Source organism: Rutidosis leptorrhynchoides, chromosome 3 (genome assembly GCF_046630445.1).
Source record: "Rutidosis leptorrhynchoides isolate AG116_Rl617_1_P2 chromosome 3, CSIRO_AGI_Rlap_v1, whole genome shotgun sequence".
Taxonomy (NCBI): Eukaryota; Viridiplantae; Streptophyta; class Magnoliopsida; order Asterales; family Asteraceae; genus Rutidosis; species Rutidosis leptorrhynchoides.
The window spans coordinates 80,041,189-80,185,367 of NC_092335.1; the positions used below are offsets into that span (position 1 = coordinate 80,041,189).

At 35.4% G+C, this 144,179-nt stretch overlaps 1 protein-coding gene across 1 annotated transcript; it reads right to left on the reverse strand.

Annotated features, from left to right (window-relative positions):
• Nucleotides 1-14,745: 14,745 nt before the first annotated feature.
• Nucleotides 14,746-60,586, reverse strand: LOC139900132 (uncharacterized). Its single transcript, XM_071882932.1, has 6 exons — nt 60,361-60,586; nt 17,657-19,003; nt 17,335-17,344; nt 17,044-17,236; nt 16,875-16,890; nt 14,746-16,688 (listed from the first exon to the last, which is right to left on the reverse strand). Exons 1-6 carry the CDS (start codon nt 60,584-60,586, stop codon nt 14,746-14,748), a joined length of 3,735 nt encoding a protein of 1,244 aa, XP_071739033.1.
• Nucleotides 60,587-144,179: the final 83,593 nt, after the last annotated feature.

Genomic DNA, 144,179 nt, shown 5'->3' on the forward strand with positions numbered 1-144,179 from the left:
GAATACTTCCAAGATTGCAAGTTTACTTCCAAGTTTTCTAAATCCATTTCAAGTAATCATCCAAGATCAAGAAACCTTTATTACTTACAATAGGTTATCTTTCTAATACAAGGTAATAATCATATTCAAACTTTAATTCAATTTCTATAACTATAACAATCTTATTTCGAGTAGAAATCTTACTTGAAATTGTTTTCGTGTCATGATTCTGCTTCAAGAACTTTCAAGCCATCCAAGGATCATTTGAAGCTAGATCTATTTTTTTTTTTCATTTCCAGTAGGTTTATCCAAGGAACTTGAGGTAGTAATGATGTTCATAACATCATTCGATTCATACATATAAAGCTATCTTATTCGAAGGTTTAAACTTGTAATCACTAGAACATAGTTTAGTTAATTCTAAACTTGTTCACAAATAAAAGTTAATCCTTCTAACTTGACTTTTAAAATAAACTAAACACATGTTCTATATCTATATGATATGCTAACTTAATGATTTAAAACCTGGAAACACGAAAAATACCGTAAAACCGAATTTACGCCGTCGTAGTAACACCGCGGGCTGTTTTGGGTTAGTTAATTAAAAACTATGATAAACTTTGATTTAAAAGTTGTTATTCTGGGAAAATGATTTTTATTATGAACATGAAACTATATCCAAAAATTATGGTTAAACTCAAAGTGGAAGTATGTTTTCTAAAATGGTCATCTAGACGTTGTTCTTTCGACTGAAATGACTACCTTTACAAAAACGACTTGTAACTTATTTTTCTGACTATAAACCTATACTTTTTCTGTTTAGATTCATAAAATAGAGTTCAATATGAAACCATAGCAATTTGATTCACTCAAAACGGATTTAAAATGAAGAAGTTATGGGTAAAACAAGATTGGATAATTTTTCTCATTTTAGCTACGTGAAAATTGGTAACAAATCTATTCCAACCATAACTTAATCAACTTGTATTGTATATTATGTAATCTTGAGATACCATAGACACGTATACAATGTTTCGACCTATCATGTCGACACATCTATATATATTTCGGAACAACCATAGACACTCTATATGTGAATGTTGGAGTTAGCTATACAGGGTTGAGGTTGATTCCAAAATATATATAGTTTGAGTTGTGATCAATACTGAGATACGTATACACTGGGTCGTGGATTGATTCAAGATAATATTTATCGATTTATTTCTGTACATCTAACTGTGGACAACTAGTTGTAGGTTACTAACGAGGACAGCTGACTTAATAAACTTAAAACATCAAAATATATTAAAAGTGTTATAAATATATTTTGAACATACTTTGATATATATGTATATATTATTATAGGTTCGTGAATCAACCAGTGGCCAAGTCTTACTTCCCGACGAAGTAAAAATCTGTGAAAGTGAGTTATAGTCCCACTTTTAAAATCTAATATTTTTGGGATGAGAATACATGCAGGTTTTATAAATGATTTACAAAATAGACACAAGTACGTGAAACTACATTCTATGGTTGAATTATCGAAATCGAATATGCCCCTTTTTATTAAGTCTGGTAATCTAAGAATTAGGAAACAGACACCCTAATTGACGCGAATCCTAAAGATAGATCTATTGGGCCTAACAAACCCCATCCAAAGTACCGGATGCTTTAGTACTTCGAAATCTATATCATATCCGAAGGGTGTCCCGGAATGATGGGGATATTCTTATATATGCATCTTGTTAATGTCGGTTACCAGGTGTTCACCATATGAATGATTTTTATCTCTATGTATGGGATGTGTATTGAAATATGAAATCTTGTGGTCTATTGTTACGATTTGATAATATAGGTTAAACCTATAACTCACCAACATTTTTGTTGACGTTTAAAGCATGTTTATTCTCAGGTGAATACTAAGTGCTTTCACTGTTGCATACTAAAATAAGGACAAGATTTGGAGTCCATGTTTGTATGATATTGTGTAAAAACTGCATTTAAGAAACTGATTTCGATGTAACATATTTGTATTGTAAACCATTATGTAATGGTCGTGTGTAAACAGGATATTTTAGATTATCATTATTTGATAATCTACGTAAAGCTTTTTAAACCTTTATTTATGAAATAAAGGTTATGGTTTGTTTTAAAAATGAATGCAGTCTTTGAAAAACGTCTCATATAGAGGTCAAAACCTCGCAACGAAATCAATTAATATGGAACGTTTTTAATCAATAAGAACGGGACATTTCACGTGAAACCACGGATTTGTTTAAACGAAACAATTTAATGATATATTTTAGGTATTAAGTGAACATAAATGTTAAAGTCATTTAGTTTAATAATCTGTGAAACCCAGAGTCCGACTAAAAAACTTATCAGCTGAACATTTCATGAAACACCTAAAATGCTTATTTTATTTTATTTTTTTGAAAGGCACACATATCATTTCATTAAACTTATAAGAAGAGTACAACACTCAAGCATGCGATGACAAGTTTGGACAGGAACATAAGCTAGCAATACATGAGAGTAAAGATCCTATTATAACTTAGCCATGGTCATCGAACACTTTTGTGTTTAAAAGCCATTGGAACCAATCTAAAAACCATTTGATTTGCACCTGAAATGCATATTAAACAATTCACATCAAATCATAAGAGATAATATTGGTTGTCATTTTATTTTAAAAATGTAAATTAAAATATAAATTTAGAATTAGTTTTATTCTGTCTAGCTTTTATACCTTCTCATACTCAATTCAAAATAATTAATTAAAATATTTCAAAAATATTTAATTTTAATAATTAAAATATAATTATTAATAAGATTAAATAATATTAATTAATTAATAAGATTTAACTTTAATTCAAAATTATTTACATTAATGACATCACTCACAATGTTTAAATTTTTTTCTTTTATTTTTTATTTTTCAATAAAAGAATTAAGCTAATAATGACATTATCATTATAGGTGTTGTAATTTAGAACTTATAACTACCAAATACAATTATATGTGGTTATGAAATATTAGTAGAGAGAATAAGTGTGTATTTCATATCATTCTATGAAAATGGTGCAAGTTTACAAGCATACAATCATGGTGTATTTATACTACTAACAAACACTATGCAAGTGGTACAATATTGACTAAAAGTTTGTACAAATTTGACTATCCATATATGCATTGGTATTTTAATTATCACAACACTCCCCCTTGGATAGAAAATTTTGTTTTGGAGATCAACTATAAGTTACTGCCTCGTTAAAAACCTTTGCTAAAGAAAACCCAGTGGGAAAAAACTTTAGCTAAGGGAAAAAGAGTGCAGCATGGAGTTGACTCCCCCTCAAGTAGACATCGCTTCAGCTGTTACATCTTTTGAACATGTCTCATGCCAATGTTATGCACGTGTGTTCTGAAAATAGCAGTTGGAAGTGCTTTCGTGAAAAGATCAGCAGAGTTTTTGCTGGACTGAACATATCTCATTTCAATCTGGTTGTCCTTAATGAGATTTTGAGTGTATGAGAAGAATCTAGGAGGTATGTGTTTTGTTCGGTCACTTTTGATATACCCTTCTTTCATCTGTGCTATGCAAGCTGCATTATCTTCATAGATAGTTATTGGACTTTTATCGCATTCCAGTCCACAAGAATCAGTAATGAGTTGTGTCATTGATCTCAACCAAAAACATTCTCGAGTAGCTTCATGTAATGCAATCACTTCGGCATGATTTGATGATGTAGCAACAAGTGTTTGTTTTTGAGAACGCCATGATATTGCGGTACCTCCATTTAGGAATACATATCCAGTTTGAGATTTAGCTTTATGTGGATCAGATAAATAACCTGCATCTGCATAACCAACCAAATCTTGTTTTGATTTGTTAGAATAAAATAATCCTAAATCAGTAGTTCCTCGAAGGTATCGAAATATGTGTTTGATCCCATTCCAGTGTCTTTTGGTAGGAGCAGAGCTGAACCTTGCCAACAAATTAACTGCAAAAGAAATGTCAGGTCTTGTACAATTTGTAAGATACATAAGAGCTCCAATTGCACTAAGATATGGTACTTCTGGTCCAAGAATATCTTCATGATCTTCACATGGACGAAATGGATCAGCTTCAACATTGAGTGATCTAACAACCATAGGAGTACTTAATGGTTTTGCCTTGTCCATATTGAAACGTTTCAAAATCTTTTCAGTATATGTTGTTTGATGTACAAGTAAACCATTAGGCATATGCTCAATTTGTAAACCAAGGCAATACTTGGTTTTTCCGAGATCTTTCATTTCAAATTCTTTCTTTAGAAGTTGAATGGCTTCATGAATCTCTTTATTTGTACCTATGATGTTAAGATCATCAACATAAACAGCTATGATCACATATCCGGATGTTGTTTTCTTAATGAAAACACATGGGCAAATAAGATTATTGGTATACCCTTTGCTTATCAAGTAATCACTTAATCGTTTATACCACATGCGACCCGATTGTTTCAACCCATATAAAGACCTTTGTAACTTGATTGAGTACATTTCTTTGGGTTTTGCATTGGTTGCTTCTGATACCTTAAATCCTTCAGGTATCTTCATATATATATCACTATCAAGTGATCCATATAGATAAGCAGTCACAACATCCATGAGATGCATTTCTAAATTTTTAGAAACTGCCAGGCTGATTAAGTATCTAAAAGTAATTGCATCCATAACAGGAGAATAAGTTTCCTCATAATCAATTCCTGGTCTTTGAGAAAAACCTTGAGCTACAAGTCTAGCTTTATACCTTGTAACTTCATTTTTCTCATTTCTTTTTCGCACAAAAACCCATCTATATCCCACAGGTTTCACATCTTTAGGTGTGAGAATGATAGATCCGAAAACTTTTCTTTTATTGAGCGATTCAAATTCAGCTCGTATTGCTCCTTTCCAATGATCCCAATCATGTCTATTTTGACATTCCATGACAGATTTTGGTTCTGGATCATCATCATCATTCATGATGTCATATGCAACATTATATGAAAATATCTCATCAAGATTTTTCATTTCATTTCGATTCCATAATATTTTTGAATGTGCATAATTAATTGAAAATTCTGTATTGACATCATCAATCTCCTCTGCAGAAGGAGTATTGATTTGTGGTTCTTCTTGAACACTTTCTTTTACCTCATTATCAGCTGATTTTCTTTTTCGAGGATTTTTATCTTTGGAACCAATTGGTCTCCCACGTTTCTGGCGTGGCAAAGACTCAAGAATGACATTATTGCCAGCTTTTGGAATTTCAATTCGAGCTGGAGCATTTACTGCTGGTATATATGATTTAGTCACTCTTTTTGTATCTGTAAATGCATCAGGCAATTTATTCGCAAGTTCTTGCATATGCATTATTTTTTGAACTTCGGTCTCGCATTCTTTTGTGCGAGGATCAAGATACATTAATTGAGGTTCACACCATGAAACATCATTTTCTTTATTTTTTATTTCTCCCCCTAATCTAGGGAACAATGTTTCATTAAAGTGACAATCAGCAAAACGTGCTGTAAAAACATCACCCGTCATGGGTTCAATATATCTTATGATTGAAGATGTTTCATATCCAACATATATTCCCATCCTTCTTTGAGGACCCATTTTAGTGCGATGTGGTGGTGCGATAGGAATATAAACGGCACAACCAAATGTTCTAAGGTGGGAAATATTTGGCTGATAGCCAAAAGCAAGTTGCAAAGGAGAATATGTATGACTTGCACTTGGTCTAATGCGAATTAATGATGCAGCATGTAAAATTGCATGACCCCATACAGATACTGAGAGTTTTGTTCTCATTATCAATGGTCTAGCTATTAACTGCAATCGTTTAATTAGTGATTCGGCTAAACCATTTTGTGTATGTACATGAGCAACAGGATGTTCAACAACAATCCCAACAGACATGCAAAAATCATTAAATGCTTGAGATGTAAACTCACTAGCATTATCCAATCTCACCCTTTTAATAATATAATCAGGGAAATGTGCTCTCAATTTAATAATTTGAGTAAGAAATTTTGCAAATGCCATGTTTCGACTTGATAATAGACAAACATGAGACCATCTACTAGATGCGTCTATTAGGACCATGAAATATCTAAATGGTCCACATGGTGGATGAATTGGTCCACATATATCACCTTGAATTCTTTCAAGAAACATTGGGGATTCTTTTTCAACCTTAAGAGGTGATGGTCTTATTATCAATTTTCCAAGTGAGCATGATGTACATGGGATAATTGCATCATGAGGGATCTTTTGACCCATCAATGGATGTCCATGTGTATTTTGAATTATTCTTTTCATCATTGTTGATCCTGGGTGGCCTAATCTTTCATGCCACAGATTTATCATTACAGGATCATATGCCTTTTCATTAACTACCATGTGTGTTTCTGGTACATTTATATATGTATAATGTAAACCAGAACTAAGTCTTGGTAGTTTTTCAATCACATGCTTCTTATCAGTGATACTTAAATATTTATCATTTTCTGTAGTCACTGACTGATAATCATATCCATTTTGGTATATGTCAGAGAAGCTTAACAAATTTCTCTTTGACATGGGAGAAAATAAGGCATTTTTTATCAGAAAATTTGTACCATTTGGTAACATGAATTTTGCCTTTCCCATTCCTTTTATTAAATCCACAGGACCTGATATAGTATGTACCGTTCCTTCCGTTACTTTAAAATCAGTGAAACATTTTTTAGATTTGAGTATAGTGTGTGTGGTACCACTGTCTGCAATACAAAGATCCCCACCATTTGACTGATTTTGCATTCCAGTAGTGTACATCATGAACTTCAAAATATGAGAAACAAACAATGAGTACATAATTCATCAATATATTACATTCAAAATATGTTATAAACGAAAGTACATAATAAGGAAACATATAGTAAAGTAGATATGGTATAGATCGTAAATCTACATCCATTTATTTGAAATAGACACATAATAGGAAATTTATTCATTAAAGTAGTCACTTGTTGGCTCAGTGATTTTTGTATCAAGGTCATCCACAAGGTTTGCCTCTTTTCCTTTTCCCTTTAGGGATTCTTGATATTGATTAACAGAATATTGATTTGTTGGACAGTTTTTAGACCAATGGCCAATTTTACCACATCGATAACAAGAATCTTCAATATTTTTTGAAGAGCTTCCTTCAACACTATGATTTGTGGGATTGTATGGTGGTTGAAATTTATAATTTTGTGGATTATTATTTCTTTGTCCACGACCACGACCACCGTAACTATTACGACCACGACCACCACCACGACCATTACCATAAGGATGGTTTCGAACATAGTTATGATTTTTATTATGGTAATTTCCATGATGATGGTTTTGGCCAATTTGACCACGACCTCGTCCACGTCCTCGTCCAGGTGCATTTCTTTTTTTATTATTATTATTGTTAATAGCATTAGCTTCAGGGAATGCTAGCGCACCCGTAGGTCGAGATTCTTGATTCTTCATCAGTAATTCTTTATTCACTTCTGCAACTAAGAGATAAGTTTGAAGTTTGGAAAAAGTTTTGTAATTCTGCAATCTCAAATTTTCTTGTATAGTTATGTTTGCAGAATGCATTGTGGAGAAAGTTTTCTCCATCATATCAGCATCACTTATTTCTTGACCACAGAATTGAAGCTTTGAACGGATCTTGAACATGGCCGAGCTGTATTCACTTACCTTTTTAAAGTCTTGGAACCTTAGATTTCTCCATTCTTCCCTTGCAGCTGGGAGTAATATTTCCTTTTGATTATCGAATCTACTTTTGATATTTTCCCATAAAATATGTGGATCTTTGATAGTGGGATACATATGTTTTAAGGTGATATCAATATGTTTGCGAATAAAAGCAATTGATTTTAATTTATCTTGATCAGAACAAGTATTGTTTTCTTTTAAAGTTTCTAGAATACCCAATGATCCAAGATTTATTTCTACGTCCATGACCCATGATGTGTAGTTTGTTCCCGATACGTCTAGGGCATCAAACTCAAGCTTTGATAAGTTTGACATTTTCTTGATTAGTGACTTGTGCTTGCTTAGATAAACCTTGATTGTACGGAGCACTTCGTGCTGATAACGTGTTGTAATTTAGAACTTATAACTACCAAATACAATTATATGTGGTTATGAAATATTAGTAGAGAGAATAAGTATGTATTTCATATCATTCTATGAAAATGGTGCAAGTTTACAAGCATACAATCATGGTGTATTTATACTACTAACAAACACTATGCAAGTGGTACAATATTGACTAAAAGTTTGTACAAATTTGACTATCCATATATGCATTGGTATTTTAATTATCACAACAATAGGATTTTAATAGATATTATAGATAAATAACTCAATAATATATAAAAATATTTGGTAGATTCTGGTTGGCTAAGATAACTAACGCACACCTTTTTATGTTAGTTTAGATACTACCAACTCAGATTTGGGGCATTAGATATAGAAAATTACGATGAGTTAGAAATGGTCTAATATATAAATTCTATAATTTCTTTTATGCAACAAAAAATAAAAATTATTAGATCAACTAAAGATTATTTGTTATAGTTAGTTATTTTATTTTATTTTATATTATTTAAATAAAAATATAAATAGAATTATCTATTTGTAAAACTACTCTGTAAAAAAAAATTACTTTACCAAAAGACAAAAAGCTAAATCATTCAATTGAAGTAAAATATAAAAACAAACGAAAATCATAAAGAAAAGAAAATTGTTTAATGTAATTCACAAATTAAAGGAAAAAAAGGTTAAGTAATGTCAATAATAAAATAAATGGAATTGAGGTTGAATAAATGGAATTCACAAGGGTGTGCATACATTTTGTCTCTTTTACCTAGGGATGGCAATGGGCGAGAAAAAACCCGTGACCCGCGGGTACCCGACCCGTGATGGGCGGGTAAAATTATTAAATCTTACCCGCGGGCACGGGTACGGATAAAAATTTATACCCGCCGACGGGTCGCGGGCGGGTCGCGAGTATGTACTACCCGTCGCGGGTAAAACCCGACCCGTGAATACATAAGATTTTTTTTAATTTACCCACGAATAAATACTTACAATTATTAAATTTAAAAGCTATTTTACTAGTATTTATATAATGATTAAAAATATAATATTATATACATGTAAAAAACTTAATTTTTACGTCATTATACATTATAGTTTGTACATATGATTTTATAATTAATAAAATTATTTGAATTAAAAAATTGTATATTATTATTACCCGCGGGTTACCCGCGGGCCACGGGCATGGGCGAAATATTTTTACCCGTGGGCGGGTAACGGGTTTTAACGTGCAAAAACGAAACCCGACGGGCGGGTCGCGGGTATATAGAACCCGTGCCCGTTACCCGCGGGTGCCATCCCTACTTTTACCGTATATAATCTTAGTTTTGTACACATTATTTTTAATTTAAATTTATTAGAATTAATGACATCATGTAGGTGTCTTAGATTTTTTTATTTTGAATTTTTTTAAAACATGGAAAAGCATATTAATGACATCATTAGGATAGTGTTTTAATAAATACTATATATATATATATATATATATATATATATATATATATATATATATATATATATATATATATATATATATATATATATATATATATATATATATAGGCAGGATCAATGGGGAAGTAACTAATCGGGAGAAAATTTAGAAGAGACACTTAGAAAATCGTGTGAAATTTTTTTTTCCGGCATCAAGATCACACGAAAATATGAACATTTAGAAGAGACACTTCGTGATGAATGTTATTATTTAGGCGGGAAAACGATCGACAAAAATAACACTCAAGATAATATTGTTCATGAAGAATATGAACGTTTTTTTTTTTTTTTTTTTTTTCATATTTTGTGAAGTAAAATTTAGCCCAATTTAGAGTTTAGGGTTTAGGGTTTAGGGTTTAGGGTTTGGTGTTTTGAGTTTATTTCATAAACCCAAAACACCAAACCCTAAATCCTAAACTCTAAACCGTTCGTGTTAAAAACTCAATCTAAATCCTAAATCCAAACCCTAAATCTAAACCCTAAACTCTAAATTTCTAAACCCTAATATCTAAATCCAAATATCTAAACCTCAATAGCTAAAACCTCAAAATACGCTCGAAAAACACGATAATTGTTATATATTACTTCTTCGAGCATTTTCCCGCCAAAATAAAAACATTTATCACAAAGTGTCTCTACTAAATGTTCATATTTTCATCTCATCTATAATGTTCGTGAACAAAGTTTTTTCAAAAAAAAAAAAAAAAAAAGTTTTTGCTTCTCCCCGCTTCCCCCCGAATGGTTACTTCCCTGTTGATCCTACCAATATATATATATATATATATATATATATATATATATATATATATATATATATATATATATATATATATATTCAAATTCAACCTCAACAATAAATCTCACCCACTATATTATAATTAAGCATGTTAATCTAACCGTTAATTTATAACACGAAATTGCATTACTAACCTTTTTTACCTTCTTTATTTAAAGACTCTATTACCCTTTAAAAAATTCAATATTACTCAAAAAATCAATTAGCCATTAAATTCGGGAATTTGGAATATTTTTAAAAATCAAATCTTCCAGGTCAACAATATAAACGATTTGATGATTTAAACATTCCTAAATAAGAAGAATCCCATTACGTTTAATTGAATTAAAAAAAAAAATTAAAACCAAAAAACAATTTAAATTATCAAAATCGAAATACAATATACATACAATTATTAATTAATAAAATGTTTTTACAATTTACAACTGCACCTTAAACTTTCTGATTAGTGAAAAGTATATGAACATGCATTGAACTTATACCAAATTCCTATTGTATGCATTCAACTTTCAAATCTCCTATTGTATGCATTTAACTTTCTAAATTTTCCTATTGTATGTATTTAACCTGCTATAATAAGTAACCTTTCAGGTCACCTCAATCTCATTTTTGAAATTTTACAGTATTAGTCTCTCATGTTTGTAAATTCTAATTTCATTGGTCCATTTTTCTGATTCTGAAAAGCACATCACCAACACTCCATTTCACAAATCAAATCAAAACAACCGAGTCTCAGATTCAACCGGGTCTTCGTGATTGGATCCCAGATTCAACCGGATCTTCGTGATTGAATCACATATTCAACCGGGTCTTCGTGATTGGTCCTAGATCCAACCGAATTCAATCGATGAAGACGGCTTGTGACGGAGGTTTTCCAGTATCTAAGGGTATAAATTATATGTTGATTCAAATGTTTGTAGTGATTTAAATGTTTCTCTTTTTTCATTTTGATTTCCGTTTTCTTGATCTTGGGTTCTGCCGAATTCATTGTTTTCATGTACTAATTTCATATTTGGAGGTCTTTCCTATGTATTATACTAATTTCATATTTAGAGTTTAAATAGTTATTAAATTTCCGAATGTTTATTAAATTTCCGAATGTTTATTAAAATGATGACATCATAAAAAAGCAATTTCTTTTTTTTTTAAAATTAAATAAAAAAGAAAAAAATTTAGACAATCTGTATGATGTCATAATTGTATTTATATTAATTAATTTTATTTTATAATTAAAAATAAATTATAAAAAAAACACGTGTGATTTTTAAACCGCACAATTTTTTGAGACTCACAAAATTACCTAGGGTTTCTCCTTCTTTCTCTTCATCTGCTATTTCATCTTCATCTCTTTCTTTCTTAAAAAAAATTCATTCTACTATCATCAAAAACCCTAACCTATCAACCAATTTCATCTTCGTCTAAATCTCCATTGCTATTCCTGTCTTCCTTACTCGGTTCCACCAATCGTCGTTGTCTGCGCCGTCACTGGTGTCGCTAGAATCAGAAAGAAACTGGAAGAAGGTGATGTTATCGGTGTAGTTTGAGATCGAGATCAGGTAGTTTTTCATTATTATTTGCTGTAAATTTTAGCTTAAGTTTGAATCTAATAGTTGATTTCGATTTTGTTTTTGTTTTTGCATACAAGTTAATGTTTTTTTTGTTTGTATTTGAAATGGGTTTCTCAGATCTTGAATGGTTCTCTTTGATTGCTGATTTGTGGGTTATTGATTTATAGGGTTTGTATTAATCATTTGAAGGATTAGTGGTTTACGATCTTATTTGTATAATTTTGGAAACATGGTTGTTGTCATTATATATAGGTACAGAATCTTTTTTTTTTTTTGTAATTTTCTTGTGGCTATGATTCAGTATAGCACGTCTTATGTGGAAAACAAGGTAAATATAATGAAGCGTAGAAGAAGCTGCAAGATGGTTGGCATAGCAATGGAGTTAAAGTAAGTTTGCGAAATATCTTCTTTTTTTCTTTTTTTACTCTTACTGTTATATGTAGTTGCTGGTAATTTTGGTAAATCCGTTTACATGTCACTTAGTTTATTTGGCAGACATCTTACGATTCCTAATGGTTATGGTTGCAAAATATTTTTTGAGATTCCTAATGATATAGGTGCATCTATAGTATTGATGTTTTGCAACCATGAATCAAACTCTACTGTCATGGATTGTAGGTTTTGAATAGTTAAATAACATATTGAGATAAAGCATGTAGCTTATATGGAAGTTGTAAGAGTGCTCCCAATCAAGACGTTACTTCTTCCAGGACTAACCAACCATTCAGCGCCACATCAGCACCTCCATCCCACTTCCTTTCCAGGACTAAACCCATGACTAAACACTTCCAACAATGACAATCCTTCCTCACCCACTATATTAATTAATTAATCAATTGTACAAGACCGCTAGCAAAAAGTACCACAAAATTAAGCTTCTACCGTCCTCAAATATGCTCAAACTGGATGAAATCGAAGCAGATGGAGCTGGGCGGAGTGCTGGGCTGAACCTGGGCGGCCTCCGTGCCATCGGCGCCCAGGCTGGACGGCTGTGGGCGGAGGACCTGGGCGAACCGTTGGGACCTGCCTAACTATTTATTTGTGTCATATGCAGGTGCACAAAGTTAGCGTTGAATGGTGGTTTTTCAGTGCATTTGAAGGTGTTTGATGAAATGTCTTAGACAAAAAGGGTAACATGGTATGATTTCTGTTATACATGGCTTTTTTTGCGTTGACACTACAATTTTTTATTGAACTAATGGTGTGTTGTCAATTGAATCTTCAACGCCCCTTGATGCAACTATTAATGTTGCGTAGGTGGGAAAAGAGGTTTTTTTGTCCAAAATGTAGGCAGGGAGATTAGTAACACAAACTACATATAGCTAGAGCTCGAGTAGTAAATGATTCTTTTATGATTGATGAAGTATCTCTACAAATGCAGAAGATTTAAGTTTTTCTCATGGGTTTTTGGATAACTACTGCTTAATGTGAATGTATGTACTGATTGTTTGTTCTATGTTCTTAGATATATATTTTTTTTTTTTTGCCTAATGTAAGTAATACTTTTTACGGAGTCTTTTAGTTCTAATGATCTATTGTCACCTTCACCGATTTTTTTTTATTTAGCACTAAACTGTTGTCGATTCAAGAAAGCATAAATTCGATTATGCATCAAAATCGGAGGATACCGAAAGCCATCCTGTAGACTTTGTTCCAGAGAGTTGACCCGTTTAGTTTAAAGGTAATACTATCTATAGTTTTTTGTGCTGCTTAACTTAACTGTTGTACTACTATCTTGATACATCTTCCCTTTGAAGCGTTTTTGACCTATTGTATCTTACTTATGTAATTGTTATACTTGATAACCATATAAGGTAATCGTATGAGTATATAGTTTGGAGATGAAACTTTATTAGAGTAGTTGTGGAATTTGGTACTTAAACATAATTGCATGTTTTGTAGCTGTTATCATAGAAATTTTAAATATAATTGGTAGTTATTTTATTTTTTAAATGTTCAAGTTCAATGGGTGAATTAAGTGCAAGATACGATACAAATACATCTTTCAAACTGAAAGTTAGAAGCATCATTTGTTCCATAACTTTCTTCTTGGTTGCACTGTATCTTACTTTTTCTGGAGCTGTTGTCAATGGGTAACACTTATGTACGTCAATGTCATGGTCTTTTGGGAACGAACACGAGAGTTTTGTATATGTCAAAAATATGAATTAATCACCAACAAGTATACTCAGATGTATACAACAATCGAAACCAGAAACAATAACAATCAAAACTCTTGAATCAATAACAGTTTTACAAACTAGTGTTCATCAACTCAATGAACAACAAAACCAGAAACCCTAAGTGAATCAATCAAAGATTACAGAGAGAATAATATTGAGTGTGTATATGTAAAAATTAGAGAAAGTTAAATCTTTCTCAACCCTAAACCGGCTTATATCAAAAAATCACAACCGACCCTTTTACAACTTTATAAAAAAGACAGAAAGGACCCTGAACTTAATCTAATATAATAAATGACATAAATGGCCCTTGAAGTAATGATAACTAAACCCAACTGTGTCCTGTCGTTGTATAAGTACAATTTTGCCCCCATACTAGGTATGCTGACTACTTTTGACTTATACTCGATTCACAAAGGATTTAGCTCTTCAACATCTTCTTAACTCAACTTGATCTTGACTTTAGACAGCATCACAAGTCTTGAACAAAACCTGCAACACTAATCACACACTAAGTAAAAAACATAAAGAGAAGGGAAATTAGATTGTGTCATTTTAACACCCCTCCTCAAATCTAATTCCCAAAACAATCTTTTAACCCAAGTTGACTGCACATTTTATAATGTTCTTTTGTACACAAACCTTTTGTAAAAATATCTGCAATATTAACTGCAGATTCAACTTTCTTTGTTTTTAAAACACCTTTATTAATCTTTTCTCTTACAAAATGCAAGTCAATTTCAAAGTGTTTAGTTTTCTCATGGAAAACTGGATTTGTAGCAATTTTAATTGCTGCAGAGTTATCAATATAAGTTTGAACAGGAATGTTGCAGTTTATATCAAAGTCTTTGAGTAATTTCAACAACCAGATGATGTCACAGGTGGCATCTGCAAGAGCTCTGTACTCAGCCTCTGCAGATGACCTTGAGATAGTGCTTTGTTTCTTGCTTTTCCATGTAACAAGTGATCCATTTAGGAACACACAAAAACCAGTCACAGATTTCATAGCCATAACTCTTTTACCCCAATCAGAATCCACATAACAAGTAAGATCAGTTTCATTCTTGTCACACTTTCTTATACTTATACCTTTACCTGGTGCAGACTTAAGGTATCTTAAGATTCTCAAAGCACACTTCAGATGTGAAACCCTAGGAGCATGCATATATTGACTTAAGACATGAACAGAATATGATATGTCATGCCTAGTTAAGGTTAAGTAGATTAGTTTACCAACTAATCTTTGATACTCAGTGATGTTATTTAAAGGTAAGTCTTTCTTATCATCATCACTAAAGGTCAGGTTTGGTTCAATGGGAGTATAGATTGGTTTACAGTTTAACAAACCAAACTCAGACAACAAATCAAGAGTATACTTTCTTTGAGATAAGTTTATACAATTTTCTTCTTTAATAACCTCAATTCCCAAAAAATATTTAAGAACACCAAGATCTTTAATTTGAAACTTAGTTTTTAAAAAACTTTTAAAGTTACTAATTTCAGACACATTATTTCCAGTTATGACAATATCATCAACATACACAAGAATAGCAATGAAGATATTATTTTCAGACTTTATATATAATGAATAATCATTAATACTTTGTCTGAAACCATTCTCAATTAAAGCAGAGGTAAGTTTTTCATTCCACTTTCTAGGAGCTTGTTTTAATCCATAAAGTGATCTTTTTAATTTACAGACTCTTTTATCATTTTCATTATAATAACCTAAAGGAAGAGTCATATAAACACTTTCATCAAGATCACCATATAAAAAAGCATTATTTATGTCAAGTTGATAAAGATCCCAGTTATTCTGAACTGCAATATTTATCATACATCTGACAGTGGCCATTTTAACAACAGGAGAGAATGTTTCATCAAAATCAATACCTTCTCTTTGATTATAACCCTTGGAAACTAGCCTGGCTTTAAACCTATCAACCTCACCATTAGACTTATATTTTATCTTATAAACCCATTTATTTCCTATAGGTTTTCTTCCTATAGGTAACTCAGTTAACTCCCAAGTATCATTTTTAAACAGAGCTTCCATTTCAGAATTCATTGCATCAACCCATTGTTTAGATTTACAGGCCTCCCAATATGTGGTGGGTTCAACAATTTTATTTAAGTTTGAAGACAGACAAAACATGTCCTTTGACAACTTAGAATAATTGACAAAATTATTAATGTCATACTTAACTTTATTATTTAGAATATAATCATTAAATTTTTTTGGCATGGTAGTGTTCCTTTGAGATTTTCTAATAGAGTGTTGAAAAGTATAAGTTGGAACTTCTTGGTTTTGAACAACAGTGCCCTCAGGGTTTGAGTTATCATCATTAAGAGTTGCTGTAGGACTTGGTGACCTGGCATTCACATTTGAATCATCTGAACTTGATGAATCATTTGTGTCATCCATAGGCATTGAGTCACTACTGCCATCACTTTGATGTTCATTGTCTTCCCCTTCATCATTGGGACTTTGAGTACTTTGATTGTCATTTTCATATTCTTAAAAAAAAAATCATTTGACTGAAACTTTTATTTGACTGCAGACTATCTTTTTTAACTTTGAAAGGAAAAACATTTTCATAAAATTTTACATCCCTTGAAATAAACACACTTTTACTTTCTAAACTATATAACTTGTAACCCTTTTTAACAGAAGAATACCCTAGAAAAACACATTTTTCAGACCTTTCAGAAAACTTATCTGAATTATTTAAAACAGTTGAAAAAGCACGACAATCAAAAACCCTTAAATGGAAAAGATTAGGAATTCTATTATATATAATCTCAAAGGGACATTTTTCATTTAGCAAAGAAGAAGGAGTCCTGTTAATTAAATAAACAGCAGTTAAAATACATTCATCCCAGAACTTAATAGGAATCCCCCTTGAAATATAAGAGCTCTTGCAACATTAAGCAAGTGCCTATGTTTCCTTTCAACCAACCCATTTTGTTGAGCAGTATAAGCACATGATGTCTGGTGAACTATACCATTTTTTAAGATGAAATCATTAACTTTGGAATTTACAAACTCTGTATCATTATCAGACCTAACACATTTAATTGATTTATTAAATTGATTTTTAAGAAGATAAAACAGATTTTCTAAACTACCAAACACTTCATCTTTTGATTTAAGAAGATATACCCAAACAGCTCTAGTAAAATCATCCACAATGGTTAAAAAAATATTTATAACCTTTATAACTTTGAACTCTGTATGGACCCCAGACATCAAGATGAACTAATTCTCCCAACTCAGATATTTTATGACAACTATTTTCAAAAGATTCTCTTATTTGTTTTGTCTTATGACAAATATCACAAGGTTTTTTGATCATTTGCTTACTAAAAAACAGACTTTGTTTCAAACACATTAGGGCATGTTCAGCTGGGTGACCCAACATACAATGCCACAAATCAATAGAATTTTTTATCAAACTTAGTTATGTTGGAACTACCAACAATACCTTTATCATTTTCAGTTAAGTAATATAAACCACCACACTGACTACCAGTCACAAGGGTCTTCTTGGACACCAAGTCGTGGATATAACAAGCATCATTATCAAAACCAACAAACAGTTTATTATCCCTGACCAAACAGAACACAGACAATAAATTCACACAGTAGTCTGGAACCACCAAGACATCTTTTAAAACAATTTCATTTGAAATTCTTAAATTCCCAATTTTATTAACTTTAGCTTTAGTACCATTAGGATGTGACACAGTTAGATTTAAATCACTCACATCAGTGTAAGACTCAAAATTTTTAGTTGAATTAGTCATATGTTGGTTGGCTCCAGAATCAATGATCCATCCATAATGTATGTTGTCTGTGTTATCACTAATCATGTTGTTTTTGTAAAAAATTTCAAAGTTGGTGTTAAAAAAGACATTAAAGTTTTCAAAATTACCTGACATATTGGAAACACCAGGTTTGACACCACCTTTATCATCCAGTAAGCTTAACAACTTCATTATTTGATCATTACTTAAAGAAATAGGAGTAGAGGAACTGCTCCCACAATTCTCATTATTAGCTTTACTTGAATTACCCCTAAAATTATTTGAAGTACCAAATTTTTTTTTCTTTAGATTGTTAGGGTAACCAATAACTTCAAAACACTTATCAACAGTATGATTTGTCATCCCACACTTAGTACATTTTAAATTTCCAGTTCTAGTAGGATAACCAACAACTTCAAAACACTTATCAATAGTATGATTAGTTCTGCCACACTTACTACATTTTAATTCTTTATATTGAGTATTAGTATTAGATTTAAAAGAATTAGTGTAGAAAGCAGATGACTCAGCATTCTTTTTTCCATTTAAATTTGATTTTCTATGAGATTCTTCTCTTGAAATAATTGAGAATGCAGTGTTCACTGAGGGCAGTGGATCTCTAGTTAGAATATTACTTCTAATAGGCTGATAAATATCATCAAGACCCATTAGAAATTGCATTAATTTTATTAAACTAGTGTGATCTTTAAAAGCTTTTGATGATGTAAGGTCACAACTAGAAAGTTGCACCATTGTGTCATATTGTTTCCAAAGTGAATTAAGATTATGATAATAGTTTGAAACAGAACTACCACCTTGAGTTATAGAATTCAACTTTTGATAAAGATTAAAGATCACATATCCATCTATTTTATCACATGTTTCTTTCAATTCTTTCCAAACATCTGCTGCAATTTTAGAATAAATTTGACCATTATATAACTCTTCAGTCATAGAACCAAGAATCCAAGGCAAAACAACAGCATTACATCTATCCCACTGGACTGCAAGTGTGACGCCCCGTACTAAATCATCATGTACGGATCATCATCAACAGGATCATTACAAGGTTAAGTACTATATGCGTTTTCAAAACAGAGTTTGCATTCATTAATAAAAGTGACGTCATAACATACGTCGAATGTTTTACAATCCAAAAGTATACTTCACTAAGTAGAAGCATTACATAAGTGTACGTGACCCCAATGGTCATTACATAACATAGTTTCAAAAGTAAATAAGTTTGAATGCAAGATAAGTAGTCATACGATAACAACTCTAGACAGCGGGTTCTACAGCACGACTAGTAAGATAGCGGAAGCGACTTCAAGCACCTGAGAAATACATGCTTAAAAAGGTCAACACAAAGGTTGGTGAGCTATAATTTAAGTATAACAGTAATGTAAGTAGGCCACGAGATTTCAGTGCTACAACGAGCGTTCAAAAGTATGTAAAAGTATATGCTTAACCGTGGGCACTCGATAACTAACTTAACGTTTAATGTACCCCCTTAAAGTGCACTTGGCAAGTGCGTATAACCTCGAAGTATTAAACACCCGTTAAATGCTAGCGCTACTAGCCCGAGTGGGGATGTCAAACCCTATGGATCCATATCTAAGATTCGCGTTCACGGTTCAAAAACCAATGATTAAACGTTACCGAGCTAAAGGGAATGTTTCTGCCGTTGTATAACCCACACATATATAATGTTTAAGTACTCGTGCCTAGTATGTAAAACATAAAATCCACATGTATTCTCAGTTCCCAAAATAAGTTAAAGTAAAAAGGGAATGCTATAACTCACAATGATAGTAGTAGCGGTAAAGTAGTAGTCGGGAAAGGTGTGCAAGTAACGGTCCGAATGTCCTCAACCTAAGTCAAATAGTACTAAGTCAGTAAGTCGTCTCAAAAGGTTTATAAGTATGTAATTAAGGTCATAAGGGTCATCATCAATCATCATTAAACAAAAGGTAACAAGTAAGGTTCGTTTATGAAAGTAGTTTAAAACAAAGGCTGACTTGGATCAGTCACCACGGCCTCTACCCTTACTGAATTAAGGTGAGACCAGTGGCCATGGCTACCTCTATGAGTCCCTTAAGTGTGGTAAAATTTACAGAAGCAAACTCGTCTTGGTTTGACCGTGGCGACGGTCTAAGTGCGAGTAGGTCAGAAATTTCTGCACAACGTTAAAGGACATAGTGACGATCGAAGGGCCATAAATCCTAAACCGTAATTCGGATTAAGACGAGTCCTATATGAAAAGTTATCTACACAAACTGAGCTATCTGAAAATCAAGGTTACAGTAGCCCAGGTGTACTGGTCTGTTACAGAAACCAGAAAAACAGAAACTGTACACAGAAATCAGAAAAGCAATTGGACATAGTGACGCTCGGAGGGCCGTGGACTCTAAACCGTAACTCGGATTAAGACGAGTCTTATATGAAAAGTTATCTACTCGAAAAGTTCTATCTAAAAATCAAGGTTAGAACAGCCCAGGTCTACTGGTCTGTTCCAGAAGCATCAGGTCAGTAGGTTTTGGACAGAACAGTGAGTTTTTAAGGGTTCCGGTGGTCTTGGTGCTTGATGTTCATCATGGCTCTCATCCTTGATGCATATAGCTTCAAGTGTACAACTCATTGATGTATCTACATCATCTTAACCAAGTCTTGACCATCATAACCCATGTGCAAGTCTAAGACATGAAGCACAACTCACTTAAGAGTTGTATGATGTTTGATGAACCAAAGTTTCATCAAGGTCTTAGATCTAACACATACATCAACTTTAAAACTAGTAATAATCTACAAACTTGAAAATAAACTTGAGTACACAATATCTTAGGTTGTAGAGCTTAGTTCTTAGTAGATCTTGAAGATCCTTGTTTCAAAAGTATAGATCTAGTACTTAAGTTAAATCAACACAAGTTAGAGAGTTTAAAGTGTTGTTCTTGAACTAACAAGTTAGATCCAAGAAATATAAGATCAAGATTAACTAGTAATCATGACCAAGGTTACATGTAAGTAAAAATAAAGTAAATACAACTAGTTACAAAGTAAATAAGAACTTTACAAATTGGTTTTTACTTCTTAAAGAGATGCTAAGCCAAAGCTTAGATCTAGGAATATAAGTAAACTTATGAACAAGTTCATGAACACTAAGAAGGATCACAACCAAGTGTTAGATCCATGATACTTGCACCAAAGTGTAAGCTCTTGTTGGTTTCATGTTCTTGTTCAAGTGTGTAGTAAACATACAAAATAAAGAAAATGAATGATAAGCCTAAACCAACCATGAAGGTGGTATTCTAGTAACATACAACAAACAAGAACACAAGTAACAATACGAAGATTATAAACTTTAAATCTTGAAAACAAGTAAAGTAGAACCATAAGTTATGAAAGAACTTAGATTCTTTGTTCTTGACTTCCTTAAACATAATGGAAGTAGCAAGATTACATGAAGATACAACTACTAAGTTTGATCTTTAACAAAGACAAGTAACAATTACAAACAACAAGTAGTAAACAAGAAAAGATGATGATGATCTAGAGTGGCTCTAGGCCACGGTTTTGCAAGAAAGAAAGAAAGAGGAGAAGTCTCATACAATTACAAGTTTGGAGAGAAAAAAAAAGAGAGAAAGTTGAGAGAGTTTGTGTGTGTGTGAATTGGAATGAAAATGCAAGTAAACAAGTGATATGGAAAAGAGAAAATGAACTCCCTTGAAGCCTTGGAAGTGGACGGCATTTTGAACAAATAAGGGAGGTCAAAATGTTATTTTCTTGCATGGGAGGGATGTGTGAGCTCAAATGGGTAATAAGTTAAAATGTGGCTTGCATGCTTGAGACATCTTTGTCTCCTAATTAGCTTAAGTAACCTTGATTATTTCTAATGTGATACTAGCTTAATAGAATGGGCTTACAAGTCCATTTAAGTGTAGGGTGGGCTTACCTAGCCCAAGTCTAATAATTAAAGGCCCAAGTTTAATTAAAGATGCAATTTAATTAATTAAAGCCCAAGTAATTAATCACTAACCTTGATTAATTAAAATGATTAATAATAAATAATCATGAATGTAAATAATATTCTAAAAATATTATTCGCGCAGTTTCGTGTGTCGCAGAGACGTTTCGGGCTCTTAAAAGTCAAGTACGGCAATCAAGGCAACATGTAAATGTCATTATATACATTCGTTTAAACACGCGTATTAATAATAGTAATTATTAATAAATAAATGTTGGAAAATCCAGGGTCGTTACATTACCCACCTGTTAAAGAAAATTTCGTCCCGAAATTTAAGCTGGAGTAGATGGAGGAGTCGGGAAGAGATGAGGATATTTCCGCATCATTTGATCCTCTCGTTCCCAAGTAAACTCAGGTCCTCGTTTGGCATTCCATCGTACTCGTACAATCGGAATCTTGTTGTGTTTCAAAGTTTTGATCTCACGATCCATAATCTCAACTGGTTCCTCCACAAAGTGGAGTTTGTCATCAATAGTAAGTTCTTCCAATGGTATGATGAGTTCGGGTGCAGCAAGACACTTCTTCAAGTTTGACACATGGAAGGTAGGATGAACTGAGCTCAATTGTGCTGGTAGATCCAAACGGTATGCAACTGGTCCAACACGTTCCAAGATCTCGAAAGGACCAATGTATCGTGGGTTCAACTTTCCACGTTTTCCAAAACGGATCACACCTTTCCAAGGTGCAACCTTCAACATTACACGATCACCAACATTAAATTCAAAGTCCTTACGTTTAAGATCGGCATAACTCTTTTGGCGATCACGGGCAGTCTTAAGTCTAGCTTGGATTTGAGCAATCTTCTCCGTGGTTTCGTGGACTACCTCGGGTCCGGTGATTTGCTTTTCGCCTACTTCGGCCCAACAAATAGGAGATCGGCACTTACGACCATACAATGCTTCAAAAGGTGCAGCATTAATGCTTGAGTGATAACTGTTGTTGTACGAGAATTCGGCGAGTGGCAAATGCCTTTCCCAGGCCTTTCCAAAATCAATGACACATGCACGCAGCATGTCCTCCAAGGTCTGAATCGTTCGTTCACTTTGCCCGTCAGTCTGAGGATGATAAGCAGTACTCATGTCAAGACGAGTTCACATGGCTTCTTGCAAAGAACGCCAAAATCTGGAAGCAAAACGGGGATCGCGATCGGAGATGATTGATAAAGGTACACCATGACGAGATACAACCTCTTTGATGTACAGCTGAGCAAGTCTTTCCATTGTATCAGTTTCCTTCATCGCTAGGAAGTGTGCAGATTTGGTGAGGCGGTCAACAATAACCCAAATAGTATCGCATCCGCCCACCGTCTTTGGCAGCTTAGTAATGAAATCCATTGTGATCCTTTCCCACTTCCATTGTGGGATTTCCGGTTGTTGAAGTAACCCAGAAGGTCTCTGTAACGACCCGGAAATTTCCGACCAAATTTAAACCTTAAACTCTATATGTTTCCGACACGATAAGCAAAAACCCTAATGTTGAGTCTAGAAAGTTTGAAACTATATTCGGATAATTAATTACCCTTTTTACCATTCCCGACGATTCACGAACCACTATTTGGAATTAGATACATATATATATGAATATATGAAAATATAATAATAAATTAATATGTAATTAGAAATATATATATATAAAGTTATATAAGGATACAAATACAGAATATATATATATATATATATATATATATATATATATATATATATATATATATATATATATATATGTAATTAAAAAATGATTAAAAGTATTATGTATTATATAGCTATTAAATATTACATAATTAATAAATTGTAAGGTAATGAGTGTAATTATAATTTAATTCTAATTAATATATTATTAATAGTATATCTAAATATTATGTTACGAAATTTGATACATATGAATTGTTATGATACTATCATTGTTATAATTATCCTTGTTAATATCATTATTAATATAATTATAATAATTTTTATTTGTATTAAATATTATTATTATCACCTTATCATTATTATTTTTTTTTTCTTTTATCTTTATTATTAATATTAGTATTATTTGATGTTATTAAATATTTCTATCAATAAAACTAGTATTAATTATATTGTTACTATTGGTGTATTTAATATGTAATTTGTTAATATTATTAATCAGATAAATAAATTATAAGATATGGATATAAAATCTTTTTAAATCGCCTAATCTGTATCACATATAATATCTGTATTATTTCCTTTCTATTCTTGATTGGCAATTTGTCGATTCCTGCTTTCTTTCACAAACAAAAATTAGATATGTATCATATCAGGTTTTATTTTTATTCGATATATTCCCTTTCTGCTTTTTAAAAGCTTTGTTTGTTACCCTTTGGTTTGATTAAAACCGTGATACCCTCACAAGATACAAACAACGATCTGGTTATTCAACTCTTCATCAAATATCACTCATAACAGTTAATTAAAGATCGATTTTTTTTTTTATAAAGAAAATGGGTTACCGGCTCTGTTTGTGTTCGTCATATCAAAAGGGTACAAATTCGAAATAAATTTTAAAATGTGTAAATTCAATTGTGTTTGTAATCGTCTATGAAAACTACCTTCAAACTTTGAACCTTCAATTTCTTGTATCAAATGAGAATTTCGAAGTTAAAGAAAAGTTTTAAAAAGACAAAGGTTTACTGTTTCAATCAAATTAAGGTTGCAGATGTTATTTCAGTTGAAATTAACGAATCACAAAGATTCAATGAAGGAATTGAAACACTTTTTATTTTATAATCATTGTCCATAAGTGTCTGAAATTCAAAAACCATGTTTGGGTCGTTCTTCGTGTTCATCGAGTTACTACGGCTGTTTATAAATAAAATTGTCCCTGTTATTGCAAAACAACTTCGATGAATCAATTCTGTTTCTGTGGTAGAACCTAAAGCAATTAGTTAAACTGGTGGTGATAATCGATTTTGGTGATTTGTCGTTCCTGGGTTTGAGACTAAGAAGATGAATCACTTTTAGAGATACGGGTTATAAACTTTAGTTTGGGTTTTAAAACAGATTAAGCAAGTCAGAGTAGATGGTTAAGGGAAGGTGTCGAGTTTCAATAGGTCGCGAGTTCGATTCTAGGCGGGGACGTATTTTTTTTTAAAATTTAACAGCATCTTTCTTAGGTTGCTAGTTGGGTTTGATAATGGTTGGGCTGCTTCCTCAGTTGGGCCGAGACCCAACATAATTACAGTTGGGCTATGCAATTAAAATGGAATACGGGTTATAAAATATACGATTGAGTTTAAAACAGTTAAAATGGTTTAGTGGAGTGGTAAGGGTGTGTTTGGTTAAGCGAGGGGTCGGCGGTTCGAATCCTGTCTCAGGCAGTTTATTCCTTTTTGTTCCTAAGGTATATATTTATTATTATTATTGTTATTATTATTATTATTATTATTATTATTTTTATCATTTTATTCTTATTATGAATATTAATATTAATGTTATTATTAAAAGTATAATTATTATTGTAACAAAAGTATTTTTTTTAATAAAATTGATATAATAGGTATTAAAATCGAAAGTTAATATTTTTTTTGGTATCATTATTATTAAATTAGTTCTCTTAATAACAATTATTGAATATTAAAGATAATTCTAAACACATTAGTTTTTTTTTAACAAAATAGGTATTTTAATATATACATTGTTATAATTCTATAAATATTAATCATTTTTTTAAATAAATACATAAAATTAAATATATATAAATACATAATTAATGATATATATATGTAAATATGTTCGATTTCGATGATATGTGTTAATATATACATATGATATAGGTTCGTGAATCCGAGGCCAACCTTATACGTGTTCAATGATGTTATATGTATTTTTACTACAAAATACATTAGGTGAGTATATAGTCCCTTTTTAAACTTTAAATATTTTTGGGCTGAGAATACATGCGCTATTTTTATAAATGATTTACGTTATGGACACAAGTGACTAAAATTACGTTCTACATGGGTTTGAATCAAAAATCCCCTAGCTTGGTAACTTTAACTATTGGTTTATGAACTGGTAGGCGCGAATCCTAAAGATAGATCTATCGGGTTTTACACCCCCACCCAGATGTTGTTCTAGTAAACTAGAAGAACGGGTGTTTAGTACTTCGAGGTTAACGGAACGCACTTGATTCGGTGCACATATTATATAACTCAGGGGTACACACTCTTGTTAAGGCTAGTTACCGGGTGCCCATTACTTGGAATGCTTTTCATACACTTGCGAGTGTATTATATTTTTATATATGAAATCTTGTGGTCCATAGTTATTATTCTGCTAGCATCAAACCTATATATCTCACCAACTTTATGTTGACTTTTTAAAGCATGCTATTCTCAGGTACAAATTGAGTCTTCCGCTGTACATTTGCTCATGTTAAGAACATTATTTGGAGTCGATCATCGCGATGGAATCAACTGTTGAAGACTTCGTCCGGGAGGATAAGGTCGAGGTCTTTACAGGTGGTATCAGAGCGTTGGTCTTAGCGAACCAGGTCTCCCATTAGTGTGTCTAACTGGTAGTTGTTAGGATACATTAGTGAGTCTGGACTTCGACCATGTTTACATGTCAAAAGTTTTGCTTATTATATCTAGTCGGAAACCATCTGCTTATCATCCTTAGGGAATTGTCTGCTTATCATTCTTTAGTCTAGACACGTCTTACTGCATTTAGTGCATCGATAGTGTATAGACAAAAATTCATATCCTAGCGCATCTGTAGACTTGCCTGACATATTACGAAATCTTTGGTATTATACATAGATATTCTATATATCTAGAATATCGTCCGACATCCGAAAATCATTTCACATCCAAGATCCTTTCCATTCACCAAATTGTCCCCTTGGCGATGAACCAGAATCACTTACCGGCTCATCACGATTACATACTATCCTATATTTTGGAATCTTATTCATTCGCTCGCTTCAACCGTCAATCATCCTGTAGTACTAAAAGGAGTTAACAAACTACGCGCTCGTGTGACAACTTTGGAGAAACTGGTACGAAGGTTACGAACACCAGCAGCAGTACCAGCAGCATAATCAGCACCAACATCATCGACGTCGACAGTACCCTTATCATCCCTAAACCATAACCGCGTTGTAACTCTCAACATCACAATCTGTACCTCGAATATCAACATCACACGCCTCAATATTACCATCTGTAACTAGAGTATGATCTTCGTTCTACATATCATTCTACACCAATTAATTTCGTTCTACGTATTGTTCTACCTCATTTACCTTCGTTCGACATGGCAATTATGTAATCTCTAAAGTTTAGAGATCATGTAATCAAGTACCAACAATAAATCAAATGAGTATAATGTTCTATCGACTCAATAAATTCATAAATACATTCGATGAAAATATATATGCAAGTATATTTTTATAAAGATTGTAATTAAAACTTCTATCGTACAAACTGTTAATGATGAGAATATTTTAACGGGTGGGTAGTACCCGAGAAATATCCAGATTTCACATTAATAAGTTACACTGTACATTCTTCGAATCTGATTCAACGGTCATTTACTATCCTACTTACAATCACCAATATACGTATCCGTTCATCACCGAATAACCATTTCTATTCACATTTTATATTTGGATTTTGACCTATCAGAATCCAACAAGTGGCATAACGAAGAAAACATTGGACAAAAATAAAAAGTGTTAGAAACAAACGAATTAATTAATTGAAATTGAGATAGGATTACACGCTAACTGTTCCGGCTAACTGTTCCCAGCTAACTGATTAACATTTAATTTATCGCAATTTATATTCTCGCACTTTACATTCTCGCAATTTACATTCTCGCAATTTTATTTATCGTCATTTAATTTCTGTCATTTACTTTTACGCCCTTTAAATAACGGGACACGTATACAAGGTTTCGACCTATCATATCGACCCATCTATATATATATTTCGGAACGACCATAGACACTCTATAGTTGACTATACAGGGTTGAGGTGGATTCCAAAATATATATATTGTTTGAGTTGTGATCGACACCGAGACCGGTACACGGGTCACGATACGTATTATTTAATTCGAATATTATATATTAAATTATATATGAATATATTGGATCATTGGACCATTGGACAATTAGACTGCTAACTTTGGACAATTAAAATGAATTAAAACATTGATTATAACATATGAAACTAAACTAATCTTCAAGTTTGCCACTTGATTTCATCTTAAACCTCATTTGTACTTCGACAATTATACTTCTCATTCAAATCTTTCATGATTCTTGAAAACATCTAGAACGAGAAGTTGAACCAGCCGCACCTCGTTTATGGAAGAGAGATTCATGCATACAGTAATGCACCCGAAAAACTTTCAAAAACCGAAGTTATAGTTAAAACGTATCCGCGTCAAAATTTCTTATCATCAATTAGTAAAAGCAACCCTACAATCCCTTTTCAAGAAGCTAATTTTGTCACAGCTCCACTTCGACTTCTCAGTGAGACTACTTCTATTATAATCTCGATATTTATACCTTGTCCTTTCGCCGTCGTTACCGGAGAACCTTTAATATTTCACAACATCATCAGCAAAGGTACCAGCAACTCGTTATCTCTTTGGCGAAATCCGCAATTAGTATTTTGAAAATCTCGTAGAACTTCTTCAGTTATATCTATAGCGTTTATTCCTAAGAATTTCATACTTCGAACGTGAAGTTTCCGAAAAAAAAAAAAAAAAAAAAAAAAAAAAAACACCATGAACTGCGAACTAGTACTTGGAATGCTGATGAAGCAGCAAAAACTGTAAATGACTTTAACAGTCAAAAGTTACGATGAAGTACAGCATGTTGGAAAAGCTCAGAAAAAGAGAAGGGTTGAAACTGGAAAATGGATTGAGCAAAGTATGAAGGAGACCGTGGACAAATCATGAAAACTAAACCCGACTTCAAAGAATCCAAACGATTCAGTGCCTGCTGAAACCGTTAGTAAGAACCCTACTCCTTATTCTAAACCTTTCCCGGATGATATTCTTCATCATTATCTAATCTTAGATATTATAAGATATCTTCATATCTTCCGTTATACATATTCTCCATATTTCTAGGAATATTTTCACAATTATCTTTATCTGAAAACATTTACCACTCCGTAACATCTGCGTTACAGCATAATAGAAACTGTGTTAGTTTCTAAGTTCTAAAATCTTTGAGTTTAAATATGAATGTTTTGAAGTAGTGTTGGGAACTGATGCATGAATTAGTATAATATAATGAAACTTGATCAACTTCATTATATTACAGTAAGTCATGTTAAGTTTCTAATGGAATGTGATGATTCACAGTACCGTCATCATGTGCCATGTTACACGGCTCTTACATTCTATTCAATCTCCAAACATATTAAGAACATATTGTCTTGATAGTTCTATCTTTCCAAGATATTCTGGTAATTTGACAAATCAAAAATCGTGTCATTACCATTTCTTTTTAATAGCATTAACTATGCTCATTCCAAATTTTAAACCTACGAATTTCGGACCATTGATCGCATGACCCGAGGACGGGAAGAAGAAACGAAGGGGGTAGTTTTATTAATGAAATATCCGACAAAGAAATCACAACAGATTTGCCGCATTAAATCAAAGGAAATCCTGTTTTCTAAAACGCCGAAGAACCAAATCTTATCACGAAAGATTTTCTATAAATCTCGTGAATTCTGGAAATCAATCATAACCACGTCATCGGTTAAAACAATTCCATATTCACTCATTCATTCTTTTGTGATAGCTTCACATGATCGAATCGTTTTATTCATATCTTCCAATAATGATAAAACTCTATTATACCTCATATTCGTCATGAAAACATTCCTATTGTTATTTATGACAACCTCTACCAAATTTCGGGGACGAAATTTCTTTAACGGGTGGGTACTGTAACGACCCGGAAATTTCCGACCAAATTTAAACCTTAAACTCTATATGTTTCCGACACGATAAGCAAAAACCCTAATGTTGAGTCTAGAAAGTTTGAAACTATATTCGGATAATTAATTACCCTTTTTACCATTCCCGACGATTCACGAACCACTATTTGGAATTAGATACATATATATATGAATATATGAAAATATAATAATAAATTAATATGTAATTAGAAATATATATATATAAAGTTATATAAGGATACAAATACAGAATATATATATATATATATATATATATATATATGTAATTAAAAAATGATTAAAAGTATTATGTATTATATAGCTATTAAATATTACATAATTAATAAATTGTAAGGTAATGAGTGTAATTATAATTTAATTCTAATTAATATATTATTAATAGTATATCTAAATATTATGTTACGAAATTTGATACATATGAATTGTTATGATACTATCATTGTTATAATTATCCTTGTTAATATCATTATTAATATAATTATAATAATTTTTATTTGTATTAAATATTATTATTATCACCTTATCATTATTATTATTTTTTTCTTTTATCTTTATTATTAATATTAGTATTATTTGATGTTATTAAATATTTCTATCAATAAAACTAGTATTAATTATATTGTTACTATTGGTGTATTTAATATGTAATTTGTTAATATTATTAATCAGATAAATAAATTATAAGATATGGATATAAAATCTTTTTAAATCGCCTAATCTGTATCACATATAATATCTGTATTATTTCCTTTCTATTCTTGATTGGCAATTTGTCGATTCCTGCTTTCTTTCACAAACAAAAATTAGATATGTATCATATCAGGTTTTATTTTTATTCGATATATTCCCTTTCTGCTTTTTAAAAGCTTTGTTTGTTACCCTTTGGTTTGATTAAAACCGTGATACCCTCACAAGATACAAACAACGATCTGGTTATTCAACTCTTCATCAAATATCACTCATAACAGTTAATTAAAGATCGATTTTTTTTTTTATAAAGAAAATGGGTTACCGGCTCTGTTTGTGTTCGTCATATCAAAAGGGTACAAATTCGAAATAAATTTTAAAATGTGTAAATTCAATTGTGTTTGTAATCGTCTATGAAAACTACCTTCAAACTTTGAACCTTCAATTTCTTGTATCAAATGAGAATTTCGAAGTTAAAGAAAAGTTTTAAAAAGACAAAGGTTTACTGTTTCAATCAAATTAAGGTTGCAGATGTTATTTCAGTTGAAATTAACGAATCACAAAGATTCAATGAAGGAATTGAAACACTTTTTATTTTATAATCATTGTCCATAAGTGTCTGAAATTCAAAAACCATGTTTGGGTCGTTCTTCGTGTTCATCGAGTTACTACGGCTGTTTATAAATAAAATTGTCCCTGTTATTGCAAAACAACTTCGATGAATCAATTCTGTTTCTGTGGTAGAACCTAAAGCAATTAGTTAAACTGGTGGTGATAATCGATTTTGGTGATTTGTCGTTCCTGGGTTTGAGACTAAGAAGATGAATCACTTTTAGAGATACGGGTTATAAACTTTAGTTTGGGTTTTAAAACAGATTAAGCAAGTCAGAGTAGATGGTTAAGGGAAGGTGTCGAGTTTCAATAGGTCGCGAGTTCGATTCTAGGCGGGGACGTATTTTTTTTTAAAATTTAACAGCATCTTTCTTAGGTTGCTAGTTGGGTTTGATAATGGTTGGGCTGCTTCCTCAGTTGGGCCGAGACCCAACATAATTACAGTTGGGCTATGCAATTAAAATGGAATACGGGTTATAAAATATACGATTGAGTTTAAAACAGTTAAAATGGTTTAGTGGAGTGGTAAGGGTGTGTTTGGTTAAGCGAGGGGTCGGCGGTTCGAATCCTGTCTCAGGCAGTTTATTCCTTTTTGTTCCTAAGGTATATATTTATTATTATTATTGTTATTATTATTATTATTATTATTATTATTATTTTTATCATTTTATTCTTATTATGAATATTAATATTAATGTTATTATTAAAAGTATAATTATTATTGTAACAAAAGTATTTTTTTTAATAAAATTGATATAATAGGTATTAAAATCGAAAGTTAATATTTTTTTTGGTATCATTATTATTAAATTAGTTCTCTTAATAACAATTATTGAATATTAAAGATAATTCTAAACACATTAGTTTTTTTTTAACAAAATAGGTATTTTAATATATACATTGTTATAATTCTATAAATATTAATCATTTTTTTAAATAAATACATAAAATTAAATATATATAAATACATAATTAATGATATATATATGTAAATATGTTCGATTTCGATGATATGTGTTAATATATACATATGATATAGGTTCGTGAATCCGAGGCCAACCTTATACGTGTTCAATGATGTTATATGTATTTTTACTACAAAATACATTAGGTGAGTATATAGTCCCTTTTTAAACTTTAAATATTTTTGGGCTGAGAATACATGCGCTATTTTTATAAATGATTTACGTTATGGACACAAGTGACTAAAATTACGTTCTACATGGGTTTGAATCAAAAATCCCCTAGCTTGGTAACTTTAACTATTGGTTTATGAACTGGTAGGCGCGAATCCTAAAGATAGATCTATCGGGTTTTACACCCCCACCCAGATGTTGTTCTAGTAAACTAGAAGAACGGGTGTTTAGTACTTCGAGGTTAACGGAACGCACTTGATTCGGTGCACATATTATATAACTCAGGGGTACACACTCTTGTTAAGGCTAGTTACCGGGTGCCCATTACTTGGAATGCTTTTCATACACTTGCGAGTGTATTATATTTTTATATATGAAATCTTGTGGTCCATAGTTATTATTCTGCTAGCATCAAACCTATATATCTCACCAACTTTATGTTGACTTTTTAAAGCATGCTATTCTCAGGTACAAATTGAGTCTTCCGCTGTACATTTGCTCATGTTAAGAACATTATTTGGAGTCGATCATCGCGATGGAATCAACTGTTGAAGACTTCGTCCGGGAGGATAAGGTCGAGGTCTTTACAGTCTCTGATGCTCGGCTTTAACCTTCGAGCAAATCAAACACTTACCAACATAAGTCGCAACGTCCTTCTTAAGATTCGGCCACCAATACTGTTCTTTAAGGTCGTGGTACATCTTACCTGCACCGGGGTGAATCGAATATCTCGATTTGTGTGCTTCATCAAGTATCAGGCTTCGTAGATCTCCATAGTAAGGTACCCAAATTCTTCCGGCATAACATCGGAGTCCAGACTCCCTAACCTCGAATCGAGAGACAAGTATGTTCAAATGCTCGTGAGATATGTTCTCCTCCTTGAGAGCCTCAACTTGGGCTACTCTGATCTGGTTGTTGAGGTTCGAATGGATGGTGATGTTCAGAGCCCTAACACGGAGAGGTGCCGTCCTCTCCTTTCGGCTTAAAGCGTCAGCTACAACATTGGCCTTGCCAGGGTGATAACGGAGTTCACAATCGTAGTCATTGAGCGTCTCGATCCATCGACGCTGTCTCATATTCAGTTGCTTCTGATCGAAGATGTGCTGGAGACTCTTGTGATCGGTGAAGATAGTGCTCTTAGTTCCATACAAATAATGTCTCCACAATTTGAGTGCAAAGACAACGGCTCCAAGTTCAAGATCATGTGTAGTGTAGTTCCGCTCGTGAATCTTCAGTTGGCGGGAGGCATAGGCAATAACCTTTGATCGTTGCATCAGTACACAACCAAAACCACTCTTCGATGCATCGCAATAAACAACAAAGTCGTCACTGCCTTCAGGAAGTGATAGGATAGGTGCGGAGGTTAACTTCTTCTTCAAAGTTTGGAATGCTGATTCGTGTGCGAGTTCCCAAATGAACTTCTTGCCCTTGTGAGTCAGTGCGGTCAAAGGACGCGCAATCAGGGAAAATCCTTCGATAAACCTTCGATAATAACCAGCGAGACCTAGGAATTGGCGAATATGCGTTGGAGTAGTGGGGGTCTCCCACTTGCTGATGGCTTCAATCTTGGCGGGATCTGTAACATCCCGCCTTTTTCCATTTACTTTTCCGTTATACTAATATAAAGTCCGTTATATGTTTATAACATCTCCCGTTGATACGCGTTTTAAATTATCTCGTTTAGGTAATTCCCGCACCCGAACGAAAGTTGAGGGACTAAACTTGACAAGGGATCAAACCCTTGACTAGGTCAAAGGGTCAAACCCCTTTCACCCATTCATTATCATCTCCATCTCTCTCTTTCTCTCTAGCAAGAACACACACCCATTTACCAAATTCATTCAATCATCATCTAAATTCGATCTAGGAGGCTTACAACAAAATAAACTACATATTGGTGATCCTCTCTTCATCCTCTTCATTTTGGTACCAACTTCATCTCATTTGGGTAACTTTCTAAAATCACTAGATTTTGTGTTCTTGATGTTTTTAACTTATAAAAGTGTTAATTAGTGTCTATGGCTCAAGTCTAACATGAATATATGATTTATATGCTCGATCTCGTTGTTTTAGTGTAACTAACATGAACTTGAATTTTGGTGTGTTGTTCTTGAATTTTGGATGATCATATGTTGTTAGATGTTGAAAGTTGATATTTTAATTGTGTTACTAGCATCACTAGCTTCAATTTGATGTGTAGGTTGCCTTAGAAAACTTCATGAACTTGATTATTGATTTTGGTGAATTTGGGTTAGGGTTTGATGAACTTGAAATGGACTTTTGATGCATTGAATGCCATGGATTATTATTGGTAAGTGGTTAGTTGGATTGTATGCTTGATTACCTTCGAAACGGCATATCATTCATGTAAATTGGTTGCCCGAATCATAAAATGCATTTTTGGAACTTGAACTTTGATTATGAATGTTTAATTGCGGTTTTTGGTTGTTGTAAGTGGAAGTTTGATTGATGAAATGCATTTAGATGTTTTCCTTGTCAAATTACCTTTCTAATGATATAGGTTATGCGTTTTAAGTGTTTTCGGTGCATGAAATGTGTTATATTGTATTTTGGTTCGTGACTTGGACCATTTTTCTGCAAACTGCATGATTCCCAGGTATTGCGCGCCGCGCATTTACCCGCGCGCCGCGCAGAATCAGAGATCCCAGATGTTTGCCTTCTTGGTTGAGTTCTGACCAGAAATTGCACTTGGGTGCGCGCCGCGCAACCCAGTGCGCGCCGCGCAAAAGCCCCAGGCCACTCTCTTTTGTTTTTAAATGTCACAAAAATGTTTCCGCTTAACTAAAACTCCGTTTAACATGAAACTTGACTATTAGGCTCTTATATGACTTCTCGTCTTGGGAAAATTGTCGGATACCCGACCCGACCCCGTTGACTTTGACTTTGACCAAGTTTGACTTTTAGTCAAACTTAACCAAACGATTATACAATCGTTCTAACATACTTAACTACTTGTATCGTGCATGAAACTTGACAAATTGATTCACATGCTATATAATCGAGTCGTAACGAGCCATAGGACTAATTGAACATCTGTGACCAATCGTGACTATCGTTATTGATACAACCTATTTGTTTAGGTCAAGACTAGCATTGTTCTTTGCACACATTTACTTGTTGAAGTACTTTACTACTCGTGCATTCAAGGTGAGATCATAGTCCCACTCTTACTCTTTTTGAACTTACATTTGGGATGAGAAAACATAAACATTTCTTTTACTAAGTGAACACAAGTACAGGAAAACAAACATTCTACATACGAGTTTAGAACAAAATCCTCAATTCGATTATCATTAGTTACACTTGCCGGGTGTAAGCGAGAACTTATGTTGTATGGATCCATATGGGTTTGACAAACCCTCATTCAAACGGTTCGCTACCGTTTACGAATGAAATATATTTTCGAGAAACAGTGTATGTTCTAGCACTAAGTGATGGGGTTCAATGGAAGGAAATGTTAAGCATTGATAATTGGGTGCTCGTGAAACAAACTTTTGGAATGTATTACTATTATTTCATTGATGCAAATCTTGTGGTTCACTTGTACTTACTTACTGATAGTGTTCCAAATGAACATATATTTAGTAGCAATATCGTTCCAATATGTAAAGTTTTTAAATGTAATTTCCTTATTTTTAGTTGTAATAGTTAAATAAATAAGTGCGAAGACGAAAGACGCAAATCGCTCGAAAATGAAGATTTAAAGACAAAAACGAAGATTTGAAAGACCAAAACGTCCAAAAAGCTCAAAAGTACAAGATACAATCAAAAAGGTTCAAATTATTGATGAAGAACGTCTAAAAATGACAAGAGTACAAGTTACAAAACGCAAAGTACAAGATATTAAATTATACGAAAGGACGTTCGAAAATCCGGAACCAGGACATGAACCAACTCTCAACGCTCGACGCAACGGTGTAAAAATTACGAGTCAACTATGCACAAGAATAAAATATAATATTTAAATAAATCATAATAAGAATAATATTAAATAATAAAAAGTTGTTAATTGAGCATAGTTCAGGGGTCGTAAATGAAAATTCAATTTACAATTTAGCCTATAAAAGGAACGATTGTAACGATGAGAAGGAAGAATTTTTTATCGATCTTTTTTTTTTTCTTCGATCAATTATCAATATCAATTATCAATATCTATATTCTATATCTCTATCATAATGTTAACTTAATAAGATATAACAATAATCTTAATTTTAACTTTAAATTATGATAATAATAAGATTTATGATAGAGATCGTTTGAGTGTGTAAGTCGAAATTCTGTCCGTGTAACGCTACGCTATTTTTAATCATTGTAAGTTATGTTCAACCTTTTTACATTAATGTCTCGTAGCTAAGTCGTTATTATGCTTATTTAAAATGAAGTAATCATGATGTTGGGCTAATTACTAAAATTGGGTAATTGGGCTTTGTACCATAATTAAGGTTTGGGCAAAAGACCGACACTTGTGGAAATTGGACTATTGACTATTAATAGATGGGGGGTATTGTCTAATTGAGTGACAACTCATTGGAGTCTGTCGAACCTATCTTCAAATTAATTAACCTAATAATTAATAATGATTATGGTTGTCCTATTTAGTGATGTTCATATGGAATCTGTTATAATCATTTAATTAATCAATTGGGTTGGGTAATTGATTATTCATTCTGATCAAGTGGATGAATTAATATTCATAAACTAATTAAAACAGGGGTGGATTACATACAGTGATAACTGGTGTAATTGTTGACAGAAGTGATAACTGCGTCACAGTTTAAATCCTTAATCAGTTGGAATATTTGACTTCGGGTATAAGGGTAATTTGACGAGGATACTCGCACTTTATATTTATGACCGATGGACTATTATGGACAAAAACCAGATAGACGTATCAAATAAACCAGGACAAAGGACAATTAACCCATGGTAATAAATTAAAATCAACACGTCAAACATCATGATTACGGAAGTTTAAATAAGCATAATTCTTTTATTATATTTCTCATCGTATCTTTATTTACTGTCATTTTATTACTCGCAATTTTATTTACTGTCATTTTATTTATTGTCATTATTTTACGCACTTTAATTATCGTCATTTATCTTTACGCTTAAAATATAGAATCGACAAACCGGTCATTAAACGGTAAAACCCCCCTTTTATAATAATATTACTACTTATATAATTATATATATTTTGTATAAATATAGTTAAAAATATAGTAAGTATCACCAGCTCCCTGTGGAACGAACCGGACTTACTAAAAACTACACTACTCTACGATTAGGTACACTGCCTATAGTGTTGTAGCAAGGTTTAGGTATATCCCATCCGTAAATTAATAAAACTTGTGTCATATTTTGTAGTATTTTGTATTAAAAATAATACTATTTCGTACCCTCACGCTACATCATCAAGTTTTTGGCGCCGCTGCCGGGAGCGCTAAAACGCTATATTTTTAATTATAATAATATTGAAATAGAATATAATAATATAATAATATTGAAATAGAATATAATAATATAAAAATATTTAAGAATCTTTACGTAAATTTTTAAAAAAAAAAGTCGTATTTATTAAATACTTCAGGGGTATATTATGTAACTTATAATTAATAATTGCTATCATGTCGCTTTCATGTGAATAGTAAATTAATTAATTTATTTTCATTTACTATTCATGAATAGTAAATGAATTAAAAAAAAAAAAAAAAAAAGAAGTTTTAAAAAAAATTATAATTATAAAAAAAATTATTAATTTGTAAAAAAAAAATCGTTTTTTAAAAAAAAAAAAAAAAAAAATCGTTTTAAAAAAAAAAAAAAAAAAAAAAATCGTTTTAAAAAAAAAAAATCGTTTTTTTTTAAAAAATTTTAAAAAAAAAAAAAAAAAACGAAAAAAAAAAAATCGTTTTAAAAAAAAAAAAAAAAAAAACGTAAAAAAAAAAAAAAAAAAAAAAAAAATATTATTTTTAAGATTTTGTCTATAAAAAAATTTTTTTTTTTTAGTTTTATTACCTTTAGATTTTTAGACTATATTCGCAACTTTTAGTATTAAGTTTAGTTTTGCCATAGTTATTTTTACTTCTAGAATTTTTAGGCTTTGCCGTAAAATCCCTTAAGTGCTTATTCCTTAGACTAAGTTTTAGGTGCTTTAGAATTTTACGACGCCGTATTTCGCACTACTTTCTTATTTTTATTTTTCGACGCCTATTTTTCGACCTTTTATTTTTCGACATTTTTCGACGCGCAATCTATTTCTTTCTTATTTCTCGCCATTCTAGTTTTTAGGACTTAGAATTTTTTTCTACTTCTTCTCTAAATTTCTTAAAATTACGAAAATTTATTTTAAGTGGTTAAATTGATAGACATCAAAATTTTCTGGTTCGTAGTAATAGTTGGATTTGTACGTGGACCGGGTTATTGGAGCCAAACAGTCCTCAATTATATTGAGACCAAACGAATCCTGCCCCTCTGCTGCATCTTTTGGCTATTCGAAACGTGGGCAAAATCAGAAAAGTCTATTGGTTGGATAACTTATTATAATTTTTCTTTCCTTTTTAAAACTAATAGGATATTCAGTGAATGCACCGAGCAAGACGTTCATCACCTTTTGTACGTTCACCACCTGTAACTCGATCAAGACATCGTTTAACAAATATAGCTGCCGTTGATTTTTCTTTAGACTCGTCATCAAGTCGACCGAGTACTTCAACTCAAATTTCCGATAATCCAGTTTTTGAAACCAATATCACAATTGAGAATCCGGAGAATACTCAGGGACAATTCCGAGACCCTGATCCATTAATTATTCCTCCGGAACCACCAATCATTCAAACAGAGATTGTTGAGGAAGAAACCATTAAATCAGAAACCTCTAGTGATTCAGATACAACACTTCCAATCATGGAAAATCTAGAACCTCTAAGTATGGAAGATCGAATGAGGGCTAAACGCACGGGCCAAGGTCATGCCATTATTAAACCAGAAGTTAATGCGTCAGATTATGAAATCAAAGGACAAATTCTACACATGGTAACTAACCAATGCCAATTCAGTGGTGCACCGAAGGAAGATCCAAATGAACATCTACGTACCTTTAATAGGATCTGCACACTATTTAAAATCCGAGAAGTGGAGGATGAACAGATATATCTCATGTTATTTCCCTGGACTTTAAAGGGAGAAGCCAAAGATTGGTTGGAATCGTTACCTGAAGGGGCGATTGACACATGGGATGTTTTAGTTGAAAAATTTCTTAAACGATTCTTTCCGGCATCCAAAGCCGTGAGACTTCAAGGAGAAATTGTTACGTTCGCGCAAAATCCAAATGAAACATTATATGAGGCGTGGACAAGATTCGGAAGGATGTTGAGAGGATGTCCTCAACACGGATTAGATACTTTTCAAATAGTACAAATCTTCTATAAAGGCGTAGACATCGCCACACGAAAAGACATCGACATAACCGCTGGTGGATCCATTATGAAGAAAACCGCAACTGAAGCTTACAAAATTATTGATAACACAGCCTCCCACTCGCATGAGTGGCACCAAGAAAAAGATATTTTTCGTTCATCTAAAGTGGCTAGAGCCGATTCTAGCCATGACTTTGATTCCGTTTCAGCAAAAATAGATGCTTTCGAAAGACGAATGGAAAAGATGAATAAAGATATTCACGCAATACGAATCAGTTGTGAGCAATGCGGTGGACCACACTTATTGAAAGATTGTCACATTGAACCAACGATGGAACAACGAGAGAATGTTTCTTATATGAACCAAAGGCCTGAAAATAATTATCAAAATAATTATCAACCGCCAAGGCCAAACTTCAATCGAAATCAAAACATTCTTTACAATCCAAAAGGACCCGACAATAACTCGTATAACCAACAAGGTCCGAATAACCAACCAACTCAAAACAACACTTTCAATCAACAAAGACCTGGCTTGTATAAACCACCACAACAAACCGAAGAGAAAAAGTCAAATCTGGAAGAAGTGGTATTTAAGCTAGTTGAATCTCAAACACAATTTATTGAAACTCAAACCCAAACGAACGAGAGGTTTAATCAGTCATTAAGAACTCAACAAGCTTCCATTTTGAATCTAGAAAAACACGTAGGTACTCTTGCTAGCATGATGAGTGAGAGGGAACAAGGAAAGCTACCGAGTAATACTGAAGTAAATCCTCGGAATGAGAATGTTAATATGGTTTCAACGAATTCTGAAAAACCAGCATCAGAAGATGGGAAGGTTTTAGATGAGAGTAACAATGAAGAAGTTACACCACCACCACCCGAGTATGTAAAGCCAGTGGTAGCACCATACAAACCACCCATCCCGTTTCCAAGAAAAGGAGTTGAGTATGAGCAAGTAATAAGTAATAAAGATTGTGATACTTCTGGAAAGAAGAAGAAGAAAAAGAATAAGAAAGTACAAGAAACAAAAGCCGTAGAAGTAAACCCGGTGAAGACAGTTCCACCAAAACCTCCTCCTAGGATAGGTGATCCGGGTGAATTTATTGTTCCTTGTCTACTTAGTGATTGTGTCATGTATGATGCACTAGCAGATTTAGGTGCAAGTGTAAGTGTTATGCCTCTTTCATTATATAAGAGATTAGGTGTAGGTGAGTTAAGTCCAACGGATATGAGTGTTCGACTCTTTGATCAAACCATTAAGCACCCAGTTGGAATTGCTGACAACCTACCCATTCAAGTAGGCAATTTAACCTTTCTAGTCGAATTTATTGTCATTGACATAGAAGAGGACCCAAACATTCCTCTAATTTTAGGTCGGCCATTCTTTGCGTCCACCGGGGCGTTATTTGATGTAGGAAATGGAAGAATGACACTTAAGAGTGGTGACAAATCTATCACCTTTATGATTCGAAAGTCTAAATCTCCACCAACCAAAACCGTTGAACCAGAAAAAATGATTGGTAAGAACCATGTTGTTTTACCAACTCCAACGGTAGTGCTTAATAATAATAAAACGCCTAAGTGTGGGGAAAATGAAGTAACACCTAATGATGACATGATAACAAAGAACCCCGTTATTGATACGAAATTAAATGACCCCGTTATTAACAGTTCAATGAAGAAACTTTTTAAACGGGCTATTGATGCTAGAAGTAAGGGGAACTTTAAGTTATGTAACCGGCTAGTATCCAATCTGTCGCCTAAAGAAAGGGCGAAGCTAGTTGAATTATGGGATATTACGGAAGAAGCCGGGCACTGGCTTAAAGAAAAAGTCACAGATAGGCAAGTTGATTATGGACCAAAAGAAATTGACGATGAAGTTAATCACAATTTCGACACCACAGCTACCTAAGTGTGGGGAGATTCAAATGTTCTAAGAAAATGTTATCTAGAGTTAGTTGTTCTGTTCTCGTGTAGTTCCGAGAATGGAATCCGATTGGTCTTTTCCGCTAGCAGACACTAAAGAACTAGTTTTCTCCCCCCATTCTGAATTTTTGTTTTTTTTAGGTTTTATATGAAATTAATATGCTTTTAAGTTTTGTGTGATATTTAAAAACAAAATTTACTTTAATTCATTAAGTTGAAAAAATGATTTCTAAAATTCGTTGTGAGTTGAAGACTAGGTCATTAAGCCGAAATTGCTTTACCCGAGGGTGGGACGGCAAATTTTGTTATCATTATTTTTTATTTTATTGATCTAAAGTATGTCAAAAAGATATTAGACTTTATAAATTTTTGAACGTGGGGTAATATACCCAACTTCAAAAATATGTATATATATGTTTGTATTTTATATTATGTACAAAACAGGGTAGAACAACGCACTTTCAAAGACTAACATTAAGTTCAGCAATAGCTACTGATTTTGACGATAAGAAGCAAAATATCAAATGTGATGTAAAATAATATGCTTACAAACTGGGTATTTTTAATCACTTTTCTACACTAATCACCCTCATGAATTTATAATTATAGTCTGATTTCATGCAAATGAGGGCATTGCATGATCTCAAGTGTGGGGAAGGGTTATAAATTCTCTCGGGTTTGCACTTAGTTTATTTGCCAAATTTTGTAAAAATTTGAAAAATTTTCAACTAAATGAATTTAAAATCATGTTTATACATATTTATGAACGGTGAAAACTAGGTGATAATACCGAAATTATCGTTACCTCGGAAAGGACATAAATTGAGAAACACCCTAAAACGCTTAAATTCATTTAAAATGAAATAAAAGAAAATAAAAAGGCAAAGAAAGAAACTAAGTGTGGGAAGAATGTACCAAGTTATTCAATTTAAAACAAATATCACATATTTTTGTACAAGATTATTGCAGGTACTTTTGCTTTGGACGATACTAATCAGTTTTACCCGGTTTACTGTAATACATTTGAAAGAAAGATGGATCTACACGATGAATCAATTCCATCATTAAAAGGAAGTAAAGTCTTCCGAAAAAGACACGCGCTTCTTGATTTAGGTCATGAAGTTGTCGTCCAGACCAGCTGTAGGTTGACGAAAAACCTAGAAAAGTCATCACTAAAATCAGCAGGAAATCCACGGACCTCAGCATCAAACAGGGTCGCCAAGTGGTCAGACTTATCCTAACCATGAGAGGGTCTGTCTTGTAAAATGGGGAGGGCACCGTGCAAATTAGCTTGATAAGACTAATGAATCAGATCCCCAGAAAGGATAATCTCCTTAAAGATTAAAAATCAGCTTTTAAGACTGATATTACTCAATCCTAGAGATTGACCTTAAAGATTGAGAATTCAAACTCATGGAATTCAATGATATCTAAACTCGAGCTTGAACGAGAAAATATTTTGATCAAAAATACAAACCGATTTGTTTTCTGAAAACCCATTTTCAATGCGTTCATTACCATTGAACGTAAAATCCTGAGAATTCATCAGAATTCATTAGGTCACCTGAACCAAATCGGGTGTCAACCGTAAGAACGGTGGTTGCATAGCATGGTCAAAGACAGGACCTTGTGCCAGACCGAAAAATCATAGGATGATCTTTACTATCACTCCTACCAAGGATAGTTCTAGCATCCGACACGTTAAAAGACCATAATCATCTGCATATCACGGGAAATTGCCTTAACAGTTTCTTGTTCATCGCTTTCCTTTACAACCGGACGGTAGTTTACCGAAAGGTAATATACGGAACAAGTAAACTGGATGTGTGCTTTCTGATACCGGGATAGCAGTGGATTACACGAGCCTAAAAGTTTTAGCCAAAATAATGATCCACAAATATATTTTGCAACACCAATGATGGATCAAATCAGAAAACTTGTCTAGGGTAAAATCTAGCTTGAATTTTCAAAAGATTAAATGTTTTCATAAAGATCCAATTTCCTTAAAGGATCTAAATTTTTATAGTCATGTGGGACTGTAAACCGCCTTTCAAATGTGCACTTTGCTTTGGAAACCGAAAGTAAATCGGCTATTTGATTGCAAGTGTCGTTGACCTAAACCCAAGGCAACTGTGGATGACACACCCACCTTTAACCATCATTACTATCATTGTTTATACCGCTATATCAAAATCACTGATGTACAAAATGTGATGAATAAAAAAGTGATTCATGTATGTTTTTATTTCAAGTTCTGTATTGCTTGAGGACAAGCAACGCTCAAGTGTGGGGATATTTGATAGTGTTCCAAATGAACATATATTTAGTAGCAATATCGTTCCAATATGTAAAGTTTTTAAATGTAATTTCCTTATTTTTAGTTGTAATAGTTAAATAAATAAGTGCGAAGACGAAAGACGCAAATCGCTCGAAAATGAAGATTTAAAGACAAAAACGAAGATTTGAAAGACCAAAACGTCCAAAAAGCTCAAAAGTACAAGATACAATCAAAAAGGTTCAAATTATTGATGAAGAACGTCTAAAAATGACAAGAGTACAAGTTACAAAACGCAAAGTACAAGATATTAAATTATACGAAAGGACGTTCGAAAATCCGGAACCAGGACATGAACCAACTCTCAACGCTCGACGCAACGGTGTAAAAATTACGAGTCAACTATGCACAAGAATAAAATATAATATTTAAATAAATCATAATAAGAATAATATTAAATAATAAAAAGTTGTTAATTGAGCATAGTTCAGGGGTCGTAAATGAAAATTCAATTTACAATTTAGCCTATAAAAGGAACGATTGTAACGATGAGAAGGAAGAATTTTTTATCGATCTTTTTTTTTTTTCTTCGATCAATTATCAATATCAATTATCAATATCTATATTCTATATCTCTATCATAATGTTAACTTAATAAGATATAACAATAATCTTAATTTTAACTTTAAATTATGATAATAATAAGATTTATGATAGAGATCGTTTGAGTGTGTAAGTCGAAATTCTGTCCGTGTAACGCTACGCTATTTTTAATCATTGTAAGTTATGTTCAACCTTTTTACATTAATGTCTCGTAGCTAAGTCGTTATTATGCTTATTTAAAATGAAGTAATCATGATGTTGGGCTAATTACTAAAATTGGGTAATTGGGCTTTGTACCATAATTAAGGTTTGGGCAAAAGACCGACACTTGTGGAAATTGGACTATTGACTATTAATAGATGGGGGGTATTGTCTAATTGAGTGACAACTCATTGGAGTCTGTCGAACCTATCTTCAAATTAATTAACCTAATAATTAATAATGATTATGGTTGTCCTATTTAGTGATGTTCATATGGAATCTGTTATAATCATTTAATTAATCAATTGGGTTGGGTAATTGATTATTCATTCTGATCAAGTGGATGAATTAATATTCATAAACTAATTAAAACAGGGGTGGATTACATACAGTGATAACTGGTGTAATTGTTGACAGAAGTGATAACTGCGTCACAGTTTAAATCCTTAATCAGTTGGAATATTTGACTTCGGGTATAAGGGTAATTTGACGAGGATACTCGCACTTTATATTTATGACCGATGGACTATTATGGACAAAAACCAGATAGACGTATCAAATAAACCAGGACAAAGGACAATTAACCCATGGTAATAAATTAAAATCAACACGTCAAACATCATGATTACGGAAGTTTAAATAAGCATAATTCTTTTATTATATTTCTCATCGTATCTTTATTTACTGTCATTTTATTACTCGCAATTTTATTTACTGTCATTTTATTTATTGTCATTATTTTACGCACTTTAATTATCGTCATTTATCTTTACGCTTAAAATATAGAATCGACAAACCGGTCATTAAACGGTAAAACCCCCCTTTTATAATAATATTACTACTTATATAATTATATATATTTTGTATAAATATAGTTAAAAATATAGTAAGTATCACCAGCTCCCTGTGGAACGAACCGGACTTACTAAAAACTACACTACTCTACGATTAGGTACACTGCCTATAGTGTTGTAGCAAGGTTTAGGTATATCCCATCCGTAAATTAATAAAACTTGTGTCATATTTTGTAGTATTTTGTATTAAAAATAATACTATTTCGTACCCTCACGCTACATCATCACTTACTTAAACCTATGATTTCACCAACGTTTTCGTTGACAGATTTCTATGTTTTTCTCAGGTCCTTGAACGATACATGATACATGCTTCCGCTCATTATTTTGATACTTGCATTGGATGTCGAGTATATATGCATACATGGAGCGTCTTTTGGATACTTTTAAATTGTGTCGCATAAGTTTCATTTGTACTTAAAACTTTGTATCGTAACTTGTGGTGGAACTATTCTTGTAAACTTGAACAACCTTTACATTTGAAATGAATGCGACATATCTTTTGGTCAAACGTTGTTTTAAAGACTTATGACCACGTAACGGGACCTAAGTAGACGGCGCCGTCAATGACGATTTGGTCGGGTCGTTACAATTGGTATCAGAGCGTTGAAGGAACAATGGTATTCTTGTGTCTTGAAGGAACAATGGCTCCTCGTCGTGTACGCCGCAATGAAACTCCCGAACAAGCTCTCGAACGGATGATAGCTACCGCCGTAGATGCGGCCATGGCCGGTCACTCATCCAACAACAATAATAATAACAACAACAACAACAATGGAGCCGGAAACTCAAACGAGGGATTCTCCTATAAAGCTTTCATGGGGTGCAAACCTCACACTTTTGATGGAACCGGGGGACCGGTCGTGCTCACCCGATGGTTTGAGCAAACGGAAGCCGTCTTTAGCATAAGCGGTTGTCGGGACCAAGACAAGGTCAAATACTCCACTCACACTTTCTCCGGAATTGCTCTAACATGGTGGAACACCTATGTTCAATCGGTGGGTACCGATGAAGCTCATGCCCTCTCTTGGGCCGATCTAAAGGAAAAGATGATTGTTGAATATTTTCCGCGCGAAGAAACCCGAAAGCTTGAGGAAGAACTAAGAGCTTTGAAAGCGGTCGGAAACGATCTTAAAGCTTATAATCAACGCTTCACCGAACTATCCTTGATGTGTCCTAATCTTGTTAACCCCGAATCTCAAAGGATTGAGCTCTACATGCTCGGTCTTCCAAAAAGCATCAAACAAGGGGTGATGTCATCCAAACCCACTACTCATCAAGCCGCTATGAACATGGCTCGCCAACTAATTGAAACGGTTGACGAAATCGTAGTTCCGGCACCTAAGGCCGAGGATAAATCGGGCGGCAACAAAAGAAAGTGGGAACCCTCCCAATCAAGCAACAACAACTTTGCTAAGAAGCCTTACACCTCCGACGGCAAGAGGGGTTATGCCGGGAACCTACCTCTTTGCAACAAATGTAACAAACATCACTTTGGTGAATGTGGCAAGTTAATTTGCCACCGGTGCCAAGGAGTTGGTCATAAGGCCAACGATTGTAAAAGTGCCACTCCCGTTGCTCGAAAGTGGCCCAATGCACCAAAGACGGGCACTTGTTACGAATGTGGTCAAACAGGTCATTATAGAAATGCATGCCCAAAGAAGAAAGATAACCCCCACACGCGCGGCCGAGCTTTCAACATCAACACCGAGGAAGCCCGGGATGACACTGAACTAGTCACGGGTACGTTCCTTCTCAACAATTCTTATGTCTCTTGCTTATTCGATTCAGGTGCCGATAAATGCTTTGTATCCAAGACTTTGACTCATTCTTTTAGCACTCCACCTCTTCCATTAGATACCACTTATACCATTGAAGTGGCTAACGGGAAACTATTAAGTGCCGACACGTATTACCGGGGGTGTACGATAAACATTTTGGGTAAGGAATTTGAAATTGATTTGATACCCATGGAACTAGGAAGCTTTGATGTAATAATCGGTATGAATTGGTTAGTCAAAACGAAATCTCACATTCTTTGTGATCTTAACGCAATCCGAATTCCTATCGAGAATGGTGAACCTTTGATCGTCTATGGCGATAAGAGTTGCACCGGACTCAACCTCGTTTCGTGTGTTAAAGTTAGAAAACTACTCCGTAAGGGTTGTTTTGCGATCCTTGCTCACGTTAAGAAAGTGAGTCCGATGAGAAGCACATCGATGATGTGCCAATTGTTAGTGACTATTCCGATGTATTTCCCGACGAATTGCCGGGTCTTCCGCCTCATCGACCGGTTGAATTCCAAATCGATCTTATTCCGGGAGCCGCACCCGTAGCACGTGCACCATATAGACTCGCTCCATCTGAAATGCAAGAATTGCAAAGTCAAATCCAAGAACTACTTGATCGAGGTTTTATCCAACCTAGCCATTCACCTTGGGGCGCTCCGATTTTGTTTGTTAAAAAGAAAGACGGATCCCTACGAATGTGCATTGATTATCGTGAACTAAATAAATTGACGGTTAAGAACCGATATCCTCTTCCTCGCATCGATGACCTCTTTGATCAACTACAAGGGTCTTGTGTATATTCGAAAATCGATCTCCGCTCGGGTTATCATCAATTGAGGGTTAAGGGGGAAGATGTCTCCAAAACCGCTTTCCGAACTCGTTATGGTAGTTATGAATTCCTTGTCATGCCATTTGGTCTCACTAACGCACCAGCGGTGTTCATGGATCTTATGAACCGCGTGTGCAAACCGTATCTCGATAAATTCGTTATTGTGTTCATCGATGACATATTGATCTATTCTAAAAATGAAGAAGAGCACGAACAACATCTCCGACTTGTGCTTGAACTTTTAAGACAAGAACAACTCTATGCCAAATTCTCCAAGTGTGAATTTTGGTTAAAGGAAGTTCAATTTCTTGGTCATGTTGTAAGTGACCAAGGTATTAAAGTCGATCCAACGAAAATCGAAGCCATTAGCAAATGGGAGACTCCTACTACTCCTACTCACATTCGTCAATTTTTGGGTCTCGCCGGGTACTATCGTAGATTCATCGAAAATTTCTCTTTGGTTGCACGTCCTCTAACCGCATTGACTCACAAGGGAAAGAAATTCATTTGGGCGACCGAACATGAATCCGCATTCCAAATCTTGAAAACGAAGCTAACCACCGCTCCTATCTTGTCACTTCCCGAAGGCAATAATGACTTTGTTGTATATTGCGATGCCTCAAAACATGGTTTTGGGTGTGTATTGATGCAACGAACGAAAGTCATTGCTTATGCTTCTCGACAACTCAAAATTCACGAACGAAACTATACGACACATGATCTCGAACTCGGAGCCGTTGTCTTTGCACTTAAGATGTGGAGACACTATCTTTATGGAACCAAGAGTACTATCTTCACCGATCACAAAAGCCTTCAACACATTTTCGATCAAAAGCAACTAAACATGAGACAACGAAGGTGGATTGAAACCTTAAACGATTACGATTGCGAGCTTCGTTACCATCCCGGGAAGGCAAATGTAGTAGCCGATGCCTTAAGTCGAAAAGAAAGAGCGGTGCCTCTCCGTGTACGAGCTTTAAACATCACCATTCACACCCACCTTAATAGCCAAATTCGGGTAGCCCAAGATGAGGCTCTCAAGGATGAAAACATCTCTCTCGAACACTTGAACGTCCTCACCTCTCGATTTGAAGTTAAAGAAACTGGACTCCGATATTTCGCCGGAAGAATTTGGGTGCCTAGTTATGGGGATCTACGAAGCCTTATTTTAGATGAAGCCCATAAGTCACGATACTCGATTCACCCCGGTGCCAATAAGATGTACCACGACCTTAAACAACTATATTGGTGGCCGAACATCAAAAGGGATGTAGCTACTTATGTTTCCAAGTGTTTGACATGTTCCAAAGTCAAAGCCGAACACCAAAGACCGTCCGGACTACTTCAACAACCCGAGATCCCGCAATGGAAGTGGGAAAGGATAACGATGGATTTTATCACCAAGCTACCAAAAACGACGGGCGGTTATGATACCATTTGGGTTATTGTTGACCGTCTCACCAAATCCGCACACTTCCTTGCCATGAAAGAAACGGACAAAATGGAGAAACTTGCACAACTTTACATTAAGGAGATCGTAGCCCGACACGGTGTACCTTTATCGATTATCTCCGACCGAGATGACCGTTTCGTTTCTAGATTTTGGCGTACATTGCAAGAAGCGTTGGGAACGCGTTTAGACATGAGCACCGCATATCATCCTCAAACCGATGGACAAAGCGAACGTACAATTCAAACCTTAGAGGACATGTTACGAGCTTGCGTGGTTGATTTCGGAAAAGCTTGGGACAAGCACTTACCTCTCGCCGAGTTCTCTTACAACAATAGTTATCACGCGAGTATTAAAGCCGCACCTTTTGAAGCGCTATATGGCCGCAAATGTCGTTCACCTCTTTGTTGGGCCGAGGTAGGCGACGTGCAAATCACCGGACCCGAACTCATTCACGAAACCACCGAGAAAATCGTTCAAATCCGAGATAGGCTTAGGACGGCCCGAAGTCGTCAAAAGAGCTATACCGACAAACGACGCAACGATCTTGAATTTCAAGTCGGTGACCGAGTAATGTTAAAAGTCGCACCTTGGAAGGGTGTAATCCGTTTTGGGAAACGCGGGAAGCTAAATCCGCGGTATATTGGTCCTTTCGAAATCTTGGAGCGTATTGGAACCGTTGCTTATCGTTTAGATCTTCCGCCTTAATTGAACTCCGTTCACCCTACCTTCCATGTATCTAACTTGAAAAAGTGTCTTGCCGAACCCGATATCGTCATCCCTCTCGAAGAACTTACTATTGATGACAAACTTCATTTTGTGGAGGAACCGGTTGAAATTGTGGACACCTCCGTCAAGACATTGAAACAAAGCCGAATCCCGATTGTCAAGGTTCGTTGGAATGCCAAAAGAGGACCCGAGTTTACTTGGGAAAGACAAGATCAAATGCAAAGGAAGTATCCTCATCTATTCATGAATTCGGAAACGCAAGATCTCGAGGAAGAAACAACGACTACTACGCCTACTTAAATTTCGGGACGAAATTTCTTTTAAGGAGTAGGTAATGTAACATCCCGCCTTTTTCCATTTACTTTTCCGTTATACTAATATAAAGTCCGTTATATGTTTATAACATCTCCCGTTGATACGCGTTTTAAATTATCTCGTTTAGGTAATTCCCGCACCCGAACGAAAGTTGAGGGACTAAACTTGACAAGGGATCAAACCCTTGACTAGGTCAAAGGGTCAAACCCCTTTCACCCATTCATTATCATCTCCATCTCTCTCTTTCTCTCTAGCAAGAACACACACCCATTTACCAAATTCATTCAATCATCATCTAAATTCGATCTAGGAGGCTTACAACAAAATAAACTACATATTGGTGATCCTCTCTTCATCCTCTTCATTTTGGTACCAACTTCATCTCATTTGGGTAACTTTCTAAAATCACTAGATTTTGCGTTCTTGATGTTTTTAACTTATAAAAGTGTTAATTAGTGTCTATGGCTCAAGTCTAACATGAATATATGATTTATATACTCGATCTCGTTGTTTTAGTGTAACTAACATGAACTTGAATTTTGGTGTGTTGTTCTTGAATTTTGGATGATCATATGTTGTTAGATGTTGAAAGTTGATGTTTTAATTGTGTTACTAGCATCACTAGCTTCAATTTGATGTGTAGGTTGCCTTAGAAAACTTCATGAACTTGATTATTGATTTTGGTGAATTTGGGTTAGGGTTTGATGAACTTGAAATGGACTTTTGATGCATTGAATGCCATGGATTATTATTGGTAAGTGGTTAGTTGGATTGTATGCTTGATTACCTTCGAAACGGCATATCATTCATGTAAATTGGTTGCCCGAATCATAAAATGCGTTTTTGGAACTTGAACTTTGATTATGAATGTTTAATTGCGGTTTTTGGTTGTTGTAAGTGGAAGTTTGATTGATGAAATGCATTTAGATGTTTTCCTTGTCAAATTACCTTTCTAATGATATAGGTTATGCGTTTTAAGTGTTTTCGGTGCATGAAATGTGTTATATTGTATTTTGGTTCGTGACTTGGACCATTTTTCTGCAAACTGCATGATTCCCAGGTATTGCGCGCCGCGCATTTACCCGCGCGCCGCGCAGAATCAGAGATCCCAGATGTTTGCCTTCTTGGTTGAGTTCTGACCAGAAATTGCACTTGGGTGCGCGCCGCGCAACCCAGTGCGCGCCGCGCAAAAGCCCCAGGCCACTCTCTTTTGTTTTTAAATGTCACAAAAATGTTTCCGCTTAACTAAAACTCCGTTTAACATGAAACTTGACTATTAGGCTCTTATATGACTTCTCGTCTTGGGAAAATTGTCGGATACCCGACCCGACCCCGTTGACTTTGACTTTGACCAAGTTTGACTTTTAGTCAAACTTAACCAAACGATTATACAATCGTTCTAACATACTTAACTACTTGTATCGTGCATGAAACTTGACAAATTGATTCACATGCTATATAATCGAGTCGTAACGAGCCATAGGACTAATTGAACATCTGTGACCAATCGTGACTATCGTTATTGATACAACCTATTTGTTTAGGTCAAGACTAGCATTGTTCTTTGCACACATTTACTTGTTGAAGTACTTTACTACTCGTGCATTCAAGGTGAGATCATAGTCCCACTCTTACTCTTTTTGAACTTACATTTGGGATGAGAAAACATAAACATTTCTTTTACTAAGTGAACACAAGTACAGGAAAACAAACATTCTACATACGAGTTTAGAACAAAATCCTCAATTCGATTATCATTAGTTACACTTGCCGGGTGTAAGCGAGAACTTATGTTGTATGGATCCATATGGGTTTGACAAACCCTCATTCAAACGGTTCGCTACCGTTTACGAATGAAATATATTTTCGAGAAACAGTGTATGTTCTAGCACTAAGTGATGGGGTTCAATGGAAGGAAATGTTAAGCATTGATAATTGGGTGCTCGTGAAACAAACTTTTGGAATGTATTACTATTATTTCATTGATGCAAATCTTGTGGTTCACTTGTACTTACTTACTTAAACCTATGATTTCACCAACGTTTTCGTTGACAGATTTCTATGTTTTTCTCAGGTCCTTGAACGATACATGATACATGCTTCCGCTCATTATTTTGATACTTGCATTGGATGTCGAGTATATATGCATACATGGAGCGTCTTTTGGATACTTTTAAATTGTGTCGCATAAGTTTCATTTGTACTTAAAACTTTGTATCGTAACTTGTGGTGGAACTATTCTTGTAAACTTGAACAACCTTTACATTTGAAATGAATGCGACATATCTTTTGGTCAAACGTTGTTTTAAAGACTTATGACCACGTAACGGGACCTAAGTAGACGGCGCCGTCAATGACGATTTGGTCGGGTCGTTACAGGATCAACTTTGATACCCTGGTCGCTCACAACATGACCCAAAAACTGTACTTCCTTCAACCAAAATTCGCACTTGGAGAATTTGGCGTAAAGTTGCTCTTGTCTTAAGAGTTCAAGCACTAGACGAAGGTGTTGCTCATGTTCTTCTTCGCTCTTAGAGTAGATGAGGATATCATCTATGAAGACGATAACAAACTTATCCAAGTAGGGCTTGCAGACACGATTCATGAGGTCCATGAACACGGCAGGTGCATTTGTCAAACCGAATGGCATCACGAGGAACTCATAATGACCATAACGGGTCCGGAATTCAGTTTTCATCACGTCACTGTCCTTCACCCTCAGCTGGTGATATCCGGATCGCAAATCGATCTTTGAATAAACGCTCGATCCTTGTAGTTGATCAAAAAGATCGTCAATTCGTGGAAGAGGATATCGATTCTTGATAGTCAATTTGTTGAGTTCACGGTAGTCGATACACATACGGAAGGATCCATCCTTCTTCTTCACAAACAACACCGGTGCGCCCCAAGGCGAGAAGCTTGGTTGGATAAACCCTCGATCTAATAGCTCTTTTAGTTGACTCTGTAATTCTTGCATCTCGGAAGGTGCGAGTCTATAAGGTGCGCGAGCTACAGGTGCAGCTCCTGGCACTAAGTCAATCTGAAACTCTACTGCTCTCTGCGGCGGTAATCCAGGCAATTCCTCTGGGAAGACATCAGAAAATTCGTTCACAATTCGAACGTCGTTCACGTTCTTCACCTCAGTTTCTACCGCTTTCACATGTGCTAGGACAGCAAAGCGTCCCTTCTTCATAATCTTTTGCGCTTTCACGCAACTAATGAGGTTCAACTTCGAGGTACATCTCTCTCCATAGATAACCAGTGGTTCACCATCTCCTTGTGGTATGCGAAGTGCTTTATCTCCACAGATAACATCGGCCTTTATCTTGCTCAACCAATCCATACCGACGATCACGTCAAAACTTCCCAGTTTGATAGGTATCAAATCAATTTCGAAATTTGCACCAGCTATGTTGATAATAGCTCCACGACTAATATGGTCAACCTTTTCAAGTTTTCCATTGGCGACCTCGACAAGCATACTTTCCTTCAAAGGAATTAACGACCAATCTAACTTATCACAAAAATGTCTACACACATAGCTCCTATCGGCACCAGTATCAAATAGGACAGAAGCTAAAAGATTGTTGATTTTGAATATACCTGTCACCAAGTCGGGGTTGTCGCGTGCGTCCCTTGCATTAACATTGAAGGCTCTAGCACGTGGTGGTCCGCCATCCTTACGCTTGTTTGGGCACTCGTTTATGAAATGGCCCGTCTTTCCACACTCATAACATTTCCTAGGCCCATTGTTGTTGTGGTTTGGCTTCACGTTCAAAGTAGTAACCTTACAATCCTTACCAACATGTCCAGTCCGTTGGCATTTCTCACAGACAACATTGCAATACCCGGTGTGGTGCTTATAACACCTCTTGCATTGTGGTAAAGTTCCCTTGTAGTTCGGATTGGAGCTGTTGTTGTTAGGGTTGGTGTTGTTGTTGTTTTGCCTGAACCCTTCATGTCGCTTCGCCGGGTTTTGATCATAGTTCTTACCCCTGTTGTTGTTGTGGTTGTTGTCCCATTTCCTCTTCTCGCCACTACCAGTTTCAAACTTAGCCTTCTCCGGCTCGTCAAGGATGATTTGATTCAAGAGAGTATGCGCCATGCGCATTGCTTCGGGAACGCTTGGTGGCTTGGATGAGGTAACATTACCCTTGATGGACTTAGGAAGTCCCGAGAAGTATTTTTCCAAGCGCTTAAATTCGGGGGTGACCATGGTTGGACACATAAGAGCCAATTCCAAAAACCTACGATTGTAACTGTTAAGGTCGTTCCCTACGGCCTTCAATTGCATAAACTCGATTTCCATCTTTTGAATCTCTGTTCTCGGACAGTATTCCTCGATCATAGCAGATTTAAATTCTTCCCAAGGCGTAGCATACGCCTCATCAATTCCTTGCGCTTGGGCCATGGTATTCCACCATGTAAGCGCGCCATCAGAAAGCATGCAAGATGCAAATTTCGTTTTGTTAGCTTCCGAACAATTGCTAACCCTGAATACCGATTCCAACCTTTCGAACCATCTGGTGAGACCAACTGGTCCCTCGGTGCCGCTGAAGTTATGCGGTTTGCAGCTCTGGAATTCCTTGTATGTACACCCATTTCGAACGGGTGGAATAACCGGTGGTGGTGGTGGTGGAGCTTCGAGATTTCTTTCTGCTAGGGCTGCAGCGACCCGTTCGTTGATCATGTCCTCAATCTGGGCGGCGGTAGGTGTGGTTCTTCCATTAGCCATGGTATTCTAAACAAAAATTTTGACCCAAGTCAAAATCCAGCATGCAAGTAGTGGTAATACAGTATATAGTAACCAACATGGAATCAAAACATCACATGTTATTAATTAATGCATCTAGGTACAAATACCACAGAATCATCGTACAGCAATGTAAATAGAACATCGTGCAAGGATTAAATAACGCAAAGTTCCATTCATTAATAATAATAAGTTTCATACATCTGAATATGTTCGTACAATACATATGAAATACATGAAACTATATCTAGATTACATCATGAAATCTAAATACAGAGCCCTACGGTGAAGGTGGGTGAACTGCTCCTCGAGCCAACTGCTCCTCGAGCTCAGTGACTCGAGCTCGGAGAGTCTCAATCTCCCTCATCAGTTCCTCGTTAGAGGGAGCTGGTGGGGCAGGCGGTGCAGGTGGGGCGGGTGGTGCGGGTGGTGCCGGTGGTGCTGATGTAGATGGTCCAGCTCCGGATGTAGACGGTACGTCCCTAGATGTAAGTGGTGCGTATCTGAATCTAGGTGGTACGGTTCCAGGAATAGTCAATACGTAACGGGGAACCTTACGTATCTGTGGGTCGGCAGGGTATGGCACAACTCGTTTACGAGCAGTAACCCTACGTCGATGTCCAAAAGCATCAGTAAAAACACGACCTCCATTCACCCCTGGAATGACGGTGCCATCGAAACGGTACCGCTTCTTCGGCGGGGTGGAGGGTGCCTGAATAGGTCTATCGGCAGGATCCTCATCATCGCTGGAGTCGTCAGATGAGGTGTCGTCTGAAGGAGCATCGGTGGAAGACCCGTCGTCTGAATCATGTGGTGGTGACGCGGGTGGCGGAGGTGGTAATCCGAAATGTCCGAAAGCGGCCAACATCTGTCGGTGTCGGCCTGGCGTAATCACGGCTAGGCGTCCGTCGGGAGTGCGTCGGCAAGGTGTGCGCCAGTGATTACGGAAGGGACCTTCCCCGAACTCCGCGGGGATCTCCATACCACCAATGCGAGCCAGTTGCCTCGGGGGTCTGGAAGCAGACGCTGGGGCAGGTGCGCTAGAGCTAGCTCCAGAAGTAGAAGCGTCGGGATCGCCAGTGGGTGTCGGGGCCGGAATATCGGCAGCAGCAGCAGCAGCAGGTGCAGCAGTAGGTGGAACAACGGGGTCTGAGCCTGTACTGCCCGGAATGTCAACAGGTGGAACGTCCGACATCTGAACAAGGAAAAGTAAATTTTCCCTGTCAGTAAGCACGCAAATAATAGGCCAACAGTTTAAATCATGTATAACAGTAAGTAGCATGGCAATATCGGCAAATCGTATGAAAGTAGCATGCAATCGGAAGCAAGTAGCATCATGCAGTAGTGATATCATATAGTAGCATACGGCATATAGCAGTAAAAGTAAGCAGCAGCATGCAGTAAACACAGCGGAAACAAGTAAACTAGCAAGTTGTAGATTAGTCCTATTAGTGAATCCTACTCGGGTCGGTCTTAGACTCACTAATGCAACCTAATTCCCTATAACCAATGCTCTGATACCAAATGTGACGCCCCGTACTAAATCATCATGTACGGATCATCATCAACAGGATCATTACAAGGTTAAGTACTATATGCGTTTTCAAAACAGAGTTTGCATTCATTAATAAAAGTGACGTCATAACATACGTCGAATGTTTTACAATCCAAAAGTATACTTCACTAAGTAGAAGCATTACATAAGTGTACGTGACCCCAATGGTCATTACATAACATAGTTTCAAAAGTAAATAAGTTTGAATGCAAGATAAGTAGTCATACGATAACAACTCTAGACAGCGGGTTCTACAGCACGACTAGTAAGATAGCGGAAGCGACTTCAAGCACCTGAGAAATACATGCTTAAAAAGGTCAACACAAAGGTTGGTGAGCTATAGTTTAAGTATAACAGTAATGTAAGTAGGCCACGAGATTTCAGTGCTACAACGAGCGTTCAAAAGTATGTAAAAGTATATGCTTAACCGTGGGCACTCGATAACTAACTTAACGTTTAATGTACCCCCTTAAAGTGCACTTGGCAAGTGCGTATAACCTCGAAGTATTAAACACCCGTTAAATGCTAGCGCTACTAGCCCGAGTGGGGATGTCAAACCCTATGGATCCATATCTAAGATTCGCGTTCACGGTTCAAAAACCAATGATTAAACGTTACCGAGCTAAAGGGAATGTTTCTGCCGTTGTATAACCCACACATATATAATGTTTAAGTACTCGTGCCTAGTATGTAAAACATAAAATCCACATGTATTCTCAGTTCCCAAAATAAGTTAAAGTAAAAAGGGAATGCTATAACTCACAATGATAGTAGTAGCGGTAAAGTAGTAGTCGGGAAAGGTGTGCAAGTAACGGTCCGAATGTCCTCAACCTAAGTCAAATAGTACTAAGTCAGTAAGTCGTCTCAAAAGGTTTATAAGTATGTAATTAAGGTCATAAGGGTTCATCAATCATCATTAAACAAAAGGTAACAAGTAAGGTTCGTTTATGAAAGTAGTTTAAAACAAAGGCTGACTTGGATCAGTCACCACGGCCTCTACCCTTACTGAATTAAGGTGAGACCAGTGGCCATGGCTCCCTCTATGAGTCCCTTAAGTGTGGTAAAATTTACAGAAGCAAACTCGTCTTGGTTTGACCGTGGCGACGGTCTAAGTGCGAGTAGGTCAGAAATTTCTGCACAACGTTAAAGGACATAGTGACGATCGAAGGGCCATAAATCCTAAACCGTAATTCGGATTAAGACGAGTCCTGTATGAAAAGTTATCTACACAAACTGAGCTATATGAAAATCAAGGTTACAGTAGCCCAGGTGTACTGGTCTGTTACAGAAACCAGAAAAACAGAAACTGTACACAGAAATCAGAAAAGCAATTGGACATAGTGACGCTCGGAGGGCCGTGGACTCTAAACCGTAACTCGGATTAAGACGAGTCTTATATGAAAAGTTATCTACTCGAAAAGTTCTATCTAAAAATCAAGGTTAGAACAGCCCAGGTCTACTGGTCTGTTCCAGAAGCATCAGGTCAGTAGGTTTTGGACAGAACAGTGAGTTTTTAAGGGTTCCGGTGGTCTTGGTGCTTGATGTTCATCATGGCTCTCATCCTTGATGCATATAGCTTCAAGTGTACAACTCATTGATGTATCTACATCATCTTAACCAAGTCTTGACCATCATAACCCATGTGCAAGTCTAAGACATGAAGCACAACTCACTTAAGAGTTGTATGATGTTTGATGAACCAAAGTTTCATCAAGGTCTTAGATCTAACACATACATCAACTTTAAAACTAGTAATAATCTACAAACTTGAAAATAAACTTGAGTACACAAGATCTTAGGTTGTAGAGCTTAGTTCTTAGTAGATCTTGAAGATCCTTGTTTCAAAAGTATAGATCTAGTACTTAAGTTAAATCAACACAAGTTAGAGAGTTTAAAGTGTTGTTCTTGAACTAACAAGTTAGATCCAAGAAATATAAGATCAAGATTAACTAGTAATCATGACCAAGGTTACATGTAAGTAAAAATAAAGTAAATACAACTAGTTACAAAGTAAATAAGAACTTTACAAATTGGTTTTTACTTCTTAAAGAGATGCTAAGCCAAAGCTTAGATCTAGGAATATAAGTAAACTTATGAACAAGTTCATGAACACTAAGAAGGATCACAACCAAGTGTTAGATCCATGATACTTGCACCAAAGTGTAAGCTCTTGTTGGTTTCATGTTCTTGTTCAAGTGTGTAGTAAACATACAAAATAAAGAAAATGAATGATAAGCCTAAACCAACCATGAAGGTGGTATTCTAGTAACATACAACAAACAAGAACACAAGTAACAATATGAAGATTATAAACTTTAAATCTTGAAAACAAGTAAAGTAGAACCATAAGTTATGAAAGAACTTAGATTCTTTGTTCTTGACTTCCTTAAACATAATGGAAGTAGCAAGATTACATGAAGATACAACTACTAAGTTTGATCTTTAACAAAGACAAGTAACAATTACAAACAACAAGTAGTAAACAAGAAAAGATGATGATGATCTAGAGTGGCTCTAGGCCACGGTTTTGCAAGAAAGAAAGAAAGAGGAGAAGTCTCATACAATTACAAGTTTGGAGAGAGAAAAAAAGAGAGAAAGTTGAGAGAGTTTGTGTGTGTGTGAATTGGAATGAAAATGCAAGTAAACAAGTGATATGGAAAAGAGAAAATGAACTCCCTTGAAGCCTTGGAAGTGGACGGCATTTTGAACAAATAAGGGAGGTCAAAATGTTATTTTCTTGCATGGGAGGGATGTGTGAGCTCAAATGGGTAATAAGTTAAAATGTGGCTTGCATGCTTGAGACATCTTTGTCTCCTAATTAGCTTAAGTAACCTTGATTATTTCTAATGTGATACTAGCTTAATAGAATGGGCTTACAAGTCCATTTAAGTGTAGGGTGGGCTTACCTAGCCCAAGTCTAATAATTAAAGGCCCAAGTTTAATTAAAGATGCAATTTAATTAATTAAAGCTCAAGTAATTAATCACTAACCTTGATTAATTAAAATGATTAATAATAAATAATCATGAATGTAAATAATATTCTAAAAATATTATTCGCGCAGTTTCGTGTGTCGCAGAGACGTTTCGGGCTCTTAAAAGTCAAGTACGGGCAATCAAGGCAACATGTAAATGTCATTATATACATTCGTTTAAACACGCGTATTAATAATAGTAATTATTAATAAATAAATGTTGGAAAATCCAGGGTCGTTACAGCAAGAACCTCATTACCTTCATCCCTTTTTAAAGTTCCATTAATAAAACCAATTTTGTTCTTAGTTTGCAAAGCAAGTTCCATGGCACAAGCCCAAGATTTATAATTCTCAGTTCCCTTAAGTTTAACATTAATCAAAGGTGTACTACTTATATCACTTGGATGAAGATATAGAGGATCTCCAAAGTCCAGTTTGCTTATCTGTGTAGGGTTACTACCAGAAGCATCATCATCTTTTGCCATAACAGCAACAAATTAAACAAACAAAAAAATAATAGAAACAAACAATATGATAAAAGAATTAATTGATCCTTTAATGATCAAACCAAAGCTTGATCAGGTTTTCGTTGATTTCAATGAATCAAGGTCAAGAGTTGGGCTATGGTGATCAACTCAAGAATCAATTAATTATACAGAAAATATAAAAGTATGTAAGTAAAGAGAATTTTGATACTCCCCTAGATCTTTATCAATAGCAGCGGAAGAAAGAGAAACAAGATCCAGAACAATCAAGATTCCCAAACTCGAACAGATTAGGGTTTATTTTCAAACCCTAATTTTCCAGATGATCGAATCGCCCAAAAATCGAACAGTAACATGATCGGAACTCCTAACCAATGATTTATATCAGGCGAATCGCTCTGATACCATGTCAAAAATATGAATTAATCACCAACAAGTATACTCAGATGTATACAACAATCGAAACCAGAAACAATAACAATCAAAACTCTTGAATCAATAACAGTTTTACAAACTAGTGTTCATCAACTCAATGAATAACAAAACCAGAAACCCTAACTAAGAGAATCAATCAACGATTACAGAGAGAATAATATTGAGTGTGTATATGTAAAAATTAGAGAAAGTTAAATCTTTCTCAACCCTAAACCGGCTTATATCAAAAAACCACAACCGACCCTTTTACAACTTTATAAAAAAGACAGAAAGGACCCTGAACTTAATCTAATATAATAAATGACATAAATGGCCCTTGAAGTAATGATAACTAAACCCAACTGTGTCCCGTCGTTGTATAAGTACAATTTTGCCCCCATATTAGGTATGTTGACTACTTTTGACTTATACTCGATTCACAAAGGATTTAGCTCTTCAACATCTTCTTAACTCAACTTGATCTTGACTTTAGACAGCATCACAAGTCTTGAACAAAACCTGCAACACTAATCACACACTATGTAAAAAACATAAAGAGAAGGGAAATTAGATTGTGTCATTTTAACAGTATATAATGTTGTATTTAAAAGCCTACAATAATTTTGTTGTCACTTCAAGTTTTGTACATAGTGTTGTATTTACTTTTCATTGAATTACAATTTTTGAGATGACAATGATGTTTGTAATTTAAATCGCATTATACAATAGGTTTGGAAAGTAATGTGTTCATGATGTTGTACTTTTGACCGAAATGGAGCTTATATTTGGGATGAAGCTAGGAACTTTCTGTTTTAATGGATTATGAAGTAGGAAACCGTGTGCTGGCTATGTTGTGCTGGCTTTACCGATTTGAGTACGCACTCAATTGCGATTTTGAAGATGTATTTTAAATATTTTTCTTGAAATAACCCGTGATTTCACGGGTCATTAAACTAAATGACCTTAACATTTAGGTTCACTTACCTAAAACATATCATTAAACTGTTTCGTTTAAACAAATCCGATGTTCCACGGGTCATTTCACTAGTTGTAAATTATAATTCTTACATTTTCAAAAAAAATTGATCTAAACTTCAAATTCAGGATTTACAGACTTGAATTTAAAATAAAATATCACGAATAAGAAAGTAAAACTTTCACAACGTTTTGTAAATTAATAAATAAAATAATAAATTTATTTTAAAAAAATAATCTTTAATTAACTATATTAATATTTGGAACAAGTATTGTAATATCTTCATTCTCTTTCCGAACTTGATTTCACTCATGATAGAGAAATAGAGAAACACTAGTGAATTGACCCGTAGAATTACGGGTTTATTTAAACGAAAAAGTTTAATGACATGTTTTAGGTATTAAGTGAACGTAAATGCTAAAGTCATTTAGTTTAATGACCCGTGGAACCACATAGTCCGACTAAGAAACTCGTCAGCTAAACATTTATCAAACACCTAAAATGCATATTAAACAATTCACATCTAATTATAAGTGATAATATTGGTTGTCATTTTATTTTAAAAGTGTAAATTAAAATATAAATTTAGAATTAGTTTCGTTCTTCTCGTACTCATTTCAAAATAATTAATTAAAATTATTTAATTTTAATAATTAAAATAATTATTAATAAGATTTAATAATAATAATTAATTAATAAGATTTAATTTTAATTCAAAATTATTTAAATTAATAACATCATCCACCATGTTTAGATTTTTTTCTTTTTATTTTTGATTTTTTCTTAACAAAAGAGTTAGTCTAATAATGACATCATCATTATAGGATTTTAATATTAACTATAGATAGATAGATAGATATAGATAGATAGATACGGAGTAGTTATTATAAAAAAAAATATAAATATAAATAATAAACAAAAATAGATATACTAAATAAATACCATCGAGCAATTTGGGGGGTACAGTTTCATTTTTCAATTTTGAAATCTTCCTCTAAATATGATCAATATACAATAAGCTGTCAGCATGATTTTTATTTTCTGAATATTAATTCACGTAGACCAAAATTAGTGTGTCTAGGATAAGGATTTAAGGAAATATAAAATATATTTTCTTTGAACCCCTTGCTGTTCAAATAATCCGCAATCGTCTAGTGCCATTAAAAGTTGAATTGTTTGTGTGGCGTGCTAGACATAACCAGCTTCCGACTAGAGTAGAACTTGATAAATGGGATATCGACTTGGGTATGATCCGCTGCCCAATTTGTGACGATGGTTTGGAGACGGTGGAGCACTCGATCCTTTCTTGTAAAACGGCCAAAGATATCTGGGACCGGGTGTTGAAGTGGTGGGATCTTATTCCGTCTCCTTTGCGCAACTTGGCTAATGTTTTCCTAGGTCAGAGAGGTCCTGGACACTCGTTTTCCCACCCGGTTTCTAAACAATTTTGGCAGAATGGATCACAGGTTATATGATTTGGAGAAATCGGAACAATCAGACTTTCTCTAAATCCAAACGCACGTGCGACTTAATTTTTAAAGAAATTCAGCTCAAAAGCTTTGAATGGATATCTAATAGATGCAAATCGATTAACCTCGAGTGGGATAGATGGGTCTCATGCCCTCTCGCTTTAATGCCGAATGCTTTTAGCCGTTCTTCAATTGGCTAATAGATATACCTTCCATGTAGGTTTTTTGCGCCACTCCCGGAGTAGTTGTTTTGGAGGGGAGAAATTGGGATGGTTCGGGGTGCATTGTCGTTGATTTGCCAACACTGTGCTTCGTTTCCATCTCAGCTTGTTTCCTCAAGTAAAATCCCCTCCTTAATGATAATGAACAGACCAATTCCTACGATACCGGTGGGCTTATATCTCTCGTTTTCTTTTTTGTGTTGATCTTGTCTTTACCGTTTTCATAGTTGTAATTTTCTCGTTTTGATAGAACATGGCGCTTGTAAATGTATTACGGAGTATAAATTTTCAATATAGAATAACGGTTTGTTTGCTGCTAAAAAAAAGAAAGTAAAATATTAAATTATTAAAAAAATTGATTAATTCGCCCATTTATATAAAGGATAGTGATAAATTTAATATGAAAATTTTATATATCTACTCAATTTATTCATTAAAAGATTGTACAATACAATCTATTAATGTATAAAGTGAGTGCTTTATTAAAAATATAGTGTTATCGATAATTAGTAAATTTAAATGTTAATTGTAAACATTTAAGGAATGAATTAACAACGATAATTCGGGGATTACCCAAATCATATAAATTTTAATTAATCATTACGTCGGTTTCCCTTTCCGTCCCATACTGATACTTTAAACTCCACAATTTTAGCGTCAAATTTTTTTACGTCAATTAAATCGCACAATTAGCATTTCAATTCAAAGTTTTCGATCTTGTTCATGATCTAAAGAACCTCATCCTCTACTTCGATCAGTTCAACAATCATGCCTTTGCAGGATTCAATTTTCCAATAAATGACTTATAAATTTTTTATTTTTTTTTTTTCCGAAAAGCAATCAGATTCACTAAAAGCAAACTCAACGAGGGGGAGCAGGCCCTATACAGCAATTCAGTACAACGAAACAAGAATCAGAAAACGAAAATATAGGTGTTGCTGAGGAGGCAACAAACACGATCAAAGACACGACATTACATGACCTTACTGACTATGGGAAACAGATTAGATACAAAATGAACTGGGGTTTGTTATCCATGTTAACCAGTCGGTTTCCACTTACTTGCATCACTTAGATATCCACTCAAAAGATTTTTGCTGAATTTCTAGTAACGCATTCCGTCCAATCCAATTTTTGTTAGCAAATACCTTTTGATTTCGGTTCCACCAGATCATATATAAGCACTCGTCCACTCAACCGCTTGCCAAATCTTCGAACCAATGCCCGATAACCGAGAATTACTCTTCCCTCTAAACGCTTCATCAATGCTTAAGTTTGAGACATTACCAAACCCCCACCATTTATACACCCTTTCCCAAATCTCCATAGCGTGTTTACAAAATATCATAGTATGCTCAATAGACTCTAAATCGTCATCACAAAGTGGACAACGTACGGAGTTTAGATCAATACCTCTTTTAATCATTTACTCTTTACTAATTTGGGGATGAATCCATCCTGATTGTAAGAACATACAAATTGATTTGCAGGTTTGTCAATGATTAAAAAACAACTCTTAGTTTATTAGTTGATATCGTAATTTTTTTGTCATTTTTGTATGGATTCCCATATATATGAATATTTGCCCTAATTTAGCACTTGCATACTTCTATTGGTTTTGTATTTTCGTATACTGACATGATATATTCCTCATGTTGATTTAACATGTTATAGCTTGAATTTGCTATCAGGATATTTTATCGGGTATGGTGGGCTAAATGTAGTAAGCGAATTGGTCCAAGTACATTCCTTAATATTTAACATTTCTACAAGTATGATAATGTATTTTTATAGAAGATGTAGTAAAAAAGCGTTTGTTCATCTGTAGGTACAACAAGTAACACAACCTGATGTAAATTTTCTTCTATTAGCTTGGGGCGGGAGTTCTCCATGCCAAAGGTTGTATATTAACTGATAATGTATCAAGCCTTTAGAGTAAATTCATATAATAAGTTGTTGCAAAAAGTTGCTGGGAAGACTCCTTCAAAGTTCCCTATTTATGTGCATATGTGGAATTACAACTTCAGTAAGTCAATGAGTACGAATGCGGCATTTTGGTCCCTTCATATTGGAGGGGACATGTTGTATTTTTTTTTCATTTGATATCTAGATCAGTTATTGAAATGCATCCCCTATCTTGAATAATATATTACCCCTGATGTATTGAAATTGATGTCATTTACACTTATGTGGCAGTAAACCTTCTGAAGATTTATTTGTTGGTGTGCTTCTTTAAGTGTCTCCAATTGCAGTGGAATGACAATTCAACGGTTCATTTCTTTGGCTCTTAAGCCTTTAGTCTTAATATGTTTTTGGAAAAATTATAATGCAGGTCCTGAAATTATTAATGGAGAAGAATAGCATTAACGCTGTGCGTTGGCAAGTTACTATTGAGACCCTCATTTTACAGGTGCATTAATTTATTTCCCTTAATATGCATTTGACCTTTAGAGCTTGATTCAACAACTTTTCATCCTATTTATGTTATAATATATTTATGTGACTTTACAACCACAGTTTGAGCCAGTATTATGCTCTTGATCATTTTACCAATCTATATAGTACCGTTTTTAATAGGATTGTGCAGTTGGTTTATTTTTTGATCTTCTTCCGCTCCTAGGTGGAACTTTGGGTATTATTAGTCGCGGGTTATTGATATTATATAATTTTAGGTTTTTTCATACTAATATACTTGACTATGCAAGATGTTAATCTTAATTTTGAAAAGAAAAACATAACTTTTAACTTGTGAACATCAGAGGTGGAGAATCAGGCGGGTTAGATATAGGTTTCTTTCTAAGATTATTCTTTTGATTTGTTAACATGGGCTACTATTTTCAGGTAGCAGTACACTGGCAGAGACTATAACGGTAGAAGTGATTATTTGTAAGTATTCATTATGAATTTATGAATTTTCTTTTTGTTATCTTTCTTTTGGTCAGGAAACACATGTAAATTGGAGGTAAAATAAAGGTGGTGACATGGGCGGGATGGATAAGATGTTAAAATAAGTAATGCATTGGAACATATGGATATGGAATTTGGTTGCACAAACACCTTTGCGTTAAATATTTAAAATTTATGTTATAATACAGCAAGCACAGGGCTCTAAAATTTTCTTTTTTTATACACATGTTTTCACTGTTGATTCTTAAGTAGCTTCAGCTATGAATATATCATGTGATCTTCCTAAGATTGGAATAACTTCTATAATTGTTGTATCTGCTGGTGTAAAGTCCATATTAGATATTCCCAAAATCGCAAGTATCAGGTAGGTTCACTAATTACAAATCAAGATTAACATATAGATATTCAAGAACAAGATTAATTGCATTAAGTGATGATATTTTCCTGATTGGGTTATTCGAGAATGGCAGTTAATGAATGGATATCTGCGAGTTCTTGACAACGTGTGAAAAGTTAAGATGTTTTTACAATGGACCCAAACCCCTGATCCTTAAGATCTGATGCAACCTTCTCCAAGGGTCAGAATCAGTGATATCTTTGACTCTTTGAGTCATAGAGGTTAGCTGTTTTGTGAAGTTATATCAACTTCATGATCTGTTTTCGTAACATTTTAAAAGAAAAATCATGCATTCGCATTGGTGCAAGTTAGTGGTTAGCACATTTGAAATTATTATACCTTGACCAAGATGGGTCAAAATTGTCACATTTAGCATAAATTTTCAGTAATACAATATTAAGAGAATGTTATTAGTTAATTTCTATTGTATTTGTCGAAGTTATCCTTTTGTTAATGAAGAATGGTGAAATGAAAACTCAAATTAATGGAGTAGATGTGTTGGATATGGGGTCACCAAGCGGTGTTACAATTGAGCTGGTTATGTACCTCACGGGGGAATCAAATTAATTTGGTATGTGGCCATTAGATTAATGGAGTGATTTGCTTTAAAAAAAGTTTAGGGTTTTGATTCTAATTTTATTTTGGTTTACGTGCTCTTTTTTAAATTGATTAGGGATAAGTATTATGGATTTTTAAATTAGGTTTCTTTTTTTTTTTTTTGACAAAATTTCATTCCTCGTCCCTGAACTTTACATCGATTTTGACTCCGGTCCTTTTTCTTTTTTTTGTGCATTCCTCGTCCCTAAACTATTAAAAGAGTAGAACCCTCGTCCCCCCGTCTAGATTCTGTCAATTTCAGTCGCTTGTTCAGACATGTGCAAAGCATGCGAGGGTAATTTGGTCTTTTTATTTTATTTCTTTTGTTTATTATTTAACTTATCTTTTCACCCTCATCCTCATCATCTCATGTTTATCATTCCCAAATTAAAAACCCTAATTTTATACTTTTATAAAATCAACAAATCAAACCCACACCATTTATGCTTGTTACTTGATCACTGCTGTTGTTTTTAATCATATAAACACACCACAGTTCATATATTTAAGTAGCTTATTCATCACCATAGTTCACCATATTCAAGCTAAAACACCAAAACCGAATATCCGCAACAAAAGTGGTATCATAGTGTCAGAGCTCTTCCTCATCGATCCAAGCTTTGATTTCGTTATTTATTTTGCTGAAAATCGATTCTTAGATCCGTTTGACTTTCTTTGACTTTTTGGTGGGTTTTGATTCCGATGTGTTTTAATCAAATTTGAAAAAGTGGAAATGTTCACAATCAGCTAGTGATCATTTCCCTAAAATTTTAGGAATTAATTCGCCCAATTGAACCCAGAATTGTTGATGAAGATTGATGAAGAACATGAAGAACTTCAAAAATTAAAATCGTGATCTGTTGAGTTTTAGGTTGTGAATCCTTCGTGAAAGATGCTTAAAAACTTCATCTGAATCCTCGAAAATCACTGGTAACATCGGAAAGTCACCAAATCGTTCCAATTGAATCTTTGACCAAAAAACTTTGAAGTTTGACTTTAAGATTTAAATCACTGTGATGTTTCTCAACTTGATTTATACTTCACGAAGCTTGAGTAAGTTATTAGAAACCTGAATATATGCTCAATTTGAACTAGTAGAAGCTGTACTAATCCAGGAGTCTCAACATCTCTGTTACTGTATATATGCTCAATTTGATTCCGATGTGATTTGGAATTTTAATTGAAAAGTTTGTTGATGTTAATCACAAAGGAAGATCAACGAAGCATTGATTTAGGATTAGAATCAGTTCACTGATCTTGAATTATGTAGATGATCATCATTTGAAGATGTAATTTGATGCTAAGATGATGATGAAGATATACAAGTACTGTAGAATTGGGGGTTTTTATGAAGTATTGGGGACGAGGAATACAAAGTGAATTGTGAAGAATTGGGGGTTTTTATGATAGAAGAAGAAAAAACAATGACAAAAATACCCTCACATGACATGCACGTGATAAGGGGTAACGGCAGGTTTTGACAGAAAGTAGACGGGGGGACGAGGGTTGTACTCTTTTAATAGTTTAGGGACGAGGAATGCACAAAAAAAAAAGAAAAAGGACCGGGAGTCAAAATCGATGTAAAGTTCAGGGACGAGGAATGAAATTTTGTCTTTTTTTGTGTGATAAAGATGAAGATGTGAAAGAGAATTCAAATGGACGAAAATATCTTCACATACTATGCACATGACACTACTTAACGTCATGACAAAAACGACCGTCAGACCAGTGACGAACAATGAAACGATGTGTAAAGTTGGGTGAACAACCACGTCCAAAATAAACGTTAGTGGCTATCATGAAATATTTGACAATCATGATGGACCAATGGCGTCATTTGTTTTTATAAATATGTAGATAAGACTTAATTATAGAAAAACCGTATATACTTATAACTCATAATGTTTGTATGTAGTTACATATTAAAATTATTTTGCATTAGATATTTGTGTTTCAACAATGTTAAACTTTTATTTGATTATTATTTCATGTAATTTCAAGTTCATATCACTATTCATATAATGTAATCAATTGTCATATATAGAACCCGTTTCGACTTTACTATAACAAAATTTCTCAATAAATCTCATGAATTTGCGGGTCTTTGACACCATATTAGCACCACTATTTAATATCACCCAAGTTGCACAGAGCAGTCTTCTTCCGTTCACTTGCTAGAAACAGTTGATGATCAAGGCTCCAACTTTTGTATAAAAGCCCCCTTTCTACTTAACTATAACAAAAATTATTTAAACAATTTTGCGAATTCGCAGGTCTTTAACGTTATACATATATAACGTTTATTTATTTATAACGTTATACCTATATAACATTATACCTCATAAAAAATATGTTTCTACTTTTGTATAACAACATTTTTTAACGAATCCCGCGAATTCGCGGGTCTTTAACTAGTACACCATTAAAAAGGAAATTATAAACCTCAAATATATCGTAAAAATTAAAAAAATAAATAATAATAAATCAATATTTTTTATTAGCTCGACCCAACAACATCTATCTATCTATATTTTTTTTACATTATATAAAACAATATTTTTTTTGCTTATATGACAACTTTATGTTAAATTGGATGATGTGTCAATTTTTAGTATATTTGATGAAGCATGGGCTCTTTGTGGTGATTTCAATGAAGTTCGTGATGATTCGAAAAGATTCAATTGTGTTTTTGTTGATAGTAGAGCAAGGAAGTTTAATGATTCTATTAGGGAAAATTGTTTGAAAATGTATTGAACTTTTATCATATTTCTATTGTATGCATTCAACTTTCAGGTATCCTATTGTATGCATTCAACTTTCTAAATTGTTTTATTGTATGTACTAAGCAACTTGGTGAAAAGGTAACATGTTAATATGTATAAAAAATTATGTGATTGGTCCTTCATGTTTCCCAATATTACACGTTAGCCACTAACGTTTATTTTTGACACGGAGTCTCTACATTCACCATCAATCTTTTCCACTCTAATCTTCATCTTCATCACCAAAAAATAAGAAACCTAAATTTAAAAACCCAAACACTATAACATAATTATTGTTTCTTGACCACAAAAATCAATAATTAAAAGTTGAAAAAAGCATATCAGCAAGAACGAATCACAAAGATTATTGCATAAATATACCAGTTACATTTAAATCATTTCATTTTCCATATCTAATCTAATGTAGAATAAATGATGAACATCCAAATTTTTTTTGCCACGAAATTCAACAATCCAAAGCTCCAATATTCAGCAAATCAATTCTCAGATATTATAATTATCTTAAATCTAATTCAAAAACAATCCGTTTAACCGAATCAATTTCTTTGTTCATGTTATAAATCGTTTTGGTGGTGACCAGATCTAACCGGTTGTTGCCGGATTCGACCCGATCTGACTGGTTGTTGCCGGAATCGACCATATTCGACTACTACTTATTCTGACACCCACCACCACCTGCAAATCCGGCGCCACCCCCCACCGTCTGCTTATCGGACCAGATCTGACTAGTTAGGCTTTGTATGAAATTTAATGTAAATATGTTTGGGTGTTATTCAATTTGTAGAGAACTTATTCTTTTGATAATGAAGATGTATTGTTTTGTGGTTTAACGTGATGCATAACCAAAAATATGGAATCGAAGTTTGATTAATCACCATATGAATTAGAATTTGAAAATAATATGAAAATTATTTCTTAGGATTTGAAAAATAAGCAGCAGCCATCCACATCTCATTGTTTGCATATTTTGTTTTGTGGCATAATAATCTCTTCTTTGTAAACGGACGGTGTGTTCGATTCATATATGTTTAAGGAAGCTTGCTATAGAAGATATGTACTGATGACTTCATCACCCTCTCATGTTTTGAAAGGAGAACAGTTTTAGCACAGGGACTATTAATATAATTTACTTCAAATATGAATGATTAATACGCAATATCTTACAAACATGAGGGACCATTGATGTAAGTTTTTTTATTGAGGTGACCTGAAGTTTACCTGCTATAACAGGTTAAATGCATACAATAAAATAATTTAGAAAGTTGAATACATACAATAGGAGATTTGAAAGTTGGATGCATACAATAAAAATATAGTGAAAGTTCAATGCATTTTCAAACAATTTTCCCATTCTATTACTACTTGTAACCTAATGGACATCCCAATAGGTGGAAGAGTATTTTCTCGAGTTAGGGATGATGGAGTTAAATTGAAGTTAGATAGATTCCGTGTTCCCGAAAATTTTTATCGTTTATGGGGGAACCTCTCGGCAGTGGCACTTGATAAAACAAAATTGGATCATTGTCCCATATCTTTGAAAGACGAGGAAATAATTTTTGGGCCAAAACCGTTTAAAATATTTGATGTTTGGTTTGAAGAAGAAGGTATCGAAAAAATCATTAAAGATGCTTGGTTTGGTTCGTGTGTCAGTGGACCCAGCAAGGATTGTAATTTTATGAATAGGCTAAAGGAGGTCCAAGTCTATACTCAAAACATGGGGTGTAGATAAATACAGTAAACTAGACATGGAAATTGAGATGCACAAAAGTCTAGCTCTTCAAATTGAATTAAAAGCAGAAGTAACAGTCTTGGATGGTAGTGAGATGGAAAATTGGAAAAATGCAAGCAATAGTTAGAAAATGATCGAATCAAAACGAGTATGTTAAAACAAAAATTTCGAATTCGTTGGGCACTCGAATGAGACGAGAACACAAAGTTTTTTCATCCCCTCATCCGAAACAAATATAATAAGAGCAACATTCGAGGACTAAACATTAATGGCGTTTGGAATGAAAATCCACTCGATATTAAAAAAGAGATGTTTGATCACTTTAAGCATATTTTCGAAGAACCGGACTATTCGAGACCATCAATGGAAGATCTCATGTATCCCTCTATATCTAGTGATGGGGCTGAGTCTTTAGAAAAACCAATAATGGAAGAAGAAATTCGTGAAACAATTAATGATCGTGGGAGTTCAAAAGCGCCGGGTCATGCGATTCTTAAAAAAAATTAGGATATCATCAAAGTTGAACTCAATGAAGCAATCTCATGGTTTTGGGAAAAGGAGAGATCTCGAGAGGATGCAACGCATCCTTTGTTACACTTATACCGAAAAAACGGATCCGGTTTGCCTTGGAGATTTTCGACCAATTAGTTTAATCGAGTTACGGCTCTAGTTATTGAGTCGACAGCAAACGTCGATTTATTGGCGACTTGAAGAGCCTAAATTAAATTTCAGGCAGGATCTAAAACTCATGGAAATTTGATTTCACCATTTTCATGGCGTCTCAATTTTTTTTTAATTTTACTTTTTTAAAAAAAAAAATTCCTACTTATTGGCCGGAGGTCCACTCGGAAGCAATCTCTTTATCCGTCGAATAAGGGAGGGATGACTTTCTCTACTTTTGAGAGTGTTTTCACTATGGGTGGAGAAATGACTTGTCTTTATTCTCGGATAGGGGAAGGATTGTCTACATCTCACCTCCTCCATACACCACTTATGTGGTATTGGGTTTTGTTGTTGTTGTTGTTGTTGTTGTTGTTGTTGTTGTTGTTGTTGTTGTTGTTGTTGTTGTAGTTTAATCGGGTGTTATTATAAAATTGTGTCCAAAATTCTGTCGAACCGACTGCGAAAAATCTTGCCATCACCTGTGGGTTCGGAACAGAGTGCCTTTCTCAAAGGTAGATTTATATTGGACGGGACTTTAATTGCAAACGAGACCATCAATTTCCTTAAAACCAATCGCAAAAAAGGTATTATTTTCAAAGTAGATTTTGAAAAGGCTTTTGATAGCCTTAATTGAGACTTTCTTTTTGACGTTATGAGAAGTATGGGATTTGGTAGTAAGTGGATAAAGTGGATCACATCATGTCTCAAATCGGCTTCTATTTCCATCTTGGTCAACGGCTCTCCTACAAAAGAATTTTCACTTGGTAGAGGGGTAAGACAAGGTGATCCCTTATCGCCTTTTTTGTTTATCATCGCGGCGGAAGGTCTTAATATTCTTACGAAAGCGGCAACCGAGAAAGGTCTTTTTAGGGGGGGTCGAAGTAGGTAATGATAAAGTGCTTGTTTCGCATCTTCAATATGAGGACGACACTATTTTTTTCGGTGAATGGGGAAGGTCAAATGCCCTTAACTTAAGAAATCTTTTAAAATGTTTTGAGCTAGCTTCGGACCTCAAAGTAAACTTTCAAAAAAGTTTCTTATATGGGGTTGGAGTAGATTATTCGGAAGTCAATCTTATGGCTAGACACGTTGGCTATCAAGTGGGAAAACTCCCTTTTGTTTACTTAGGTTTACCCATTGGTGCAAAAAATGACAAATGTTAAAAGTTGGACTCCGGTAATTGACAAGTTCAAAGCAAGACTTTCGAGTTGAAAAATGCGTTCGTTGTCTTTTGGAGGAAGATTAGTTCTAATTAAATCGGTCCTCAATAGTCTCCCGTTGTATTACTTTTCGCTCTTTCGTGCTCCGTCGAGTGTGCTAAATATTCTTGAGAGTGTGAGAAGAGTGTTCTTTTGGGCCGGTTCGGGTTCCAAAATTGCGTGGGTAAAATGGGAAAATGTCATTAATAGTTTCGAGAATGGAGGGCTAAATATTGGCACTTTAAAAAGTAAAAACCTAGCATTATTGGAAAAGTGGTGGTGGAGGTTCAAAACCGAAACCAATTCACTTTGGGTAGAGGTTATACGTAGCATTTATGGATTGTGTGGTGGCTTGGTGGAGGAGAGTGAAAATTTTCACTCTTCGTCTACAAGTACATGGCGCAATATTATTTTTGCAGGTACCTCCTTGGACGATTTTCAAATTCCATTTAAAAGTTCATTCATCATGCCTATTGGAGACGGTGGTACAACTTCGTTTTGGCACGGGCATTGGATAGGAAACGACAAATTATGTAAATTTTTTCCTCGGCTTTATAGACTTGAAGATGTTAAAACTGCAAGTATAAAAGATCGGATGCAGCGAGTTAATGATGATACTGTTATGTCTTGGAGTTGGTCTCGGATTCCTTCAAGGAGAACGTCAGGCGAGCTACAAGAATTGTCCAATCTTTTGTCCTCGTTCGTTTTTAATAATAACAGCTCAGGAATCTGGAGTTGGTGTTTAGCTTCTAACAGAATCTTCACGTTTAAAAAACTGTCCAGGTTACTAGATGATCAGCTTCTCAGTTCGTTTACATCTCAGCAGCAAACTTTTCGCAATGCACTGGTTCCAAAAAAAATTGAGATTTTTATTTGGAGAGCCCAAAAGAAAAAAATTCTCGTTAAGCTTGAACTTGATAAGATAGGTTTTGATTTGCATAGCGTGCGTTGCTCGTTATGTGACGATGAATTGGAATCGGTCGAACACTCTCTTATGAAGTGCAAGCATGTTGTTGACATTTGGGTTCGTGCTTTCAATTTGCGGGGCTTAAGGAATTTTTCAAATTTTAATTTCGTGGATCTTCTAAGTGATAAAGGTTTCGGATCAACATCGAGTTTCGGTAGTTCAATGTAACATCCCGCATTTTTCCGTTAAATTATTTTAACGCCCGTCTTTTTCTTTTTAAATAATACCCTTCGTATCTAGATTCGTATCCTTTGTTATGTAACATTTTAAATATTCTCGTTATCGGATTTCAATATCTCCCGTACTCCCGTGTAACTTAAAATAAATCGTTTGGTTATATCCCGCACCCGATTTGAACTCGAAGGACTAAAGTCGCCAAAGGGTCAAACTAGTGACTAGGTCAACTAGTGAACCCTTCTCCTCCATCCATTCATTTCACCTCCTTCTTCCTTTTTGATACTTTCAAACTCTCTCAACATTCAAACCTTAAATCATCATCCAAATCCGTTCCAGCGAGCTTCAATCCAAACAAACTACATATTCTTGATCCTCTCATCATCCTCTTCGATTTGATGCTAACCACTTCGATTTTGGGTAACATTTCTTAAACACTAGATTTCTTTAAATTCGTGTTCTTGACTTAAAAGTATGTTAATTGGTGTCTATGGCTCATTGTGATGTCGTGTATGTAATTTGTATGCTCGATTTGTTGTTTTTGGGAGTAACTAGTTCATTATGAAAATTGCTTGCTAAATCCTTGATTTTGGATGATCAAATGTTGTTAGATTGTTAAAGTGCATGTTTTAAAAGTGTTACTAGTATCTTTAGCTTCGTTTTGATGTATAGGTTGATTAAGGAAACATCAAACTCATGACTATTGATTTTTGTGAATTTTCGTTAGAGTTTGATATACTTTAAATGAACTTTTGATGATTTGAATGCCATGAAATGTTGTTAGTAAGTGTTTAGTTGTATTACATGTTTCATTACCTTCAAAACGGCATATCATATGTATAAATTGGATTCCCGAAACTTGAATTGCAATTGATGAACTTGAAACCTTGTTTTGGAACGTTTAACGAACTTTCGACGAGATTTTTGTTGTCTAAAATGATAAATTTGATTTAGGAAATGTATCTAGTTGTGTTCCTTGTCGAAAGAGCTTTCCGGTGATATAAAATACATGTCTTGATTGTTTGCGGATCATAAACTAGGATTGATTGAAGTTTGGCTCGTGCCTTGTGTTTTCTGCAAACAGGATCTGTAAGCCTTTTGGGACGCCGTCCCAACCTCCTAGACGCCGTCCCACCCTTCATATTGGGACGCCGTCCTGGCAATTGGGACGCCGTCCCACTCTTCATATTGGGACGCCGTTCTGGCAATTGGGACGCCGTCCCACTCTTCATATCAGGACACCGTCCTGATTTTTGGGACACCGTCCTGATACACTAAAATGGGCTGTTTGCTTTGATCTTTTGACGTAAAATGTTTGCTATGCTACGGACCTCCGATTAACATGAAACTTGGCCAACATGCTCATATATGATTATATAACTTAGAAAAATTGTCGGATACCCAACCCGACCCCGTTGACTTTTCCGTTGACTTTGACCCGACCAAGTTTGACTTTTTGCCAAACTTAACCAAATACTTATGCAACCTTTCTAACATGATTATTTACTTGTAACTTGCATGAAACTTGACTAGTTGATTCACATGTTAATATAATCGAGTCGTAACGAGCCATAGGACTAATTGAACATCTTTGACCGTTTGTGCTTACCGATATTGATATAACCTATATGTTTAGGTCAAGACTAGCTTTGTCTTTGCACGCGTTTACTTGTTGAAGTACTTTATTAACTCTCGCGCTCAAGGTGAGATCATAGTCCCACCTTTTCAACAACTTTTATACTTTTAAATCGTGGGCTGAGAAAACATATACTTTGTTACATCTTGTACTACTTACTTTTATATTTTGAACACAAGTGTGAAAACAAACATTCCACGTGCGAGTTAGAACAAAAATGCCTCAATTCGATTATCATTAGTTACACTTGCAGGGTGTAAGCGAGAACTTATATTGTGTGGCCATACGGGTTTAACAAACCCTCATTCGGACGGTTCGCTACCGTTATGCGGATGAAATATATTTTTGTGTTTTAGTGTGGGTTCTAGCACTGTGTGATGGGGTAACGTTGGTTAAGTTTTGATAATTGAGTGCTCGCGTATAACAACACTTTTGGAATGCAAATGATTTGGATAATCTACGTTATGAAATACAAAATCTTGTGGTTCAAAAACAACGTTTAATACTTACTAAACCTATGATTTCACCAACGTTTTCGTTGACAGATTCTTCTATGTTTTCTTAGGTTTTGAATGCTTAGTGATACATGCTTCCGCACTCTTTTGATACTTGCTTGGATGTCGAGTATACATGCATTTTGGAGCATCTTTTGAACTTATTTAAACTGTGTCGCATAGTTTTCATTTGTACTTATAACGTTGTAACTTAACTTGTGGTCAATTATCTTTGTAAACTTTGAAACAATCTTTACACTTGAATGGATGCGACATATTTTGGGTCAAACGTCTGTTTTAAAGACTTATGACCAGGTAATGGGACCTACGTAGTAGACGCCGTCACTTGACGATTTGTCGGGGTCGCTACAAGTGGTATCAGAGCTTTGGTTGTAGGGATTTAGAGTTCATTTGTGTCCACCCCGAGTCATAGGGTACATAGGTGAATCTAGACTACAACCGGCATATAGACTGAAGTAGGAATTACTTGACTATTTGTGCATCTATACTCGAACTCTTCTATCATATCTAACTCGTATTCGATCTTGATCTTACGTTGATGAATTTTGTTGATGCGCCACCTTGACTTTATGAGGTAATGTTAAATGCACATGAGAATCAGGGTAATATAATTTCCGGGATTATATTACGGTGATTCATATGGACATTCCGACATTATGACATAAAGAATTTAAGGCGAGTCAAGGAAAATTTTCTCTACATCATCATTCCCTATCATGATTAGTATTATTGAGAATACTAATCAACGATATTCTTGTGTCTTGAAGGAACAATGCCTCCCCGTCACGGGCCACGTAATGAAACTTCCGAACAAGCTTTTCAACGCATGATAGCCACCGCCATAGGTGCGGCTATGGCTAGTATCTCCTCCGACATCAATAACAACCACAACCACAACAACCATGGAGCCGGTAATTCAAACGAGGGTTGCTCCTACAAAACTTTCATGAGGTGCAAACCTCGCACCTTCGATGGGACCGGAGGACCGGTTGTGCTCACCCGATGGTTTGAGCAAACAGAAGCCGTTTTTAGCATAAGCGGTTGTCGGGGTCGCTAAAGTCAAATATTCCACCCACACTTTCGCCGGTATCGCCCTCACATGGTGGAATACGTATGTGCTGTCGGTGGGTATCGATGAAGCTCACACTCTCTCATGGGCCGACTTTAAGAAAAAGATGATCACCGAATACTTCCCGCGCAAAGAGACCCGTAAGCTCGAACACGAACTAAGAACTTTAAAAGCGGTCGGGAATGACCTAAAGGCATATAATCAGCGATTTTCTGAGCTATCCTTGATGTGCCCAAACCTCGTGACCCCCGAACCTCTAAGGGTTGAACTTTGCATGGATGGTCTTCCCAAGAGCATCAAACAAGGAGTAATGTCATCCAAACCCAGTAATCACCAAGAGGCCCTGAATATGGCCCGTCAATTGATCGAAACGGTAGACGAGATTGAAGTGCCGGCACCTAAAGCCGAGGATGAGTCGGGTGACAACAAAAGAAAATGGGAAGCCCCCCAATCGAGCAACTACAACAACTTTGCCAAGGAACCTCTCACCCCCGTCGGCAAGAAAAGTTATGCCGGGACACGACCTTTTTGCAACAAATGCCACAAGCATCATTTTGGTGAATGTGGCAAGCTAATTTGCCATCGGTGCCAAGGTAGTGGTCATATTGCCAAGTATTGTGGAAGTACCGCCCCCGTCACTCAAAAGGGGCCCGACGCACCAAGGCCGAGTATTTGCTACAAATGTGGCCAATCGGGTCATTTTAGGAATGAATGCCCAAAGAATAAAGCAAAAACCAACGCGCGCCGTTGAACTTACAACATCGACACCTAGGATGCCCGAGACGACGATGGACTAGTCACGGGTACGTTTCTTCACAACAAACCGTATATTTCATACTTATTCGATTCGAGTACCGTTAGACGTTTTATAACCAAGGATTTGACTCGTGCTCTTTATATTCCACCTCTTTCCCCCAGATACTACTTAGACGATTTAAGTGACCGACGGAAAATATTGTGTGCCTATAAATTTTATCGGAGGATATGCGTTAAGAAATTGGACTCGACACCTATAGAACTAAGGAACTCAAAACCTATTCATTAAGGAGAAATTGTTGCCCTACATTTATGTATAGATTATTGTGAACTAAGTAACTTTCGGTTGGAAACCAATACTCTCTTCCTCGTATCCATTACCTCATGATTATTTGCGTGGATCCCGTGTATTCCAAATCGACCTCCGTTCTGGTTATCATCAATTGGGGGTTAAGGGAGACGATGTCTCCTAAGCCATTTTCAGAGCTCGCAACGTTAGTTGTAAATCCCTCTTAGTACCGTTTGATTTATTTAGGACTCCGTCCGTATTCATGAACCTCCTAAACCACGTATGCAACTTATCTAGACAAATCTGTTATCATATTTATAGATGACATCTTAACTTATTCAAGTAAAGAAGGCAAACGAACAACATCATCATCTTACGCTCGAACTTTGAGAAAAGAGCAACTCTATACCAAATTCTCCGAGTGAGAATTTCTGTTAAACGAAGTCAAATTTTCTAGACCATGATGTTAATGGTCAAGGCATTACAATCAATCTCGAAATCAAGCCACACGTAATCATGAAACTCTCTCAACTCAGACTTGTATTCGTAAAATCTTAGATCTCGCCTGTTATCACCGAAGATTCATTTCTGACTTTTCTCGTGTTACCCGACTTTTAAACTCGTTAACTCACTAAGGGAAAACTTTAAACCTTTCCGTGTTCGAACCTTGAGCGTGATTCTTCACACCAACATTTCTAGTTAAAATAGTATAGCAACAGATGGAACTCAAACATGGAAATATTTCTACATGAACGCCGAAAGGCATACTCTCTCGACTCAAAATTAACGTAACTAAAATTCGTTATTTTGCACGAAGAATTCAAATACTAAACTGTAGATCCGATCAACTTTCTCGTCATCACGTACCACACACATACCTCTGTTATTTCACCGTTACTGTCTGATATTACTGGAATTTAAGATAACACACAATCCAACGATACTTCACTCTTCTTTGAATTAACGTTCTTGTGTTTCTGATAATCGGCCAACTATTATTCAACCCCGAACTACACAATTACGTGTACTATCTTGTTTCTCTTCCAGACTTCAACTTTCGACAACTAGAGGCACGTTATGGCAACCTCGAGATGTAAGCTCATCCTATTCTCAGTCCTCATTTCACTCCTATCTTTATCGCTCGCATTTCCGTTTAAGGAAACTCCTTGTAACATTTCTCCATGGATAGAGAAACTCCTCACATTACATCAGTATTCGCCACGAGGGTGAATAGTCCTAACGAACATTTTTTTTTTTGAACCCTAACTAACTTGTTCAAACATATCTTAAGAGATTCTATTCCAACACGGTGTATCCTTGTCAATTATCCTGTATCGAAATACTCGTTTCACTTCTAGTTTTACAAGAAACCCTGGAGACCCGCTTAGACATGAGTACCACGTACCACCCACAAACCGATGAACCGAGCAAACGAACGATTTACGTCTTGGAAAGACATGTCACAAACTCGTATTGTCACCTTTAGTAGATCACTCGTACAACAGTAGTTACCACTCGTATGTTCGCCCGCACTTTCCGAAACCCTATATGACCGCTAATGTCGTACCCCTGTTCATTTAACCAACAAATGTGGCAAACAAAACACAGAATCTGAACTCAATCAAGAAACAACAATTGAGATCATTCAAGTCCGAGAAGGGCTCGAGACAACCCATAGTCACCAAAAGAGTTATACCAAACTTAGATGGAAACCTCACAAAATCCCTGTAACAGTGTAATATTGAGAACCCGCACCTTGGAAAGGTGTAATCCGTTTCGGGAATCAGGGAAAGTTAAACTCGCGACACGTTAACCCTTTTGAAACCTTGGGGCGTATTGGAACCGATTCCTACCGTTTGGAACTTCTGACTCAATTAAGTTTCCGCTTACCCGGTGTACCATGTAACAAACTTAGAAACGTGTCCTGCGGAACAGGAACGTGCAATCCTGCTAGATACATCAACTATCGATGACAAACTTCTCTTCATAGGAAAACCAGTTGAAACCAGGGATCGTAAAAACCGAACCTTAATACAACGAAATACCCTAACTATCCAAATTCATGAGAACACTCAAGGACGTGCCTTCACTTATTCATAACATTGACAACGTAAAGTCTCGAGTAAGAGATATCGACTACTACTTCCAACTAAATTTCGGGACGAAATTTCTTTTGAGGTGTGGATAATGTAACATCCCGCATTTTTCCGTTAAATTATTTTAACGCCCGTCTTTTTCTTTTTAAATAATACCCTTCGTATCTAGATTCGTATCCTTTGTTATGTAACATTTTAAATATTCTCGTTATCGGATTTCAATATCTCCCGTACTCCCGTGTAACTTAAAATAAATCGTTTGGTTATATCCCGCACCCGATTTGAACTCGAAGGACTAAAGTCGCCAAAGGGTCAAACTAGTGACTAGGTCAACTAGTCAACCCTTCTCCTCCATCCATTCATTTCACCTCCTTCTTCCTTTTTGATACTTTCAAACTCTCTCAACATTCAAACCTTAAATCATCATCCAAATCCGTTCAAGCGAGCTTCAATCCAAACAAACTACATATTCTTGATCCTCTCATCATCCTCTTCGATTTGATGCTAACCACTTCGATTTTGGGTAACATTTCTTAAACACTAGATTTCTTTAAATTCGTGTTCTTGACTTAAAAGTATGTTAATTGGTGTCTATGGCTCATTGTGATGTCGTGTATGTAATTTGTATGCTCGATTTGTTGTTTTTGGGAGTAACTAGTTCATTATGAAAATTGCTTGCTAAATCCTTGATTTTGGATGATCAAATGTTGTTAGATTGTTAAAGTGCATGTTTTAAAAGTGTTACTAGTATCTTTAGCTTCGTTTTGATGTATAGGTTGATTAAGGAAACATCAAACTCATGACTATTGATTTTTGTGAATTTTCGTTAGAGTTTGATATACTTTAAATGAACTTTTGATGATTTGAATGCCATGAAATGTTGTTAGTAAGTGTTTAGTTGTATTACATGTTTCATTACCTTCAAAACGGCATATCATATGTATAAATTGGATTCCCGAAACTTGAATTGCAATTGATGAACTTGAAACCTTGTTTTGGAACGTTTAACGAACTTTCGACGAGATTTTTGTTGTCTAAAATGATAAATTTGATTTAGGAAATGTATCTAGTTGTGTTCCTTGTCGAAAGAGCTTTCCGGTGATATAAAATACATGTCTTGATTGTTTGCGGATCATAAACTAGGATTGATTGAAGTTTGGCTCGTGCCTTGTGTTTTCTGCAAACAGGATCTGTAAGCCTTTTGGGACGCCGTCCCAACCTCCTAGACGCCGTCCCACCCTTCATATTGGGACGCCGTCCTGGCAATTGGGACGCCGTCCCACTCTTCATATTGGGACGCCGTCCTGGCAATTGGAACGCCATCCCACTCTTCATATCAGGACACCGTCCTGATTTTTGGGACACCGTCCTGATACACTAAAATGGGCTGTTTGCTTTGATCTTTTGACGTAAAATGTTTGCTATGCTACGGACCTCCGATTAACATGAAACTTGGCCAACATGCTCATATATGATTATATAACTTAGAAAAATTGTCGGATACCCAACCCGACCCCGTTGACTTTTCCGTTGACTTTGACCCGACCAAGTTTGACTTTTTGCCAAACTTAACCAAATACTTATGCAACCTTTCTAACATGATTATTTACTTGTAACTTGCATGAAACTTGACTAGTTGATTCACATGTTAATATAATCGAGTCGTAACGAGCCATAGGACTAATTGAACATCTTTGACCGTTTGTGCTTACCGATATTGATATAACCTATATGTTTAGGTCAAGACTAGCTTTGTCTTTGCACGCGTTTACTTGTTGAAGTACTTTATTAACTCTCGCGCTCAAGGTGAGATCATAGTCCCACCTTTTCAACAACTTTTATACTTTTAAATCGTGGGCTGAGAAAACATATACTTTGTTACATCTTGTACTACTTACTTTTATGTTTTGAACACACGTGTGAAAACAAACATTCCACGTGCGAGTTAGAACAAAAATGCCTCAATTCGATTATCATTAGTTACACTTGCAGGGTGTAAGCGAGAACTTATATTGTGTGGCCATACGGGTTTAACAAACCCTCATTCGGACGGTTCGCTACCGTTATGCGGATGAAATATATTTTTGTGTTTTAGTGTGGGTTCTAGCACTGTGTGATGGGGTAACGTTGGTTAAGTTTTGATAATTGAGTGCTCGCGTATAACAACACTTTTGGAATGCAAATGATTTGGATAATCTACGTTATGAAATACAAAATCTTGTGGTTCAAAAACAACGTTTAATACTTACTAAACCTATGATTTCACCAACGTTTTCGTTGACAGATTCTTCTATGTTTTCTCAGGTTTTGAATGCTTAGTGATACATGCTTCCGCACTCTTTTGATACTTGCTTGGATGTCGAGTATACATGCATTTTGGAGCATCTTTTGAACTTATTTAAACTGTGTCGCATAGTTTTCATTTGTACTTATAACGTTGTAACTTAACTTGTGGTCAATTATCTTTGTAAACTTTGAAACAATCTTTACACTTGAATGGATGCGACATATTTTGGGTCAAACGTCTGTTTTAAAGACTTATGACCAGGTAATGGGACCTACGTAGTCGACGCCGTCACTTGACGATTTGTCGGGGTCGCTACATTCTATTTGGCAAGCCGTTAAATGGATTTGTTTGTATCTTATTTGAAAATATCGGAACAATTCGATATTTAAAGGTATATCTTGGAACGGCCCGATGGCTCTAAGTGAGATACAAACTAAATCCTACGAGTGGATTTCGGTTAAAGCAAGAGGAAAGCATCTAGATTGGCTAACGTGGCTTACAAATCGAAGCTCGTATCTTTATATCTCGTGATCTCCGATTGTACTTGCTGCTTTTGGCACTCTTCGAGTCTAGCTTTTTACATACTGTATTGTATAGCTGCTTTTTTCGAGTCTAGCTTGTCCATATTGTATTATAAGGTTGCATTCTTGGCAACCATTTAGATGTGACATATTGTGTTGTATGTGGTGTTCTTTGTATTTGGATCACCACTATTCATGTTTTGTTTAATGATATATATGATATGATTTGCTTTTCAAAAGAAAAATATTATTAATTAATTAGATTTAGTTTTCAATTATAATTAAGTTACTAAGTATGTGATTTCCGATTATTATCGTGTTAAAGGAAAGGATAATTACCAACATTACATGGGGCATGAGCTGTATCTTGACACATGCACACGAAAAATTCATATTTTACCAAATATTATTTGGGCAAATGGCCCGAAAAGGTAACGTAAGTTATCAAATTTGATAATCAAAGGTAACCCTCAAAAAAAGATGCCCGAAAAGGATTCTAATTTTAAAAACTTCAAAGAAAAGGTAACATCGTCAAATTCATTAACGATCGTCAGTCAAAATTACACAGTTGGTCCCTAAATTTTGTTAAAAGATTGCACCAAAAGTCCTTCTTCATCATTATTTAAACTTCTCATCTTCAACACCACCATCATCATCAGCTTCAAAAAAAAAAAAAAAAAGTTGAAATAGAAACATTTCAAACTAGATTTAAAAGACCAAATCATTATCACTACTTTTCTTAATCACTAGAATATTTATCTTAGGCTTAAAGATTAAACTATGCATATAAAATCCTAATTACATGTTAACCACATTACATGATACTGTGCATTTAATTGAGGAGTTTTCATACCATATTTATTTTCTATACTCAGATCCGAAGACAAAAATGGAATCAGATGCCAGAAATCAAATCTAAGAACGAAAACGAGATGGAATCATATCTAAAAACAAAACGATGCCACAAGTAATCGAGTATTTTTAGCGAAGATTCAGGTTAAAACTTCTAACATCCATAGCCGATATCTTCATACAGGTAACTTACAACGGGAATCATCGCCAAAATCATCTCCGTAAATAAGCAATCGACGAATTTCGTGTTTCGCAACCAGATCTGCAACCCCAATTTTGTGTATCGCAACCAGATCTGGAACATTCTCCGTCACCACCACCTGCCGGAAAACCTCTTCGCCGCCTGCTATGGGTGTTGCAAGTCTGGATCTAATCATGACCAAGCATATCCGGCGATGTTGTGTTTCAATTGCAGGTTTCCAACTCTGGATGTTGGATGATGAGATGACGAGATGACGGATGATGATTATGATAAAGATGATGGATGTTGATCATGATGAGTATGAAGATAAGAGTTCACAGTTGGATGTATATTTGATGAAGTAAAATTAAATAAAATACAAATAATGGTATGGCAACTATATTTACATTTTACATGTCACATTTAAAAGAAAATAAACAATAAACAATGCCCACATATTCATTATTTTAATGAAGATTATGAAGATGATTATGGGTGAAATTTTTAAGAAATTTCAGGGACCAATTTCGTATTTTTGATTAACGATCGTTAGTGAATTTGACGAATATTACCTCAATTTTAAAAAAATTCAACACGCAATCCTTTTCTTGCGCAAAAATTAAATTGGAGTCCTTTTTGGGCTTAAGTAAATTGGGGTTACCTTGATTGTCAAATTTGGTAACTTACGTTACCTTTTCGGGCCATTTGCCCAATATTATTTGTATTATTTAATTTGGTGATGGTGTTTCGTCAGGCTCCAGTGGGCTACCGGGGACCGCTGGATGGGTTGACAAAGTCAACACAGGGTTAACATGTCCCTGCCGATACACATGTTTTATGCAACAAAAAATATAAATTATTAATATAAATAATTAATTACCATATTAACTATTAGACAAAAATGATGAATAGTAATTAGGGGAGTTTTGGTCTTTTTACCTTCTTTTTTTTCCTAAATTTCATTTTACTTACAAAGCCCAACCCCCCCCCCCAACACCCCACCCCCCCCCCCCCCCACACACACACACACACACACACATATTTTTCGAAAAATCAAATCGACCCCCTAAACAGGGGGTAAAATGTCAAATAACCATTTTCATAAAAAAAAATCTTAAATAAACTCTACCCAAATATTCAACGGGTCATATCCTCTCGCTCGCAACGAGTTAAATTTTTCCGACACCATCGTTAAACTCGAAATAATTTTAGGAACACAATGTCACTAATTATACGCAAAACGGACGCTTTTTAAAAAACGCAAAATATTTTGGGTACTTTTCATACACATTGATTTTGCGTTAAATTTTTAAAAGTCGACAATTCCATATCTAAACGTTGAGATGCACATATATTGTTAATTTAAAATAACATTTAAATCTTTCACGGGTTATACTTTTTAGTTCGACTCGAGTTGCGCTTCAACGACATCATCGTTAGTCACGAAATAATTTTACAAATTAAATGCAATAAAATACATTGAAAACTGAACCCCCGGCGCGAAGCGAGGGTTCGAAAACAAGTTAATATTAATATTATTTGGTCACGAAATAGTAAAACTTGAAAACGAATTCTGGCCTTGCAGTTGCACGGGATAATCTCTATCTATCTATCTATCTATCTATCTATCTATCTATTACATAATACGTTTTTGCTGACATGTACCTCCTTAATCTCACCTTAATCAACACTTAAACATTCCAGTTACCGCCAAAATTTCGACGCCTCTCTTCTCCTACGGCTGCATCCCATCGCATACAAACCCTAAAGCTCAATTGATTCGATCGGAAAAGAATCCAATCAATTGATTGCAATAAGAAACCCATTGGTTAATGATTCTAAATCGAGATCTTGGGACTGAAAAACCAAAAAAATGAATACCGTAGCAACCTCTTGTTAGGAAAACCGACTAGGTAAGCCCAAACAAGACAAGATAACCCCAAGTTATCAACCCACTTCCAATAAACGAAAATATAGTGAAAAATCGTAAGACTAGCAAGAATGATAAAAAAAAATACGGGAATTTAACGTGGTTATATGCAATCGTTTATGATTGCTTTAGTCCACGGCCAACCAAAGAATGTTCAATATTGATTAATTTCGTGGTGGTGAGTTTACAATGAGTTATAATGAGGAACATTTATAGGAGAACAAGAATACATAAGCATGCTTCAAGTAATCATCAACTAGTCATCTTGATCCTCTTTACACCCTTGTATTAGCATGATCACAACTCTAAAACAAGGTGTAAAGTAGCCCACATGCACCTAAAGTGACAACTTGGACAACCAAATACGGATCCCATGTGCAAAAGTTGATCAACATGCTGACAGCTTACTTCCAGCTACCAGATGCGCCGCATATCACCATTGATGCGCCGCATCAAGTGAGTGCGTGTCGCGCACACATAGTTAGAGCGCTCTGCGCATTCGTTTAAACCTGGACAGAAAGTTTTCTAACCTTCCAAACTTCATGGATGCGCCGCATCCATGAGTGATGCGCCGCATCACTCCCTGTTTGATCAGTTCTGCTTGTTTAATGTCTCCACACCTCAACAAATCTCCCACTTGGAGACTTTGAACAAACTCATCCTGCGTTAAACTCGCCTAATAACATCATCATCCCACAATAACAACTTGACCCACTAATTATACCTCCTTTTGATACCGTTGGATTTTCATCCAAATCACGCCACACTTATGTGATGACCCGAAATTTTTTGACTAAATTTAAACTTAATCTTTAACATTTCCGACACGATAAGCAAAGTTTGTGAAATTGAATCCCAAAATCTTGAACTATTCAATTACCCATCGACTATTCTCAACGATTCAAGAACAATTACATGTAAATAGATACATATATATATATATACTATAACTTGAAAACGTAACAAAGTGTTGAGTATATGATACTGTGCATTAACCTTATTGTTTTGATTATCTGATTGATATTTAGATAAGTTAACTAAAACGTTTAAGATGAACCAGTAAAACACTAATTTGCTACAGTATTTTCGAATTGCTACAGTACCCGAAAAGCTACAGTGTTTTCGAAAATCACTATTTGCTACAGTAACTTTGCTACAGTAAACACTATTTTAAAATGTATTTTAACAAATAGCAAGACGATGATTTATAGAAGTAAATGACCAAAACACTCAAATGTATAAGTTATATTTCGAGTGATATAATTTAGGGATAATTTAAGGCTATATTTTGACTAAGATACGTGTCCCAAAATGTAATGTACAAGTTTTCTCAGCGTAGGAAGGGACATTCGAAAAACCGGAACCGAGACATAAGTCGCGTGATGACGTACAACTTATCGGAACAAAAATTACAAATTAACTATGCACTGGAATAAAATATAATATATAATTAATTAATTTAAATTATATACTATATATATATTATAAAAATATGTCGACGAGCTAGTTGCCAAAATTTTGTGAGCTGTAAAAGTGGGCCATGAAATGTCCCGTTCTTATTGATTAAAAACGTTCCATATTAATTGATTTCGTTGCGAGGTTTTGACCTCTATATGAGACGTTTTTCAAAGACTGCATTCATTTTTAAACAAACCATAACCTTTATTTCATCAATAAAGGTTTAAAAAGCTTTACGTAGATTATCAAATAATGATAATCTAAAATATCCTGTTTACACACGACCATTACATAATGGTTTACAATACAAATATGTTACAACAAAATAAGTTTCTTGAATGCATTTTTTACACAATATCATACAAGCATGGACTCCAAATCTTGTCCTTATTTAAGTATGCGACAGCGGAAGCTCTTAATAATCACCTGAGAATAAACATGCTTAAAACGTCAACAAAAATGTTGGTGAGTTATAGGTTTAACCTATATATATCAAATCGTAACAATAGACCACAAGATTTCATATTTCAATACACATCCCATACATAGAGATAAAAATCATTCATATGGTGAACACCTGGTAACCGACAATAACAAGATGCATATATAAGAATATCCCCATCATTCCGGGACACCCTTCGGATATGATATAAATTTCGAAGTACTAAAGCATCCGGTACTTTGGATGGGGTTTGTTAGGCCCAATAGATCTATCTTTAGGATTCGCGTCAATTAGGGTGTCTGTTCCCTAATTCTTAGATTACCAGACTTAATAAAAAGGGGCATATTCGATTTCGATAATTCAACCATAGAATGTAGTTTCACGTACTTGTGTCTATTTTGTAAATCATTTATAAAACCTGCATGTATTCTCATCCCAAAAATATTAGATTTTAAAAGTGGGACTATAACTCACTTTCACAGATTTTTACTTCGTCGGGAAGTAAGACTTGGCCACTGGTTGATTCACGAACCTATAACAATATATACATATATATCAAAGTATGTTCAAAATATATTTACAACACTTTTAATATATTTTGATGTTTTAAGTTTATTAAGTCAGCTGTCCTCGTTAGTAACCTACAACTAGTTGTCCACAGTTAGATGTACAGAAATAAATCGATAAATATTATCTTGAATCAATCCACGACCCAGTGTATACGTATCTCAGTATTGATCACAACTCAAACTATATATATTTTGGAATCAACCTCAACCCTGTATAGCTAACTCCAACATTCACATATAGAGTGTCTATGGTTGTTCCGAAATATATATAGATGTGTCGACATGATAGGTCGAAACATTGTATACGTGTCTATGGTATCTCAAGATTACATAATATATAATACAAGTTGATTAAGTTATGGTTGGAATAGATTTGTTACCAATTTTCACGTAGCTAAAATGAGAAAAATTATCCAATCTTGTTTTACCCATAACTTCTTCATTTTAAATCCGTTTTGAGTGAATCAAATTGCTATGGTTTCATATTGAACTCTATTTTATGAATCTAAACAAAAAAAGTATAGGTTTCTAGTCGGAAAAGTAAGTTACAAGTCGTTTTTGTAAAGGTAGTCATTTCAGTCGAAAGAACGACGTCTAGATGACCATTTTAGAAAACATACTTCCACTTTGAGTTTAACCATAATTTTTGGATATAGTTTCATGTTCATAATAAAAATCATTTTCTCAGAATAACAACTTTTAAATCAAAGTTTATCATAGTTTTTAATTAACTAACCCAAAACAGCCCGCGGTGTTACTACGACGGCGTAAATCCGGTTTTACGGTGTTTTTCGTGTTTCCAGGTTTTAAATCATTAAGTTAGCATATCATATAGATATAGAACATGTGTTTAGTTGATTTTAAAAGTCAAGTTAGAAGGATTAACTTTTGTTTGCGAACAAGTTTAGAATTAACTAAACTATGTTCTAGTGATTACAAGTTTAAACCTTCGAATAAGATAGCTTTATATGTATGAATTGAATGATGTTATGAACATCATTACTACCTTAAGTTCCTTGGATGAACCTACTGGAAAAGAGAAAAATGGATCTAGCTTCAATGGATCCTTGGATGGCTCAAAGTTCTTGAAGAAAAATCATGACACGAAAACAAGTTCAAGTAAGATCATCACTTGAAATAAGATTGTTATAGTTATAGAAATTGAACCAAAGTTTGAATATGATTATTACCTTGTATTAGAATGATAACCTACTGTAAGAAACAAAGATTTCTTGAGGTTGGATGATCACCTTACAAGATTGGAAGTGAGCTAGCAAACTTGAAAGTATTCTTGATTTTATGAAACTAGAACTTTTGGAATTTATGAAGAACACTTAGAACTTGAAGATAGAACTTGAGAGAGTTCAATTAGATGAAGAAAATTGAAGAATGAAAGTGTTTGTAGGTGTTTTTGGTCGTTGGTGTATGGATTAGATATAAAGGATATGTAATTTTGTTTTCATGTAAATAAGTCATGAATGATTATTCATATTTTTGTAATCTTATGAGATATTTCATGCTAGTTGCCAAATGATGGTTCCCACATGTGTTAGGTGACTCACATGGGCTGCTAAGAGCTGATCATTGGAGTGTATATACCAATAGTACATACATCTAAAAGCTGTGTATTGTACGAGTACGAATACGGGTGCATACGAGTAGAATTGTTGATGAAACTGAGCGAGAATGTAATTGTAAGCATTTTTGTTAAGTAGAAGTATTTTGATAAGTGTATTGAAGTCTTTCAAAAGTGTATAAATACATATTAAAACACTACATGTATATACATTTTAACTGAGTCGTTAAGTCATCGTTAGTCGTTACATGTAAGTGTTGTTTTGAAACCTTTAGGTTAACGATCTTGTTAAATGTTGTTAACCCAATGTTTATAATATCAAAAGAGATTTTAAATTATTATATTATCATGATATTATGATGTACGAATATCTCTTAATATGATATATATACATTAAATGTCGTTACAACGATAAACGTTACATATATGTCTCGTTTCAAAATCATTAAGTTAGTAGTCTTGTTTTTACATATGTAGTTCATTGTTAATATAATTAATGATATGTTTACTTATCATAATATCATGTTAACTATATATATAACCATATATATGTCATCATATAGGTTTTTTACAAGTTTTAACGTTCGTGAATCACCGGTCAACTTGGGTGGTCAATTGTCTATATGAAACCTATTTCAATTAATCAAGTCTTAACAAGTTTGATTGCTTAACATGTTGGAAACATTTAATCATGTAAACATCAATCTCAATTAATATATATAAACATGGAAAAGTTCGGGTCACTACAGTACCTACCCGTTAAATAAATTTCGTCCCGAAATTTTAAGCTGTTGAAGGTGTTGACGAATCTTCTGGAAATAGATGCGGGTATTTCTTCTTCATCTGATCTTCACGCTCCCAGGTGAACTCGGGTCCTCTACGAGCATTCCATCGAACCTTAACAATTGGTATCTTGTTTTGCTTAAGTCTTTTAACCTCACGATCCATTATTTCGACGGGTTCTTCGATGAATTGGAGTTTTTCGTTGATTTGGATTTCATCTAACGGAATAGTGAGATCTTCTTTAGCAAAACATTTCTTCAAATTCGAGACGTGGAAAGTGTTATGTACAGTCGCGAGTTGTTGAGGTAACTCAAGTCGGTAAGCTACTGGTCCGACACGATCAATAATCTTGAATGGTCCAATATACCTTGGATTTAATTTCCCTCGTTTACCAAATCGAACAACGCCTTTCCAAGGTGAAACTTTAAGCATGACCATCTCTCCAATTTCAAATTCTATATCTTTTCTTTTAATGTCAGCGTAGCTCTTTTGTCGACTTTGGGCGGTTTTCAACCGTTGTTGAATTTGGATGATCTTCTCGGTAGTTTCTTGTATAATCTCCGGACCCGTAATCTGTCTATCCCCCACCTCACTCCAACAAATCGGAGACCTGCACTTTCTACCATAAAGTGCTTCAAACGGCGCCATCTCAATGCTTGAATGGTAGCTGTTGTTGTAGGAAAATTCTGCTAACGGTAGATGTCGATCCCAACTGTTTCCGAAATCAATAACACATGCTCGTAGCATGTCTTCAAGCGTTTGTATCATCCTTTCGCTCTGCCCATCAGTTTGTGGATGATAGGCAGTACTCATGTCTAGACGAGTTCCTAATGCTTGCTGTAATGTCTGCCAGAATCTTGAAATAAATCTGCCATCCCTATCAGAGATAATAGAGATTGGTATTCCATGTCTGGAGACGACTTCCTTCAAATACAGTCGTGCTAACTTCTCCATCTTGTCATCTTCTCTTATTGGTAGGAAGTGTGCTGATTTGGTGAGACGATCAACTATTACCCAAATAGTATCAAAACCACTTGCAGTCCTTGGCAATTTAGTGATGAAATCCATGGTAATGTTTTCCCATTTCCATTCCGGGATTTCGGGTTGTTGAAGTAGACCTGATGGTTTCTGATGCTCAGCTTTGACCTTAGAACACGTCAAACATTCTCCTACGTATTTAGCAACATCGGCTTTCATACCCGGCCACCAAAAATGTTTCTTGAGATCCTTGTACATCTTCCCCGTTCCAGGATGTATTGAGTATCTGGTTTTATGAGCTTCTCTAAGTACCATTTCTCTCATATCTCCAAATTTTGGTACCCAAATCCTTTCAGCCCTATACCGGGTTCCGTCTTCCCGAATATTAAGATGCTTCTCCGATCCTTTGGGTATTTCATCCTTTAAATTTCCCTCTTTTAAAACTCCTTGTTGCGCCTCCTTTATTTGAGTAGTAATGTTATTATGAATCATTATATTCATAGATTTTACTCGAATGGGTTCTCTATCCTTCCTGCTCAAGGCATCGGCTACCACATTTGCCTTCCCCGGGTGGTAACGAATCTCAAAATCGTAATCATTCAATAATTCAATCCACCTACGCTGCCTCATATTCAGTTGTTTCTGATTAAATATGTGTTGAAGACTTTTGTGGTCGGTATATATAATACTTTTGACCCCATATAAGTAGTGCCTCCAAGTCTTTAATGCAAAAACAACCGCGCCTAATTCCAAATCATGTGTCGTATAATTTTGTTCGTGAATCTTCAATTGTCTAGACGCATAAGCAATCACCTTCGTTCGTTGCATTAATACACAACCGAGACCTTGCTTTGATGCGTCACAATAAATCACAAAATCATCATTCCCTTCAGGCAATGACAATATAGGTGCCGTAGTTAGCTTTTTCTTCAATAACTGAAACGCTCTCTCTTGTTCATCATTCCATTCAAATTTCTTCCCTTTATGCGTTAATGCAGTCAAGGGTTTTGCTATTCTGGAAAAGTCTTGGATGAACCTTCTGTAGTAACCAGCTAGTCCTAAAAACTGGCGTATGTGTTTCGGAGTTTTCGGGGTTTCCCACTTTTCAACAGTTTCTATCTTTGCCGGATCCACCTTAATACCTTCTTTGTTCACTATGTGACCGAGGAATTGAACTTCTTCCAACCAAAATGCACACTTTGAAAACTTAGCGTACAATTCTTCCTTCCTCAATACTTCTAACACCTTTCTCAAATGTTCACCGTGTTCTTGGTCATTCTTTGAGTAAATAAGTATGTCATCAATGAAAACAATAACAAACTTGTCAAGGTATGGTCCACACACTCGGTTCATAAGGTCCATGAACACAGCTGGTGCATTAGTTAAACCAAACGGCATGACCATAAACTCGTAATGACCGTAACGTGTTCTGAAAGCAGTCTTTGGAATATCATCTTCTTTCACCCTCATTTGATGATACCCGGAACGTAAGTCAATCTTTGAATAAACAGACGAGCCTTGTAGTTGATCAAATAAGTCGTCGATTCTCGGTAGTGGGTAGCGGTTCTTGATGGTAAGTTTGTTCAACTCTCGGTAGTCGATACACAACCTGAATGTACCATCTTTCTTCTTGACAAACAAAACAGGAGCTCCCCACGGTGATGTGCTTGGTCGGATGAAACCACGCTCTAAAAGTTCTTGTAATTGGCTTTGCAGTTCTTTCATCTCGCTGGGTGCGAGTCTGTAAGGAGCACGAGCTATTGGTGCAGCTCCTGGTACAAGATCTATTTGAAATTCAACGGATCGATGTGGGGGTAATCCCGGTAATTCTTTCGGAAATACATCGGGAAATTCTTTTGCAATGGGAACATCATTGATGCTCTTTTCTTCAGTTTGTACTTTCTCGACGTGTGCTAGAACAGCATAGCAACCTTTTCTTATTAGTTTTTGTGCCTTCAAATTACTAATAAGATGTAGCTTCGTGTTGCCCTTTTCTCCGTACACCATTAAGGGTTTTCCTTTTTCTCGTATAATGCGAATTGCATTTTTGTAACAAACGATCTCCGCTTTCACTTCTTTCAACCAGTCCATACCGATTTTCACATCAAAACTCCCTAACTCTACTGGTATCAAATCAATCTTAAATGTTTCGCTAACCAGTTTAATTTCTTGATTCCGACATATATTATCTGCTGAAATTAATTTACCATTTGCTAATTCGAGTAAAAATTTACTATCCAAAGGCGTCAATGGACAACTTATTTTAGCACAAAAATCTCTACTCATATAGCTTCTATCCGCACCCGAATCAAATAAAACGTAAGCAGATTTATTGTCAATAAGAAACGTACCCGTAACAAGCTCCGGGTCTTCCTGTGCCTCTACCGCATTAATATTGAAAACTCTTCCACGGCCTTGTCCATTCGTGTTCTCCTGGTTCGGGCAATTTCTAATAATGTGGCCTGGTTTTCCACATTTATAACAAACTACATTGGCATAACTTGCTCCGACACTACTTGCTCCACCATTACTCGTTCCGACACCATTTGTTCCTTTCGTTCTATTAACCCCTGGTCCGTAGACCTCACACTTCGCCGCGCTATGACCATTTCTTTTACACTTGTTGCAAAATTTGGTGCAGAACCCCGAGTGATTCTTTTCACACCTTTGGCATAGTTGCTTCTGATTGTTGTTGTTGTTGCGGTGATTATTGTTGTTGGGATGATTGTTGTAGTTGCTGTTGTTATTGTTGTTGTTGTTGTTGTTGTTGGGCCGTTTGTTGTAGTTGCGATTGATGTTGCGATTGTTGGGATAATTGTTGCGATTATTGTTGTAATTGCTGTTGTTGTTGTATTGGTGATTCTTATCACCGTTTTCCTCCCACTTTCTTTTGACTTGCTTCACATTGGCCTCTTCAGCAGTCTGTTCTTTAATTCTTTCTTCAATCTGGTTCACTAGTTTGTGAGCCATTCTACATGCCTGTTGTATGGAGGCGGGCTCGTGTGAACTTATATCTTCTTGGATTCTTTCCGGTAATCCTTTCACAAACGCGTCGATCTTCTCTTCCTCATCTTCGAATGCTCCCGGACACAATAGGCACAATTCTGTGAATCGTCTTTCGTACGTGGTAATATCAAATCCTTGGGTTCGTAACCCTCTAAGTTCTGTCTTGAGCTTATTGACCTCGGTTCTGGGACGGTACTTCTCGTTCATCAAGTGCTTGAATGCTGACCACGGTAGTGCGTACGCATCATCTTGTCCCACTTGCTCTAGATAGGTATTCCACCATGTTAACGCAGAACCTGTGAAGGTATGCGTAGCGTACTTCACTTTGTCCTCTTCAGTACACTTACTTATGGCAAACACCGATTCAACCTTCTCGGTCCACCGTTTCAATCCGATCGGTCCTTCGGTTCCATCAAATTCCAAAGGTTTGCAGGCAGTGAATTCTTTGTAGGTGCATCCTACACGATTTCCTGTACTGCTAGATCCAAGGTTATTGTTGGTATGTAGCGCAGCCTGTACTGCGGCTATGTTTGAAGCTAGAAAAGTACGGAATTCCTCTTCATTCATATTCACGGTGTGTCGAGTAGTCGGTGCCATTTCCTTCAAAATAGTTAAATGGAACAAGTTAATCATACAGAATATTAAGAGTAGTTAATAGTATTTCGTAGCATAATATGAACTCATTTATAAAAGCTTTTTCTTCATATTAGCGTTTTATAAGTTTAAATTCGGGTAGTACCTACCCGTTAAGTTCATACTTAGTAGCTAATATACAATTCAACTACTACAATTCTATATGAAAAACTGATTATAATAATATTTCGCGTTCAAACTTTTATACAATATCTTACAAACTTACAATACCGCTTATTTTACATAAAGCATGAAATATAGCACACAATAACTTTGATACAAGATAGTTGTGAAGACAATTCTAGCTAGTACACAAGTCGTTCAGCAAAGGCAATAAAGACACGTAATTCATACGTCCAGAAACAAGTCATGCATTCTGGTTTTACTAGGACTACTTCCCATCCTTGGTCTTGTGCAACATAACCGTTATGGCCGTTGATAAGACAGCGTGTTGTAACATCATCAAAGGGACGAGGGTTACGTAATGTCCAACAGTCCCGTAATAATCTAAAAACCTCATTTCTTACCCCAATTACCGACTCCGTCACTTGTGGAAACATTTTGTTTAATAGTTGTAGCCCGATGTTCTTATTCTCACTTTGGTGAGAAGCGAACATTACTAATCCGTAAGCATAACATGCTTCTTTATGTTGCATGTTAGCCGCTTTTTCTAAATCACGAAGTCCAATATTCGGATATATTGAGTCAAAATAATTTCTTAACCCGTTGCGTAAAATAGCATTTGGGTTCCCCGCAATATATGCGTCAAAGTAAACACATCGTAACTTATGGGTTTCCCAATGTGATATCCCCCATCTTTCAAACGAAAGTCTCTTATAAACCAAGACATTCTTGGAACGTTCTTCGAATGTCTTACAAACTGATCTCGCTTTAAATAGTTGTGCCGAAGAATTCTGGCCGACTCTAGACAAGATTTCATCAATCATGTCTCCGGGTAGGTCTCTTAAAATATTGGGTTGTCTATCCATTTTGTGTTTTTAAACTGTAAAATAGACAAGAGTTAGATTCATAAAAAAAATATACTTATTAATACAAGCAATTTTTACATATATCATAAAGCATAAGAACACTATATTCCATATATTACACCACACGAATACAACTATCTTATTCTGACTCGCTCGTTTCTTCTTCTTCGGTTTTGGTTCGTTTTGCCAAGTTTCTAGGGATATATGATGTTCCCCTAATACGAGCCGTCGTTGTCCACATTGGTTTAGAAAAACCTGGTGGTTTAGAGGTTCCCGGGTCATTGTTACAACTTAAGGACTTCGGGGGTTGACGATACATATAAAGTTCATCGGGGTTGGAATTAGATTTCTCTATTTTTATGCCCTTTCCCTTATTATTTTCTTTTGCCTTTTTAAATTCAGTTGGGGTAATTTCTATAACATCATCGGAATTCTCGTCGGAATCCGATTCATCGGAGAATTGGTAATCCTCCCAATATTTTGCTTCCTTGGCGGAAACACCATTGACCATAATTAACTTTGGTCGGTTGGTTGAGGATTTTCTTTTACTTAACCGTTTTATTATTTCCCCCACCGGTTCTATTTCTTCATCCGGTTCCGATTCTTCTTCCGGTTCCGATTCTTCTTCCGGTTCCGACTCTTCTTCCGGTTCCTCTTCGGGAACTTGTGAATCAGTCCACAAATCATTCCAATTTACATTTGACTCTTCATTATTATTAGGTGAGTCAATGGGACTTGTTCTAGAGGTAGACATCTATCACATAATATCAAACACGTTAAGAGATTAATATATCACATAATATTCATATGTTAAAAATATATAGTTTCCAACAAAAATGTTAAGCAATCATTTTTAAAGAAAACACGGTCGAAGTCCAGACTCACTAATGCATCCTAACAAACTCGATAAGACACACTAATGCAAATTTTCTGGTTCTCTAAGACCAACGCTCGGATACCAACTGAAATGTCCCGTTCTTATTGATTAAAAACGTTCCATATTAATTGATTTCGTTGCGAGGTTTTGACCTCTATATGAGACGTTTTTCAAAGACTGCATTCATTTTTAAACAAACCATAACCTTTATTTCATCAATAAAGGTTTAAAAAGCTTTACGTAGATTATCAAATAATGATAATCTAAAATATCCTGTTTACACACGACCATTACATAATGGTTTACAATACAAATATGTTACAACAAAATAAGTTTCTTGAATGCATTTTTTACACAATATCATACAAGCATGGACTCCAAATCTTGTCCTTATTTAAGTATGCGACAGCGGAAGCTCTTAATAATCACCTGAGAATAAACATGCTTAAAACGTCAACAAAAATGTTGGTGAGTTATAGGTTTAACCTATATATATCAAATCGTAACAATAGACCACAAGATTTCATATTTCAATACACATCCCATATATAGAGATAAAAATCATTCATATGGTGAACACCTGGTAACCGACAATAACAAGATGCATATATAAGAATATCCCCATCATTCCGGGACACCCTTCGGATATGATATAAATTTCGAAGTACTAAAGCATCCGGTACTTTGGATGGGGTTTGTTAGGCCCAATAGATCTATCTTTAGGATTCGCGTCAATTAGGGTGTCTGTTCCCTAATTCTTAGATTACCAGACTTAATAAAAAGGGGCATATTCGATTTCGATAATTCAACCATAGAATGTAGTTTCACGTACTTGTGTCTATTTTGTAAATCATTTATAAAACCTGCATGTATTCTCATCCCAAAAATATTAGATTTTAAAAGTGGGACTATAACTCACTTTCACAGATTTTTACTTCGTCGGGAAGTAAGACTTGGCCACTGGTTGATTCACGAACCTATAACAATATATACATATATATCAAAGTATGTTCAAAATATATTTACAACACTTTTAATATATTTTGATGTTTTAAGTTTATTAAGTCAGCTGTCCTCGTTAGTAACCTACAACTAGTTGTCCACAGTTAGATGTACAGAAATAAATCGATAAATATTATCTTGAATCAATCCACGACCCAGTGTATACGTATCTCAGTATTGATCACAACTCAAACTATATATATTTTGGAATCAACCTCAACCCTGTATAGCTAACTCCAACATTCACATATAGAGTGTCTATGGTTGTTCCGAAATATATATAGATGTGTCGACATGATAGGTCGAAACATTGTATACGTGTCTATGGTATCTCAAGATTACATAATATATAATACAAGTTGATTAAGTTATGGTTGGAATAGATTTGTTACCAATTTTCACGTAGCTAAAATGAGAAAAATTATCCAATCTTGTTTTACCCATAACTTCTTCATTTTAAATCCGTTTTGAGTGAATCAAATTGCTATGGTTTCATATTGAACTCTATTTTATGAATCTAAACAAAAAAAGTATAGGTTTCTAGTCGGAAAAGTAAGTTACAAGTCGTTTTTGTAAAGGTAGTCATTTCAGTCGAAAGAACGACGTCTAGATGACCATTTTAGAAAACATACTTCCACTTTGAGTTTAACCATAATTTTTGGATATAGTTTCATGTTCATAATAAAAATCATTTTCTCAGAATAACAACTTTTAAATCAAAGTTTATCATAGTTTTTAATTAACTAACCCAAAACAGCCCGCGGTGTTACTACGACGGCGTAAATCCGGTTTTACGGTGTTTTTCGTGTTTCCAGGTTTTAAATCATTAAGTTAGCATATCATATAGATATAGAACATGTGTTTAGTTGATTTTAAAAGTCAAGTTAGAAGGATTAACTTTTGTTTGCGAACAAGTTTAGAATTAACTAAACTATGTTCTAGTGATTACAAGTTTAAACCTTCGAATAAGATAGCTTTATATGTATGAATTGAATGATGTTATGAACATCATTACTACCTTAAGTTCCTTGGATGAACCTACTGGAAAAGAGAAAAATGGATCTAGCTTCAATGGATCCTTGGATGGCTCAAAGTTCTTGAAGAAAAATCATGACACGAAAACAAGTTCAAGTAAGATCATCACTTGAAATAAGATTGTTATAGTTATAGAAATTGAACCAAAGTTTGAATATGATTATTACCTTGTATTAGAATGATAACCTACTGTAAGAAACAAAGATTTCTTGAGGTTGGATGATCACCTTACAAGATTGGAAGTGAGCTAGCAAACTTGAAAGTATTCTTGATTTTATGAAACTAGAACTTTTGGAATTTATGAAGAACACTTAGAACTTGAAGATAGAACTTGAGAGAGTTCAATTAGATGAAGAAAATTGAAGAATGAAAGTGTTTGTAGGTGTTTTTGGTCGTTGGTGTATGGATTAGATATAAAGGATATGTAATTTTGTTTTCATGTAAATAAGTCATGAATGATTATTCATATTTTTGTAATCTTATGAGATATTTCATGCTAGTTGCCAAATGATGGTTCCCACATGTGTTAGGTGACTCACATGGGCTGCTAAGAGCTGATCATTGGAGTGTATATACCAATAGTACATACATCTAAAAGCTGTGTATTGTACGAGTACGAATACGGGTGCATACGAGTAGAATTGTTGATGAAACTGAACGAGAATGTAATTGTAAGCATTTTTGTTAAGTAGAAGTATTTTGATAAGTGTATTGAAGTCTTTCAAAAGTGTATAAATACATATTAAAACACTACATGTATATACATTTTAACTGAGTCGTTAAGTCATCGTTAGTCGTTACATGTAAGTGTTGTTTTGAAACCTTTAGGTTAACGATCTTGTTAAATGTTGTTAACCCAATGTTTATAATATCAAAAGAGATTTTAAATTATTATATTATCATGATATTATGATGTACGAATATCTCTTAATATGATATATATACATTAAATGTCGTTACAACGATAAACGTTACATATATGTCTCGTTTCAAAATCATTAAGTTAGTAGTCTTATTTTTACATATGTAGTTCATTGTTAATATAATTAATGATATGTTTACTTATCATAATATCATGTTAACTATATATATAACCATATATATGTCATCATATAGGTTTTTTACAAGTTTTAACGTTCGTGAATCACCGGTCAACTTGGGTGGTCAATTGTCTATATGAAACCTATTTCAATTAATCAAGTCTTAACAAGTTTGATTGCTTAACATGTTGGAAACATTTAATCATGTAAACATCAATCTCAATTAATATATATAAACATGGAAAAGTTCGGGTCACTACAGGCCATGCGATCGCATGGCCATTGGCCTTCAGAACCATGCGATCGCATGGGGTCTGGGGACAGGCCACAACTATAAAAGCTCGATCATTTCTGCCTCTGAATTCATTTTATTATTACTCCGTAAGTATTTATATTATTATTATTATTATTATTGTTATTATTATTATTATTATTATTATTATTATTATTATTATTATTATTATTATTATTATTATTATTATTATTATTAATATTAATATTATTATTAATCTTATCATTAATATTAGTAATATTAGTAATATTATTACATAAAATATTACGACGAGGTTATGGGCGTGTCACTTTCAAAACGAGTTTTCGAGCGGGATAGAGATAAGAAAACTATGGGTTATAGCTATTGAGGTTATGGGTAATGTTCAAGGGTATTGTCCTCAAGTCAAACCTAGTGTTTATCATCTTCGTTGCGTCTACGTACTTTTCTGAAATATTGAATCACAATATTGATACGTAAGCATTTATATTTTATCTTTTATAAATTAATAGTGTATCCATGTCTAGTGCTCGAGTATATATGTTTATGCATGCTTGTATACTAAATTTTGTCGTTAAACAGTTTATAATGAATCACTAATTAAAGACATATACTACTGGTAAAAGGTATATGATATACATGTTTTTGGAAAGCTGGCGAAAAATCAATAACTTTTCATTTAGATATCGAATAGTTTCGATGAACGGATTAAAAGATATGATCAACTGAATTATGATTGACGTTAATTGAAATTGCTTTTGAATTTGCAATTAAGATTTAAACAACTTGTTTACAAGATTGATAAAGTGAACGTTTAAATATTACCAACCGAGTAAAAGAATCCTTATATAAGGTACGTCTCGTTTGTTGAACTATTGTCAAAATTGACTTTTTGAAACAACATTGGATAACTTTTGTATGTCGATATCGAGCATTAGAGTTGTGATACACTATGACCTGACCTAGCTTGATAGACATTTATTCACCAATATATGTTCTCTAGGTTGAGATCTACGATTATTTGATATTCCGAGTTTCGGTCACATTACGATGAACAACTTTATGTGCTGCTAAGGTGAGTTTCATATGCTCCCCTTTTAATTGCTTTTGCAATATATTTTTGGGCTGAGAATACATGCAATTTATTTTAAACGCAATGGATACAAGTACATACTAAATTCTACACTGAGTTTAAACCGAAAATCCCTTAGCTTTGGTAACTAGTAACTGCCAGTACATAGGATTGGACTGGTGGGCGCGAATAACAGTATATGGATTCATAGGGCTTGACATCCCCGTCCGAGCTAGAGCGCTAGCCTTTTAACGGACGTGTGTTATTTGAGTTTAGGACACGTTGGTTTGCGTGTATTAAAACGAATGGGGTATTTATTATTATAACGTTAAAGCTGTAGCGACCCGACCAAATCGTCATTGACGGCGCCGACTACTTAGGTCCCGTTACGTGGTCGTAGTCCCTATATGAGACTCGTTTGACCAAAATTATGTCGCATTCTTTTGAAACGTATCATGCTTGCAAAGTTTAGTTTACAAAACCGTTCGACGACAAGTTTAAGTTTACAAGGGTATAAAGTATAAATGAAATAACTTGCGACATAATTAGTTTAAAATCGCGGTTGCTATAAATAGCGTAAGTATGTAAACAATATGTTTGAATCCAAAGGTGCTATCACTAGCGTATGTATGTATGTATGCTTGACCCCAAGCAAGAAATTAGAGTGTATGCATGTATGCTTGACTCCAAGCAAGTATGAGTGTACGCGGAAGCATGTATCAAATAGCCAAGTATGAACCTGAGAAACATATAGAAAACTGTAACATCCCGCCTTTTTCCGTTTATTTCTCCGTTATACTATTTTAAACTCCGTTATATGTATATAACATCTTCCGTTAATACGCGTTTCAATTTATCTTGTTTAGGTAAATTAACGCACCCGATTACAACTTGAGGGACTTGTTTTGCCAAAACCCCAAAATGGTGACTAGCCATTTGACTAGTCAACCACCTCCCCACAATTATCCTTTCATTTTTCCTTTTTCTAAATTACTTCCACCTTTTCTCTAATTTCTCCATAAAGCAATTCATCATCCAAATTCGTTCAAGAAGGATTCGATCAAAACAAATTACATATTTGAACTCCTCGTGATCTCCTCTTCGATTCCATACCGATTTCTTTGCATTTGGGTAACTTTCTAAAATCACTAATTTTATGTGTTCTTGAGATTTTTGAGTTATAAAGTTGTTAATTAGTGTCTATGGCTCAAGTCTAACATGATTATATGATTTATATGCTTGATTTCGTTATTTAGAGTAACTAGTTTGAATATGAACTTGGGTGTGTTTAATTTGGTGATTCGGTTGATTAAAAGTTGTTAAATGTTATGAATGCATGTATTAAATGTGTTCCTAGTGTTACTAGCTTCAATTTGATGTGTAGGTTGCATGAGAAAACTCTAAGAACTTGATTAGTGATTTTTGGTGGAATTGAGTTAGGGTTTGAAGAACTTGAAGTGATTATTTGATGCATTGATTGGCATGAATTGTTGTTAGTAAGTTGTTAGTTGTATTGTATGCTCAATTACCTACAAAATGGCATGTCATATGTATGCATTGAATGCCCAAATCATTAAATGTGCATTGGTGAGTTTGAAGCATTAATGTGGGCATTGAATGATCACTTGGTTGGAAAACTCGGTTGTTACAAATGAGGTTTTTGATTGTTAAATTGTGTTTAGTTGCATTCTATGTCAAAAGAGCTTTCCAACGATATAAGGTGCGAGTCCTAAGTGTTTGTGGTTTGCGTTTTATGCTTATTTGAAGTTTGGATCAAGTTGGACAAGTGAAACAGACCAGGCACCAGCACCCGCCTATTGTCGCGGCGCGACAGAAGGGTGCCGCGGCGCGGCATAAGCCGTGCCCAGCTTCTGTCTCCGGTGTCCATTTTATGAAAAATGTTTGGCACGTTCTAGACCTCAAATTCACGTGCAACTTGTTTTAACATGCTTATATATGAATAACTAGCATAGAAAATTTGTCCGAGACCCGACCCGACCATGTTGACTTTTCCGTTGACTTTGACCCGACCAAGTTTGACTTTTTGTCAAACTTAACCAAATACTTATACAACCTTTCTAACATGATTATTTACTTGTATCTTGCATGAAACTTGACTAGTTGATTCACATGCTAATATAATCGAGTCGTAACGAGCCATAGGACAAATTGAACATCTTTACCTTTCGTGACTATCGTTATTGATACAACCTATTTGTTTAGGTCAAGACTAGCATTGTTCTTTGCACACGTTACTTGTCGAAGTACTTTTTGGTTCGTGCATACAAGGTGAGATCATAGTCCCACTTTTACTCTTTTTGAACTTATATTTGGGATGAGAAAACATAAACGATTCTTTTGAACTAAGTGAACACAAGAACGGGAAAACAAACATTCTACATACGAGTTTAGAACGAAAATCCTCAATCCGATTATCATTAGTTACATCAGATGGTGTAAGCGAGAACTTATGTTATATGGCCATATGGGTTGACAACCCTCATCTTTGACGGTTCGCTACCGTCTACGGATGAAATATATTTTCGGGAAACAGTGTTGTTCTAGCACTAATTTATGGGGTATTCAACGGACGGAATGTTAAGCTTTGATAATTGGGTGCTCGTGAATATTAACTTTTAGAATGTACTATGACTTTATCAATATTGCAACTCTTGTGGTTCAGCTTGCTTTTACTCATTTACTTATTTAAACCTATGATTTCACCAACGTTTTCGTTGACAGATTCTCTATGTTTTTCTCAGGTCCTTGAACTTAGGTGATACGTGCTTCCGCACATACTTTTTGATACTTGCATTGGATGTCGAGTATACTTGCATACGTGGAGCGTCTTTTTGGCTATTTTAAACTATGTCGCACGTGTTTCATATGAACAATAACTTTTGTTATGTACTTGTCTTGGGAATTACTTTTGTAAACATTGAAACATCCTTTATGAAATGTATGCGACATATTTTCGGTCAAACTTTGTTATAAATACTTATAACCATGTAATGGGACCGTACGTAGACGACGCCGTCACTTGACGATTTGTCGGGGTCGCTACAAGTGGTATCAGAGCTTTGGTTGTAGGGATTTAGAGTTCATTGGTGTCAACCCCGAGTCATAGGGTACATTGGTGAGTCTAGACTACAACCGGCATATAGACTTGACATAGGAATTACTTGACAAATTGTGCATTTATACTCTAACTCTTCTACTCATATCTACTCTTATTCTATCTAAATCTTGCGTTATATAATTTAATTGACACGCCACCTTGACTATATGATGTAATGTCGAATGCACATATGAATTAGGGTAATATAATTCCCGGAAATTATATTACGGTGACTCATATGAACATACCGACATTATGACATAAAGAATTTAAGGCGGGTCAAGGATAATTTTCTCTCTATCTTTATTCCATATCACGGTTAGTATTATTTAGAATACTAACCGACGGTATTCTTTTGTTTTGAAGGAACAATGGCTCCTCGTCGTGTACGCCGTAATGAAACTCCCGAACAAGCTCTCGAACAGATGATAGCTACCGCCGTAGATGTGGCCATGGCCGGTCACTCATCCAACAACAATAATAATAACAACCACAACAACAACAACAACAACAACAACAACAACAACAATGGAGCCAGAAACTCAAACGAGGGATGCTCCTATAAAGTTTTCATGGGGTGCAAACCTCACACTTTTGATGGAACCGGGGGACCGGTCGTGCTCACCCGATGGTTTGAGCAAACGGAAGCCGTCTTTAGCATAAGCGGTTGTCGGGACCAAGACAAGGTCAAATACTCCACTCACACTTTCTCCGGAATTGCTCTAACATGGTGGAACACCTATGTTCAATCGGTGGGTACCGATGAAGCTCATGCCCTCTCTTGGGCCGATCTAAAGGAAAAGATGATTGTTGAATATCTTCCGCGCGAAGAAACCCGAAAGCTTGAGGAAGAACTAAGAGCTTTGAAAGCGGTCGGAAACGATCTTAAAGCTTATAATCAACGCTTCGCCAAACTATCCTTGATGTGTCCTAATCTTGTTAACCCCGAATCTCAAAGGATTGAGCTCTACATGCTCGGTCTTCCAAAAAGCATCAAACAAGGGGTGATGTCATCCAAACCCACTACTCATCAAGCCGCTATGAACATGGCTCGCCAACTAATTGAAACGGTTGACGAAATCGTAGTGCCGGCTCCTAAGGCCGAGGACAAGTCGGGTGGCAACAAAAGGAAATGGGAAGCCACTCCATCAACCTACTACAACAACACCTTCACCAAAAAGCCTTTCAACAACGACGGCAAGAAGGGTTATGTCGGAAACTTACCTTTTTGCAACAAATGCCACAAGCATCATCACGGCGAATGTAACAAGCTAGTTTGTCACCGTTGCCAAGGTGTTGGTCATAGGGCCAACAATTGCACAAGCGCCGCCTCCGTTGCTCGAAAGGGGCCCAATCCTCCAAAAACGGTCACTTGTTACGAATGTGGCCAAACGGGCCATTATAAGAACGAATGCCCGAAAAAGAAAGCCAACCCCAACAACCGAGGTCGAGCCTTTAACATCAACACCGAGGAAGCCCGAGATGACAATGAACTAGTCACGGGTACGTTTCTTCTCAACAACTCTTATGTTACTTGCTTATTCGATTCGGGTGCCGATAAATGTTTTGTGTCTAAGACTTTGGCTCCTACCCTTTGCACTCCACCACACCCTTTAGATACTACTTATTCCATCGAAGTGGCCGACGGAAAACTTTTAAGTGCCGACTCATACTACCGGGGGTGTACTTTGAACATTTTGGGTAATGAATTTGAAATTGACTTGATACCCATTGAACTAGGGAGTTTTGATGTAATAATCGGTATGAATTGGATGGTCAAAAATAAATCTCACATTCTTTGCGATCTTCACGCAATCCGAATCCCTATCGAGAATGGTGAACCATTGATTGTCTATGGCGACAAAAATTGCACCGGACTCCATCTCGTTTCGTGCCTTAAAGTTCGAAAGCTACTTCGCAAGGGTTGTTTCACGATTCTTGCTCACGTTAAGAAAGTCGAGGCCGATGAAAAATGCATCGATGATGTGCCAATTGTTAGTGACTTTTTCGATATATTTCCCGACGAATTACCGGGTCTTCCACCTCATCGACCGGTTGAATTTCAAATCGATCTTATTCCGGGAGCCGCACCCATAGCTCGTGCACCATATAGACTCGCTCCATCCGAATTGCAAGAATTGCAAAGTTAAATCCAAGAGTTACTCGACCGTGGTTTCATTCAACCTAGCCATTCACCATGGGGCGCTCCGATTTTGTTCGTCAAGAAGAAAGACGGATCCCTACGAATGTGCATTGATTATCGTGAACTAAACAAATTGACGGTTAAGAATCGATATCCTCTTCCTCGCATCGATGATCTTTTTGATCAACTACAAGGTTCTCGTGTATATTCAAAAATCGATCTCCGTTCGGGTTATCATCAACTAAGGGTTAAGGGGGAAGATGTCTCCAAAACCGCTTTCCGGACTCGTTACGGTAGTTACGAGTTTCTTGTCATGCCTTTCGGTCTCACTAACGCACCGGCGGTGTTCATGGATCTCATGAACCGCGTGTGCAAACCTTACCTCGACAAATTCGTTATCGTGTTCATTGATGATATTTTAGTCTATTCTAAAAGCGAAGAGGAACACAAAGAACATCTCCGACTCGTGCTTGAACTCTTGAGAAAAGAACAACTCTATGCCAAGTTCTCCAAGTGTGAATTTTGGTTGAAGGAAGTTCAATTCCTAGGTCACGTCGTAAGTGATCAAGGCATTAAAGTCGATCCCGCAAAAATCGAAGCCATTAGTAAATGGGAGGCTCCTACTACTCCTACTCAAATTCGTCAATTCTTGGGTCTTGCCGGATACTATCGTAAATTCATCAAGGATTTCTCCTTAATCGCTCGTCCTTTAACCGCGTTAACTCACAAGGAACGAAAATTCATTTGGACATCCGAACAAGAAACCGCTTTTCAAATCTTGAAAACTAAGCTAACCACCGCTCCTATCTTGTCACTTCCCGAAGGCAATGATGATTTTGTTGTATATTGTGATGCCTCGAAAAACGGTTATGGGTGCGTACTAATGCAACGAAAGAAAGTCATTGCTTATGCCTCTCGACAACTCAAAGTTCACGAACGAAACTACACGACACATGATCTTGAACTCGGTGCCGTCATCTTTGCACTTAAGTTATGGAGACATCATCTTCTTGGTACCAAAAGTACTATCTTTACCGATCACAAAAGTCTCCAACACATCTTCGATCAAAAGCAACTAAACATGAGACAACGACGGTGGATTGAAACCTTAAACGATTACAATTGTGAGCTTCGTTACCACCCCGGGAAGGCAAATGTAGTGGCCGATGCCTTAAGTCGAAAGGAAAGAACGGTACCTCTTCGCGTCCGAGCATTAAACATCACCATCCACTCCAACCTTAATAGCCAAATTCGGGTAGCTCAAGAGGAGGCTCTTAAAGACAACCACATCGGGCGTGAACTTTTAAACATTCTCGTCTCTCGATTCGAAGTTAAGGAGAACGGACTTCGATATTACGCCGGAAGAATTTGGGTGCCTAGATACGGCGATTTACGAAACCTCATCCTAGACGAAGCCCACAAATCACGATACTCGATTCATCCCGGCGCCAATAAGATGTACCATGACCTTAAAGAACAATATTGGTGGCCGAACATCAAAAAGGAAGTTGCTAGATACGTTGCCAAATGTTTGACTTGCGCTAAAGTCAAAGCCGAACACCAAAGACCGTCCGGGTTACTTCAACAACCCGAGATCCCACAATGGAAGTGGGAAAGGATCACGATGGATTTTATCACCAAATTACCGAAAACGTCAGGCGGTTATGACACTATTTGGGTTATTGTCGATCGCCTCACTAAATCCGCGCACTTTCTTGCCATGAAAGAAACCGACAAAATGGAGAAACTTGCACGACTTTACATTAAGGAGATTGTAGCCCGACACGGTGTACCTTTATCGATTATCTCCGACCGAGATGGTCGTTTCGTTTCTAGATTTTGGCGTACTTTACAAGAAGCGTTGGGAACGCGTTTAGACATGAGCACCGCATATTATCCGCAAACCGATGGGCAAAGTGAACGTACGATACAAACCTTGGAAGACATGTTACGAGCTTGTGTTGTTGATTTTGGAAAAGCTTGGGACAAGCACTTACCTCTCGCCGAGTTCTCTTATAACAATAGTTATCACGCGAGTATAAAGGCCGCACCTTTTGAAGCATTATATGGCCGAAAATGTCGCTCTCCTCTTTGTTGGGCCGAAGTGGGTGACGTGCAAATTTCCGGGCCCGAACTCATTCACGAAACAACCGAGAAGATTCTTCAAATCCAAGATAAGCTTCGGACGGCCCGGAGTCGTCAAAAATGCTATACCGACAAAAGACGCAAAGACCTCGAATTTCAAGTCGGTGACCGCGTCATGTTAAAAGTCTCACCTTGGAAGGGTGTCATCCGTTTTGGGAAACGTGGGAAACTAAATCCGCGGTATGTTGGTCCTTTCGAAATCTTAGAGCGTGTTGGAACCGTTGCGTATCGTTTGGATCTTCCGCCTCAACTAAGCTCCGTCCACCCTACTTTTCACGTATCTAACTTGAAGAAATGTCTTGCCGAGCCCGATATCGTCGTTCCTCTTGAGGAACTCACTATTAATGACAAACTCCATTTTGTGGAGGAACCGGTTGAAATTGTGGACTACGTCGAGAAGGAATTAAAAAAAGCCGGATCCCGATTGTTAAGGTCCGTTGGAACGCAAAAAGGGGACCCGAGTTTACTTGGGAAAGAGAAGATCAAATGAGAAAGAAACACCCTCATCTATTCCCGATTCCGGAAACGTCAGACTCCGAGGAAGAAACAACGATTGCTACGCCTACTTAAATTTCGGGACGAAATTTCTTTTAAGGTGTAGGTAATGTAACATCCCGCCTTTTTCCGTTTATTTCTCCGTTATACTATTTTAAACTCCGTTATATGTATATAACATCTTCCGTTAATACGCGTTTCAATTTATCTTGTTTAGGTAAATTAACGCACCCGATTACAACTTGAGGGACTTGTTTTGCCAAAACCCCAAAATGGTGACTAGCCATTTGACTAGTCAACCACCTCCCCACAATTATCCTTTCATTTTTCCTTTTTCTAAATTACTTCCACCTTTTCTCTAATTTCTCCATAAAGCAATTCATCATCCAAATTCGTTCAAGAAGGATTCGATCAAAACAAATTACATATTTGAACTCCTCGTGATCTCCTCTTCGATTCCATACCGATTTCTTTGCATTTGGGTAACTTTCTAAAATCACTAATTTTATGTGTTCTTGAGATTTTTGAGTTATAAAGTTGTTAATTAGTGTCTATGGCTCAAGTCTAACATGATTATATGATTTATATGCTTGATTTCGTTATTTAGAGTAACTAGTTTGAATATGAACTTGGGTGTGTTTAATTTGGTGATTCGGTTGATTAAAAGTTGTTAAATGTTATGAATGCATGTATTAAATGTGTTCCTAGTGTTACTAGCTTCAATTTGATGTGTAGGTTGCATGAGAAAACTCTAAGAACTTGATTAGTGATTTTTGGTGGAATTGAGTTAGGGTTTGAAGAACTTGAAGTGATTATTTGATGCATTGATTGGCATGAATTGTTGTTAGTAAGTTGTTAGTTGTATTGTATGCTCAATTACCTACAAAATGGCATGTCATATGTATGCATTGAATGCCCAAATCATTAAATGTGCATTGGTGAGTTTGAAGCATTAATGTGGGCATTGAATGATCACTTGGTTGGAAAACTCGGTTGTTACAAATGAGGTTTTTGATTGTTAAATTGTGTTTAGTTGCATTCTATGTCAAAAGAGCTTTCCAACGATATAAGGTGCGAGTCCTAAGTGTTTGTGGTTTGCGTTTTATGCTTATTTGAAGTTTGGATCAAGTTGGACAAGTGAAACAGACCAGGCACCAGCACCCGCCTATTGTCGCGGCGCGACAGAAGGGTGCCGCGGCGCGGCATAAGCCGTGCCCAGCTTCTGTCTCCGGTGTCCATTTTATGAAAAATGTTTGGCACGTTCTAGACCTCAAATTCACGTGCAACTTGTTTTAACATGCTTATATATGAATAACTAGCATAGAAAATTTGTCCGAGACCCGACCCGACCATGTTGACTTTTCCGTTGACTTTGACCCGACCAAGTTTGACTTTTTGTCAAACTTAACTAAATACTTATACAACCTTTCTAACATGATTATTTACTTGTATCTTGCATGAAACTTGACTAGTTGATTCACATGCTAATATAATCGAGTCGTAACGAGCCATAGGACAAATTGAACATCTTTACCTTTCGTGACTATCGTTATTGATACAACCTATTTGTTTAGGTCAAGACTAGCATTGTTCTTTGCACACGTTACTTGTCGAAGTACTTTTTGGTTCGTGCATACAAGGTGAGATCATAGTCCCACTTTTACTCTTTTTGAACTTATATTTGGGATGAGAAAACATAAACGATTCTTTTGAACTAAGTGAACACAAGAACGGGAAAACAAACATTCTACATACGAGTTTAGAACGAAAATCCTCAATCCGATTATCATTAGTTACATCAGATGGTGTAAGCGAGAACTTATGTTATATGGCCATATGGGTTGACAACCCTCATCTTTGACGGTTCGCTACCGTCTACGGATGAAATATATTTTCGGGAAACAGTGTTGTTCTAGCACTAATTTATGGGGTATTCAACGGACGGAATGTTAAGCTTTGATAATTGGGTGCTCGTGAATATTAACTTTTAGAATGTACTATGACTTTATCAATATTGCAACTCTTGTGGTTCAGCTTGCTTTTACTCATTTACTTATTTAAACCTATGATTTCACCAACGTTTTCGTTGACAGATTCTCTATGTTTTTCTCAGGTCCTTGAACTTAGGTGATACATGCTTCCGCACATACTTTTTGATACTTGCATTGGATGTCGAGTATACTTGCATACGTGGAGCGTCTTTTTGGCTATTTTAAACTATGTCGCACGTGTTTCATATGAACAATAACTTTTGTTATGTACTTGTCTTGGGAATTACTTTTGTAAACATTGAAACATCCTTTATGAAATGTATGCGACATATTTTCGGTCAAACTTTGTTATAAATACTTATAACCATGTAATGGGACCGTACGTAGACGACGCCGTCACTTGACGATTTGTCGGGGTCGCTACAAAAACTGTCAACGAAAAACGTTGGTGAAATCATAGGTGTTTTAGTAAACGTTGTATTTGAACCACAAGATTTAGTATAAGATGATTATCAAAATCATTTGCATTCCAAAGTTGTTGTTTGTATCCCGGGCACCCAATTATCAAACTTAACTGTTTTGCACCCTTTGCGTAGTGTTAGAACATACACTAGACCCGAAAATATATTTCATCCGCTAACGGTAGCGAACCGTCCGAATGAGGCTCGTCAAGCCCATGTGATCACATAATATAAGTTCACGTTTACACCCTGCAAGTGTAACTAATGATAATTGAATTGAGGCTTTTTGTTCAAACCCGTACGTGGAATGTTCGTTTTCGTACTTGTGTTCAAGTGTAAAAGTATGATACGTATATGTTTCTCATCCCATAGTTTAAAGCATAAAAGTTGTTGAAAGATGGGACTATGATCTCACCTCGAGTGCACGAGTATAAATGTACTTCACAAAGTAACGTATGCATGAAAGTTGTTTAGCCTTGACCTAAACAAATAAGTTATATCAATTAACCGGTTACGACACAAGGTCGGGTGAAATGTGTTCAATTAGTCCTATGGCTCGTTACGACTCGATTATGTAGCATGTGAATCACGTTGTCAAGTTTCATGCAAGAATCAAGTATAAAATAAGATTAGAACGATTGCATAAGTGTTTTGTTAAGTTTGACTAAAAGTCAAACTTGGTCAAAGTCAACGAAAAAGTCAATGGGGTCGGGTCGGGTCCCGAACTATTTTCATGAGCTTAGAAATCATATATGAGCATGTTGTCCAAGTTTCATGTTGATCGGGGGTGTGTAGCATAGCAAACATTATTCAAAAATCGACAAAATTGGACAGGCCACTTTGGCGCGCCGCGCGGGTATATGGCGCGCCGCGCCATTACCTGTGCAGAGAATTCTGGCAGTTTTCACACTCAAGCACGAATCCAACTTCAAATACCCATAAATCCTAAACCGTAAACATCCAAAACAAGTATCTTATATCGTTGGAAAGGTATTTTGACAAGGAATACAACTAACTACTTTTCACCAAGCAAAAACATCAATTAAAATAACCGAAAACTCGTCAATTGATCAATAAAGGTTTATTTTCAAAGTTCAAGTTCATCAAATGCATTTTTAAGTTTCGGGAATCCAATTCACACATATGATATGCCGTTTTGAAGGTAATGAAACGTGCATTACAACTAAACACTTACTAACAATATTTCATGGCATCCAAAGTATCAAAAGTTCATTTCAAGTTCATCAAACCCTAATCAAGAATCACAAAATCAATAATCATGTTAACGCAAGGTTTTCATATCATCCAACATACCAAAACGAAACTAACGATGCTAGTAACACTTTTAACACAATGGGTTTAACATCTAACAACATTTAATCAATCAAAATCAAAGATTAAACTAACCCATTTTGAGTGTTCATGCTAGTTACACCAAATAACAAGATCGAGCATACAAATTACATACACGACATCACAATGAGCCATAGACACTAACTAACATCATTTCAAGTCAAAAATACGAATTTAGAGAAATCTAGAGTTTTAGAAATGTTACCCAAACGAGATGAAATTGGTACCAAAATGTAGAGGATGAAGAGAGGATCACGAATATGTAATCGGATTTGTTGTGAGCTTCCTAGTTCCAAATTAGATGATGAATTTGTGTTTGAAGGTTTGAGAGAGTAAAAATGGAAGTAGGAAAGAAAGAGTTGGTGAATGAATGGGATAAGTGGTGGTGGTGGTGACTAGTTACAAAGTTTTGGCCAAGTGCCAAAATTAGTCCCTCAAGTTTGTAGTCGGGTGCGGGAATTAACCAAACGAATATTTTTAAAACGCAAGTTAACGAGAGATGTTGAAATCGAGTAACGGGATTATCAAGAACATTAGTTAACGAAGTGTACGAGTATAGGTGACGAAAGATGTTATAAAAAAAAAACGGTATTAAAATAAATTTAACGGAAAAACGCGGGATGTTACATTATCCACACCTCAAAAGAAATTTCGTCCCGAAATTTAGTTGGAAGTAGTAGTTGTTGAATCCTCCTCGAGATCTTGTGTTGCCAATTCTACGAGTGAGGGAGGAGTACGTTTTAGGGTATTTCAACGAACTTTGACGGTCGGGGTTTAACGTCGTCTTAAAGTTTGGGTTCACAATTCATGGTTTCAACCGGTCCTCCTAGGAATGAAGTTTATCATCGATAGTAAGCTTATCGAAAAGGAATGACAAGTTCTTGTTTCGCAAAACACATCTTTAAGTTGATACATCGAATGTAGGATAAACGGAATTTGTTTGAGTCGGGAGTTCGAAGCGGTAAGCAACGGGCACAACACACCCCAAAATTTCAAAAGGACTAAAAATATCGCGGATATAGCTTTCTACGTTTCCGAAATGGACTACACCTTTTCAAGGTGCGACTTTTAACGTTACGCGGTTTTCCACATGGAATTTGAAAAGTTTACGTCTAACAGTGGCATAGCTCCTTTAGCGACTACGGTCGTCTCGAGCCTTTCTGAGGTTAAAGAAGTTTCTTGGTTGTTCCATGAATTAGCTCGGGTTCGGTGGTTTGATTATCATTAACTTGGTTCTACAAAAGGAGAATGACGTTTCCGGTCACATAAGATTTCAAAAGGTCTGACGTTAAGACTTGAATGATAACCATCGGCGTAAGAGAAGTTAGTAAAGGCAATGACTTTTCTCAAGAAATTTTGAAGTCGATAACACGAATTCGTTTTATGATTTCCAAGGTTTGAATCGTATGTTTGTTTGGCCCTTCGAGATGCATTGATGTGTTGTACTCATGTTTAAACGTGGTCCCGGAGTTTTTCGAAAAGCACTCCGAAATCTAGAAGTGAAACAAGAATCTTGATCTGAAATGAGGTACATTTCTGTAAGGTATGTTTGAACGGGTACATCAGGACTCGAAAACGTTAGTTAGAACAAATTTCTCAAGAAATTTGCGTCGCGAAAGATTTATCTGTTTCCAAAAACGTTTGTCGGAGCAAGTTCTTATCGGTCTCTGAAAACGTTCGTCGGGGCTATTCACCCTCGAGGCGAGTACTAGTATAACGTGAAGAGTCTATCTCTCCATTGAAAATTTAGAATCAAACATTTCCTTATACGGAAGTACGAGTGTAATACGAGAGAAGTTTTCACCTCGGTGTGAGCATAACAGGTATATTGTAGTTCGTTGATAAAACTGTGCGAGGACGAGATGGTATTCATGTATAATGTATGTTTGAAGTTGAAAGAATTCGTCATTCATTCGGAAGCATAAATATGGTTCGACAATATTTGAAGGTGTGTCCCCAGTATGGTTGTTGTCAGTACTTTCGGAGTTTTCAGATGTCCAAACATGAATAGATGAAGTCATGTACATGGCACATGGTGGTGATTAGGTTGATCGAGTCTAACCACCATCACGTGTCATTAGAACTTTGGTATGTCTTACCGTAATATAACCACGTTGATCGAGTGTCGTTATATTACGCTAACTCATACCTCCATTCCCACATCACTCCATAACATCAAGTTCGTGTAACTATGAAGATCTAAAATGAACAAAATGTAACGACGTCTCAAACGTGACTCGTATTAAATCGAAAGAATTTTTGCAACTCTAAGGAAGCGTTCCCCGAGGGAAGTGTATAAATGATTGTTCACGTCAATGCGGTTCGAGTCAGACAATAATGTATTTAGGTATGAAAAGAGTAACGAGTCATGATAACGAGTAGTACGCAACCGTAGTGATAAATAGTGATGACGATACTCATCTAGAGTGGTGGTGGTAACTTTACAACACTTGTGGATAGTAAGCTGATACGGGGTGGATAACAACCAAGGAGTCAGAATTCCCGAACTAGAGTGACTAACAAAGTCGTGGTCATCCGTACGCGTATAAACCTTGAATTCACGTGTGTTACCAAAAAGTGGCAGAATACGAGTTCGTATGATGAAGGTTGGGTACCATTAAAAAGTTTGCCTAAGAATGATTCAAGTATAATGCACAAGTAGTCAAGTAAGTGCTATCTATAGCAAATGTATGTCAGAATGCAATGGCTAACTATCCGGTTGTAGTCTAGATTCACTAATGCGTCCCAACGACTCTGTCAGACACACTAATGCACATCCTAGTTCCCTACAACCAACGCTCTGATACCATCTGTAGCGACCCGACCAAATCGTCATTGACGGCGCCGACTACTTAGGTCCCGTTACGTGGTCGTAGTCCCTATATGAGACTCGTTTGACCAAAATTATGTCGCATTCTTTTGAAACGTATCATGCTTGCAAAGTTTAGTGTACAAAACCGTTCGACGACAAGTTTAAGTTTACAAGGGTATAAAGTATAAATGAAATAAATTGCGACATAATTAGTTTAAAATCGCGGTTGCTATAAATAGCGTAAGTATGTAAACAATATGTTTGAATCCAAAGGTGCTATCACTAGCGTATGTATGTATGTATGCTTGACCCCAAGCAAGAAATCAGAGTGTATGCATGTATGCTTGACTCCAAGCAAGTATGAGTGTACGCGGAAGCATGTATCAAATAGCCAAGTATGAACCTGAGAAACATATAGAAAACTGTCAACGAAAAACGTTGGTGAAATCATAGGTGTTTTAGTAAACGTTGTATTTGAACCACAAGATTTAGTATAAGATGATTATCAAAATCATTTGCATTCCAAAGTTGTTGTTTGTATCCCGGGCACCCAATTATCAAACTTAACTGTTTTGCACCCTTTGCGTAGTGTTAGAACATACACTAGACCCGAAAATATATTTCATCCGCTAACGGTAGCGAACCGTCCGAATGAGGCTCGTCAAGCCCATGTGATCACATAATATAAGTTCACGTTTACACCCTGCAAGTGTAACTAATGATAATTGAATTGAGGCTTTTTGTTCAAACCCGTACGTGGAATGTTCGTTTTCGTACTTGTGTTCAAGTGTAAAAGTATGATACGTATATGTTTCTCATCCCATAGTTTAAAGCATAAAAGTTGTTGAAAGATGGGACTATGATCTCACCTCGAGTGCACGAGTATAAATGTACTTCACAAAGTAACGTATGCATGAAAGTTGTTTAGCCTTGACCTAAACAAATAAGTTGTATCAATTAACCGGTTACGACACAAGGTCGGGTGAAATGTGTTCAATTAGTCCTATGGCTCGTTACGACTCGATTATGTAGCATGTGAATCACGTTGTCAAGTTTCATGCAAGAATCAAGTATAAAATAAGATTAGAACGATTGCATAAATGTTTTGTTAAGTTTGACTAAAAGTTAAACTTGGTCAAAGTCAACAAAAAAGTCAATGGGGTCGGGTCGGGTCCCGAACTATTTTCATGAGCTTAGAAATCATATATGAGCATGTTGTCCAAGTTTCATGTTGATCGGGGGTGTGTAGCATAGCAAACATTATTCAAAAATAGACAAAATTGGACATGCCACTTTGGCGCGCCGCGCGGGTATATGGCGCGTCGCGCCATTACCTGTGCAGAGAATTCTGGCAGTTTTCACACTCAAGCACGAATCCAACTTCAAATACCCATAAATCCTAAACCGTAAACATCCAAAACAAGTATCTTATATCGTTGGAAAGGTATTTTGACAAGGAATACAACTAACTACTTTTCACCAAGCAAAAACATCAATTACAATAACCGAAAACTCGTCAATTGATCAATAAAGGTTTATTTTCAAAGTTCAAGTTCATCAAATGCATTTTTAAGTTTCGGGAATCCAATTCACACATATGATATGCCGTTTTGAAGGTAATGAAACGTGCATTACAACTAAACACTTACTAACAATATTTCATGGCATCCAAAGTATCAAAAGTTCATTTCAAGTTCATCAAACCCTAATCAAGAATCACAAAATCAATAATCATGTTAACGCAAGGTTTTCATATCATCCAACATACCAAAACGAAACTAACGATGCTAGTAACACTTTTAACACAATGGGTTTAACATCTAACAACATTTAATCAATCAAAATCAAAGATTAAACTAACCCATTTTGAGTGTTCATGCTAGTTACACCAAATAACAAGATCGAGCATACAAATTACATACACGACATCACAATGAGCCATAGACACTAACTAACATCATTTCAAGTCAAAAACACGAATTTAGAGAAATCTAGAGTTTTAGAAATGTTACCCAAACGAGATGAAATTGGTACCAAAATGTAGAGGATGAAGAGAGGATCACGAATATGTAATCGGATTTGTTGTGAGCTTCCTAGTTCCAAATTAGATGATGAATTTGTGTTTGAAGGTTTGAGAGAGTAAAAATGGAAGTAGGAAAGAAAGAGTTGGTGAATGAATGGGATAAGTGGTGGTGGTGGTGACTAGTTACAAAGTTTTGACCAAGTGCCAAAATTAGTCCCTCAAGTTTGTAGTCGGGTGCGGGAATTAACCAAACGAATATTTTTAAAACGCAAGTTAACGAGAGATGTTGAAATCGAGTAACGGGATTATCAAGAACATTAGTTAATGAAGTGTACGAGTATAGGTGACGAAAGATGTTATAAAAAAAAACGGTATTAAAATAAATTTAACGAAAAAACGCGGGATGTTACAAAAGCTTAGTTACCAGGGTGCTCTGTTACGTAGAATCTATTGATAAACGTTTCTGGATGAAACAACTGAAATCTTGTGATCCACTTTTATTGAATATTTTGATAAACTTTTCTGGATGAAACAACTGAAATCTTGTGATCCACTTTTATATACAGATTATGAGAAACACTAAAACTATGAACTCACCAACCTTTGTGTTGAAACTTGTTAGCATGTTTATTCTCAGGTTCCCTAGAAGTCTTCCGCTGTTTGCTTATATGTTATACAAGCTATGTGCATGGAGTCTTGCATGTTTTATTCAAGGAAACGTTGCATTCACCAAATCATCACCATGTATCTTATATTGACTGCATTGTCAACGGAAGTATTATTGTAAACTATTTATTTCGGTGATTGTCTATATGTAAAAATCATCAGATGTCGAAAACCTTTGATTTAAATATTCATTTATGGTGTGCCTTTTCAAAAGAATGCAATGTTTACAAAACGTATCATATAGAGGTCAAATACCTCGCAATGAAATTGATGAATGACGTGTTCGTCCATATGGATTTGGAGCGATCGTCACAACTTCTCTCGTTAACCTAAGAGCAAGTGAAGTCTTTCGACACCAAAAAATCCGCTGAGCTATAATTTGATCTTCATGTTACTAGCTTGGGAAAACTAAATGACAAACAACAACTCTTTTGCTATGACACCTACCTCCTTAGTCTAGGAGATAACGGGTCGTTTGAGTCCGACCCGACCCAATTAACCCCATCGCCCAAGCGATCCACCCGTACACTATAACATCCACCCGATTTATCTTTCCAACATAGAATAAACCCGCCGATAGATTAAACATGTGGATAATCCCATCAAAGCAACCGTGTGAGAATGCATTCACACCCTTGATCTTCCACATAACCGCCTTAGCTTTCACCATTGGAACATCGACCACATACGTGCGCACGTCTTTTGACAAACCCGATTTTCCACCATGAGTCAACTCCCACTGTACGGATGTTTCTTTAACAGTGACTCTTAAGAAAATCTCTTGTTCATCTTCTTCGGCCGATTGCAACAAAGTTGCCATTGGAGAAGATCTACTTGAAGTAACGAAAGCTCTAGTATAACCAATTTGTCCTGAATCTTCACTAGCTTCGACTTCCCTTGAGCTCCCACTCAAACAAAATCCCTCAACAAACCCGGAAAGCATTAGCATGCTAGGATTTCTAATACCCACAAAATCACCTAGCCATTCTTCAACTATATACATGTCTCCCCTCTTGTACCCGCGAGCAACCACATGACCTCCCTTAAACACCTTCCACCTTTGATCTCCAAATAGGACATGACACTTATCATCATCCAATTGCCTAACTGAGATTAACCTACTCTCGAGCTTTGGAATGAACCTCACGTTCCTCAAGATCCAAGTGTGTTTAACCACAAGATCACCAATACCCGCAACATCAAGTGTACTCCCATTCGCGACTCGAACCTTGCCGAAAAACAACTTGAAATTCACCATCTCATTCATGTATGGGGTAGCATGACACGAGGCACCCGAATCTAAAACTCAAGATTCGTCAAGAACATATTCTTGGCACAACAACGCATCTTCAATCACCATATTCATTGAACTCCTACCCGACATTAAACTTGGGCACTTAGACTTATAGTGACCGACTTGTTGACAATTCCAACACACCACACTCTTGATCTTTGACGGACTTCGCAACTTAGCTCTTCCCCGACTAACACTTAGAACCGAACCCGAAATCCTATTCGAATCTTTCCTACGAATACATTCGCTAAGAATCAAATCACGAATTCTTTCAAAAGTGAGTTTAGTAGTTCTGGATGAACCACTAACCGCCGTCACTAAACCGGACCAACTATCGGGCAATGAAGATAGTAAAAACAACGCCTCTAGCTCATCATCAAATTTAATATCAACTGATTTCAACCGGGTTAAAATCAAATTTAATTCGTTCACATGATCCGCCGCCGAGGATCCCTCCATCATTCTAGCATTCACCAATTGCCTAACTAGGAAAACCTTGTTCAAAGCGGATGACTTTTCATACATGTTAGATAAAGCCGCAATCAATCCCGCCGTTGTAGTTTCACCCATAATGTTGTAAGCGACGTTCTTGGCCAGAGAAAGTCGAACAACCCCTAGGGCTTGCCTATCCAACAAATCCCACTCGCCTTGATCCATTCCCTCTGGCTTAACACCCTTCAAGGGTTGGTAAAGCTTCTTTTGATATAGCATATCTTCCATTTGCATCTTCCAAAAAACTAAAGTCGGTTCCATCAAACCGATCGATCTTCACATCACTCTTTTCCGCCATTGTTCCCGAAAACTCGTAAACCCGAGAGCTCTGATACCACTTGTTAGGAAACCCAACTAGGTGAGCCCAAACAAGACTAGATAACCCCAATTTATCAACCCACTTCCAATAAACGAAAATATAGTGAAAAATCGTAAGACTAGCAAGAATGATAAAAAACACGAGAATTTAACGTGGTTATGTGCAATCGTTTATGATTGCTTTAGTCCACGGCTAACCAAAGAGTGTTCTATATTGATTAATTTTATGGTGGTGAGTTTACAATGAGTTATAATGAGGAACATTTATAGGAGAACAAGAATACATAAGCATGCTTCAAGTAATCATCAACTAGCCATCTTGATCCTCTTTACACCCTTGTATTAGCATGATCACAACTCTAAAACAAGGTGTAAAGTAGCCCACATGCACCTAAAGTGACAACTTGGACAACCAAATACGGATCCCATGTGCAAAAGTTGATCAACATGCTGACAGCTTACTTCCAGCTACCAGATGCGCCGCATCTCACCATTGATGCGCCGCATCAGGTGAGTGCGTGTCGCGCACACATAGTTAGAGCGCTCCGCGCATTCGTTTAAACCTGGACAGAAAGTTTTCTAACCTTCCAAACTTCATGGATGCACCGCATCCATGAGTGATGCGCCGCATCACTCCCTGTTTGATCAGTTCTGCTTGTTTAATGTCTCCACACCTCAACACCTTTCATCATCTATATTCTATTACAACATTCCATCAACTCTTTTATGTAACTAGGTTTGTTACTAAATGCAACTTTTAAATTTCAGTTCTTAACACAACTATTGATGAAATCAGTTAATGTTTAATTCAGGATTTAAAATCTTAGAGTTTGTGTTGGATATTAACAATCAGATTTCTTACATTTTTGTCTGTTACGAAATTATAATCTGTGTAATCTGTAAATCTATTTATTGTTTACATGTCTCTTACTATGTAAATTCATTAGCATTGCCTTCTTTGTTTAATTTGGTTATATCCCATCGCATATAACCATAATAGCAAGAAGCCAGAAGAAGAGCAGCCTTTTGCGAGTTCTTCCTGACATTCCATCAGTTACGGTCGATTTGTCATCTCCAGCGGTTTTGTTCTTTATTTAATTTGGGGTTCATCTGCTCACATGATTTGTTATTTTTTTGTTTGATTGTGCATTTTTATTTTCAGTTTTTGCTTACTACGATCGGCTGTTCTGTTTCCAGGTAATTTAAGGTTTTAATTTTGTGTTGCGTTTGTTTATTGTATCAACAACAATCGCGTAACTTAAGGACATTTTTGATAGAATGTTGCTATAATTTAGTTGATGTCACATGTATGACATAGTCTATAACATTTACCATCAATGCTACAATGTATATGTTATGATTTGTATTCCTCTATTCAAGATAAAAGAATACAAAATGTTATACTGTCTACTATGCATTCTTAAGAATTTTGGCAGCAAATAATCATTTTTTACAACACGACATTCCAACCATTCCTCTATGCTTATCCTATAAATTCTCAAGATAAAATAATAAACGACATTAATAATTGTTGGAGTTAGGAAAGCTACTACTGTTTCCATTTCCTGCATTATTGATTTATTTAGTTTAATTGGTAATCCTAACACATTAAGAGTGTTTTTATTGATGTTGGAACACGAAATCTATAAGTCAAACATTTAACGAGTTCAAATATAGGACACTGCTTCTTATTGTATGCTTATATATGTATATTGATAGTTTAAAATTGTTTCACTATAAGTTTCGTAACTCATGATGTATAGAGTGGATAAGTTTGACCCATGACCTATTAGGATAAAGTGGATAAGTTTGGCACTTTGGCCCATGACCCATCTGGTTATATGTGAGTCTTACGAATCAATTTTTTCCTTTCAGATTTACATCAGTTAGGTGATTAAAAGTCTACTGTATGACAGTTGATTATATTACATATATAGCTACCAATGAGTATGATTAGATTTATTATGACTTTTTACCGGCTTGACTTGGTTTTCTGTTGACTCGCATCGTTTTGAAATAAAATATAAACTATAATAGTTTTGTAGGTAAAAACAGTAATGTATTTTGAATCAGATCATTTGGTACATATCTTTTGTAAAACAAAAACCACATAATGTTCGCTTATATTGTAGTAATGTATATGTATGTCCGAAACAAAATTGACTATGTTATGATAGCGATGATCCTAATATCCACTTTAAGTATATTGAGGCAGCTGCAAAGACTGGACAAATCAAGGAGGTTGAACTTGTGACAGGAAAATTAAACTTATATGATGCTGAGAAGGCCAAAAACCTTCTAATGGAAGCCAAGCTTCCTGATGCAAGGCCATTGATCAATGTATGTGATCGCTTTGGCTTTGTCGCAGATCTTACTCACTATCTGTACACAAACAATATGCTTCCCTATATTGAAGGTTATGTTAAGAAGGTATGGTCCCTATTGGTGTTCATTATTAAGTATGGGTAGCATATTTGGGTGGATTTGCCGGTAGGATTTAAAGGACTGGCGGGTTACATTTTGTTGACCATAACACCCTATTACAGTGTGAAATATGATTACAAATATATCTATGGCGTCCTTTCTCCTTTTAATAAGATGATTTATAAGGCTTTATTATGCATTAAAATTTTTCACCATTTTCATTTGACCCTTAAAGATAAAATATAACCTGAATCAAGTAATTCATAATTACCTAGGTCGAAATATCCACGTCTATCTGCAATTGTTTAACCATGCTTTTATATATGAGTTTGTATGGAATATTTATATAGGTCAACCCACTCCTTTAGTTGTAGGACAACTTTTAGATGACGAGTGTCCGAAAGATTTCATTAATGGTTTGATTTTATCTGTGCTTCCAGTTGAGCCTCTTGTGGATGAGTGTGAAAAGAGGTGTGTTATCTCGTAAACTATGGTCTTTTGTATGTTCAACACTTCGTGATGTTAATTTTCCTTCTTATAATATTAGCTAAAGGACCCCGTATATTTTTTAGAATTTATGTATTTTTAAAGATAAACAACCACTAAAGTATCCTTTAGATATAGTTGGCTTTGAAATTTTTTTTAGGACCCCAATAGAATTTCATCCTAGATTCGCCATTGCTTACCACCAACCCCTATTAGGATTCCCGTGTCGTGGTTATATATTGTGAGAAGTGTGATCCTACACTTGTCGTTGTTGCGTATCGCAGAGGATAATGTGACGAGGAACTTGTCCATGTAACAAATAAGAATTCTCTTTTCAAGTTGCAAGCAAGGTAACCTGACTTCTGACTTCTGACTTCTGGTGAATTTCTATTTCCTAAAGGTTGCAATATTGACCCATTCACTTATAATTTGGTTTTTTTGGATCGTGTTTGATCCCAAATGGGTCAAATGAAAATATTTGCTAGAAGGGGATTAGGTTGAAAGTCATAAGAAGTCCGCTTTTGAAATTCACATCATAACTCATTTATATTTGAAGATTTAGATTGATGGTTCAATAATGTTTTTTATTATTATTATAGGAAAACACATTGATTGTATTCAAAAAGATTTCAAGAAGTGGACAAATTAGGCCCTCTTTAGTTCAAAGAATGTTTTTGATGGAATAAAATATATCTAATGAATTCGAATTTGATGGAAATGGAATTTCATTCATGGAATGTGATTACGTGTGACTCTAAATAAGACATGCATACTTGGTTGACACGGAATGAAATTGAATTTCAATTTATATTTACCTCTACATTTACCTCTAAACTACAGGCTTTAGTCGGACATGATGGCAGTTTTAATGTTAAATGAAGTGAAAATTATTTTGTTTGTCCATTTGGAGCATTTGTCCATTTGTTGACATCACAATGTCACGACCCTACTTTTTCCGTTATCTTTTACCGTTTGTATTTAACGTCTGTTAATTTGTATTCGTGTCACGTCATTTCTATGACTTATATTATTATTTTAGTGATAATATATTCCCTATTATGTGTTATATGAATATTTGTATTCGAATTTAAAGTTGTACGTTTCTACGTGTCGCGGATTTCTATCCGGCGAATCTTTTCGGTTTTCAACCAACAGTCAGACTTTTGAAATTTTTGAATCCAAAGTATTTTAATTATGATATTTTTATATCATATGTGTATATAAAGTATTTCTATATTTTATTTTTTTCGCGTGTGTGTGATTCCTCCGAAGATTTAATCGTTTAACGGCGTTTTCGCGTTTCGGGCTTCGTTCGGGCATTCGGGCTAAAAGCTATTGAACATTTTATAAATATGGGCCACTAGGGGGGCCCACCCCATGCTTATTCGGCCGAACACCCAAGAGGAGGGGGTGTTTAGCACTTGATTTCCTCATTTTATTTTAACATTTCATTTTAAACATTTTCACATAAACCCTTATTTTCTCTCTAGCTTTTTTCTCCTCTCCCTTTTTCTTTTTCTTTGGCTATCACCCAACAACAACATCATCATCATTTCTTCATCAATCTTTGCTTGGAATTTAGGGCTTTCAACATAAACGGATTCATCTCTTCGATCTCTACGCGTTCATATCATTCAATTCTTGATTAGGGTATAAAACCTAACCCTAGATTTTTCATTTCTATTCATTTTTACTGATTTTGATCTTATATTGATAGTATAGTACTTGTGTATGATTGTATTGTTGTTATTATGCTTAGAAATGCTCGATTTAATATGTTTTCGGTTGATCAAAAAGTGGACAGCCCTTATATTGTTAAAATAAGTTAACTTAACATATGTTTTTGATTAAATAAAGTGTATAGATGAGTTCCTCTCATCAAGAGAATAATTTTAGGCTTTGGATTCATGTCATTTCGAGTTACGGATCATAAAATATGCTTGTTTTAGTGTTTTGTTGAAATTGAAATGTGAAAGCTCGTATGATCAGTTGGAGTCCGACTTTGTGACCATTTTTAGAGCCTCTGGGGTGTACCATTGGGTTAGGATTGATGATTGTATGAACATTCATGTTCGGGTCATCGAAATCCGAGCTACGGATCACCCGGAATGGCTAAAACAAGTTTTAAAACGGATTAATGAAATAGGTTGGTTCATGGTTGTTCTTCATGACCGCATGAACTGATTTAGGGTGTTCTTGAGGTGTCGGGTTGGTTGGTTAGACGAAGATATATATAAAATTCGTCAAAAACCGACACCTGAGGCTCAAGTTATGACCCGGTGAACTTTTAATTAAACTTATGGTTAAAAAATTGAAACTTATGTTATAAATAATGATTTACATTATAATTAAATTACTTATGATATAAAAGTAATTATTTTTAATTAAGACCTATGATATATATTTATTATATCATTTAATAATTATATTATGATTTAATTATTCTTATAATTAAACTTATGATTAATAATACATTTATTATTAATGAAAATACTTATGATAAGTATTAAACTTATGTTATGAGATTATTATATCAAGACTTATAATAAAGATTAATTATTTATTTATTTATTATAAGACTTAGTTATTATTTAATTATAATAAAAATTAGTTATTAAATACTTGTGGTTTAATAATTATATTAAAATACTTATGATATGTGTAACCTTTCATAATTAATTCAAGATACTTATGATATGATTAATAATTTATTATTAATTAAAAATACTTATGATATAATTAATATTTAATTAATTAATTAAATACTTATGTATTATCAATTATATCATTTAAACTTATGTTAACTTTATAATTTAATTTAATTCAATTAAACTTATAATATGACATGATTATACAAATATGACTTTATATAATACTATAACTTATATTATTAATATAATTTACACTTTAATTTTCAATGTTGACTAAGTTTGACCAAGGTTGACTTTTGAGTTGACTTTCGGTTGACTTTGACTTTCAATTGACTTTTGTTGACTTTTCTAATTAAGGAAACTTTCTAAAGATAAAAACTTTCTAAAAATAGAAACTTTCTAAAAATAGAAACTTTCCTAAAATAGAAACATTCTAAAAATAGAAACTTTTCAAAAATAGAAACTTTCAAAAAATGGAAACCTGCTAAAAATAGAAACTTTCTAAAAATAGAAAGTACGTGTTATACGCTGTCCTGATCATACCGAATCATACAGAGTGATGTTCTATGCTTATTTACAACAAATACTATAGCTATCATATTAAGACTTGACCCAAGTTAGTTATTTATATCGACCTGCTTTATTTATAGGTCGGCGTTGTGGTCATTCTTGATCACTTTACCTTTTGCTGTGCGCATTTCCTTGTTGTTGCTTCATTTGCTTTAAGGTGAGTTATTGTAACGACCGCAACCCGTTTATCAAAAACGAAGCACATTTTTTTTTATAAGTTAGGTCCCATTAACGCTTTCATATTACATAATAATTTCCAACCATGTTTTAATTAAAAACATAATATCGTAACGACACGTTTAACAATTTATAATGACCCTTGGTACACAAATGACACATTACAAAAATATTTGTAATAATAATCCAATTGCACAAACACGGGTTAATACTCAATAACCAAACCCGATACCAAGAGCATAATCCCGAGGACTACCAAATCCCCAATTCGCGTCCAATTATCCAAAAGCTAAACCTCCAAGCTTAAGCAACGTCTATCATTCCTAGTCTAGCAACTAAGTAACTCCGCATCAACGATACCTATAAAAAGGTAAACAACGAGAGGGTAAGCTTGAAGCTTAGTGAATGCAATAATTATACATATACATATATAATCTACTTACTTGCAAACACTTACACAAATACTGCATACGAGCTAGCAACACAACAACCATGCAATCACAATGCATATACTAAATATCCGCAATTCACAATAAGCTAGCATCACCAATAGCATATAGTTCACAATATAATATGCTAAAACTACAACACATAACCATGGTTAACCAATCGTACAAAGGAATGGTACTCGCATTTCCCATCGGTGTTCATAACAACCGTTAGTGTACAACAACATATATCACTAACCCTTGGCAGAACGATAACACATATCCGTTCACAAAAACCGTTAGTGTACAACGACATATATCACTAACTTGGACAGCACATATCCGTTCATAAAAACCATTAGTGTACAACGACATATATCACTAACTCATGAGGGGAGGGGGGGGGGGTAAGGACAACACATATCCATCCCATACAAATAAATACATTATATACATACATGTATACTTATTCCACTCACCTTGAAATGCCCGCACAAGTCATGTACAACATGATCTTCGTCCTCAAATCCGAGCAAGTAACCACCTATATCACACATAGGTACAATATACACATAAATAGTCATTCTCTAAAAGAGAATCCGACACAAACATCCCTTAACCGAGGGATTACACCTTGCTCGCCAAAACCCGCCCATTTAACACCTAATGGGCACAGACCAATTACCACTTCGGGTGGTAATTCAAACCCACACAACAAAGTACAATTTAACCCAAATCATACTTTATACCAATTAGACCAAACCTAGGCCTTAACACTAAATTACTACTTAGGTAGTAATCATTTCAAATGCCAATTACACCAAAAACCCCAACACGTGCAATATTGACCCACATTGCCTTTGACCACGTTTGACTTTTGTTAAAATGTCATTTTAACCCAAAAACACTTCCCACGATTACATTCATTCAAAAATGCCATTTAACACTTAACAAAAGTGTTTAACATCCATTTAACCAAAACTAGTGTCATTACCAAATTCGACCCAATGAAAGTCAACCCATTTTGACATAAATCCCAAAACGCCCAAAATCACTAACGACTAGTGATTATATTTCCAAAACACCAATTAACAACTAAATCAAGTATTTACATACTTGATTCATCAAAACTTGACTCAAAACCCATTTTGACACCAAATCAAGTCAACACCCATTTGACTAGTAAACTTGTTCCTAAGAACACCAAAATCACTAACAAACTCACAACCTAGTGATTTAACACCCTGATCGATGTCGAAGGGTCGACCAAAAATAGCCTAATTACTCTACTTTAGATAGGGTAAGCAGGATTCGTTCCACGGGAAGTTATGGTTAACTAGCAAGCAATTTCAAGATTGGTTTGTTGGTTTAACTAAAAACTACTAAGATTAATCAACTACTTAAAACTTAAACTCAAACTAAAGTGCGATTGGAAATATTGAGATGTAAGCAATGAGAGTAAAACCTTTATCCTTTCACAATCCCAATCTAATATGTATTCATTCAAACAAGTATTATGTTTATCAATTGTTCATCAAATCTCATAGACAAGATTTCTTGAGTTCATTACTTCTATTACTTTGGGATTAAACTATGCAATCTAGACAAGGTGTCTTTATCCCTAATCTAATTAACACTAAGTTGGATCAAGAACATACTGTTAAATCACAATAATTTAACTTGCAATAACAAAACATATAACTTGCATTAATCAACAATTAACTTGATTCACAATATCATAACCCAAAAGTATTAAAACATCACAAATCAAATAATCTTGAATGAAATCATACATATTTTAATTGTTCAAGGAAAGGATAAAGTTAAGAAGATTAGCCAAGCATGTTGGTGATGATGATCATGGAGATTCTTGAAGATTGCATGATGAACCACACCTTAATCCTAGCTTGAATCCTTGAATAATGATGATTGGAGAGTGTTTTAGTGTGTTTGGGAGTGATCTCTGCTGTAAAAACTTATGGAAAAAGTGTAGGTTTCGTAACCCTAGTGCTCCCTTTATATAGGGGGTGGATAACTTGATCACAAAGCTAAAATTCGAATTTCCCGGCACCAGCAAAATTGTACTGGCGTATTTTACACCAGCTTTGGCATATTTTACGCCAATGTAATTCTTCCTGGGCGTATTTTTACGCCAGAAATGGACTTTTGTTCTGCACGGACCTAAGATGTGGCGTATTTTACGCCCAAAATGGCGTATTTTACGCCAATGTTGATTTCCTGATCACTTTTCAATCTCTTAATTCTTGTCCATAATCCGCCTTTTAACGGCTGTTTTGTACCACATTTCGCGCCAACATCTTTCTTGCCTGTAAAACATAAAACCATATCAAAGTATCTCATTTTTCACTCACACATGGTTAATTTCGCGTATTTAAGCATAAATGATCGTGTCAAATAAGGAACGATCAAACCCCCCACACTTGGCTTTTGCATGTCCTCAAGCAAATCTGTTTTTAACTACAAGACAACAACACCTAGGTGGTATTAACTCAAATAATTTTTCGCAAGCAAGATTAACTATTAATCGAGATGTAAGGACAATACGGGCCAATCACTCAAAACCTCAAAAAATTTTTAACCTCTAACACATTCAATCATGAACTTTCCTTCACAGGATATTCCTTAGTCTACAATTCCAACACTAGTCATAACATCATAAACGTCAATCATTTCCCCGAATCATCAAGTGGATCAACACTTAGACTAAGTTAAACAAATATCCTTCACAAATTTTATTGATCCGCACTTACTCTTTTAATCAACAATATAAATGCATCTAAGTAACATGTCAAAAGAAATACAAAATAGGTTCAATTACATCCGGAGTGATTGCATAGGGGTAGTCATGACTCAAATAAAAATTGGTATAAAACGGTAACGAATGTCGAACCAATCAAACTTTATAAAGTTTAGAAATTTTAACGTGACCCTCATTCGTACAAAGATAAATTAATTTAAATTGGAATGTCAACTAGAACTAGAATCATGCATATGTTTGTGTTTTTGTCCTCCTTAACTTTTCAATTAGCCAAACTCATGCCCTTGTCTACACTAGTACTAAGTGCATTGCTTTTAAGTCCCGACACCAATGAACCCCCTAAGTCTAATTGGAAATACCCCATACCACAAGCTTGATGAAGTGAATTTTGGCTACATTGCCCATTTGTACGAGGCATTACATGAAAGGTGTAGCTACTTTTGTGGATTTATAAGGAGTCTTGCAATTCCGCCTTGACATTTCAATGAGAACGAATTTTATGCCTCAGTGGTCCATGCTTTATAAGGCACTCGTTTCATAATTTTTGGCATACTCTTCTTCTACTCTCTTTTTTCATCATTTTTTTCTATGCCTCAGTGGTCCATGCTTTTTAGGGCAATCGTTTCACAATTTTTGGCATATATAATTTTTAAATTCTTCTATTTCACTTCCTCCTTTTTTTTTAAATCATGATAGCACACAACATATAACATTTTAAGAGCATTTGGGATGTAATGGTAAATATGTGGTGATGGTTACAATGATATATAGATATATGTATGTAATGTAGATGATGGTTGTTGGGTGTGGTGAATATCATTGTCATAGCTTGTGATATAAAGTACCCCCTTTCGACCTTTGCCTAGGGAAGAGTAAACTCTACAAGTGTTGCATTGGTGACTATCATCATTATTATGCACTTTTATACTAGTGAGTAAATCGTGGAATCCATTGTGGAACCTAGAAAACTACTCTGAGTCAAACTAATTAAAAAGCCATAAACACTATAGCATAATAGCTAGTTATAATCGCCATGCTAATTTAAACTAATTGTTTCTCAGCAAAAATGAGTTGCGTTGCCACCTAATGTTACCAAATCTAAACAAGATAAAGTAAGATTAAATTTTACATCAATAACCAAAAATAAGGGTAGGAATGGGAAGTTGGTTTTCCTTTTTTTTTTTTTCGTTTCTAAAGGTTTAGGCTGCTAATGGTCACTAATTGATTCTAGCACACAAGAGTGTACTAACGACCTGGGTAGACTGGCTGCAAAAATAAAAAAATGGTTTAAAAAGAAAATCCTAAAGTGTTTCTTTATCATTCATGCTACATAGCATACAACAATGGGATCTCATTTCAACCTTTCTTTTCTCCATAAGAGTACATTTCCTCAAAGTTAACTAGTCAAGGTCAACAAGGTCAAATGCCTAACACTATCATTCCTCACCGGCCAAGTCCAAACTTTCAAGTTAATTTCTTAATCACTATGGGAACTCTCATGGGTCAACATCTCAATTATAGCTTTAAAATCAAAAATTAAAATTTTTACCACCTAGGCAATTAAAACCATTTATTTCATCAAACCTTTGAACAACACACATTTTCAAGCTAAGCCAAATGTGCAAATTTCCTTCCTTCCCCCCACACTTAAGTCATGCTACGTCCTTGTATGCATGTTTAGAAGTTATTTAAGACAAAAGTGAGGAAATTAGAGAAAGAAAAAGAACAATATTACCCGGAATTAAAAGCAACTTCCCAATACCATTGTGACAAGTACACCAACTCCCATTTCATCACACAACTTGTTCCTTCCATCCAACTTTATTCTTACAAAACAAAAATAAAGGAAAATGTAAAAGCTAACTAGCCCACTTTCGGAGGGATCCCGCTTTAAACCACCCGATTCCCTCGGGTGGACAAGTTTTGTCTCGTGAGGGCTTGCAGTGAACATACCCACAAAGTTCATTTAACTACTTAAAATAAAATAATAAAAATAAAATAAGAAAAAGAAAAGAATAGAAAAGAAAAGAAAAGTGTACATGTTATTACAGACGGAGCACAGGACCTGATTAAAATCACAGAGGCTCATCCCATTCGGGGATCAGGACCAAATATACTATCAAATAAGCTCCTCGATAACAGTGTCATGTCGAACACCGACTTCCTGCCCTCCTCTCTAGCTCTCTCCATATCCGGTGGTAGTGGCGTGGGTTGCTGATAAAACAATGGTGGTGCCACAGATGGTGCAGGTGGATTGACATATTCCACACCTGATGCAAACCCCGAAGAGTAGGTCATATAATCAATCGGATCATAATACTGTGTAACTGGCCGATGCTGCAACATATCCTCATATTGATGCCTTCAGTTATCCCTTTCAAAAACATCCTGTTGATACCGCTCAGTCAAGTAAAGCTCTGTGCCCTAGCTGCATCAAGGAGGGTACTTTGTTGCTCCTCCATCCTAGCCCACCTTTGTTCATCTACCTGAATATATCTCCTACCTCTACTCGTTCCCTCACCTTGAGGGTTATAATCCGGATCAACCCTATCATCCATATCCTCCACAGCTCGTGTAACCCGCTCTGCTGAATTATAATCTTCTTCCTCCTCAGGAAGATCATCATCCTCTACTCCAAAAGTATACCGCTCTATGTACGCTGGGTTCTCAATTACAAAACCATCCCCTTGCCTCATAAACTCAAGCCCGGGGACCTTTTCCTTTACTTTCTTAATCCCTTCCCTTTTTCCCTTGGGATTGTTCGAAATCCCTCCATTTCTCCACAAAAAAGAATGACAAGAATCGCATATAAGGGATCACCGCCCTTTGTTTCAATTGCTCTCGGCACTCCCAAATCTACGTCATCATAACCAATCGTAACGAAGGTATCATAGAATTAGTTACCATGGCATACAACAAAGGTAACTCGTGCATCCGAACCAACATGAGATCACTTTTTCTTTGAAGTATGTTGAAATTAATCACTATTGACAATATTCTTGGAATAATTTTTAACTTATTCCTTGAAATCTCAAAGTTTTCCACATCGTGTCGATCAACATGAAACAACGTTTTCACCACAGTAGCATACCTATCAGCCAGAACCTCAAACAACTCTTTAGCAGACGGATAATCGTACCCGTTCCTTCCCGCAACTCTTATCCCCGCATCATATGGAAGGTCGGGATGTGCTAACTGATTAAAGGTTTCCATTCTCATTGGAATCACAGAATTCCCCACTTTACCCTCTAGGACCAACGTTCATGAAAAATTATCTCCCGAGATCCATTTTAAAGTCGACAACCAATTAAACACCTATGTGGAATACGTCATTTCCCAAGAACAATTCAGATGTGTACTCGAAAAACCCATTTGAACTGGTTGAAGTGCAGCTTCCCATCCCCAATCTGAAAGTACCTGAAAAACCCCATACTTTCTCCACACACTTGCAGTTATGTACCTTTCACAAAAAGCGTTTCTCAAAAGTTGATCCTTCTTCTCAGTATACAATTGGACTTGCCATTCATAGGGTAATTCACTTAACCATTTATTATCCATCCAATTTGGAGTTTCTCCTTGATTGCTACGGCTTCTCTTTACACAACTCAACAAAAACGTTAGGACTTAAAAAAAACACTTTACATGTTATTGCTTAAAATATCACATTATGAACTTTTAGCAATACATGCAAATCCTCACCTCATGCACTAAATCAACATATCAATCTTTTATAACCCCTTATTTTCCTCATTTAACCACAAGACTCTTACTTCAAAATGTTATGCATTATCATCACTATTAATCAACCCCCTTTTTCAAGTAAACATCATATAACATTGCAATCACCATTCCAAAGAAATCTATAAACTTTATTACCTAACAATCTTGCATTAACATTTAACAATCACTAAATTAAGCATTAAACATTGAAGACACACATTCTAATCACAAACATCACCAATTCTCAGTCAAAGTCAACCCTAGTCAACTACTTGGAAGCAATCAACAAGATTTAACCTAAACCTTCAAATTGATCATGCATACATATTCTATTAACATATTTAGACACAATTAACAATAGCTAGAACATAAACAATGCTTAAACATAATTAATTCGGATTACTCTATCACATAAACATGAAAGTAACAAAAACCCTAAATTGATAATAAAAAACAATGAAAAACACAAGAATGATGATTACCTTGATGTTAAAGCACTTAAATTGAATGAATACTTGAAGAATGAAACCTAAAAATTGAAATCCCCAAACTTAGGTTTTGGTCAAGAACACGAATCAACACCCAATTTGAATGATTTTGTAAAGATTTGGATGTTTTTGTGAAGTGTTATGAGTGATGATGAAAAATTAGGGTTTAGAGTGATGGTGGTCGTGGTTAATGGCTGCACATGAGTAATATATATATATATATATATATATATATATATATATATATATATATATATATATATATATATATATATATATATATATATTTAATTTTTCCCCATTTTAACCTTTAAAACCGGCACCAGAATTTTTATACTGGCGTAAAATATGCCAAGTCTGGCGTAAAATACGCTTTCACAATTTCTGGCGTAAAAACTGGCGTATTTTTACGCCCAAGTTGGGATTTTGTGCTGAGCCACGAGTAACAATGGCGTAAAATATGCCAAAAATGGTGTAAAATACGCCAGTACTCAGGTATTGAAATATTTTTAACTTTCCCATTATTACATTTTTTTCGCACAACTCGTTTTTGCGACTAAAAACTTTTAAAAACTTGACCCCCTCCCACACTTTGAGCATTGCATTGTCCTCAATGCACAAAGTTAGAGATAGTCATTAAATCACCCCATTTTTAAGCCTTGAAAATGGTACTTTGCCCCACCCATATGTACAAAACAAAATAAAACACACTACAACTTACAAACTTTACAAAGGTGTGCGAATTTTGATGTAGTCGCGCACTCGACTCCTCTTCCGGATTAGCGTTCGTCCAGATCATCGGCCCCGTTGTTGCTAGAGCCGAATCCATCTTCCATATGGAGCGTGATCATGTTATCTTCATCTTTAATTATCAACGTCCCCGTATTAAAATCTAGTGACATCCTTGCAGTTGCTAGAAATCCTCGTCCCAACACAATTGAAGTGTTTTTATTCGGTTCACAATCCATAATGAAGAAATCTTCTTTATAACCAACACCGTGGATAATAAAAAGAATATCTACTGCAACCCCGATTGGGTTATCAACGGTTTGATTTCCAAATCAGATACTCGTATTAGTTCGAACCAACTCCCGGATGCCTATTGATTTTGCAACTTTAGCCGGCATCATATTAACACTTGCACCCGAATCTAACAACGCCCTGTAAGTCTTCTTCTTTTTAAATTGAAAAATAACCGAAAACTCACCCGGATCTCTATATTTTATACGAGGCTTAAATTCACATCGTGGTTTAAGTTTAACATACTCAACTTCAATCATCTAACCCTCGTCATCAATAAAAGATGTTTTGGTGTTGTTCATGAACTTGTCCGTATTCTTTTTACCCCACATACTCTCAAGCGTCTTACGAATCTCTTCTACATCTATATCCGATCTTTTATCTAATTTCGGTGCTTCCTTAACCATGTTAACAAAAATATTTTTAACTTTTTCCGAGTTCTCTTCACCCTTCTTCTTTAATTGTCTTTCCAAATAAAAGTGAAAAGACTTTTCTTCTTCCATAATCTCTAGAAGTACCGCACGTTCTTCCGGTTTTAATTCAAACAACATCTTCTCGGTTAGCTTGTGATCACCTTAGCCTCTTTGAATTCTTTATACTTTCTTTTCATCGAGTCATACATAATTTCAGTTTTTTCATCTTCGCTCAACTCGGATCCAAGCGTTGATCGAGGTGAATGCCCCCAAACTCAACATTTTGATAGATTTCCTCCATATCTATCGTATCATCAACTACGTCTTTGATAACATCCCCATTTGCTTCATTCTCTTGTACCCCAAGCATCATGCAATAGTCTTCATCGAACTCTCTTTCAACTATATAGGCCGAAGGGAACCGCATGTTTTCCGAATTATAAAATCTAAAAACTCCATTCCCTCCTTCAAAGGTGATCACCCCTGCCCCCGGGTCTAATTTACCACCCGCGGTTAAAATGAACCCCTGTCCTACTAACAATTTAACATCATCATCCGTCGGCATATAAAAGATGGTGAATGGTACCTCAAGAAAAACACCTTTCACACTAACCATCACATTGCGAATAATCCCAAGTGCCCTACACTTGGTATTATTTCCAAGCGTGATTACTGCATCCGATTTCTTCAACTCACATAGCGTACACTCACCATGAAATAGTTGCTTGTACATATCATATGACATTATGTTGATGGAGGATCCCGAATCGGCAATCACTTTGAACTCTTGATGATGGCTAACAAAGTGAGGTAATACCCCAATGATACTCAATTCGAATAATATCTCACCCGGATCTTCTTCTTGGTAAAGAATCACCAGTCTTCCTCGCGCATTGTCATCCAAAGGCAATTCTTCATGAAGGTCGTCAAAACATTCATCCGAAATAACTTCGGACACCGCATCGTCGGGCGCATCATCAAATCTCCCATCAACTTCCCAGGTAACATAGTTGGGCACACTACCAATAGAAAAATGCTAATCAAGCCATGAGTCAACACTCTCTTTACTATCCCGTGTCCTTGGTTCATTCACCCTAATTGTCCTGAGTTGATGGCCTTGTATAGGTTCAAACCGAGTTGTTTCAACTACCCTAGCATCATCAAGTGACAAACCGGAAGCGATTTTTAATCGTTACCCATTAACTAAGAACGGTTCCCCACCTTTTGGATCTTTTATTTCAATTACACTGCCATACGGAGTAACCTTGGTAACAACATAGGGACCGCTACACTTACTTCTCAACTTCCCTGCAAATAACTTTAACCTTGAATTAAACAACCACATACTTTGCCCTACCTCAAATGTCCGCCTACTAATTTGTTTGTCATGGAACGCTTTTGTTTTCTCTTTGTAGATTTTTGAGCTTTCATATGCATCATGTCTCAGTTCTTCTAATGCTGTCAATTCTAACTTCCTCGCATTTCCTGCCTCATCTATATTCGTGTTCACCTGTTTTATGGCCCATGCTGCACGATGCTCAATTTCAACAGGTAAGTGACATGCCTTGCTATAAACAAGTCGGTAAGGTGAAGTACCAATAGGGGTTTTATAAGCTGTCCGATAAGCCCAAAGCGCATCATCTAGTCTTAAAGACCAATCTTTGCGATTAGGATTTACGGTTTTTTTCTAAAATTCTTTTTAATTCCCTATTAGATACTTCCACTTGCCCACTTGTTTGGGGATGGTAAGGCGTAGCAATTCGGTGATTTACCCCATAATTCCTTAAAAGTTTAGCAAAATGCGAGTTCTTAAAGTGTGAACCCCCATCACTAATTATGGCCTTAGGTACACCATAACGACAGAAAATATTTTTCTTAACAAACTTTAGGACAACTATGTAGTCATTGGTCCGAGTAGCCTCAGCCTCCACCCATTTGGAGACATAGTTAACGGCTACTAATATATACTCAAACCCAAAAGACGGTGGAAAGGGTCCCATAAAATCTATGCCCCAAACATCAAAAATTTCGCAAACCAAAATTGGGTTCATGGGAATTTCATTACGTTTAAAGATTCCCCCCATTCTTTGACACCTAGCACAATATTTAACATACTCACATGCGTCTTTGAAAAATAGTAGGCCCAAAGAAACCTGAGTCGAGTACTTTGTACCCGGTTTTCTTTACATCGTAGTGTCCTCCACATGCGAAAGTATGATAATGAGCTAGAATATCTTTATGCTCATCTTCCGCCATACATTTCCTTACGCTTTAGTCAGGTCTAATTCGATAAAGAACTGGGTCCTCCCAGAAATAATGCTTAACCTGCGATAAAAAGTAATCCCTCTTGTGCTTGTTCTAATGCTCCGGTATCTTGTTAGTCACCAAATAATTAACAATATGTGTAAACCATGGTACCTGCGCAACACTAAACAAACACTCGTCCGGAAAATTTTCCTGGATCGGTTTAGCAGGGTCAAACGGTGGTGGGGGTATCCTAGATAAATGGTCGGCTACCACATTCTCTATACCCTTTTATCCCTTATTTCCAAATCAAACTCTTGTAGCAACAAAATCCACCTAATTAATCTTGGCTTAGACTCTTTTTTCTCTAGCAAGTGTCTTAGGGCACTATGGTCTGAGAAAACGACTACCTTAGACCCCTAAAAATATGATCTGAATTTGTCTAAGAAAAACACTACTGCTAATAATTCCTTCTCGGATGTGGTATAATTTACTTGGGCATCTGAGAACATTTTACTAGCATAATAGATAACAACCGATTTCCTATCAACTCTTTGACCCAAAACAGCCCCAGCCGCAAAATCACTAGCGTCGCATATAATTTCAAATGGTTTGGTCCAATCAGGCGATTGAAAAATGGGTGCCTCAGTCAACTTACGTTTAAGGGTGTTAAAAGCCTCCATACACTGGTCATCAAAATCAAATGGTGAGTCTTTTAATAACAAATTATACAATGGTTTAGAAATAACGCTAAAATCTTTGATAAACCTACGATAGAAACCCGCATGTCCCAAAAATGACCTCACCCCCTTGACATTAGTCGGCGGAGGTAATGTAGCAATAAGTTGAACTTTTGCCCAATCTACTTCGAATCCCCGTTCAGATACAATGTGTCCCAAAACCACCCCTTCCCTTACCATAAAATGGCTCTTTTCCCAACTAAGGACAAGGTTGGTCTCGGTGCACCTATTTAAAACTTTTTCCAACATATTCAAACACGACTCAAAAGACTTGCCAAATATTGAAAAATCATCCATGAAGATTTTTAAAGACTCGCCTATTAATTCTGAGAAAATACTCATCATACACCTTTGAAAAGTAGCAGGTGCATTACATAAACCAAAAGGCATTCGTCTAAAAGCATAAGTTCCATAAGGACAAGTAAAAGTTGTTTTTTCTTGGTCATTAGGGTGAATAGGTATTTGGTTATATCCCGAATACCCATATAAGAAACAGTAAAATTTCTGACCTGACAACTTTTCGATGATTTGATCAATAAAAGGCAAGGGAAAGTGATCCTTTGAAGTTGCAGCATTCAAATTCCTATAGTTAATTGATGTGGTAGCGTGAGGGTACGAAATAGTATTATTTTTAATACAAAATACTACAAAATATGACACAAGTTTTATTAATTTACGGATGGGATATACCTAAACCTTGCTACAACACTATAGGCAGTGTACCTAATCGTAGAGTAGTGTAGTTTTTAGTAAGTCCGGTTCGTTCCACAGGGAGCTGGTGAAGTTAACGCTATATTATTAAGTTTATTTGTAAATATATATATATAAATAAGTAGTAGTATTATTATAAAATAGGGGTTTTACCGTTTAATGACCGGTTTGTCGATTTTAAGCGTAAAAATAAATGACAAAAATTAAAGTGCGTAAAATAAATTGCGATAAATAAAATGACAGAAAATAAAATTGCGAGTAATAAAATGACAGTAAATAAAGATACGATGAGAAATATAATAAAAGAATTATGCTTATTTAAACTTCCGTAATCATGATGTTTGACGTGTTGATTTTAATTTTATGCCCTTGGGTTAATTGTCCTTTGTCCTGGTTTATTTGATACGTCTATCTGGTTTTTGTCCATAATAGTCCATCGGTCATAAATATAAAGTGCGAGTATCCTCGTCAAATTACCCTTATACCCGAAGTCAAATATTCCAACTGATTAAGGATTTAAACTGTGACGCAGTTATCACTTCTGTCAACAATTACACCAGTTATCACTGTATGTAATCCACCCCTGTTTTAATTAGTTTATGAATATTAATTCATCCACTTGATCAGAATGAATAATCAATTACCCAACCCAATTGATTAATTAAATGATTATAACAGATTCCATATGAACATCACTAAATAGGACAACCATAATCATTATTAATTATTAGGATAATTAATTTGAAGATAGGTTCGACAGACTCCAATGAGTTGTCACTCAATTAGACAATACCCCCCATCTATTAATAGTCAATAATCCAATTTCCACAAGTGTCGGTCTTTTGCCCAAACCTTAATTATGGTCCAAAGTTCAATAACCCAATTTTAGTAATTAGCCCAACATCATGAGTACTTCATTTTAAATAAGCATAATAAAGACTTAGCTACGAGACATTAATGTAAAAAGGTTGAACATAACTTACAATGATTAAAAATAGCGTAGCGTTACACGGACAGAATTTCGACTTACATACTCAAAAGATCTCTATCATAAATCTTATTATTATCATAATTTAAATTTAAAATTAAGATTATTGTTATATCTTATTACATTAACATTATGATAGAGATATAGAATATAGATATTGATATTTGATATAGAAAAATAAGAAAAAGATAGAAAGAAAGAAAAAGATCGTAAAAAATCTCTCCTACTTTGATCGTAAATCATCGATCTTATAGGCGAAATTAGAATTGAAATTTTCATTTACGACCCCTGAACTATGCTCAATTAACAACTTTTTATTATTTAATATTATTCTTATTATGAATTATTTAAATATTATATTTTATTCTTGTGCATAGTTGACTCGTAATTTTTACACCGTTGCGTCGAGCGTTGAGAGTTGGTTCATGTCCTGGTTCCGGATTTTAGAACGTCCTTTCGTACAATTTTATATCTTGTACTTTGCGTTTTGTAACTTGTACTCTTGTCATTTTTAGACGTTCTTCATCAATAAATTGAACCTTTTGAATTGTATCTTGTACATTTGAGCTTTTTGGACGTTTTGGTCTTTCAAATCTTCGTTTTTGTCTTTAAATCTTCATTTTCGAGCGATTTGCGTCTTTCGTCTTCGCACTTATTTATTTAACTATTACAACTAAAAATAAGGAAATTACATTTAAAAACTTTACATATTGGAACGATATTGCTACTAAATATATGTTCATTTGGAACACTATCAAATATCCCCACACTTGAGCGTTGCTTGTCCTCAAGCAATACAGAACTTGAAATAAAAACATACATGAATCACTTTTTTATTCATCACATTTTGTACATCAGTGATTTTGATATAGCGGTATAAACAATGACAATAATGATGGTTAAAGGTGGGTGTGTCATCCACAGTTGCCTTGGGTTTAGGTCAACGACACTTGCAATCAAATAGCCGATTTACTTTCGGTTTCCAAAGCAAAGTGCACATTTGAAAGGCGGTTTACAGTCCCACATGACTATAAAAATTTAGATCCTTTAAGGAAATTGGATCTTTATGAAAACATTTAATCTTTTGAAAATTCAAGCTAGATTTTACCCTAGACAAGTTTTCTGATTTAACCCACCATTGGTGTTGCAAAATATATTTGTGGATCAATATTTTGGCTAAAAACATTTAGGCTCGTGTAATCCACTGCTATCCCGGTATCGGAAAGCACACATCCAGTTTACTTGTTCCGTATATTACCTTTCGATAAACTACCGTCCGGTTGTAAAGGAAAGCGATGAACAAGAAACTGTTAAGGCAATGTCTAATGACATGCATTTGTTCATGGTCTAATTACGTGTCGGATGCTAGTACTATCCTTGGTAGGAGCAATAGTAAAGATCATCCTATGATTTTTCGGTCTGGCACAAGGTCCTGTCTCCGACCATGCTATGCAACCACCGTTCTTACGGTTGACACCCGATTTGGTTCAGGTGACCTAATGAATTCTAGGTGAATTCCTAGGATTTTACGTTCAATGGTAATGAACGCATTGAAAATGGATTTTCAGAAAACAAATCGGTTTGTATTTTTGATCAAAATATTTTCTCGTTCAAGCTCGAGTTTAGATATCATTGAATTCCATGAGTTTGAATTCTCAATCTTTAAGGTCAATCTCTAGGATTGAGTAATATCAGTCTTAAAAGCTGATTTTTAATCTTTAAGGAGATTATCCTTTCTGGGGATCTGATTCATTAGTCTTATCAAGCTAATTTGCACGGTGCCTCCCCATTGTACGAGATAAATCCTTCTCATGGTTAGGATAAATCTGACCACATGGCGACCCTGTTTGATGCTGAGGTCCGTGGATTTCCTGCTGATTTTAGAGATGACTTTTCTAGATTTTTCGTCAACCTACAGCTGGTCTGGACGACAACTTCATGACCTAAATCAAGAAGCGCGTGTCTTTTTCGGAAGACTTTACTTCCTTCAAATGATGGAATTGATTCATCGTGTAGATCCATCTCTTCTTTTCTTTCATCGGATAAAACAGTTGATTATCGTTCAAAACAAAAGTATTTTCAAT

Bases quoted from the DNA above. Each gene is read 5' to 3' on its own strand.
- LOC139900132 (XM_071882932.1), bottom strand. From the start codon at position 60,586: ATGGCAAAAGATGATGATGCTTCTGGTAGTAACCCTACACAGATAAGC. The intron at 19,004-60,360 runs GTAATGAGGTTC...ATGATGATTTAG, and splicing joins AACTTTAAAAAGGGATGAAG to TACGGGGCGTCACACTTGCA.